Consider the following 121,896-nt stretch of genomic DNA (forward strand, 5'->3'; position numbering starts at 1 on the left):
TGGCCTCCAACTGCTCTTAAACGCTAGTAAAACTAAATGCATGCTCTTCAATCGAACACTGCTTGCACCCGCCTGCCCGACTAGAATCACTACTCTCGGCGGGTCTGACTTAGAATATGTGGACAACTACAAATACCTAGGTGTCTGGTTAGACCGTAAACTCTCCTTCCAGACTCACATTAAGCATCTCCATTCCAAAGTTAAATCTAGAATTGGCTTCCTATTTCGCAACAAAGCCTCCTTCACTCATGCTGCTAAACATGCCCTCGTAAAACTGACTATCCTACCGATCCTTGACTTCGGCGATGTCATTTACAAAATAGCTTCCAACACTCTACTCAGCAAATTGGATGTAGTCTATCACAGTGCCATCCGTTTTGTCACCAAAGCCCCATATACTACCCACCTTTGTGACCTGTACGCTCTCGTTGGCTGGTCCTCACTACATATTCGTCGCCAAACCCACTGGCTCCATGTCATCTATAAATCACTTCTAGGCAAATCACTGCCTTATCTTAGCTCATTGGTTACCATAGCAACACCCACCCGGAGACACTTATCTCCCTCACTATCTTTAAGCATCAGTTGTCAGAGCAGCTTACCGATCACTGCACCTGTACACAGCCCATCTGAAATTAACCCACCCAACTACCTCATCCCCATATTGTTATTTATATTGTTATTTATTTTGCTAATTTGCATCATCTTCTGCACATCTATCACTCCAGTGTTAATATTAAATTATAATTGTAATTATTTTGCACTATGGCCTATTTATTGCCTTACCTCCATAACTTACTACATTTGCACACACTGTATATAGATTTTCTATTGTGTTATTGACTGTAGGTTTTGTTTATTCCATATGTAACTCTGTGTTGTTGTTGTTTTTATCGCACTGCTTTGCTTTATCTTGGCCAGGTCGCCGTTGTAAATGGGAACTTGTTCTCAACTGGCTTACCTGGTTAAATAAAGGTTAAATAAAAAATAAATAAATACAAAAATCAGCTTTTGTTTTGTCAGAGGAGAAAAACATGCACAAGTTTAAAAACAATATGCTATGTTTTATCTATGAAATGTCTTGCACAACTAACTTAATTTGTTTTGAGCACTTTACAAATTTATTTTGGGATCCACCCCTGTAAACGTCATTTGCCTAATGACATGCAAGTGGAGAAGGACCGTCTCATTTCAAGCAAGTGCATTTCCATCCACGTTTACTCTCCTTGCCGACTCTCCTCGATGAACTTTGACCTTTTTCAAAAGAGGCGAGAGGACGGAGGAGAGAAGACGCAGCAGGTGAGCAAATCTACAGTGCCTTCAAAAAGTATTCACACCCCTTGACTTTTTCCACATTTTGTTGTGTCACAGTCTGAATTTAAAATTGATTAGATATATAATTTTTTTTGTCACTGGCTTACACACAATACCCCATAGTGTCAAAGTGGAATTAAGTTTTTAGAAATGTTTACAAATTAATTAAAAATGAAAAGCTGAAATGTCTTCAGTCAATAAGTATTCAACCGCTTTGTCATGACTTGCCCTCATGGGTTGAGGATCAAACATTCCTGCTAGGCAAAGGTTTGAACACCCCCATTCCTGGGGGCCAGTTTTATGACTTAACAGCCGGTCATAAATAGTTTGCAGAAAATGACTCCTTTTGGTCTCTAGTATGGAAGCCTTCCCGCCAAGACTCCAACATCCAAAAGTGGATAGTGAAACAATATTCCTACTTAAAAGAATGTGGGAAATGGTCAGTGGGGATCTAAAGAATAATCATGTAATATTTTTTATTATTTTGTGATGTCATTAAGGATGGTATCAATTAATAACTGTAACTCGGAAAGTGTACATATTCTATCTACAGTGAGGGAAAAAAGTATTTGATCCCCTGCTGATTTTGTACGTTTGCCCACTGACAAAGACATGATCAGTCTATAATTTTAATGGTAGGTTTATTTTAACAGTGAGAGACAGAATAACAACAAAAAAATCCAGAAAAACGCATGTCAAAAATGTTATTCATTGATTTGCATTTTAATGAGGGAAATAAGTATTTGACCCCTCTGCAAAACATGACTTAGTACTTGGTGGCAAAACCTTTGTTGGCAATCACAGAGGTCAGACATTTCTTGTAGTTGGCCACCAGGTTTGCACACATCTCAGGAGGGATTTTGTTCCACTCCTCTTTGCAGATCTTCTCCAAGTCAGTAAGGTTTCCAGGCTGACGTTTGGCAACTCGAACCTTCAGCTCCCTCCACAGATTTTCTATGGGATTAAGGTCTGGAGACTGGCTAGGCCACTCCAGGACCTTAATGTGCTACTTCTTGAGCCACTCCTTTGTTGCCTTGGCCGTGTGTTTTGGGTCATTGTCATGCTGGAATACCCATCCACGACCCATTTTCAATGCCCTGGCTGAGGGATCTCACCCAAAATTTGATGGTACATGGCCCCGTCCATCGTCCCTTTGATGCGGTGAAGTTGTCCTGTCCCCTTAGCAGAAAAACACCCCCAAAGAATAATGTTTCCACCTCCATGTTTGACGGTGGGGATGGTGTTCTTGGGGTCACAGGCAGCATTCCTCCTCCTCCAAACACGGTGAGTTGAGTTGATGCCAAAGAGCTCGATTTTGGTCTCATCTGACCACAACACTTTCACCCAGTTCTCCTCTGAATCATTCAGATGTTCATTGGCAAACTTCAGACGGCCAGGTATATGTGCTTTCTTGAGCAGGGGGACCTTGCGGGCGCTGCAGGATTTCAGTCCTTCACGGCGTAGTGTGTTACCAATTGTTTTCTTGGTGGCTATGGTCCCAGCTGCCTTGAGATCATTGACAAGATCCTCCCGTGTAGTTCTGGGCTGATTCCTCACCGTTCTCATGATCATTGCAACTCCACGAGGTGAGATCTTGCATGCAGCCCCAGGCCGAGGGAGATTGACAGTTATTTTGTGTTTCTTCCATTTGCGAATAATCACACCAACTGTTGTCACCTTCTCACCAAGCTGCTTGGCGATGGTCTTGTAGCCCATTCCAGCCTTGTGTAGGTCTACAATCTTGTCCCTTGACATCCTTGGAGAGCTCTTTGGTCTTGGCCATGGTGGAGAGTTTGGAATCTGATTGATTGATTGCTTGTGTGGACAGGTATCTCTTGTGTGGACGTTCCATCATGTTCACAGAGATCGTGTGAACATGATGGAACGCCCCTTTTACCCCGGGTGCATAAAAAGCCTTGAAAAGCAAATCAAACTTTAGACCAGCAGACGTGAAGCGTGAGCTAAACGTTGCAAAATGGTTTAAAACTACAACTCCATTACCAAAGGAAGACCAGCAGACGTGAAGCGTGAGCTAAACGTTACAAAATGGTTTAAAACTACAACTCCATTACCAAAGGAAGACCAGCAGACGTGAAGCGTGAGCTAAACGTTACAAAATGGTTTAAAACTACAACTCCATTACCAAAGGAAGACAAGCAGACGTGAAGCGTGAGCTAAACGTTGCAAATGGTTGAATTTCTACCAGACCAGCAAGACCAGAAAACGTGAGACGTTAGTCCACACGTTTGAAATGGAGAAACTCTGAAACTCTCAACCTCTACACGAGGTGAAGAAGAAGACAATGCACTAGACCTTATCATTTCAGTCTGCAGCTGGCATGTATAGTCGACTAGAGAACTTTCACTAAAGATATGAATTGGGAAGGACAATTTTCACAATTCCTGACATTTAATCCTAGTAAAAATTCCCTGTTTTAGGTCAGTTAGGATCACCACTTTATTTTAAGAATGTGAAATGTCAGAATAATAGTAGAGAGAATGATTTATTTAAGCTTTTATTTCTTTCATCACATTCCCAGTGTGTCAGAAGTTTACATACACTCAATTAGTATTTGGTAGCATTGCCTTTAAATTGTTTAACTTGGGTCAAACGTTTCGGGAAGCCTTCCACAAACTTCCCACAATAAGTTGGGTGAATTTTGGCCCATTCCTCCTGACAGAGCGGGTGTAACTGAGTCAGGTTTGTAGGCCTCCTTGCTCGGACACGCTTTTTCAGTTCTGCCCACACATTTTCTATAGGATTGAGGTCAGGGCTTTGTGATGGCCACTCCAATACCTTGACTTTGTTGTCCTAAGCCATTTTGCCACAACTTTGGAAGTATGCTTGGGGTCATTGTCCATTTGGAAGACCCATTTGCGACCAAGCTTTAACTTCCTGACTGATGTCTTGAGATGTTGCTTCAATATATCCACATAATTTTCCTTCCTCATGATGCCATCTATTTTGTGAAGTGCACCAGTCCCTCCTGCAGCAAAGCACCCCCATAGCATGATGCTGCCACCCCCGTGCTTCACGGTTGGGATGGTGTTCTTCGGCTTGCAAGGTACCCCCTTTTTCCTCCAAACATAATGATGGTCATTATGGCCAAACAGATCTATTTTTGTTTCATCAGACCAGAGGACATTTCTCCAAAAAGTACGATCTTTGTCCCCATTTGCAGTTGCAAACCGTAGTCTGGCTTTTTTATGGCGGTTTTGGAGCAGTGGCTTCTTTCTTGCTGAGCGGCCTTTCAGGTTATGTCGATATTGGACTGGTTTTACTGTGGATATAGATACTTTTGTACCTGTTTTCTCCAGCATCTTCACAAGGTCCTTTGCTTTTGTTCTGGGATTTATTTGCACTTTCGCATCAAAGTACGTTCATCTCTAGGAGACAGAACGCGTCTCCTTCCTGAGCGGTATGACGGCTGCGTGGTCCCATGGTGTTTATACTTGAGTACTATTGTTTGTACAGATGAATTTGGTACCTTCAGGCGTTTGGAAATTGCTCCCAAGGATGAACCAGACTTGTGGAGGTCTACTATTTTTTTCTGAGGTCTTGGCTGATTTATTTTGATTTTCCCATGATGTCAAGCAAAGAGGCACTGAGTTTGAAGGTAGGCCTTGAAATACATCCACAGGTACACCTCCAATTGACTCAAATGATGTCAATTAGCCTATCAGAAGCTTCTGAAGCCATGACATCATTTCCTGGAATTTTCCAAGCTGTTTAAAGGCACAGTGAACTTAGTGTATGTAAACTTCTGACCCACTGGAATTGTGATACAGTGAATTATAAGTGAAATAATCTGTCAGTAAACAATTGTTGGAAAAATTACTTGTGTCATGCACAAAGTAGATGTCCTTACCGACTTGCCAAAACTATAGTTTGTTAACAAGACATTTGTGGAGTGGTTGAAAAACAAGTTTTAATGACTCCAACCTAAGTGTATGTAAACTTCCGATTTCAACTGTATATCTTCTAATAGTTTAATTCGGGAGATGGTAACTCATTAAACAACTTCTTCCGTGGTGCCCCAAATTCCTAATGAGTTAATTGTTACATGATTAATTTAATTGAGTGACAATTAAACATAGTTAGGTGAATCGATAAATAACAGTCATACATTAAAGTAAGTCACGTCACGACACCTTTGTAATGGCAAGCCTAAATAAATTCAGGAGTAAAATTGTGCTTAACAAATCACATAAAAAGTTGCACGGACTCACTCTGTGTGCAATAATAGTGTTTAATATTATTTTTGAATGACTACCTCATCTCTGTACCCCACACATACAATTATCTGTAAGCTCCCTCAGTCGAGCAGTGAATTTCAAACACAGATTCAACCACAAAGACTAGGGAGGTTTTCCAATGCCTCGCAAAGAAGGGCACCTATTGGTAGATGGGTAAAAATAAAAAAAGCAGACATTGAATATTTCTTTGAGCATGGTGAAGTTATTCATTACACTTTGGATGGTGTATCAATACACCCAGTCACTACAAAGATACAGGCGTCCTTCCTAACAGTTGCTGGAGAGGAAGGAAACCACTCAGGGAATTCACCATGAGGCCAATGGTGACTTTAAAACAGTTACAGAGTTTAATGGCTGTGATTGAAGAAAACTGAGAATGGATCAACAACATTGCAGTTACTCCACAATACTAACCTAATTGACAGTGTGAAAAGAAGGAAGCTTGTACAGAATACAAATATTCAAAAACATGCACTAAAGTAATACTGCAAAAACTGTGGAAAAGCAATTAACATTTTGTCCTGTGTCAAGAGTAGTAGGCTAAAGCCCAGTTTTCTGTGACATTTTAGTGACAGAGGTCATGGGTAAGAAGGCCCCACTTGCATACACCCACACACACACTCATAATGAAGTTTCACTTTCACTCACATATGGAGCACAAAGAAGAAGGAACATTGAGAGAGAATTGACATTGATTAAAGAGAAGAAGAAAAATAATACGAAATTAATTCGGACTGGAATTTATTAAAATAATAATTAAAGGTTAAATATGTTAAATGTTAAAGGTAGAAATCATAGGGAAATATACAGTGGGAGATATTAAAGGATGATTAAAGTAATTTCAGTAAAATGGTTAAGAATGTTATAATGTTGTTTGCTTTAAGGTATGATGCATATAGACTATGTTTGTTAGGCTTCGAGGACAAGGCCTTAGGGCCTGTAGGAGGTTGATAATGAGATGTTATAGTGATGAAATGTTATAATGTTGAAGTGTTTAAAATGTTGGATGTTTAGGATGTAATGGGAGTAATAAATTAGGTTGGAGTGAGATTAGAATTGAGTGGAGTAAGAAAGGTTAATGTTTAAAAATAAATGTTTTAAAAGTTAATAATAACTTTTGGGGCGGCAGGTAGCTTAGTGGATAAGAGCGTTGTGCCAGTAACTGAAAGGTCGCTGGTTCTAATCCCCGAGCTGACTAGGTGAAAAATCTGTCGATGTGCCCTTAAGCAAGGCACTTAACCCTAATTGCTCCTGTAAGTCACTCTGGATAAGAGCGTCTGCTAAATGACTAAAATGTAAATGTAATAATGGAGTGTACTAAGGGTGCTAGCTTGCCCTAGAAATCCCCAGCTCAGAGCGGCTAGGAGGAGGCATCCTGTCGAGGCAAACGTGCTGCCTAGGCGAGAAAAGGTGGGTGCTAGTGAGTGCTGAAAAAGCACCTTTTGAGAAATGGTGTCAACCACTGAATACGTCATCGGGGCAGGTGTTAGCCACAATGAGTTAGCAGAAGATGAGGATTAGGGTATAAAAGAGGCAGGAATTTTGGGAGAGGTGGGACTCTCTTTGAGTTTGCTGGAAGAACCTGTCGTCTGCTGAAGGAAGATTGATTTGTGACTGATTGATCTGGGATTTTTTTATGCCTGTTTCTGGAATTGTTCTGAAAACCTGTGTCATCAAAGAGTCATGCAACCAATGTTCCCTCTAAGCTGCACGGGTGCGCGCGTGCAGTAGCCCCGAGACTGTGGTGCAGCTCCCCCTGGACTGCCACACAGAAATATCAGCCCACAGAGCACGAGTTTGAACTTCACTCAACTTTCTAGAGCGGTGGTCACCAACCAATTCAGCTGCACTGTGCCGGGTAGAACTGTTGCCATTTTGAACCAATTCATGTGTCTGAAGGTACAACCTCTGCCTTCCCAGTGGGCCCAGAGAGCAAATCAAGTGCACTATAGGCCTACCGCTGGCCAATCGGATGGCTCAGATGACCGTGTCTGCTGTAACATAGCAGGCATAAAAGAAAAGCTACAGCAAAGTTGATACTGTGAGATTTCAAAACATTTAAATCCATGACTAGAGAGAGACTGTCAACGAATACAGCAAAGAGATGCTTACTCAGCACTGTCGACACTTTGTATTCATAAAATGCGTGTTCTTCCTGTTTTCACTCAGCGCTACAACAAGCACTGCAGCAGTAATGAATGAGTAGGAAAGTGTATCTATAGGCTTGCGTTGTTGTTAATATTAGCGGCTTGGGTCTTTTTTAATATTGAGGAATATTTCACTTTCTCTGTTCATAGGAGTAACAACATGAATTTGTGCAGAATTAATGCGCCGTGACTCTAGTTTTGCCATCAGCTGGAAGACTGTCCCTTTTTGGTCAGTAGAGGAAAGGGAGAGCGGAGGGATGTTGAGAGGCGGACCCTCAGTCTGCTGCTCTCTCCCTCCGCTGAGATTGACCATCAGATGCAGGCACCATCAGCCCAGTAAAACAAAATAAAAAAGCATATTATTTAAATGTATGCTCACTCAGCTGTGCTTCATAAGTAATACAAAAACGGATCTATTACCGGTGTGATCATATAGCCTACCTCAGATTTTGAAATATAACTTTAAAAAATGGCCCGAACAACAATGCATTGGCAGGGCAAATCAAGCAAAGCCAATATGCAGTGATAATGTATTGGGCCTATAGCTTACTGCACAAACCTCATTGCTACAGTACTGTTTTTAATTGGTTAATGTTGCATAGGTTTACGTTTTTTTTTATAATGTTTCAATCTGAGGGGTTAGATCTCTGACCACTGCTCTAGAGTCTTCCCTGTTAACACTATCAACGTTTCCCTTTACTGTGGCAATTGTGATCGAATCAACGCAATATTAGCAACTTTCAATGCAACATACCGAAACAAAACGAACTATGCAAGAGATTTTGTTGTAGGCAGAACGCATCAGAGTAGGATTATAATGCATTGACACACTACTCAGCCCGTACTCTACACAGACCGGTGTGGCATAAACAATCAGAGCTGCAGTAGGCCTATATGCAAATAGACCATTGCCATATATGGATCTGTGCCATTTACTTTAAACTGGACTGTGTCAACAGCATGAGCGGTTGTGAGTAGATGCGCTTGTTTTGAGATCAAAGCGAGAGCTGCATGTAGCCACGTGTGCACATTTTGTTCATATCCTTTGCTAGTTAGTGCGTTATTAGCCCAGTTATAGATCATTTGTAGTCAGCAATAGGGGAGTGATTGCTTCCTACAAGAGCACAACATGTGTACATTTCTAGACATCTTTGAAAAGCGAGTCAGGTAAAGAGCTTTTTTTTTGTATTAAAGCGGCAGTGTTGTATTTTGAGACAGGCTTGAATAAGCTAAGTAGCCAATAGGCAGACGGTAGCATCATTTGTCTGATTCTCTGTAATAATGGTATGGGAACAATAATGCATTTTATTTTGTAAAGTGGTTTCTTGCATCAAGCAACACAACAACATTTTCAGTCACCTTGTCTGAAGGACAAGTGGATAAACAGGTTAATGTTAAGCCCTGCATGTATATTTTCAAAAGTCTCTTGGAATGTAGGCCTACATTGAACACCACACATTGGCTTCTACTGTAGGCTGACTGATAGAACAGCTATTTCCATGTTAAAATGTTATGGGATGTATTTCCTCCATTGTTTTTTATGGTAGGCCACTCTGGTAGGCCTACATTATGATCAAATAGCCACAGTAGCCTACTTGACCACTGTCTGAAACTGTAAGTTAAAGCGGGTACAGCCTCAGTGTTCACAGTAAACACGCACTGGAAGTTGCACATAATTTTCACAACTGTTGAAGTTTGGCCCCCAGCAGACCTGAAATTTGCTCAGTGCCTAATTTTTTTTACAGAGAACATTGCATACAATTGCATGTCGTTTTACTCTAGGTGTCTGAAATTGACTTGATTAATTGAGGATTTTTTAACATCTGGTTAATTAGTCTATCGGGAACCCGAGTTGCTGATATAATGGAACCTGAGACCCGACTATAGGTACTGAGTGCGTTGGTAGGAGTCGTAGTGAGAGGCGTCTCTGGGCTAAGCCAACCCAGAGGAGTGCAGCCCACTCATGGTGTTCTACGGTTGAAGCGCTGGTCTGCACGATCCTGAGAAGGCAGCGGGTTTATAGAGGTGAGGGAGCATAGGCACTAGACTCCGGGGATAGACCACTTTACTGTAAGGCCCTTACTGTTGAGTTTGACGAACAGTCCCTTGCTGTATACTAGCTCAGTGGTAAGGCAGAGCGGCATTCATCAGACCTGTAGGGATTAGGGACAAGGAATAACTGAACTGCCATTGGGTAGGCAGGGCCTAGTTGAGTTGTTAATCTTGCAGGGGTGGTATTTTAGCTTTGACACCTGAATACAAAGTGTTTTGTTTTGGGCAAATCCAATAAAACACATTACTGAGTACCACTCTCCATATTTTCAAGCATAGTGGTGGCTGCATCATGTCATGGGTATGCTTGTAATTGTTAAGGACTGGGGAGTTTTTCAGGATAAAAAAGAAACAGAATGGAGCTAAGCACAGACAAAATCTTAGAGGAAAACCTGGTCCAGTCTGCTTTCCATCAGACACTTGGAGATTAATTCACCTTTCAGCAGGGTAATAACCTAAAACACAAGGCCAAATCTACACTGGAGTTGCTTACCAAGAAGACAGTGAATGTTCCTGAGTGGCCGAGTTACAGTTTTGACTTAAATCTGTTTGAAAATCTGTGGCAAGACCCCCCCCATTTAATCAATTTTGAATTCAGGCTGTTACACAACAAAATCTGGAATAAGTCATAGGGTATGAATACTCTGAAGGCACTGTAATTGATAAAAGGCCTCTGCCTTCCTCTACAGAACACTGGTCAGTGTACTAACACAAGGTAATCTCTCCTTAAACCATCAATACGCGCTAATATCACCCGCACAGCTGATCTCAATTGCAACCATCACTGGCCACAGATTTACCCCTCCTTAAAGCGGATGTCGATGTTATCTTTAAGTCCTGATTGCTGCCAACATTTTTCAATAATATTTTACCCTCTGGTGGGTATTATCATTTCAACAAATTGATCCTGCTTTTTTAGTAGACTAAGGGTGATTTATATATTGGACAATCATTCCTTACAACTGAAATAAAGTATTTCCTCGCTTACCACGGCAAATCTACTGTGGCAATTTACCCGACATCTTGTATGAATGGAAACGACTGTTGGTTTAGGAGCCTATTCTTATAATTTTTTCATTTCCAATTTATGTAATCCATTAATTACAACTTGTCTTTAAACGCCCACACCAGTAGAAATGCCCTTTGTCTTTTCCTATGATGTGACATCATAATTATTTTCAGCCTATGTTTCGTTTCAGGGTTGGGTTTTATTTGAACGTTACCACTAACCAGCCTGGCATTGTTTTTCAATCAGAAACAACTGCAAAAATATTCCTCTTCGTGACTGAGATGAGCCAAACAGCCTTGTCTCAACTTGGCCACCTGAGCCATGGAACAAAAAAAAATAAGGGGTGCAAACTTATGTTTTTGCACATCCACTTTTTTTACCATAAAATTGTCATAATCCATTGGATAATTTGTACATTTCCACTTATTTTATATATATATATATATACAGTACCAGTCAAAAGTTTGGACACAACTCATTCCAGGACTTTTCTATATTTGTACTATTTTCTACATTGTAGAATAATAGTGAAGACATCAAAACTATGAAATAACACCTATGGAATCATGTAGTAACCAAAAAGGGTTTAAACGAATCAAAATATATTTGAGATTTGAGATTCTTCAAATAACCACCCTTTGCTTTGATGACAGCTTTGCACACTCTTGGCATTCTCTCAACCAGCTTCATGAGGTAGTCACCTGGAATGCATTTAAATTAACAGGCGTGCCTTGTTCAAAGTTAATTTGTGGAATTTCTTTCCTTCTTAATGCTTTTGAGCCAATCAGTTGTGTTGTGACAAGGTAGGGGGGTATACAGAAGATAGCCCTATTTGGTAAAATACCAAGTCCATATTATGGCAAGAATAGCTCAAATAAGCAAACAGAAACGACAGTCCATCATTACTTTAAGACATGAAGGTCAGTCAATCCGGAACATTTCAAGAACTTTGAAAGTTTCTTCAAGTGCAGTCGCAAAAACCATCAAGTGCTATGATGAAACTTTTGGTCATTTAGCAGACGCTCTTATCCAGAGCGACTTACAGGAGCAATTAGGGTTAAGTGCCTTGCTCAAGGGCACATCGACAGATTTTTCACCTAGTCGGCTCGGGGATTAGAACCAGCGACCTTTCGGTTACTGGCACAACGCTCTTACCCACTAAGCTACCTGCCGCCCTTTCCTGAGGACTGCCACAGGAAAGGAAGACCCAGAGTTACCTCTGCTGCTGTTTTTCAACAGTGTAAGGGCTGTGTAAGGGCTATTTTACCAAGAAGGAGAGTGATGGAGTGCTGCATCAGATGACCTGGCCTCCACAATCCCCCGACCTCAACCAAATTGAGATGGTTTGGAATGAGTCGGACCGCAGAGTGAAGGAAAAGCAGCCAACAAGTGCTAAGCATATGTGGGAACTCCTTCAAGACAGTTGGAAAGGCATTCCAGGTGAAGCTGGTTGAGAGAATGCCAAGAATGTGCAAAGCTGTCATCAAGGCAAAGGGTGGCTATATTTTGATTTGTTTAACACTTTTTTGGTTACTACATGATTCCATATGTGTTATTTCATAGTTTTGATGTCTTCACTATTATTCTATAATGTAGAAAATAGTAAAGATAAAGAAAAACCCTTGAATGAGTAGGTGTTCTAAAACTTTTGACCAGTAATGTATATATATATATACCTTGTTTTCCATGAAAATGTGTGTTCGCTCTCTCATGAGGCAGGCAACGTTGCAGGTAGGTAGGAGAGGAGGGTTTACACTAGATATCACAACCACAAAGTCAGATTCCACAGACCGGAGAGGAGCGTCAGCGAAGAAAGAAACCAAGCACAGAGTGCAGAGTCAAACAATGAGGTGCTGGTGCAAGTTGTTGAGAGGCGTGGTTGATAAGGCTCTGTAGGTTGTAGCTAGGAGACCACTGTGACTGACAGGTGAATCCACCTGTCGCAGTAAGCGTGAAATCCCAGGGACAGGGTTGTATTCCTTAAACAAAACAGAGGCAAACGGGCTGAAATTGGGGGAAGTACTATATGGAGCAGTGGAGGCTGCTGAGGGGAGGACGGCTCATAATAATAGCTGGAACGTCGTTATTGGAATGGCATCAAACACATAGAAACCATGGAAACCATGTGTTTGATACCATTCCACCTATTTCGCTCCAGCCATTACCACAAGCCCGTCCTCCCCAATTAAGGTGCCACCAACCTCCTGTGATATGGACATACTATCTCAACTTGTCCAATAAGAAACGCCTGCTTTTTCTTTTCCGTTGCAAAGGTTTTTCTATGATGTGAAATAATGAATATGTCTGGTAAACACGTTCGGTGCTGCTGCTTTGAAAGTGGTGTGGCACCTCCACACCAGATTGAAAAGTACTGGGGCAAATGCTGTCTCGCCACACGTTTTCCCGGCGGCTCTGGACTATGAATAGTGAGTTATACTGAAAAATGGTGAAGTTCACTTAACTATCTTCTATTAGTCAAAGTAAATTTGGTGTAAGTTAAGACATCTTGACATGTTAAGTTGATAGAGCTTGAAAAAGGCCATGCAACGGGAAATAATACGTTGAAACAACAAATAATCTTGACAGTGCAGTAATGAGGATCATGTGGATAACTGGCATGAAATAAAGTATTATACACTGACTACATGAATATTGTTGACTTTGCACGGGAGCCCATCTGAGACATGTTTGCCTTCCTTAGACATTGTGTGTGTACACAGCTGAGGTTTGAACACAGAGCAGTAGTTGGCACCTGGCCAACTTACCGACTGGAAGCCTGCAGATTTCTTGAACCCACACAGGGAATACCACAGTGGTGGTGACACTCTCCTATGGCCATGGATGTCCTGCGGAGGATGTTGTTTGGAAATCCTTCTGTGAAGACTAGACTACAATAGATAAGGTGTGTGTGTGTGTGTGTGTGTGTGTGTGTGTGTGTGTGTGTGTGTGTGTGTGTGTGTGTGTGTGTGTGTGTGTGTGTGTGTGTGTGTGTGTGTGTGTGTGTGTGTGTCAGAGAGAATGGTGTTTGTCAGTGTGCATGGAGACTTATAATACATATGTAGCCTATTGACTGCATACTAGTAAGTAGTACACTCTCAGAAAAAAAGGGTTTAGATTTGTTCCTAAAATAGTATAAACCCTGGGGTGGTACCCTGTAAGGTACGTCCTTTGTAACTTTAGTTATATTGGTACATAATTGTACCCCAGTTCATACCTCAGATAGTACCTTTCTTACATAGTATATATAATTTCCCAGTGTACCTTGCCTTTTCGAGTGAATTGTAGAGTTACCACCCATTTCTGTATTTATTAGTGACAGAGACATGGTTGTCCAATTCGTTCGTTTTCAGTCCTGTGACCTTCACCAAGGGAGTTCCTAGGCGATTGTTATCATTAAAATGTAACTCTTTAAGACAATACATTACATATCTCGAGCCCTAATTTTATCAGAATACAGTGGCCTGAACCTCATGGTTTACAGGCCACATCAGGCCTGCAAGTAGGGTTGCAAAATTCCAGTAACTTTCCCCAAATTCCCAGAAATCCTGGTTGAAAGATTCCAGATTTCCTGCTTATTCCCTCCTGTTTCCAGGAATCTTCCAACCGGGATTTCTGGAAACCCTGGGGATTTTGGGAAAGTTACATCGAGGCCTGATATAGCCTGTATACCTGGGAGAGTTACTAGAATTTTGCAACCCTAATTGCAAATCACATTTTGCTGGCTTGCCAAGTGACATGTAATTCCTATCAGAATCCAGCCAGAGTTAGGATATCCAACAGTTGGAATTTGTATTCACCCGCAACCTGCATTCAGAATGACAGCCAGGGTTAGGAACATTGTGAGGAAAATACCTAAGCTATTTAAAGTGAAACAACCATTTCAGTAACGGGTACAAAAAATCGAACTGGATTAGTTTAGAAAAATGAATGTTATTTATGACATGATACCCCTAACAGGGATTTTTCTACCTGTATGTGGGTGTCATGTGCACAGTGCTATTGCATTGCTATTGTAGTTCCCGTTTGGAATGGGTGTCAAGAGTGTCTGAGTGGGCTCAGGGGTCAGGTCAGAGCTCACTAAGCTATCCCCAATATTGCGACCACGCTTATAGACCACATGTTGGGGTTCCTTGAAGAGGTGTTCAATTTTTTTGTCTGATTGCAGAATATGCCAGTGCTTTTTCAGGATTGCTTTCATTTTCTCCGAACACTTTTCTCCGAACACGTTGTTTTTCTTCTTTGGTTTAGTTTTTAGCAATTCCTCTCTTGGCTTTTGGGATATTTTCATCATTGCAGCATCAATACTTTTATCCTTGTAGCCTCTCATTTTGAATTTATCTGTCATTTACTTAGCATTGCTGTCAAAATCTGACTGGCCACAGATGCGTTTAACCCTTCATAACTGGCTATATGGTAGACCATTCTTGAGGGGAAGGGGATGCATACTATCCGCACATAGCAGGGTATTGTGGTCTGTGGGCTTTGTGCATAAGTCTGTGTGTAATGCATCATTCTCTTTGTTGATCCATAAGTCCTGGTAGTTTATTTTTCTTTCATCAGTCTGCATGGTGAATCTGAGATATTCAGAGCTCTCGTTTAGCAGAGTTAGGAATTAATTTAGTTCCTGCTGACTTCCTTCCCAGAGCACAAATACATAATCTATGTATCTCTTCCATAGGAGGATTTTTGAAAGTAGGTGGTGTGTCTCTGTTTTGTAAATGAGTGCTTCCTCAAATTGTCCCACATACAGGTTCGCATAGTTGGGGGCAAAGGGGGAGCCCATGGCTACACACCGAATTTAAAGGAAAAAGTCTGACTCAAAGACACAGTAGTTATTGGATAAAACCAGTTTAGTGAGTTGTAAGATGCAATCATTAGATGCTGAAGGAAGTGTTGCAACTCCTACAGTATGCGACATTGGTCCCTAATTGACAGTCCTAGTCGTTACACTATCTGACATAAGACAATCTTTAAATCTCTTCGACTAGCTCAGCTGCTTAAATTCCATCACTGCAGCCTGTCCAGGGCTGCAGTCAGTAAGAAAACACAACACTACCTGATTATTGTACAGCACATCTGTTAATCCCCTCTTGATGCTGGGGAATTAAAGAATCTTGTCAGTCAGACAGACAGACAGTTGCCCCTAGCTCTCCGTTCAGAGACAGGGGCTTGGAATGTGCCACACCCCATACTCATCCCTTTTCTCTACATAATGCACTACAGGACTCTATAGGCCCTGGTCAAAAGTAGTGTACTATATGGGGAATAGGGTGCAATTTGGGATGCAGACTCAGACCCCATTCCAATTCACTGACGTGTCATCCACAGTCCCTGATCAGGGCCTGTGTCCTCAAAGGCTCTCAGAGTAGGAGTGCTGATCTAGAATCAGTTTAACCTTTTAGATCATAATGAAGAAGAGTATGACATCACGATACAGTATCTGAACTAACACTCTAGAACAAAAATGTCTGATTGATCACAAAGACAACCTTCATGCAAGGAGTTTATTTATGAATCAGACAGCAGTGTCATACAACAGTAGCACAATCATATGACTATGTATTATGCTTATATTCATCAATACAAAGGTAAAGGTATGCCTTCAACTAAAATAAAATAAACAAATGATTTTCCTTTTGATTTTACTCAAAAAATAGCATTTAAATACTAGTTTCGTAAATAAAATTATGAAAGGTAATGGTTGCCCATTGGTTCGTTTGACTACTGGAGAGTACCAAATGCAAATATACTGTATGCAAAAAAAAAATAATCCTCCTCTCTCTTGCATTTCATGTAAGAAAGAAAAAAACATGTCAGTGAGTACAAAAAGCACTTAATTAAATCTCATATGAAAATACAAAATATTACAAGTGTGCATAATTATTCATGTTGCACATAACCTGCAGTACAAAACGTCAAATGACACTAAGTTCCAGCTTCATCTGGCATGCCAATTCATTGGGCCTAGCTATGCTCTGTAATGGACATTTTAGTGGCGTGTTCGAGGGGCAGTTTACTTCTTAAGACTGAGGCCAGCAACAACTGTGGGTAATCTATCCACCTGGTTGCTTTTCATGTGATATTGATCAATTATATTTATCAATGGACTCAATAGATCAACAAACTACTGAATTCTCTTGCTCTGCCTATAGTTGTTTTGTTTGAGAGTTTGTGCATTTTAGGAAGTCTGTATTATGTTGGACTAACTGCACTGTTCTCCTGATTTTTGATTGACCCAGGCAGAGAAAAGAAAGTGAAGGCCAGTCACTATGTAAGTATGCAGTCAACATTGCTACATTTCAGGCATAAGAAGTGGCAGAACCAGAATAAGTTGTTTGTAAAACCTAAAATGATGAAACAGTGTGCAATTAGTAATTATTTGGCATTGCCTTAAGTATAACGTAATGCACACAATTGCCTTAGATGACATGATTATTCAAAAAATTTAAATATGTTGGTCAGAAACATTAAGCGTAGCTAAGACAAAGTTCTAAGTCAATTAAATACTACAACCGCAATAATGCTACATTACAGTATACGTTATAAAACTATGTGATTGAACAGTAGATGTATTCACCTTCGACAAATAGGAAAACAACATTAATGTGTGCCTTTATCAATGCATTATACACCCTTCCCTAACCTTGTATCATTGACAGCTGTCTAAAACTCAAAAGTCGCTCAATGTAGAAAGAAAGAAATGTTAAGTTGCATGAATAAAATAATGGATTTTTTATTTTTAAACGTGTTGCTATGAATCAGCAACAAAACAACAGTACGTGATTTGGCTTGGAAGACATACAAAGACCAAAATAAGACAGGTCAGCAGGGTTGGGGTCAATTCCGGAAGTGAACTGAAACTACGATTGTAATTCCACATTTTTCCTATACAGCAGCATTGAGCATTAGGTTCCTGGATTAAAATGGAATTGACCACAACACCGCATGTCACAGCTGCCATAAACATAAGAACACAGCTGAGATGGATCGATGTATTAAATATAATAAAGAGCGCCCAACATCAAATGTTCAACTTTTTTTCTGACAGCATGTGAAAATGCACTACAAATAGGAACTCATGGCACAATCAGAATTCCCCATCAAGTCAAGACTCAGAAAGAAGATAAATCCTCCTCTTGTCACTAAACAGAACAACCGTGTGATCAAGGCACACTGCAGACCGCTTTGTTTGTAAGGTCATCCTTTATGTCAATCTTTTTGTCTTATTTTTTTTGCACTAGAAAATTATATACTATCATTATGGTACTGTACAGACATTATGATACTTTCAACTTGTGATCAAAGTATGCAGAAATAAAATATATTGGTTAAATACAAAATATCTCTTAAAATATTTAAAATATACTTTATTTTGTACATTATGCAAACTGATTAACAATTCAATGATAACAAAAATAAATATTCAGTGAAATGTAGGCTGCGTCTAAAATGGCACCATATTCCGTATATTTTGCACTACTTTTGACCAGAGCCCTATAGGCCCTGGTCAAAAGTAGTGCACTATATAGTGAATAGAGTGCCATTTCAGATAGGGTCGTAGTCTCTTCATATGATACACAAGTATGGCCACTGATATTTTCTATGAAATAAGCACCCGCCCACACCCAGTATACTCTGACACATTTCCATTTAGAAGATTCAAATGATGACTTGTTAAAATGTGACATCCCAAATGGCACCCCATTGACTATTTTGTGCACTACTTTTGACCAGGGCCCATGGGGCTCTGGTCAAAAGTATTGCACTATATAGGGAATAGGGTGCCATTTTGGACGTATACAACGAGATTCCTGACAATGGTTCCCAGCTCCACTGACTAAACCACAGCTGTTTGTATGACAATATTGCTCTATCTTGTCCATATAATTCTTGTTAACAACTCAAACTGGCACACTCCATGCCATTATTGCTTCCTGAAATTACCTGGGAAATAGAGCTATACACCAGAATTTTTACATTTAAGTTAACTACCCAGAATGGTCTTATATATCCTGATCCAGCCTATACATCTAAATACAGACGGCAACTCCTAGCCTGGTCCTAGATTTGTTTGTGTTCTTGACAACTCCAATGCTCATTGTCAATCCAACAGGGTTGGGGTCAATTCCATTTCAATTCCAGTCAATTCAGGAAGTACACTGAAATTATTTTCAATTAGGAAAACTTGGAATTGGAATTTGGTTTACTTTCTGAATAGACTGGAATTTAAATGGAATTGACCCCAACCCTGCAACCCAATGAGTGACAAGGAGTTGACATGATAGCACAAACAGACTGACACTCAGGCTAGGCAACTCCCTTCCCCCCATAATGTAGAACCAATGCCTCAGAATACATATCACTGATTTACCATTATGCCACATAGGTAGGTATAGAGTGACTCTTCATAGAAGAGCTTTATGGGTTATGATTTCAGTGTGCGGGAAAGCGACGAGACGGACAGGCCACAGTGTATCAAAATAATAATAGACTGATTGATTGATCTATTAATCTGAAAATGAAAACAGTTCTCGAGCCAAAGACATTGATGTCCAATATAATATATTTATTCTCAACTCTCCATAATAACAATAAAATGTAACTATTTTGGTGTAATCGACTCTGATTGTAACAGAACAGCTTTGATGATGCAAATATTCTCCCTATGTTGTTGCTACTTGTTGTGTAAAACATAAGTACTTACATTTATATCTAAACAACTCGCCCATAAACAAACAGAATCATACAGCGTGTGAACAGAGTCTACTAACTGTATTCACTATCGACATTATTTTTGCATAATGTCTACCAATGAAAAGCATCTGGGAACGTAGAATAAGAAAGGAGAAAGGACAAGCCGCTACAAGAAAACTAGGAATTCAGTCCGAAATGGCACCCTATTCCCTATGTAGTGCACTACTTTCTGGGCTCTGGTCAAAAAGGGCCCTGGTCAAAAGTCGTGCACTACATAGGAAGTAGGGTGGCATTTGGGCCGCATCCAAGTAGAGGATGGGTTGAGGAGAGGTGAAGGGGAGGAGGGGGGTTAGTTGGAAGCTGCCCCTAGGTGGGGGAACACCTCCCTTTTGGCAGTGGAACACTTGGTACTCTTAGTACTCAGCGATGCCGAGGGTGAGGGGGTACACAATGCTCTTGTCGGAGAAGAAGGCCATTTCTGTGTTGGGATGAGATGAAGGCATTCTAGTGGGCAGCCAGGTCACAGTGTTGGAGGGAGCTAAACCTCTGATGGAGAAAGATGACGGGCGTCTCAGTCTCTCTACACTTTCTCCACTCGGCTTGGGTCGTAGGCCTCTGGTATAATACAAAGAAAGAAGGGATACATTTAATCATTTATAGTAATGTATAGTGCACTACATTTGACCAAAGCCCTCTGGGCCCTGGTCAAAGGTAGTACACAACATAGTGAATTGGGTGCCATTTGGGATGCACCCTATATTATGGGCAGTGGCATGGCCAGAACATTTAGAATGGGGTGGCCAACGTGGGGCACAGACCAAGTTTAGGGGGGCCATAAAATGTTGAACCTTAATCGATGCAAGGTGGATTTTTTCAATATAATTATGATTATCAATGCATTAAATGCTTCAGCTTAGGTTTCCCTGTTAAAATAAATCAATTACAAAAATAATGTTACAGTGTTTGCATTCAAGGTCCGAATTATACCGTGACATTCAGGGGTCTCTGTTTATTTGTTAAATATTTTTTTTGTTACCCCTTTTTCTCCCCAATTGGTAGTTACAGTCTTGTCCCATCGCGGCAACTCCCGTGCGGACTCGGGAGAGGCATGCATCCTCCGAAACACGACCCCGCCAAGCCGCACTGCTTCTTGAACACTGCTCGCTTAACCCAGAAGCCAGCTGCACCAATGTGTTGGAGGAAACACATGCATGCGCCCGGCCGCCACAAGGAGTCGCTAGAGCGTGATGTGACAAGGACATCCCAGCCGGCCAAACCCTCCCCTAACCCGGACGATGCTGGGCCAACTGTGCGCCGCCTCATGCGTCTCACGGTCACGGCCGGCTGCGACATAGCCCGGGATCAGTAATGACGCCTCTAGCACTGATCAGTGCCTTAGACCGCTGCGTCACTCTGGAGGCACCGGGTCTCCATTTTTTTTATGGGACCTCCTATGTGTGCACGCGAGTTTTAGTAAAGACATGTAATTTAACTATAAAAATGTATTACCATTTAATGTGTCATGAACACAACCAGTCATTATGTTTTAATCTGATTGCCAAACAAATCATTTCAAAAGTAGGTTAAGTAGGTTCCCTGCGCACGTTCAGGCTGAATCTATTTCACCGGAGAAAGCATCCGAGCGAGGCAAACAGCGCCCCTCTGTGTTAGTATCTGTAGCCCATGATATGACACTGTCTGGCCAAAAAGATATGACATGTCATACTGTTTTTGGCCAGACAGCATCAGATACATGGGCTACACATACTAAGACAGAGGGGTGCTGTTTCGCTCGTGTGGATGATTTTTCCGGTGAGATTGATCAGTCTTGGTCAAAATTAGCAATATATTCAGAGACGACCTATCAGATCTCAGAATTTCTGTGGGGGGCCACTGGGGTGGCCAATCAAACATTTTAATGCACTTTTCTCGGATTGGGGTGGTGGTCAGACACCCCCATATGGAAAACATCCGGTTGACACCAGGAGAACCAGGGACCGACTCCTGCCTCACGGAAGGCCGATTTTGATGCACTTTTCTCGGATTGGGGTGGTGGTCAGACACCCCCATATGGAAAACATCCGGTTGACACCAGGAGAACCAGGGACCGACTCCTGCCTCACGGAAGGCCGATTTTGATGCACTTTTCTCGGATTGGGGTGGTGGTCAGACACCCCCATATGGAAAACATCCGGTTGACACCAGGAGAACCAGGGACCGACTCCTGCCTCACGGAAGGCCGATTTTGATGCACTTTTCTCGGATTGGGGTGGTGGTCAGACACCCCCATATGGAAAACATCCTGTTGACATTTTAAAACATTTTAAATAAAGATCAGTGGGGAACCATCAGGGCCTTCTAGGCCATCAGAGAATGCCTAAGGATTTATAAAAATGTATAAATCCCTTTAAAAAAAAATCTAATTACGTTTTAATTGCTATTTCATCTTTACAATAATTGTAATAATTTTCTGATTTCATCTCTTCAGTTTGTGTTGGAAAGAGAAGGGTTAATACAGAATATAAAAAATTATCCAATCAGAAAAATCTAGCTAGCTCAGCCAGCCATTGGCTAGGCAGAAGGCCTCTGCCATTCAACTGTATTAGAGCAGAATTTTAGAGTGACAGTGGAATGAACCAATCACATTTTGACTTGAGTGGGACCGTATTTTTTTCTCCAAGGCCTAGACACCTCACTAGTCAGAGCGCAAGAGGTAATGAATTCATAATACAGAATAGCAGGCTGATAAACAGCCAATACAGTAGGTGGCGGCAATACACTAATAGGTTGTAGTCTACCATAAAACCTGAGTGCATACAATAATGTATGCACTCACTACTGCAAGTCACTCTGTATAAGAGCGTCTGCTAAATTACAAAATTGTAAAATGTAAGAATGTAAGAGCGTGCAAGAGAACATGATCAGTGTCACAAGCAGTAGTTTTCCCACGCTAACATGCTGACTACACCGGGCACGCATGCTGATTTTGTCCATCCACACCAGACGCGATCCGGGACACGCAGGTTGAAATATCAAAACGAATTCTGAACCAACTATATTAATTTGGTGACAGGTCGAAACACATATGAAACATTCATGGACATTCAGCTAGCTAGCTTGCTGTTGCTAGCTAATTTGTCCTGGGATATAAACATTTTGTTGTTATTTTACCTTGAAATCTACAAGGTACTATTTTCTGGGAGAATATCGACCCATTTTGAGTCACACAAAATAATGTGTTCTCTACTCCGACAATTAATCCACAGATTAATGGGGAAACGTATTTAGTTTCTGGTCTTCTTCTTCTTCTGTGGACTTTATATGGAGGTTGGCAACCAACTTTAAGCTACATTACCACCAACAACTGGACTGGAGTGTGGACCTCAGTTCATCTTTCAATCACCCACGTGGGTATATGCTCCTAAAAACCAAGATGGGAGAGGTGGGACTTGCAGCGCATCAATGGTAATAAATAGAACCAAGTTCTATTTTAGCTCCAGGCTACGCAGGCGCTCATTGATGCATGAGAGCAGTTTGGCTGTAATTATTGAATAACATTTATGTGTACATTTATTTTGCAGCGCAAGCAACGTGGCCAGTGTGGTCAGCATGTAACACTAGTAACGTTAACTAGCTTGTGTTGTAGTAGTGTGACAATGGCGATGGCGGCTGCAGCAGCTGTTATCAACTTCAAGGTGGATGTTGTTGCTAAGTTGTTAGCATCACCTATTTCAAGACTAACTTTCAAACTTTTTTTTACAAATTATCATAATCTGGTGAGTGGCACTGTTTTTTGTTGCAGATTACTTGCTGTTAGCTATCTCTTTGAAAATAATGACTGTGAAACATTGTTGCAATTCAACTTTAGATCATGGGCTAGTGTGATGAACGTGATAAAATATATTTGCAATGGGAAGTAATAGCTGGTTTGTTAATTAAATGCTTTTGTATTGGTATGATTTCATGGGGCCTACTGGAGTGAATGGGATGCTTAATCTTTAACATTATTTGATGCTGTTGTAACAGATGTTAATCATACTCTCTTTGCGTTGTGTTTAGTTTAAAGAAATCACCCCAGTCAGTGGTCCCAGTTGATCGTTATTTATTATCTGTGATTAAATAGGAAACGGCATGTTAGTTGTGCAGGGCTTAATGATGTTGATGGCTGTCGATGGTAGAATCCCTTGCATCACATTTTCATACTGGGGAGACCTAACGTTTGCGATCTCCCTATCTGCAAGCGCGGCCAATAACAACACGCCTTATTTTCATCGGAATTGAACCAACCAATAAAAGTGCTTGAACATTAAATACACATTTCTTTAGAGGCAAGTGGAAACATAACCAACCCTGTTACATTCTCCCCTGCTGAATTCCACTTGAATACTATAAAGAAATAATAAAAACAAAATGAGGTATGCAATACCTTGCAATATATATGTCACCAAATATTCCAGCGCAAAGACTATTCTCTAAAGAGAATTAGGGGAATTTAAAGACCCCGTAGGAAAACATGCCTGTTACATGTTCAGTACACTCTGTGACAATAAGAACCTCAGACAGAAAAACCTTGGCCTACTTGACCTCTGACCCATTACCTCCATAGGGCCTCTTGAAAGTAAAACAAAAAATGGGCTAAAGACCTTGAAATCTACAGGCCAACTTGGATTCTAATCCTACACCCGTGCAGGTATTCTAATGAACTCTGTATGAAAAACCCTCTGTGTCTGCATAGTCTCTATGAGTCTCACTGGGTGTTTCACGACCAGCCCCTGACCTGACAGGCCTATCTGAGTTATCATTACGGTTAACCTGTTCAACTACAACCACCATTGGTGGGTCACTGCCCACAGTCGGCGGATAGTCAAGGTCAAGGGTTCTGTAACTGTTGCTGGAGCTTGTGCTACCAGCGGCATCTTCAGAATGTGATGAGTTCTGAGGGTCCCTCGCCAGTGACCCATCTTCCAGCACATCTGGGGCATCTTCTTCAGAGGGCTCTGACTGTGTTCCACCAGAGGTCTGCTCTGATACCCTACACTAGTCATCTCACCCATGTCCATTTCTGGTATATCGTTCATGGATGAGGCCTCCATCTCCTCCCTCTGATCCTCACTGTCTCCCGTATTAGGTGTCTCCAAGGCAGTGTCCGGGAGAGGCAAGAAGTTTACAGGCATCATCAGATTACAGTGGACTGTTTTCTCCTGGCTGGTCGACATGTTCTGTATCTTGACGATGTGGATGTCACTATTCTTCTCCGTAACAATATAGAGGTTTGTTCTCCCAATGATCAGCCAGCTTCCTCTTTCCACGTTCACCCTTATTCGCCAGCAGCACCCGATCACTGACCTCCACAGGAGCTCCTCTTATCTTCCTGTTGTAGAGACCTGCATGCCTCTTCAGCTGTTTGGTTTCTGACACCTGTACCGTCTCCATGGCCTCCCTCAGGTCTCTCGTCAGGGACTTGATGTACCCGTCATAGTCTACAACCTCTGAGTCTTGCAGCACGGTACCAAACATCATGTCAACAGGCAGACGTGGGGTTCTCCCAAACATCAACTGGAAAGGGGCTTGGCCCGTGGTTTCATGGACTGTACAGTTATAGGCGAAGGTCAACAACTTCAGCTTCTGGGGCCACCTGTGCTTCGCTCTCGTAGGTAAGGCCCTGATCATGTTTCCCCGCGTTCTGTTGAACCTTTCGACTCCCCCGCTCCACATCGGATGGTAAGGAGTCATGTGCGACTTCTGGACTCCTGCAGCACAAAACAACTCAGCAATCTATTTACTTTCAAAGTTGGCCCCTTGGTCGGAATGGATACGACGAGGAAAACCATACACACAGAAGATGTTGTTCCACAGCTGAAGGGCCACTGCTTTAGCTGAATGGTTCGGACACAAGAAGGCATGGGCCATCTTAGTAAAATGGTCAGTGACGACCAGAACATCCAAGGACTTGTTGTTGGAGTCTTCAGCAGACCAGAAGTCCACACACACCAACTCGAGGGGCTCAGTCGTGTTGATGTTCTCTAATGGAGCTCTGGACTCTGGCTCGGGGCCTTACTGAACACACACCCCTTGCAGCTCTTGACGTACTCTCTCAAATCAGACTCCAGACCTTGCCAGAAGAACCTCCGTCTCGTCAGGTACAACGTCCGCTGTTACCCCTGATGACCGGCTTCATCGTGTACACCCTTCAAGACTGTCGCCCTCATGGAGGTGGGTACTACATACTGGTATGTCTTCTTCTTTGACAGTGAACTTTTGGTAACACGATATAGTACACCCATTTTCAGAGTGAGCTTCTCCCAGGTCTTCAGAATCCGCAGAGCCTCGATTGGTTCCTCCTAGAAGGTCACCGGCCCCTGTCGACGTAGTGCGTCATCCTGACGCTGCTTTGATATCAGGTCATCACGGGATGGCACTAGTGACTGAGTGAGCTGAGGCAGTAGCAGCGCACAGTTCTGTAGACCAGCCTCCCCTTGTGACTTCAGGACTGCTGACACCACTTCCTTTGACAGAGAACCAGGAGAGGGATAGGAGGTAGTTTGACAGTTCATGACAGTTTCACAGGCATCTGCCTTAATTGACGGTGAGCAGTGGTTCGACCAGCGGAACACATCTTGCACCTTCTCAGCATGTACTCCCGCAGCTTCTTCCAGCAACGCCTTGTATGGAAACCTTGTGATGCGGTGGAGAGCGCTCGGCTGCACACATGGCAGTCTACTGAGTGCATCAGCAATGACATTCTTGGGACCGGGGATGTACTTGATGTCAAACTCGAATGGAACGAGCTTAGCAACCCATCTCTGTTCACAGGCGTCCAATTTGGGCTTGGACAGGATGTACGTTAATAGGTTGTTGTCTGTCCATACAGTAAAAGGCTTGCCCCTTAGCCATTGACTAAACTTCTCACAGACAGCCCAGCGTAAAGCAAAAAACTATAACTTATGGGCAGGATACTTTGACTGTGCATAAGTAAGTGATTTGCTAGCGAATGCTACGGGTCTGGCCGCGGATCCATCCTCTGGCACCTGGGAGAGGACAGCACCTAAGCCATTACTAGATGCATCTACAGACAGCAAGAAAGGTCTACTAAAATCAGGGTGGGCTAGCATAACCTGATCGATGAGAGCTTGTTTCAACTGACTGAAGGCCTGTTTGCACTCACCAGTCCAGTTTGCTGCTGTGAGTTTCCTATGTATTCCTTGTCTCTTCTTGCCCTTTTACATGGCGTGGTGCCTTCGTCCCAGTTGTCAGCCCATGCAGCGGCTTAGCGATGGTGGAGCACCCCTCAATGAACTGCTGGTAATAGACTATCATTCCGAGAAAGGACCGAATCTTCCCCTGGGAGGGCACGTCCGTGTTATCCTCCATGAGATCCTCCTCTGTCATCACTGCAATAGCCTTCACTTTTTCTGGGTCTGTGGCGACACCTCCTTCACTGATGACATGCCCCAAGAACCGCACTGACCTCTTCATGAAATGGCATTTCTTTGGAGCCAATTTCAGATTATGGGCTTTGAGACGCTCAAAAATGGATCCAAGTTCTTCAGTCGGGGCAAAAACTAGCACATCGTCCAGGTAACAGAGAAGGCTAGAAAGATTTGGATCCCCAAAAACGCTCAACATCATCCTCATGAATGTGGCTGGACTATGTTGCAAAGCCCTTGTGGAAGATGGTTATATTCATATAAACCAAAAGGAGAAGTGAAGGCTGTAAACTTCTTGTCGTCTTCATGCACCTCCACATTGTAGTAGCCTGAGGTCAAATCCATTGTAGAGAAGAAGGCATTGCCACCCAGGGCCGCCAGAGCATCAGCTTGGTGAGGTAGAAGGTGAGCATCCTTTACGGTGCGAGCATCGAGCCATCGGAAGTCTGTACACAGTCTCAGATCGCCAGACTTCTTCCAGACCAGCACGAGCGGGGAGGCACACTCACTGCTGGATTCCCTGATTTATCTCTCGCTCTTCCATCTCATCCGAGGCCTGCCTGAGCTTGTCATAATGGTTAGGGGAGAGCCTACTGTAAGGTAGCCTAGAAAGCTTGGTGTCACTGAGTCTGATGCGATGGACAGTAGCCTTCCCGAAATCTAGTTTTGTGCTGGGAGAAGATACTCGTAGCGGGCTATAAGCTGAACTAGCTTGGCCTTACACTGTTGCGACATCTGAGTGGACTCAATGTCACCTAGCCCTAACTCGTGCAAACACTTCACTTGTCACTCTGTGCGGTTTGACGTCACTGTCAATGGTCAAGCTATCTGCACTACCAAGTCTGGATTGTCATCTATTTTGTGTACCTGCTGCACCAGGGAGACTGGCGGCACAGTGGGCCCATCTATATAGTCAGTGTCAAAGTCCTCTAATGCCATGCAAGGAAAAACGTCCGCTATCTTGGCATTGCGTCTCACTGTTACTGGCTTTGGTGAGGGATTGATAACTTTGACAGGGACCCAGCCATCGCTCCACAATGTCGCTACTGTTCTCCCCACTAGAATGTTTTTCGGTCTTGAGCGTGCCCTCGTAAGCTCAATAACAACAGCACTGCCTGCGGATACATTTTGAGGGTACACAGCCGGCCCCAGACCAAATGCTCCTGCATAGGCTCCAATGTGACTGCCCGCTTCAGCCTTACCGTGCCCACTCTTTCTGGCACTTCGGTTCCTTTCCATCTCTCTACATTAGCCAGCAGAGCAGACAGAACAGTTTGTCATCTCCATTGTGTTCAGACGATGACATCTTCTCCCAGAAGTCACCAGTTGTCTTCAGCTCCCTGATGAGGTGTTTAATCACGTTGCTGCCTAGGATGAGCTCATCACGTTGACCATCCACTACTAGAATAGGGACAGAGACACTGCTGCCATACACAGACAGATTCAATTCGCACACACCTACAGGGTTGGTCTTCAACCCCTGCAGCCAACCAACACCACTTCGGTCGGACTGAGGGAGCCACTCTTAAGCACACCTGCTTTCTCAAGGCGTGGCACCACCGTTGAGCTCAATGTGCACGCCATAGACCCGCTTTCAATCATAGCGCTCACCTCTATAACATCCCCCAGTAACACACTAGTATAGAAAAGTTCATTGTTGTGGACCACTCTCTGTGTATTCTGCATAATTACTTTTTAGTTTGACTTAATTTCATCACAAATCTACACCACTATCTGATTGGGGCACCTCACAAGGCCCAGCACTTCCCCTAACCCCGTGCGGGCCAGCTAGTTTTCCTGCCACTGAGCCGTGTTGCTGTTTGATGGAGCGAAGGGAGTTACCGATGAAGCGCATGGACATTCTTGACGTGTGTGCCCAGCTGCATAACAGAGGAAGCAGAGGTGGTGTGAATAACAATGATCTATTGTGCTGTGATTTGTGTCCCCACACACTTTGCATTGCAAAAATGAGTTCTCCCTTCTCCTGGGCCTCCTCTGGAAACGGTTATCATAGCCGCCTACAGGTTGCTGTGGCCTCTGCTCCAAGACCCGTTCAAGCATGGCAATCACACGATCCAATGCCTCGGATGAGCCATTTGTGGGCTGTGGCAAGGGGTCCAGGCAGTTTACAACAGCCGACACTGGCCTACTCACTTCCTGCGTCAGTGTGGTGACCAGTGGGGGCAGCCGCAAGGGACGTGGAGCCTAGTACTTCCTCTGGTACTCCTCCAGCCTGCCTTGGACCTCCGCAGCCGTCCACTCATGCAATGGTTTGCACATGAATATGAATGACAGCTCTGGGTTCGGACAGTGCTTGATGAACATGACAGTCAGAACACGTGACGGATTGTCTAGCTCCTTGTTCTGGCTCTTCAAACAGTCCTCTGCCACCTCTATGGCCCTGTTCAGTCTAATCCAGTAGTCAAATGGGGTCTCCCCTTCCATTGGCAACGTAGAATAAACATCAGCTAGGGGCATGTCAGAGTTGATTGTGTCGCTAAAGTGATGCTTCAAAATGTCAAAAACCGGTCTAGGGCCCTGGTTTAAGTCAACTGGGTTACTGCGTAGGCTTACTCTGACCACATCCTGTGCCCGACCAGTCAGCTTGCCCAAAACTTCATCTGACCTCTCCTGCCCACTATAGCCCTTCTTCTGCATGTAGGCTAACATGAACTCCTCCTACTCATACACTGTGCATTTCTCTGAACCATCCCCCCTAAAACACACTGGTTCCCTGACATCATTTTTTACCACTACATTTAGACTACAAGCTGTCCCCAACCTTGGTACCACCAACATTATCATCCTTCTGAAGTCCCACCCCATTTCCCATAACCTTTGATTCTAAACAAGAGGCAATAGGTCACTCCATAGGTGAAAATATCTGCTTAACAATGCCCGCCAGGAAATCCATAGGACTAGGTGAAACTGGCTCAAATGCACTGAGTTGAGGTAGCTCTAAATCATGTGGAAGGCGCACACTTGCCTGTGCAGTTGACCTGGCCAGAGGTGTGGAAGTGAGTGGAGAAATCGCTGCCCTCCTACCCACTGACAGTGAAGGGTTAAACATGAGAACTCCTCTCCCAAAACCAAAACTCTCCATGTATTATTTTTTTTGGGGGGAAAAAATTAAGTAAATAAAAATCTATATCAATATCAACACACTTATAAAATCAGCTTGAATATAATGCACTCAAAATAAAAGTTCAGTGGTAGCTGCACCAGTCTCTAACAAGACTAAGAATCGACACAGAATCGAGTGGCGCAGCGGTCTAAGGCACTGCATCTCAGTGCTTGAGGCGTCACTACAGACACCCTGGGTCGATTCCAGGCTGTATCACAACCGGCCGTGATTGGGAGTCCCATAGGGCGGCGCACAATTGGCCCAGCGTCGTCCGGGTTTGGCTGGTGTAGGCCGTCATTGTAAATAAGAATTTGTTCTTAACTGACTTGCCTAGTTAAATAAAAATGTTAACACAGAAAAGTAACAAAATGCTCTCATAAATAGCTCTGTCGCCACCGTGTGGCGAAAAGTGGCGTCGCCCTCACGTTAATTGGCGTCGTTAAGTATATTATATTTCCCCCATTCCGCTCGTGCGGAACGCGAAACAGTTCATATGCACATGCTAGGCCTCCGGTGTGCATTAGCACCCATGGTACTTCTTGAAGCCGGCTCGCGGATCCCTCCACGCGACATCCAGCGAAGACAAGACGACGAGTCTCTGCACCAGTGTAACATATGTTAATCGTATTCTCCTTGTGTTATGTTTAGTTTAATGAATTCACCCCAGTCAGTTGATCGTTATTTATTATCTGTGATTAAATAGGAAACAGCACGTTAGTTCTGCAGGGCTTAATGATATTGATGGTAAAATCCCTTGCGTCACATTTTCATACTGAGGAGACCTAACGTTCGCGATCTCCCCCTATCTGCAAGCGGGGCCAATAACAACACGCCTTATTGAACCAACCAATAAGAGTGCTTGAACATTAAATACACATTTCTTTAGAGGCAAGTGGAAACATAACCAACCCTGTTACACTGTGTGTGACTGCTGTCCCCTGTGTGTCAGCCATGTCTATGTGTTTGACCAAAATTGGCTATCCTTCAGCGCCATGGAGTGCACAAGTATTACGGTGGCTGACCTTTCAGCACCATGAGCCTGTCACCTTTGATGTGTTTGATTCATTCATAATGTTTTATTCATTCATTCACCAGAACTAGAATGGTCCGACTACAGAAGATATCATGTCTGGCGCATTAAGTGATACTATGTTTTCTGTTATTTACTAGATTATATATTTTTTTATACAACAGAAGATTTTTGGTCCCTCTGAAGACCTAGGTTTGCCACTGATCGAAATAATATTTATTTTTTTACAAACCCAGGAGCTTGTTGTGTTGAATTGTATTGTGAATTCCATTAGGCTATGTGATTACTAAGTGTCATTCCAGTTTAAAGATGCACTATGTAGAAATCGCTCTGCCATTTCCTGGTTGCTAAAATTCTAATAGTTTGCATAATTTCATTTTATGTACAAAATAAGCAAGTATAGTGTAGAGAATCATTGTACCATCTAAACTGCTGTGAAATATATTTTCCATAACCAAAAATATTGTATTTTCAGCTGTTTGAAGCTGGTGTACAAAACCAAAAGACGCAAAAAAATAAACCTAAGAATAGGAAACAAAGAAATTGTGCACATAGAACAGATCTACCGCTTCTTAGACTTGCTTTCAATGAGAATGACAGATCTATAACACACATTTCTATGTTATTTTGGTCGGGTCGCCCAAAAAGTAACATATTGCAGCTAAGTGTTCTGTTGTGTGAAAGTTTGATGCCGATTAAAAAAAAAAAAAACTTGTACAATGATGAAGTCTTTAAAAATACCTAAATAAATGCATGTGACATATGAGAATCATAAGTTTCTCTTGAAAAAATATATGTGTGATAGTAAAAACTGATACAATGTATCACATTAACCAAGTACCTTTAAGGCTTGAAAATTATGCAATTTATGCATTGAATTGTAATTAATAAATTATAAATAAATACATTCCTATTAAATAGAAAAAGTGCATTGGCCCAATGTTGGCAGCCTACATGGGGCCAATAATGTGGATATGTTTACTGGGAGCCTATTTGTGTGGTGCTGTCCACGTGCAGAGCTTATGTTCCCTTCCACCACGCGACAATAAGTAGCCAAGTTTATTTTACCTGACTCCTTGCTTATGCGAAAATGGCTAACGTAACAGGATAAATAAAAATAAAGATTATAAACAGGTCGTGGAAACAGGTGCTGTCCGAGTGAAATCCCCGGTTTGGAAGGATTTTGGAGTCATTGTGGACAAGGAGGAGATTCAAAGATGTCTGCAGAAAGAATGGTGTGTCAACTATGACATGACACCTTAAGTTTGAAAAATATTTTGATTATTGAACTACAGTAGGTGTGAAGTGGATTTACATCCGGTAACGGAATTACGGTAACGGAATTACATCATGGTTCTCTGATCTGTACTATACAGAAATGCATAATTATGGATATGAATATCATTCTATTCATATAGATGTATCCTGAATAGGCACACAAAGGTAGAAATATGCAATATCCTTTTTTAGCATATGTGGGCATTATTCTACACACTGTGTAGAGAATTCCCCCTGCTGAGGGCGCTGCAGAACACTTTAATTTACTGTTTTTTTTGTGCACAATTGTTTATGTTTGGCTCTGCTGAGTCTGGCTCTCATGTGAGGAGATATCTTCAGAGCACAGCCCACAATCAGCTGGTGCCCACTTGCCCCACACTCCGTACATGAGCTGATCATGCAACCTCTGGTTGGCAAAGGACATTAGCTGTTCCTGCACTGGCTAATCAGGCCCGACGCATGCTCTTTCATCCAAATAAATGGACCCAGTCGGATGGTCCTGCCTTCAGCACAGATAAGAGGTGGATTTACAGCAGTGTGTTCATGGAGTGCGTGGATAGAAGTGAGTAGTGTTTATTGTTGTTATGGTTGAGATTTGTGTGTGTTTACTATTACTGTTAGTAGCCATTGCTATTATATATTCCCTGTAATGTTATTACGGAGTTATTTATGTTGCATGTTCAGGTAACATGTTTATGTTTACATTTATACAGTCCTTTGTTCTATTTATCGTTATCACTACTTGAGCTATTGTGGTCATTACTCTATTCATTACTTTGCACTGTTGCACTGCTTATATCCATGTTATTACATGTATAGTATTCATTATTTATCTTTCTCTGTACTTTCAGACCATTTCCATACCCCTGTTCGGCAATAAAGTTCCCTGTGTGTGTGTGTGTGTGTGTGTTAACTCTCTGTGAGGTTGCCTTATTCCTCTGACCGGGAAAGGATTTACGTGGGCCACAGACCATTCAAATAGGAGGGGAGTCCCTCACACTATTATTCTAATGAGGTCCGCCACCAGAAAATACCACATTTGGTTGGTCCGGACCGGACCATATCTGAACCAATCATAGACGTCTATGTTTCACAAGTTTGGACATCACAGTACAGCACGGTTGAGTAGAGTTCAGTACAGTAAGTGTTCAGTACAGTACATTATACTGTACTCTACTCTAGTGTGCTCTACTGTACAGTAGTCTACTTTTCTTTACTGTTCTGTACTGTACTGTGCTCTACTGTACTGTGCTGTCCAAACTTGTGAAACATAGACATCTTTGATTTGTACAGATTTGATCCGGCCAGGGCAGACTGACCAAATTTCAACTACTTTATAACATCCATGGAAGTCCTGTCTCGGAGTATGCTTGTTACAGTAAATGGAAAGAGGGTAGGTGGTACAGTGAGGGAAAAAAGTATTTGATCCCCTGCTGATTTTGTACGTTTGCCCACTGACAAAGACATTATCAGTCTATAATTTTAATGGTAGGTTTATTTGAACAGTGAGAGACAGAATAACAACAAAAAAATCCAGAAAAACGCATGTCAAAAATGTTATAAATTGATTTTTCATTTTAATGAGGGAAATAAGTATTTGACCCCTCTGCAAAACATGACTTAGTACTTGGTGGCAAAACCCTTGTTAGCAATCACAGAGGTCAGACGTTTCTTGTAGTTGGACACCAGGTTTGCACACATCTCAGGAGGGATTTTGTCCCACACCTATTTGCAGATCTTCTCCAAGTCATTAAGGTTTCGAGCCTGACGTTTGGCAACTCGAACCTTCAGCTCCCTCCACAGATTTTCTATGGGATTAAGGTCTGGAGACTGGCTAGGCCACTCCAGGACCTTAATGTGCTTCTTCTTGAGCCACTCCTTTGTTGCCTTGGCCGTGTGTTTTGGGTCATTGTCATGCTGGAATATCCATCCACGACCCATTTTCAATGCCCTGGCTGAGGGAAATCACCCAAGATTTGACGGTACATGGCCCCGTCCATCGTCCCTTTGATGCGGTGAAGTTGTCCTGTCCCCTTAACAGAAAAACACCCCCAAAGCATAATGTTTCCACCTCCATGTTTGACGGTGGGGATGGTGTTCTTGGGGTCATAGGCAGCATTCCTCCTCCTCCAAACACGGCGAGTTGAGTTGATGCCAAAGAGCTCGATTTTGGTCTCATCTGACCACAACACTTTCACCCAGTTCTCCTCCATCATTCAGATGTTCATTGGCAAACTTCATACGGCCCTGTATATGTGCTTTCTTGAGCAGGGGGACCTTGCGGGCGCTGCAGGATTTCAGTCCTTCACGGCGTAGTGTTTTACCAATTGTTTTCTTGGTGACTATGGTCCCAGCTGCCTTGAGATCATTGACAAGATCCTCCCGTGTAGTTCTGGGCTGATTCCTCACCGTTCTCATGATCATTGCAACTCCACGAGGTGAGATCTTGCATGGAGCCCCAGGCCGAGGGAGATTGACAGTTATTTTGTGTTTCTTCCATTTACGAATAATCGCACCAGCTGTTGTCACCTTCTCACTAAGCTGCGTGGCGATGGTCTTGTAGCCCATTCCAGCCTTGTGTAGGTCTACAATCTTGTCCCTGACATCCTTGGAGAGCTCTTTGGTCTTGGCCATGGTGGAGAGTTTGGAATCTGATTGATTGATTGCTTCTGTGGACAGGTGTCTTTTATACAGGTAACAAACTGAGATTAGGAGCACTCCCTTTAAGAGTGTGCTCCTAATCTCAGCTCGTTACCTGTATAAAAGACACCTGGGAGCCAGAAATCTTTCTGATTGAGAGGGGGTCAAATACTTATTTCCCTCATTAAAATGCAAATCAATGTATAACATTTTTGACATGCGTTTTTCTGAATTTTTTGTTGTTATTCTGTCTCTCACTGTTCAAATAAACCTACCATTAAAATTATAGACTGATCATTTCTTTGTCAGTGGGCAAACGTACAAAATCAGCAGGGGATGAAATACTTTTTTCCCCTCACTGTATGTGTCAGGGTAGGTGTCAGTAAGAGCTGAGAGAGAGAGAGAGAGAGAGAGAGAGAGAGAGAGAGAGAGAGAGAGAGAGAGAGAGAGAGAGAGAGAGAGAGAGAGAGAGAGAGAGAGAGAGAGAGAGAGAGAGAGAGAGAGAGAGAGAGAGAGAGAGAGAGAGAGAGAGAGATCACAGTCTTGCTTTGACCACCAGATGACAGAAAGAGAAAGAAAACAGTTATGAGCTGAACATAACAGTATGCCAGTGGAAGGGAGAACCGTAGCAGGTGACCAAACTGTGGTTTGTGACTACATTTTAGTCATTTAGCAGATGCTCTTATCCAGAGCGACTTACAGTTAGTGAGTGCATACATTTTTCATACTGGCCCCCCGTGGGAAACGAACCCACAACCCTGGCGTTGCAAGCTCCATGCTCTACCAACTGAGCTACAGGGGACCATGACTACTATGATTTCCCATTGTATCTAAATCAATTGCAGTAATTCTGTTACAGATTTTTCTGTAACCGATTTGGTAACAGAATTACGAGTTTTAATCACTCAATAACTCATAAGCAAACTTGATATAACATTTTTAGGATGGACATTTATATATGCCTTAATTTAAAAAAAATATAGACTCTTAGCTTTTATTTGACATGCTCCTATGAACTTCATATGTTGGTGCTCATGGGTCCTTTTAGATGCAAATGCCCCCTATTAAATACATCTAGGCTATCTGCAGCCTATAGCCTATTAGCTATTTGATTATCTAAACACTATTGAATATAAAGGTATTGTTATGTTCTGTCAGTTATAGGCTTTCATTAGGTAAGAAGAGGGCTAATTAGAAGGCTTTTTTTCAAAGCGATTTGAGTTATTGCATTGTGAAAATAAGAAGATAGGCTTATGGTTCTTAATTCATGGCATGGTTTCCTTTTATCCAAATGTTGAATTGACATGCAGACAAATTAATTCATGAAGGGAATGGGAATAGCCTTAAATCCTACTACTCTGTTGTCATAAAATCAATAAAATAAATGTATGTTATTTGGCGGATCACGGATCGGCTCTCAGAACAATACTATTTGGGTGGATCGGATTGCAGAGAAAAATCTGTCCTGATGTCAGATGGGCCTCGGAATTGATGTGGCCGGCACAGGGTGGAGGCGGCTTTAAAAAACTGACCCCTGCAGGACTCTAGTTTGAAGTGTTTTATCTAGGTACAATAGTCCTCTCTTGTGGAAAGACTCCATAGTAACAGCCACAGTTTCACTGCTTGAAATGCTTGCCTCATAAAATAACACTAGATAATACTAAACACAAAAATAACAATAACAAAACATTAGGTCAGAGCCAAACCATGTTTGCGTTGCTATACACTATACAGTGGGGAGAACAAGTATTTGATACACTGCCGATTTTGCAGGTTTTCCTACTTACAAAGCAAGTTGAGGTCTGTAATTTTTATCATAGGTACACTTCAACTGTGAGAGACGGAATCTTAAACAAAAATCCAGAAAATCACATTGTATGATTTTAAAGTAATTAATTTGCATTTTATTGCATGACATAAGTATTTGATACATCAGAAAAGCAGAACTTAATATTTGGTACAGAAACCTTTGTTTGCAATTACAGAGATCATACGTTTCCTGTAGGTCTTGACCTGGTTTGCACACACTGCAGCAGGGATTTTGGCCCACTCCTCCATACAGACCTTCTCCAGATCCTTCAGGTTTCAGGGCTGTCGCTGGGCAATACGGACTTTCAGCTCCCTCCAAAGATTTTCTATTGGGTTTAGGTCTGGAGACTGGATAGGCCACTCCAGGACCTTGAGATGCTTCTTACGGAGCCACTCCTTAGTTGCCCTGGCTGTGTGTTTCGGGTCGTTGTCATGCTGGAAGACCCAGCCACGACCCATCTTCAATGCTCTTACTGAGGGAAGGAGGTTGTTGGCCAAGATCTCGCGATACATGGCCCCATCCATCCTCCCCTCATTACGGTGCAGTCGTCCTGTCCCCTTTGCAGAAAAGCATCCCCAAAGAATGATGTTTCCACCTCCATACTTCACGGTTGGGATGGTGTTCTTGGGGTTGTACTCATCCTTCTTCTTCCTCCAAACACGGCGAGTGGAGTTTAGACCAAAAAGCTATATTTTTGTCTCATCAGACCACATGACCTTCTCCCATTCCTCCTCTGGATCATCCAAATGGTCATTGGCAAACTTCAGACAGGCCTGGACATGCGCTGGCTTGAGCAGGGGGACCTTGCGTGCGCTGCAGGATTTTAATCCATGACGGCGTAGTGTGTTACTAATGGTTTTCTTTGAAACTGTGGTCCCAGCTCTCTTCAGGTCATTGACCAGGTCCTGCCGTGTAGTTCTGGGCTGACCTCACCTTCCTCATGATCATTGATGCCCCACGAGGTGAGATCTTGCATGGAGCCCCAGACCGAGGGTGATTGACCGTCATCTTGAACTTCTTCCATTTTCTAATAATTGTGCAAACAGTTGTTGCCTTCTCACCAAGCTGCTTGCCTATTGTCCTGTAGCCCATCCCAGCCTTGTGCAGGTCTACAATTTTATCCCTGATGTCCTTACACAGCTCTCTGGTCTTGGCCATTGTGGAGAGGTTGGAGTCTGTTTGATTGATTGTGTGGACAGGTGTCTTTTATACAGGTAACAAGTTCAAACAGGTGCAGTTAATACAGGTAATGAGTGGAGAACAGGAGGGCTTCTTAAAGAAAAACTAACAGGTCTGTGAGAGCCGGAATTCTTACTGGTTGGTAGGTGATCAAATACTTATGTCATGCAATAAAATGCAATTTAATTACTTAAAAATCATACAATGTGATTTTCTGGATTTTTGTTTTAGATTCCGTCTCTCACAGTTGAAGTGTACCTATGATAAAAATTACAGACCTCTACATGCTTTGTAAGTAGGAAAACCTGCAAAATCGGCAGTGTATCAAATACTTGTTCTCCCCACTGTATATGCAAATATATGTGGACACCCCTTCAAATTAGTGGATTCGGCTATTTCAGCCACACCCGTTGCTGACAGGTGTATAAAATCGAGCACACAATCATTCAATCACCATAGACAAACATTGGCAGTAGAATGGCCTTACTGAAGAGCTCAGTGACTTTCAACATGGCACCGTCATTTCCAACAAGTCAGTTTGTCAAATTTCTGCCCTGCTAGAGCTGCCCCGGTCAACTATAAGTGCTGTTATTGTGAAGTGGAAACATCTAGGAGCAACAACGGCTCAGCCGCGAAGTGGTAGGCCACACAAGCTCACAGAGTGGGACCGGCGAGTGCTGAAGCGCGTAGCACGTAAAAATAATCTGTCCTCAGTTGCAATACTCACTACAGAGTTCCAAACTGCCTCTGGAAGCAACATCAGCACAATAACTGTTTGTCAGGAGCTAAATGAAATGGGATTCCATGGACGAGCAGCCACACACAAGCCTAAGATTACCATGCGCAATGCCAAGCGTTGGCCAGAGTGGTGTCAAGCTCGCCGCCATGGGACTCTGGAGGAGTGGAAACGCGTTCTCTGGAGTGATGAATCACGCTTCACCATCTGGCAGTCCGAAGGACAAATCTGGGTTTGGCAGATGCCAGGAGAACACTACCTGCTCGAATGCATAGTGCCAACTGTAAAGATTGGTGGAGGAGGAATAATGGTCTGAGGCTGTTTTTCATGGTTCAGGCTCCTTAGTTCCAGTGAAGGGAAATCTTAACGCTACAGCAAACAATGACATTCTAGACGATTCTGTGCTTCCAACTTTGTGGCAACAGTTTGGGGAAGGCCCTTTCCTGTTTCAGCATGACAATGCCCCCGTGCACACAGCGAGGTCCATACAGAAATGGTTTGTCGAGATCGGTGTGGAAGAACTTGAATGACCTGCACAGAGCCCTGACCTCAACTCCATCGAACACCTTTGGGATGAATTGGAACGCCGACTGCGAGCCAGGCCTAATCACCCAACATCAGTGCCCAACCTCACTAATGCTCTTGTGACTAAATGGAAGCAAGTCCCCGCAGCAATGTTCCAACATCTAGTGGAAAGCCTTCCCAGTAGAGTGGAGGCTGTTATAGCAGCAAAGGGGGGACCAACTCCATATTAATGCCAATGATTTTGGAATTAGATGTTCGACAAGCAGGTGTCCACATACTTTTGGTCATGTACTGTATTTGGCAGTGAAAATGATGCACAAATGTGTAACAAAACATTACATTATTAACCCCTGGTGAAACACTCTTATATTCAGAATAACATGTAACACAGTTCAACATAAAAAATAATTGAATAAATTGAACAAAACACAAATGTATGAAGTAGCTACCTGAGAGAGATGACACCTCATCTTGCAACACTGTATCTTCAGAGGCCTCTCTATCTTTCACTGTATCACTCTGGTAGGAAGCAGGTAGGGTGAGCACGTCCACTTGCCCACCGCCACGCTTGGCCTCCGTCTCCGTCTCTGCCTCCCCCTCCCCAGAGTCTGTGCTCCTGATGCTGAGGCATCTCATGCGCGACACTGAGTCCACCTCCTTCATCCGTGCCAGGCACTCTACCGCCACCCGGTGGCTGGGTGAGGCAGCCAGCTTGTCCTGCAGGGCCTCTATGCGCTGTGAGGGTCCTCTGCACCTCCTTTCTCCCTCCAGACTGTGGGACAGCTTAAGGTCAGGGTTGATGGGGACCGAAAGCGGTAGTCTGTCTGGTGGAAACTCCTGCATACCTGGAGTTTCTCGACCCAGATGGGTCCATTTCACACTCCTGATGTGCTCTGGGTTATCCTGTGGTGGCTCCTTTTCTTTTGCCTCCTTTTCTTTTGCCTCCTGCCCATCAGGAGGAACTGTAGATACCGTTCCAGAGTCCAGTTCCTCAGAATCTGGATCACTCACATGCGTTTGTACTGTCTGTTCGTTTGCACTACTGCTTTCTGGATCTTCTCTAGCAGCGAGTTTACTCTCTGTAAATTCAATCTCCTCTGTTGCCGTCTCGCTAACCCTCTGCTCCCCTGTGACTAAAGACTCTGCAGGTATATCAATCCCTAATATCCTGGCTGCCCTCTCCTCTATGGACTCGTTCTCTGGAATGCCCTCAGCACATTTAAGTTTGAATAGATTGCCAAGGTCCTCTGCCGCTGCCAGAGCTTGGTTGGTCTTCTCAGCAGCGACACTCCCCTGCACGTTCTTATCTATGAGTGACAGCTGCTTCCTCCAATCGCAACATATAGTCTGAGCCTCTGAACGATTTGAGCCAGAGGAAACCTTTGTGTCTCCTTCGCCTTCAGCTGGTTCTTCAGATGTTTCAGCTTCTTGTGGACTGTCACTGTCGCCAACAATCGTCGCACTACTTTGATCGGATAAGTCTGGGCTTGACTCCTCATGGAGCGGAGACATTGGACTTGGTCTGGAAATCTGGCTCTCGCTCTCTTTTTTACAAATGGGGCATTCCTCTACAGAGTCTAAACAGGCACCCCCTGGAGGCTCTGTATCGCAGCTACCACCACCAGGTTTAGATATGGCAGTCAACGTTTTGTTAACCTCTGAGTCTCGGGTCTTTTGTAAAGACTGACATATGTCCTCATAGTCAGGGGGACTCGTAAGTGTAGAGGCGTCCTGCATCGGCTGCCTATCTGCCCAGGGGACTTCGGCTGCAGTGTGCGTTGTTGGCGTCATTGGGCTGAAGTCTCTGGTCTCGCTGGGATCACTAGGAGAGTCAGTAAAGTCACTAGGGCCAGTGAAGTCACATGGTGGTGGTGTCTCCGAAGGCGAAGGGAGGTCTAGCTTCACTGTCCTGCCACTGCAGCTACTTCTCCTCTGCGACAAGTTCGAAACAACCCTGTATTCTCTGAATCCTGTAGGCTTGCGTGGTGGGACAGGGAGCTCTTCTCTTAGCTGCTTGCTGAAAGTCACAGATTTTCTTTCAGCGGGTCTGGAGAAGGCGCTCTTAACCTCCCTGTACTCCGGGTCGACAGACACAGACCAGCTCTCGATACTGTGCCTAAGGCTGCTGGGCTTGCTGAGCCCCGCCTCCCGTGCCAGCCTTATCTTGATCCGCTCAGGGATCTGCACAGCGCCGCTATTGTTGGAAATGTTATTGCTGGCAGTGCCTAGCTCTAGGATGTCTTTGTAGGCCTCGTTGAGGTCCTTAATGCACTGGTCAACACTGGGTCTCTTGCTGTTCTGCTGCTGATCCTGGAACTCTTTGTTGATAGTCTCCAGCTCCTCGATGGCGTCCCATGGCCGCCTGCTGACAGGCTTCAGAAGGAACTGACCGAAGGCTTCCTGCCCACTGCAGGTCGCTGCTGGTTTGGCCTCCTCCGTCGTGTTTCCTGAGGGTGGTGGTGGTGCTGCTGCTGCTGGTGGCTGAGCTGTGCTCTTGTTCAGCTGGCTGGAAATTGAGAAAGTAGCCATCCTGGAAAAGGCGCTGTTGCTGGATGGTTTCAGGCTCTTCACCCCTTTTATAGGATAGCTGAATGCAGTACTGCCCACACCGCTGGGATCTGGGGTGATGACGTCAGAGGAGCCTGGGGCAGGGACTTGAGGGTCTTGTGCTTCCTTGTTTTCAGGGCCTGGAAGAAGGGGAGGCTGAGGTTTTCGGGCTTCTGGGCTAGTTTGGGTCTCCTGGTCCCGGTATTGGTTCCCAGGCCAGGCACCCGAGAGTTTCAGCTCCTTGTGATGGTTTATTTTGGGGGGCTTAATAGGGAGTTTTCTCACTATTTTGCTGCTTGATCTGCTGCTCGCTATGCTACCGGTTAGTGCTTGCAGCTCAGCCTCTGCTGAAGATGTGCTTTGGAGACTTTGGTTTGTTAAGTGGCCTGTTTTGTTCTCACTGAGACTGTCCACTGGGCTTGATGGCCGGACTGGGCTTGGTGGCTTCTCGTCGTTGTTGTTGTTTTGATCACGGGACGTACCGCCCGGCGTTGGAGGGATGGGAACAGACACCAAACAGAATATTGTCTCACTAAGTTTCTTTTTTACACTCTTTTTCTCTGTTTTTTCTGTTTTCTCTGAGTCAGTCTTTCTTGGTTTCTCTTTCTTTGTGGAGTCAGGCTCATTGACTGACTTTTTCACTTGAGTCACAGTTTCTGACACACCTTGACCTTGGTCCACATGCCTGATCAGCTGCTGAGGCGGTCTAATCTGAAAAGCTATTGGATAGTTACCACAGCTCTGATCAGGAGCTACATGGTCTACACTTCCTTTGTTTATTAAACCCCTGTTGCACCATCTAGTACTACTACTGTCGTTGTTATTGAGAGATGTCTTGCGGCAGTCTGTATTGAGAGATAGCCCCTGTGGGGGGGAAAAGGCACTATCATGTGTAGATTGTCCTAAAACCTTAGCGCAGGGAGTCTCTTTGTTCATGTTTCGGATCAACTTGTCAGTGTCAGTGAGAGAATTTCCGCCAGACCCTCCTGAGATATGTCTCACTCGCAGATCATCAAAGGGTAAATGGTGAACATGCCCCAGATGTTCCTTGGTGTGTCCAGGGTTAAGGTTCGGGTTAGCGTTAACCTGTTTTCTGTAGGGTATACCTCGATCCCCGTAGTGTTCCAGCCACGACCCTCCAGTCTGTCCGGAAAACCACTTTCCCGCCTCTGAGCTCATAGGCATGTGCATCTGTATCTGCATCTCCCCACTCCACTTATAGTTTGCCACTTCGTTGCGGTTGATTGGTCCTCCCCTGATTGGGGGCAGGGCTCTCTTATAAGACGGGGGCGGGATATAACCGGGGGGCTCCATACCAAAGATAGCAGAGTGTTGTGCGAAATAGTCTTGTCTTTGCAATTCTCCACCCCTTGGGTAATAGATAGGCCTGTTGTCTTTCTGTTGTTTGGACCCTCCCTGCTGGTCTAGTACAGCTACAGCGAGCATCTCTTGGCTACCCCTAGTCTGCTGGTGTATTTCGTATGATGGAGGCTTGACAGGCCTGCTGAACCTGGGCTTTGGTAAAAGTGCAACATGTCCGACGCTTTGCCAACTGTTCCTGGCCCACCGGTCCCTGCCGACTGCGGCACTGTGGTAATACCGACTATAAGGCCCGGAAAAGACGGTGCTGTTCACGCGCTGTCTATCAACCTGGCCTGGTCGAAGCTGGATACTGACCAAACTGGACTGTGTGTTTGTGTGTTCAGTAGTTCCATCAGGCGACAGCACTCTGGGGAGGGACTGGGACATCCCTCTGGTTCTGGGGAGGATAGAACCAGCGCTCTCTGGAGTCCTCAGGCGGTGCTGCTGCTCCTGAGCCCACCTCTCGCCCTCACCATCCGACAGCTGCCTCCCCAGCCCCACCGCAGGCTTCCACTCCTCTGTGCCCAGGCTCTGGCACTTCCGCTCCCCAGTCACCCCAGTCATTACCCTCAACTGTCCAGGAGCCGCATCGGCCTCTCTTAGCCAGGAGATGGAGGTGTCTTCCCATAGCTGCTTCTGCTGCTTCTGCGTCTTCTCCCTCTCTCCCCAATGGTCCTCTGCGATCAGGGCCTGTGGTCGCCATGCCCCCTCAGAGGCCTTCAGAAATCCAGTGGACGCTCTCAGCTCCCGGCCGTCTGTGTAATCCAGGAGGAAGCTGAAGTCCTGACCTCTCCTCCTCCAGTAGGACACATCCCTCTCCTCCAGCTGCTCTCTTCTCTCGATCTGCTCAGAATAGGTTAAGCTGGGCACGTCGTAGAACCTGGAAAGAGAAGAAAGCACAATTGAGTGGTAGGGTACTGAAGTTATTAATTCATTAATATAAAACATGTAATATTTACAATAAAATCTAAACATATTATAACCTGTAAACATGTAACACTAAAAACCTGGATGTACAGTGAGGGAAAAAAGTATTTGATCCCCTGCTGATTTTGTACGTTTGCCCACTGACAAAGACATGATCAGTCTATAATTTTAATGGTAGGTTTATTTGAACCGTGAGAGACAGAATAACAACAAAAAAATCCAGAGAAATGCATGTCAAAAATGTTATAAATTGATTTGCATTTTAATGAGGGAAATAAGTATTTGACCCCTCTGCAAAACATGATTTAGTACTTGGTGGCAAAACCCTTGTTGGCAATCACAGAGGTCAGACATTTCTTGTAGTTGGCCACCAGGTTTGCACATATCACAGGAGGGATTTTGTCCCACTCCTCTTTGCAGATCTTCTCCAAGTCATTAAGGTTTCGAGCCTGACGTTTGGCAACTCGAACCTTCAGCTCCCTCCACAGATTTTCTATGGGATTAAGGTCTGGAGACTGGCTAGGCCACTCCAGGACCTTAATGTGCTTCTTCTTGAGCCACTCCTTTGTTGCCTTGGCCGTGTGTTTTGGGTCATTGTCATGCTGGAATACCCATCCATAACCCATTTTCAATGCCCTGGCTGAGGGAAGGAGGTTCTCACCCAAGATTTGACGGTACATGGCGCCGTCCATCGTCCCTTTGATACGGTGAAGTTGTCCTGTCCCCTTAGCAGAAAAACACCCCCAAAGCATAATGTTTCCACCTCCATGTTTGACGGTGGGGATGGTTGTTCTTGGGGTCATAGGCAACATTCCTCCTCCTCCAAAGACGGCGAGTTGAGTTGATGCCAAAGAGCTCGATTTTGGTCTCATCTGACCAGAACACTTTCACCCAGTTCTCCTCTGAATCATTCAGATGTTCATTGGCAAACTTCAGACGGCCCTGTATATGTGCTTTCTTGAGCAGGGGGACCTTGCGGGCGCTGCAGGATTTCAATCCTTCACGGCGTAGTGTGTTACCAATTGTTTTCTTGGTGACTATGGTCCCAGCTGCCTTGAGATCATTGACAAGATCCTCCCGTGTAGTTCTGGGCTGTTTCCTCACCGTTCTCATGATCATTGCAACTCCACAAGGTGAGATCTTGCATGGAGCCCCAGGCCGAGGGAGATTGACAGTTATTTTGTGTTTCTTCCATTTGCGAATAATCGCACCAACTGTTGTCACCTTCTCACCAAGCTGCTTGGCGATGGTCTTGTAGCCCATTCCAGCCTTGTGTAGGTCTACAATGTTGTCCCTGACATCCTTGGAGAGCTCTTTGGTCTTGGCCATGGTGGTGAGTTTGGAATCTGATTGATTGATTGCTTCTGTGGACAGGTGTCTTTTATACAGGTAACAAGCTGAGATTAGGAGCACTCCCTTTAAGAGTGTGCTCCTAATCTCAGCTCGTTACCTGTATAAAAGACACCTGGGAGCCAGAAATCTTTCTGATTGAGAGGGGGTCAAATACTTATTTCCCTCATTAAAATGCAAATCAATTTATAACATTTTTGACATGCGTTTTTCTGGATTTTGTTGTTGTTATTCTGTCTCTCACTGTTCAAATAAACCTACCATTACAATTATAGACTGATCATTTCTTTGTCAGTGGGCAAACGTACAAAATCAGCAGGGGATCAAATACTTTTTTCCCTCACTGTAGATCTATAGTAGCCTATCTGAACAACCATACTGTAGGTACTAAAGACTGGGAAGAGGCCATTGATGACAACTAAATCCATTGGAGGATAACGCTGTATACAGTATCATCCATCATGGTGTCATTACAAATGGCACCCTACATCAGTGGTCACCAACCGGTCAAGGCATTCCTAGTCGATTACCAAACATTTCTGTAGAAAAGCCAATGATAAAGGCTTGCACTCCTTTTTTTGTGTGTGCGTGTGTGTGTGTGTGTGTGTGTGTTTTGCGCTGTTAGCGATAGGTGCACTTCATTCAGAAGGCCTGCGCTCCGGGTAGGCAAAGTGTTCCCATTTTGAACCATTTCAATTGTCTGAAAAGACAAACGGGAGATCTGTGGCTAAATCGAGTGCCCCTACTGCCTACTGCGCTCAAATCATTGTGCCTACAGCTTCCACGACACCGGCCACAGCAAAGTTTGATACTAGCCTATGTGAGATTTCATAACTTTTAAAACCAGAGAGAGACTGTCAAAGAATACTGCAAAGAGCTGCTGTTTTTAGGAATGACTTCATGTCTACGTTTTTATTCAGCACTGTCAACACTGTTTTTATTCAACACTATTACAAAACATAAAATGAGCTTCTCCCTACTTCCACTTGCGCTGCAGCTGCAATGAATGAGTAGCCAAGTGTATCGATAGCCCTGCGTTTTTATTTCTCTGGTCATAGGAACAACATGAATTTGAGTATGAGGTAGATGCGGTGCGACTCGAGTTTTGCCATCAGGTGGAAGACGATTTCCCCTCTCTCTGGTCAGTCTCACCGGAGGAAAGGAAGGAGAGAGCAGGTACCATGAGAGACGGACCCTCTGCTGCTCTCCCCCTCCCTCCGCTGAGACTAATGCTGTGTTCAAAACAAATGGAAATCTCCAACTTCAGTGCGTTCAAGACAACTGGGAACTCTGGGGAAAAAAACGAGATCCGACTGGGAAAAATAGTTTTGAACGGTCATCCAACTCGGAAATTGAAGTCGGAAAATCTGGCATCTTTCTAGAGCGCCGACAGTTCCAACCTGATGATTTGACCTCGTTTTTTTTCTCCAAGTTCCCAGTGTCTTGAAAGCACCATGACCATCAGATGCAGGTACCATCAGTCCAGTGAAATAAACAAGCAAATCATTTGCAAATTATTTCAATTTCTGCTCAGCTGTGCCTCGCAAGTGCTACACCAAATGATCTATTTTGTTATCAAAGCTCGATTTTTGAAATATAATATGGTATGAGAAGAACAATATTGGCTGGACAGGCATACAGCCTATATGCTGTGATAATGTATTAGGCCTACTGCACAAACCTCATTCCTAGTTTTTAGTAGGTTAATGTAAAACATTTTAAGTAATGTTTTTTTTTTTTTTTTTTATCTGAGTGGTAGATCTCGGCTTGCTTTTTGACTGTGAAAGTGATATTGACTCAAAAAAAATGTTGACCACTGTCCTATATAGTGCACTTCTTTTGACCAAATGGCACCCTATTCCCTATATAGTGCATTACTTTTGACCAGAGCCCATTTCAATGGAAAGTGCTCTCTTTAAGCATCGATTCACATCACATCGCAACGTAAACAACCCAACAGTGCAGAAGAAGAAACCTTTACATGATAAGAATTCCTCATCATATCACAGCATAAGGCACCCTATTCCCTATATAGTGCGCTACTTTTACCCAGGGCCCATTGGGCTTTGGTCGAAAATAGTGCACTATATAGGGAATAGTGTGCCATTTGGAGCACAAACCTCATCTTATCGCAGCATCTGGCAAGACAAGGCAGTGGTGCAGCAGCCTCAGTGTTCGTTCTGCAGCTCTAGAAGGAAGGAAACGGGGAGAAAAAGAAAAAAACCACCCTCCTGCGCAGTGCAGACAGGGTGGCTCGGCTTTGCATGCAATGCTGAAGGGCCCGGCAAAAAAAAAAGGGAGGGAAGGTATTGTGGGGATCTCAAAAGAGAGAAAAATATATTTTTTTAACTCACCCGCTATCCGTGGCGAGAGAATCGCCCAGGGGCTGTGCTAGGCTGTCACCTAGGTTACCGCTGCCAGCTTCTTTTCGCCTTTGGTTCCTTTCCCCGCAGCTCTCATTGTCGCAGCTGCCGGGGTAGCCCTTCGCCAGTAGTGCCTGCCTGCTGCTGCTGAAGATGCAAGCCCCCCTGTCTCCCGCCTGTTCATACCCGTTCAGTGATCCACCACGACCAGACCTCTGGTTCTCTGCTGCTGGGATTTCACGGTGGCAAGCGACGGCGGCGTGGCGCTGCTTCTCGTAAGGCGCGGTGACGGATGAAGTTGAAGAGGGGCAGGGGATGCTTGTCTTGGGCAGATTGTATCCGTGAGAAATGAGGAGGTCCTCCACACTGTACATTGTGGTGTGTGTCTCTCTCTCTTGGCAGCAGTGTTTATTTTGTTCCTTATGCGCAGTGCTGCTGGTAGAAACTGGAGCACAACTTCTCAGCAGAGGCCATCCCTATGGGGAGAAGAAAGGTAACATTTAGCTAGCTTCAAAAGCGTAACTACCAATTATTTATATATACACTAGATGACTAACAGGGGGCACTGTTTTGAAGCCACCCCGCTTCCATATTGGCACTCCCCCACCATTGTAAAAAATATTTTGGAAGCTATAGAAATGTATTAATGTCTACATTTGTTTTTGCCACGTTTTTGCCACGCTCAGCTGGTAGAGCACGGCGCTTGTAACGCCAAGGTAGTGGGTTCGATCCCCGGGACCACCCATACACAAAAAAAAAATTTATGCACGCATGACTGTAAGTCGCTTTGGATAAAAGCGTCTGCTAAATGGCATATTATTATATTATTATTATTATTATTATATTATTATTATTATTATTATTATTCTATTACAGACACCTTAATGCATACTTTTAAATTATATGTGAGCTAAACATAAAAATGAAAAAATATATAAACGTTTTACTTAATGTATACTTTTTTGAAAGTACTAATGTTACTGTCCCCACTACAACAAAAACATATTTAAATACCTGTTATTTTGTCCTTGAAACATTTAATAACCCTATAGAGCAGGGTTTCCCAAACTCGGTCCTGGGGTCCACCCTGGGTGCACGTTTTCAACCAACACATCATCAAGCTTTGATTATTTTCATCAGCTGTGTAGTGTTAGGGCAAAAACCAAAACGTGCACCCAGGGGAAGCCCCAGGACCAGGTTTGGGAAACCCTGCTGTGGAGGACTGCTCCTTCTGGGGAGTGCCAATATGGCCTTATGGTAGCTTCAGGGCCTCTCATTGGCCAATACATAGCATCAGCAATACATTTTAAATTTTAGTCATTTAGCAGACACTCTTATCCAGAGCGACTTACAGTTAGTGAGTGCATACATTTTCATACTGGCACCCCGTGGGAAACGAACCCACAACCCTGGCGTTGCAAGCGCTATGCTCTACCAACTGAGCTACAGGGGACTGTAATACAGGGTTTATATACACTACCTTTCAAAAGTTTGGGGTCACTTAGAAATGTCCTTAGAAATGTTCTTTTTTTGTCCATTAAAATAACATCAAATTGATCAGAAATACAGTGTAGACATTGTTAATGTTGTAAATGGCTATTGTAGCTGGAAACGGCTGATTTTTAATGGAATATCTACATAGGCGTACAGAGGCCCATTATCAGCAACCATCAGTCCTGTGTTTCAATGGCACGTTGTCTTTGCTAATCCAAGTTTATCGTTTCAAAAGGCTAATTGATCATTAGAAAACCCTTTTGCAATTATGTTAGCACAGCTGAAAACTGTTGTGCTGATTTAAAGAAGCAATAAAACTGGCCTTCTTGAGACTAGTTGAGTATCAGCAATTGTGGGTTCAATTACAGGCTCAAAATGGCCAGACACAAATAACTTTCTTCTGAAACTCGTTAGTCTATTCTTGTTCTGAGAAATGAAGGCTATTCCATGCGAGAAACTGCCAATAAACTGAAGATCTCGTACAACGGTGTGTACTACTCCCTTCACAGAACAGCGCAAACTGGCTCTAACCAGAATAGAAAGAGGAGTGGGAGGCCCCGGTGCACAACTGAGCAAGAGGACAAATACATTAGAGTGTCTAGTTTGAGAAACAGATGCCTCACAGGTCCCCAACTGGCAGCTTCATTAAATAGTACCCGCAAAACACCAGTCTCAACGTCAACAGTGAAGAGGCGACTCCGGGATGCTGACCTTCTAGGCAGAGTTGCAAAGAAAAAGCCATATCTCAGACTGGCCAATAAAAATAAAATATTAAGATGGGCAAAAGAACACAGAAACTGGACAGAGGAAGATTGGAAAAAAGTGTTATGGACAAACGATTGTAAGGTGTTCGGATCACAAAGAACATTTGTGAGACGCAGACCAAATTAAAAGATGCTGGAGGAGTGCTTGATGCCATCTGTCAAGCATGGTGGAGGCAATGTGATGGTCTGAGGGTGCTTTGGTGGTAGTAAAGTGGGAGATTTGTACAGGGTAAAAGGGATCTTGAAGAAGGAAGGCTATAACTCCATTTTGCAATGCCATGCCATACCCTGTGGACGGCGCTTGATTGGAGTCAATTTCCTCCTACAACAGGACAATGACCCAAAGCACAGCTCCAAACTATGCAAGAACTATTTAGGGAAGAAGCAGTCAGCTGGCATTCTGTCTATAATGGAGTGGCCAGCACAGTCACCGGATCGCAACCCTATTGAGCTGTTGTGGGAGCAGCTTGACCATATGGTACGTAAGAAGTGCCCATCAAGCCAATCCAACTTGTGGGAGGTGCTTCAGGAAGCATGGGGTTACCTCAACAAATTGACAACTAGAATGCCAAAGGTCTGCAAGGCTGTAATTGCTGCAAATTGAGGATTCTTTGACGAAAGCAGCGTTTGAAGGACACAATTATTATTTCAATTAAAAATCATTATTTCTAACCTTGTCAATTACTACATTTCCTATGCATTTTGCTATATTTCCTATTCAAACTCATTTCATGTATATTTTCATGGAAAACAAGGACATTTCTAAGTGACACCAAACTTTTGAACAGAAGTGTACATCATTGATAGTTACCTACTGATTGTGTGGAACACTAATGTATGTACACTACAGTGCATTCGGAAAGTATTCAGACCCCTTGACTTTTCCACATTTTGTTATGTTAGTCTTATTCTAAAATTGATTAAATTGTTTTTTTTCCCCCCTCATCAATCTATACACAATACCCCATAATGACAAAGCAAAAACAGTTTTTTTGACATTTTTGTACATTTATTAAAAAGAAAGTAATATCAGATTTACATAAGTATTCAGACCCTTTACTCAGTACTTTGTTGAAGCGCCTTTGGCAGCGATTACAGCCTTGAGTTTTCTAGGGTATGACACTACAAGCTTGGCACACCTGTATTTGAGGAGTTTCCTATTCTTCTCTGTCGGGTTGGATGGGGAGCATCGCTACACAGCTATTTTCAGGTCTCTCCAGAGATGTTTGATCGGGTTCAAGTCCGGGCTCTGGCTGGGCCACTCAAGGACATTCAGAGACTTGTCCCAAAGCAACTCCTGCATTATCTTGGCTGTGTGCTTAGGGTCGTTGTCCTGTTGGAAGGTGAACCTTCGCCCCAGTCTGAGGTCCTGAGCGCTCAGGAGCAGGTTTTCATCAATGATCTCTCTGTTATTTTCTCCGTTCATCTTTGCCTCAATCCTGACTAGTCTCCCAGTCCCTGCCGCTGAAAAACATCCCCACAGCATGATGCTGCCACCACCAGGCTTCACCGTAGGGATGGCATTGGCCAGGTGATGAGCGGTGCCTGGTTTCCTCCAGACATGATGCTTGGCGTTCAGGCCAAAGAGTTCAATCTTGTTTTCATTAGACCAGAGAATCTTGTTTCTCATGGTCTGAGAGTCCTTTAGGTGCCTTTTGGCAAACTCCAAGCGGGCTGTCATGTGCCTTTTACTGAGGAGTGGCTTCCATCTGGCCATTCTACCATAAAGGCCTGATTGGTGGAGTGCTGCAGAGATGGTTGTCCTTCTGGAAAGTTCTCCCATCTCCACAAAGGGACTGGAGTTCTGTCATAGTGACCATCGGGTTCTTGGTCACCTCCCTGACCAATGCCCTTCTCCCCCACTTGCTCAGTTTGGCCAGGCGGCCAGCTCTAGGAAGAGTCTTGGTGGTTCCAAACTTCCATTTAAGAATGATTGAGGCCACTGTGTTCTTGGGGACCTTCAATGCTGCAGAAATGTTTTAGTACCCTTCCCCAGATCTGTGCCTCGACACAATCCTGTCTCGGAACTCTACGGACAATTCCTACGACCTCACGGCTTGGTTTTTGCTCTGACATGCACTGTGAACTGTGGGACCTTATATAGACAGGTGTGTGCCTTTCCAAATCATGTCCAATCAATTGAATGTACCACAGGTGGACTCCAATCAAGTTGTAGAAACATCTCAAGGATGATAAATATAAACAGGATGCACCTGAGCTCAATTTCGAGTCTCTTCACAAAGGGTCTGACTACTTATGTAAATAAGGTATTTCTGTTTTATTTTTCATAAATTTGCAAAAATTTATAAAACCCTGTTTTCACTTTGTGATTATGGGGTATTGTGTGTAGATTAAGAAAAACATTAATTTAATCAATTTTAGAATAAGGCTGTAACCTAACAAAATATGGAAAACGTGAAGGGGTCTGAATACTTTCCGAATAGACTGTATATGTAGGGGAGAACCAACAGGGGGAGAGTGAAACAGGAAAAAGGTAACATTCTGTCAAGACTGTCCCAAATGGTACAACCTTTCAGTTACTGTCCCAACACTCTAACCGCTAGGCTACCTGCCGCCCACTTCTTAGGGAATAGGGTGCCATTTGGTTAGGCTATAGGGTGCCATTTGGGACACACACAGTTAGTTTCAGAGCTTGTTGTATCTGATTAGGTCACTGGAGGGTGGACATTAGACTATTTGTATTTTGTACATGTTCCTGTTACGGCCCAGTTACACCAGGCACTACCTCTAGTGATTAAACTACCGGAGGTCAATAATTTTATAGAACTTAGAGGTAATTCTTGGTTAGTCTCTTCAAAAAAAAAAAAAAATAGATTTAAGTATATTACGTGCAAATGTATTTCCTATAATAGATTGAACCCTGAATAGTTTAGTATGTTTTCAGTGGGTGCATGGGTTTTGTCCCAAATGGCACCCTATTCTCTACATACTGCACTACTTTTAACCAGAGACTATGGGCCCTCGTCAAAAGTAGTGCACTAAATATGGAATAGGGTGCCATTTGAGACGCAAACCTGTAACACATTCCTTTCAGTATTTACTGAATGGCTGTGTATTTTTCTCTGTCTTTGACTGACTCAGCCAAAATCAATCTGTTTCCAGATTAGCACAGCAGGGGGTTGCTATAAACAGATGCTGTTGAAGAACAAAGTTTAAAAAATATATTTTATGATTTGAATACTTGTTGCTCTTTTTTCTGACAATAATTGCAGTGCCAATCATTTTAGAAACAGAAAAAAATTTGCCAGCTAAAAAAATGCATCAATGCCTCATTACTAAACAAAAAGGTAACAAATGTTTGACATGAAAGAAACATATAAACTGAAAAGTGGTATTGTACAGTAAGAAAACTTTTGAATTACAACCCAAAACATTGTGTTTGTTCAGGTTGAGTGACTTGATACATTGTTCAGGAGCAGTGTTGGGGAAGCTACGCTGAAAATATAGTTTACAAAGCTACCAATTATAGTTAAGCTACACTAAAGCTCCCCTTAAGAAAAATATAGTTAACTAAAGTAACTTTAAAAAAGTAGATCACTACATCCAAACTACTTCATGAAATATTATCATATCTAAATATGAAATGTCATAGACTACAAATTGCAAGAAAATAGTCAGATTTTAACAGAATGTGTAATATAGCCTTGTATTTTACCCCCAATTTCAATCTTGTCTAATCGCTGCAACTCCCCAACGGGCTCAAGTCATGCGTCCTCCGAAACATGACCCACCAAACCACCCTTCTGCTTAACCCGGAAGCCAGCCGCACCAATGTGCTGTTCGTTCACCTGACGTCAGCCTGCAGGCGCCCGGCCCGCCACAAGGAGTCGCTAGAGCACGATGAGCCAAGTAAAGCCTCCCGGCCAAACCCTCACGACGCTGGGCCAATTGTGCGCCACCCCTATGGGACTCCTGATCATGGCCGGTTGTGATAGAGCCCGGGATCGAACCCGGGTCTGTAGTGACACCTCTAGTACTGCGATGCATGCAGTGTCTTAGAACGCTGCGCCACACGGGAGGCCCCAAAAACAATGCTTCAAGTGAGAATTCGGCAGGTCTGATGCTGAAAAAGAAAGGAAATTCTTGCCTACCCATATTTTATTTTTGCAAAAGAAGTTGTGTGTGGACAAACCCGTTTTGGTGATTTCTGGTATATCATCAAAATAAATAAATCATGGCATGTTTTTTGACTCATTTAGGTACAATACCGTTGGAAATTAATGTTGAAAGTTCAATTTATATTCCTAAAACTTAAGTTTAAAATGATACTGTCACTGCTTCCTGTTGACAAAACATATTGATAAATAGCCCAATGTCAAGACACAGTTTTAAAGTGTCCAAATCAATAACCAATATGCAGAAACAGTTTGTGATATATTGAAAAAATCTAATGTACCATCTACACATACATGTGCAACAATAGTAATCATATTGTTTGTATTTTTTTTAACGATCACCTTATAAACTGCACATGCACCCAAAAGCCTGTCGTTTTGTCAAGTGGCAATAAATCACTCATCGAAAATGATAGCTGCGTTCTAAGTCCTGTGACCCCCAGTGCGTATGACAAAATCAACAGTACAAAACCAAAGATATTGATCTGTTTTAAGCAATTGATCTTGTGTCATCGTGTTGACTGTAAAGCTAGCCCACCCAGACTAGCCCACCCAACTACCTCATCCCCATATTGTTATTTATTTTGCTCATTTGCACATTTGCTCATCATCCCAGTATCTCTATTTGCACATCATCTCTTGCACATCTATCATTCCAGTGTTAATACTAATTGTAATTATTTTGCACTATGGCCTATTTATTGCCTTACCTCCATAACTTGCTACATTTGTACACACTGTATATATACATATTTTCTGTTGTATTTTTGACTTTATGTTTTGTTTTACCCCATATGTAACTCTGTGTTGTTGTTTTTATCGCACTGCTTTGCTTTATCTTGGCCAGGTCGCAGTTGTAAATGAGAACTTGTTCTCAACTGGCTTACCTGGTTAAATAAAGGAGAAAAAAAAAAGTATACTAACATCACCAATCTGAGGTAAAAAGGATGTGTAATTCTCCCCAATTCGATATGGTCAAAACTTCAGCTTGTGTAATGTAGTAACACATACTGTCCACATCATGGAAAGTAGCGTAATATACACTGCTCAAAAAAATAAAGGGAACACTTAAACAACACAATGTAACTCCAAGTCAATCACACTTCTGTGAAATCAAACTGTCCACTTAGGAAGCAACACTGATTGACAATACATTTCACATGCTGTTGTGCAAATGGAATAGACAACAGGTGGAAATTATAGGCAATTAGCAAGACACCCCCCAATAAAGGACTGGTTTTGCAGGTGGTGACCACAGACCACTTCTCAGTTCCTATGCTTCCTGGCTGATGTTTTGGTCACTTTTCGGTGCTTTCACTCTAGTGGTAGCATGAGACGAAGTCTACAACCCACACAAGTGGCTCAGGTAGTGCAGCTCATCCAGGATGGCACATCAATGCGAGCTGTGGCAAGAAGGTTTGCTGTGTCTGTCAGCGTAGTGTCCAGAGCATGGAGGCGCTACCAGGAGACAGGCCAGTACATCAGGAGACGTGGAGGAGGCCGTAGGAGGGCAACAACCCAGCAGCAGGACTGCTACCTCCACCTTTGTGCAAGGAGGAGCAGGAGGAGCACTGCCAGAGCCCTGCAAAATGACCTTCAGCAGGCCACAAATGTGCATGTGTCTGCTCAAACGGTCAGAAACAGACTCCATGAGGGTGGTATGAGGGCCGACGTCCACAGGTGGGGGTTGTGCTTACAGCCCAACACCGTGCAGGACGTTTGGCATTTGCCAGAGAACACCAAGATTGGCAAATTCGCCACTGGCGCCCTGTGCTCTTCACAGATGAAAGCAGGTTCACACTGAGCACATGTGACAGACGTGACAGAGTCTGGAGACGCCGTGGAGAACGTTCTGCTGCCTGCAACATCCTCCAGCATGACCGGTTTGGCGGTGGGTCAGTCATGGTGTGGGGTGGCATTTCTTTGGGGGGCCGCACAGCCCTCCATGTGCTCGCCAGAGGTAGCCTGACTGCCATTAGGTACCGAGATGAGATCCTCAGACCCCTTGTGAGACCATATGCTGGTGCGGTTGGCCCTGGGTTCCTCCTAATGCAAGACAATGCTAGACCTCATGTGGCTGGAGTGTGTCAGCAGTTCCTGCAAGAGGAAGGCATTGATGCTATGGACTGGGCAGTCCGTTCCCCAGACCTGAATCCAATTGAGCACATCTGGGACATCATGTCTCGCTCCATCCACCAACGCCACGTTGCACCACAGACTGTCCAGGAGTTGGCGGATGCTTTAGTCCAGGTCTGGGAGGAGATCCCTCAGGAGACCATCCGCCACCTCATCAGGAGCATGCCCAGGCGTTGTAGGGAGGTCATACAGGCACATGGAGGCCACACACACTACTGAGCCTCATTTTGACTTGTTTTAAGGACATTACATCAAAGTTGGATCAGCCTGTAGTGTGGTTTTCCACTTTAATTTTGAGGGTGACTCCAAATCCAGACCTCCATGGGTTGATAAATTTGATTTCCATTGATCATTTTTGTGTGATTTTGTTGTCAGCACATTCAACTATGTAAAGAAAAAAGTATTTAATAAGATTATTTCATTCATTCAGATCTAGGATGTGTTATTTTAGTGTTCCCTTTATTTTTTTGAGCAGTGTACATTAATTAGATATGGCAAAATAATTAAATATACAAATTAAGCAAACTCACAGCTTTTTTTAATAATCACATATTTCGAACTAGTTAACTAACCATTTAGACATCAAAAAATGCTCCTGAGCACAATTTAACCAGGCGCTCTAGACTAGCCCATCCATAGGGTCTGTGCAGCAGGTTGAACGTTTGACGTCCCTATAAAGAGCCTAGCTTGTCTGATGAATTATTTAGTGCCTATTGCAGACTCAGCCAGCCTGGAGATGTCAGTGGCATGGCTTATGAAGCAAAAATGCTGTGATCAAAGGCTTTGCACACATTAGCATTCTGATAATCAGGGTTGGACGTAAATGGTGGCTTGCCATTCAGTTTTCATAAAAATGTTGGTATTCAAGGGACACATTTCGAGTCAAAAGCAATATGAGTGCTTGGACAGACCAATAATTACAATCCACTTTGAATCTAGCACATAGGGCTCTGGTTCGAAAGTAGTGCACTAAATAGAGAATAGGGTGCACTTTGGGATGCATCCTAGGTAAACTCTTTCCACTGACTCTCCAGGCTGATAGAATAGTTTCTAGGTACCCAGAAGTTGTACAAAAACAAGTTACTCTGTGCGCTGTGATTACTACTAACAACACTGATGCTAAATGTTGTTACTGGTGTAATTACATTGTTGCTACACAGGTATAAGTGCAACATAAAGGGGTAGTTCACCCAAATTACAAAATGACACGTTGGTTTAAGTTAGCCTTTGGAGACAGTCTCCAGGTAAACCAAACCAAAGCATGGATTGCTGTCTTACCTTGTCCGTAGACTGCTTACAGGAAAACATGTTATTTTTTAGTTTGGGTGACCAAAATGTGGATAATTAAGAACTATCCCTTTAACAGGACTACACACCCTTTTTCAATAACAAAAATATGAAATGATATTTTAACCAGTCCTACATGGCAACAGGTTACTGAACCTTATTCTGTGTTCCTCAATTCATTCCCTCCAAGTGTTAGCACATTTACTAACTAACACACCTGATTCAACTAATAAGGGTTTGGTGATTACCACAATCAGGTGTGTTAGTGCAGGGCTGGAACAAAAATGTGCACACCCTGTGGGTCCTACAGGAATGGATTGAGAAACACTGTTCTAACAAGATCAACACTGCAAAGCACTCAGGGATTCAAACAAAAACAAAGTGAACACCCTGCCACTTATTTGGTTAACAGATAAGGGATGGCACTGGAGAAATGTAGCAATGTAGCAATTCCAGATTGCTCGTTTAAGCTGCTTGTTCTAAACAGATGGCTTAGGCCAAAAACAAATGCACACAATTTCAAATCCAAAGCAGTACAGAAGTCAGCAACAGATGTCCATGGAGCACTTTTGGTAGGACATCAAAACAACTCAAAGTCTGCGTCCCAAATGGCACCCTATTCCCTATATACTACACTACTTTTGATCAGAGCCCTATGTGCCCTTCCCCTGGTCAAAAGTAGTGCACTATATAAGGAAAAGGGTGCCATTTGGGACACAAATAAAGTCTAGTTGCTCGTTATAAACAAGACTCCAAGTAGGTGGCATAGTTTGTGGGGCAAAAGGTAGCAAAGGTGTGTGTTTAGTATTTAATAATATAGTCATAGAATGGAGAAACATTTAACCTTCAAACTGTGTGGTTAGCGGGGAAGATTCATATCTGCATTTTCCTGATAGAAGTTATTACAGTTATTATTGTGCAGGAATAATTATGTGCATACATCCCAAATGGCACCCTTTTCCCCATATAGTACACTACTTTTGACAAGACCCCTATGGGCCCTGGTCAAAAGTAGTGCACTATAAAGGGAATAGGATGCCATTTGTGAAGAATGCGTTCACTTTAACTTCAACTTGAACCAGGGGGACCACTAAAGGACATGGGTAATATCACTGTACATTATGTACATCCACATAATGTCACACTTGCCATGTACTATTTACATTAAGTTGTTATTTATTTTTCTCAGTTTCAGTCTACTTATATTCCAGCAAATTCTCATGACCTCAAATTGACCTTGGCATGTTCATAATTTAAAAACCTTGTATATGTCCCAAATGGCACCTCATTCCCTACCCTTTAAGGAAAAAAACACATGCATTCACGCGATCACATGTGATCTTATGTGACGTTAATGTAATAATGTGACAACATGTAAAGCAACATGTGATAACCTGAAACTACATGTCAAAACGTTCCAAAAACACGTTTTGCACATTTTCCACATGTGAAATCATGTATTTTATTATGTAAGGCAATGGTCACCAACCGGTCGTTTGTGATCGACTGGTCGTTCTTCTAGGCATTCCTAGTCAGTCACCAAACATTTCTGCAGAAAAGACAACGATAAAGGCTTGCGCTTTTGGCGGAAGGTGCACATGATTCAGAAACCCTGCGCAACGGGTAGGCAAAGTGTTCCCATTGTGAACCATTTCACTTGTCTGAAGGGACAAACCCTGCCTACCCGGTGGACCATGAGAGCTGTGGCTAGATCAAGTGCGCCTACTGCGCTGGCCAATTTGATAGCTCAAATCACCGTGCCTAGTACAGCTTCCACGACCCCACAGCAAAGTTTGATCCCAGGCTACGTGAGATTTCATAACTTTTAAAACCGTGACCAAAGAGAAACTGTCAAAGAATACAGCAAAGAGCTGTATGTTTAAGTTTTCATTCAGCACTGTTTTTATAAAACGCGCTTCTCCAGACTCTCGCGCTATAGCTGCACTGAATTAGTAGCCAAGTGTATCGATTGGCCGGCGTTTTTATTATGAGCAGTTCGTCATGTCTATTTTAATGTCAAGGAATATTTAACTTTCTCTGGTCATAGGAACAACATGAATTTGTGCATGAGGCAGAAATAATGCGGTGGGACTCGAGTTTCGCCATCAGTGGGAGGACGGTGTCCCCTCTGGTCAGTCTCACCGGAGGAAAGGACAGAGCATGGACCGTGAGAGGCGGACCCTCTGCTGCTCTCTCCCTCCCTCCGCTGAGACTGACCAACAGATGGCAGCATTAGTCCAGTAAAATAAAAAAGCAAATTATTTCAATTTATGTTCAGCTATGCCTCACAAGTGATACAACAACTGATCTATTTTGTTATCAAAGCTTGAGTTTTGAAATATAATATGGTCTGAGAAGAACAATATTTGCAGGCCAAGCTTATAGCCAATATGCTGTGATAATGTATTAGCCCTACTGTACAAACTTCATTCCTAGACTGTTTTTATGAATGTTGCATAGGCTTACATTTTTCATGTTGTTCTTTTTTATCTGAGCGGTAGAGCTCGGCTTGCTTTTTGACTGCGAAAGTGATCTTGACTCAGAAAAGGTTGGTGGCCACTGCTGTAAAGGTATTTAGTGCGCATAGGGCTCTGGTCAAAAGTAGTGCACTATACAGGAAATATGGTGCCATTTGGGACCAGTCTATGAGTCTCTAGTAAACACCCAAAGGTGGCACTTGAGGTAGAACTTTGAGTAAATAACCTCTTCAAATCATCTCTAACATCTAGAATAGCCTACATGCCCTTTGATGACGCCAGGCTCCTTGTGTGTGTGTGGTGTCAAAACAGTTGAAGCACCTGCTGCCTGCCTGCTTCTCTACAATAACACTAAATATCTCAAGGGTTTCCATTGGAAACCAGCACACACACCAGGCACAATGTAGAAGAGTAAATATGGCAAGTCTAAATTGACACAGTGGAAAGTAGATGCTCAATTACTCTCTTTCTGCTGCCATGGACAAACAAACCAGCAGACCAAACAAAGTGTAGCCTACAGACAGAAACTCATTTTGAGGAGCTGAAGGAGAGATGTGGCTATTGAAACCATTCAGTACCTGCATCCCAAATGGCACCCTATTCCTTATATAGTGCACTACTTTTAACCAGGCCCTTGGGCTCTGGTCAAAAATAGTGCACTAAGAGGCCTCCCGAGTGGCGCAGTGGTCTTAGGCACTGCATCGCAGTGCTAGCTGTGCCACTAGAGATCCTGGTTCGAGCCGGCAGGGATGTTCTTGTTCCATCGCGCACTAGCGACTCCTGTGGCGGGCTGGGTGCAGTGTCGGTGTTTCCTCCGATACATTGGTGCGGCTGGCTTCCGGGTTAAGCAGGCATTGTGTCAAGAAGCAGTGCGGCTCGGTTGGGTGCTCGGTTGGGTTGTGTTTCGGAGGACGCACGGCTCTCGACCTTCGCCTCTCCCGAGTTGCAGCGATGGGACAACTCTGTGCGGGAGTTGCAGCGATGAGACAAGACTGTAACTACTAATTGGATACCACGAAATTGGGGCGAACAGTGCCTCATTGAGCAAGAACTCAATGTATACTCCAGCAGAAAACGCAATGACATACAGTAAAGGCTGATACCCTGACTGATTCAATGCATGCAGGGTAAAATGGCAATGTTGTTGGCTCACACTGAAGCTAGTTGAGAGAATGTGCAAAGCTGTCATCAAGGCAAAGGGTGGCTATTTGAAGAATCTCAAATATATTTTGATTTGTTATTTCATAGTTTGATGTCTTCACAATTATTCTACAATGTAGAATACACTTTTGACTGGTAATGTATGTTCTGTATACCGGACCTATGGCTTAGGCTAGTTTATGAACTTTGCTATCTAAGTTGAACCATAAGTTGAATACTAGTATTTATGTTTGGACCTTTTCCTAGATCTTTTTATTAAACATTTTTACATATGCATTATGCTTATTTCCATATATGATTCAACCTGCCTCTATGCAGGCATAATCATTTGAAACAGATAGGCCTACTATATGCCACCACTGCCTTTCAATAACAGATTATTCCTGCTACTATGTAGACTAGATAGATACAGTACGCTATGGTTATGGTATGACCTACTGTATCTATAGAGCCTTGCTATACTGCAGTGTTAGCTGATACAGCCTACACATAAAATTGACTGTTAAGAATGATTTCTCAAGTCAGCTTTGCACTCCATACAAAACACATTGCTTTACGCAGTAGGCTATAGGTTACTGCAGGTAGGCTATATAGGCTACTAGCGCCTATGAAAAAAATATATATACTTGCACACACTAAGTTGGAAATGTTGTGAGGTCGTACATTGACGAACAGTCGTTAGCCAAATCATAACCCCATTACAATTTTACATGCTCCCCCGAAATACACCCGTCATAAAATACACATTCACATCTCGCCATCAACCGTTGATAAACGTTAATCAATCAAAGGGTGAACATTTTCCGTGAGTGCAAGTTTAAAGCGCCGTTAATTTGTGTGTGTGTTTACCAAGACTCAAACAGCCACCCTGCGATACAGTGTACGTGAAGCCAAAATAGACAGCCCCTCCCCAGAAAAAATTATACCTGCATGGTAAAGAATATTCCTAGTATACAAAAACGCATACATATTTGCGAGGACGTTATAAACACGTAATGACATAGATACGCATCCTACCTGGAAGATGCTTGGCGCGGCGGTTGCAGTTTCCCTGCGCCCAGCTTCAGTCGCTGAGGGCACTGCACAGCCCTTCTGCTGAGCATGCCTATTACGATAGGGGAGGAAAGACGCGCTGCCTGGGTGGAGTGGGTTCTTCTCAGCGGCTAAACCAGCCTGATACAATGTGCGTTCGTTGTTCGTTAAAAAGGGATTTCAAAATGGTTTCTTCCAAACTGTGTAATAACTTCTTTTTTTCTTGCCAGAGGCAGCAATAAATGTTTTCCATATAATTGTTTGTGTATGTTGAAACATGTATCCATACATTCAGAGCCATATAAAGTAGTGGACTATATGAGGAAAAGGGTTCCATTTGAGATGCACCCTTTGTTTCTATCTCCCTTCAGAGCTTGGGCTTCACAGTAACACTTTGTTTGTCTGTAATAAAACAAATATCTCCGAGAGCGGTGAGGTGGTCACGGCACATACAGGTTTCCTCTGAGGAAGGAAGGCCTGAACAGAGTGCATTTAATTAACCAAGCTGTCTTGGCATTGGACGGGAGAGGGGACACTCACTGACGAGTCATCACCATCCGCCATGAACCACCAAGGGCATGTTTCAGCTCTCTGACTGCCATACAGTTAAAACTTAACACTGAGGGAACATGCTGCTGTGCTGTCTGTGGGAAACTGGGCTCTGATAGTACAGTGCCTTGCAAAAGTATTCATCCCCCCTTGGCGTTTTTCCTATTTTGTTGCTTTACAACCTGTAATTTAAATGGATTTTTTATTTGGATTTCATGTAATGGACATACACAAAATAGTCAAAATTGGTGAAGTGAAATGAAAAAAATAACTTGTTAAAAAAAAATCTAAAAAATAAATAACGGAAAAGTGGTGCTTGCATATGTATTCACCCCCTTTGCTATGAAGCAACTAAATAAGATCTGGTGCAACCAATTACCTTCAGAAGTCACATAATTAGTTAAATAAAGTCCACCAGTGTGCAATCTAAGTGTCACATGATCTGTCACATGATCTCAGTATATATACACACCTGTTCTGAAAGGCCCCAGAGTCTGCAACACCACTAAGCAAGGGTCACCACCATGCAAGAAGCACCATGAAGACCAAGGAGCTCTCCAAACAGGTCAGGGACAAAGTTGTGGAGAAGTACAGATCAGGGTTGGGTTATAAAAAAATATCCGAAACTTTGAACATCCCACGGAGCATCATTAAATCCATTATTAAAAAATGGAAAGAATATGGCACCACAACAAACCTGCCAAGAGAGGGCCGCCCACCAAAACTCACGGATCAGGCAAGGAGGGCATTAATCAGAGAGGCAACAAAGAGACCAAAGATAATCCTGAAGGAGCTGCAAAACTCCACAGCGGAGATTGGAGTATCTGTCCATAGGACCACTTTAAGCCGTACACTCCACAGAGCTGGGCTTTATGGAAGAGTGGCCATTGCTTTATGGAAGAGTGGCCATTGCTTGAAGGAAAAAATAAGCAAACATGTTTGGTGTTCCCCAAACATATGGAAGAAGGTACTCTGGTCAGATTAGACTAAATTTGAGCTTTTTGGCCATCAAGGAAAACGCTATGCCTGGCGCAAACCCAACACCTCTCATCACCCCGAGAACACCATTGTGGTGTGGAAGCATTGTGGTGGCAGCATCATGCTGTGGGGATGTTTTTCATCCGCAGGGACTGGGAAACTGGTCAGAATTGAAGGAATGATGGATGGCACTAAATACAGGGAAATTCTTGAGGGAAACCTGTTTCAGTCTTCCAGAGATTTGAAACTGGGACAGAGGTTCACCTTCCAACAGGACAATGACCCTAAGCATACTGCTAAAGCAACACTCGAGTGGTTTAGGGGAAACATTTAAATGTCTTGGAATGGCCTAATCAAAGCCCAGACCTCAACCCAATTGAGAATCTGTGGTATGACTTAAAGATTGCTGTACATCAGCGGAACCCATCCAACTTGAAGGAGCTGGAGCAGTTTTGCCTTGAAGAATGTGCAAAAATCCCAGTGGCTAGATGTGCCAAGCTTATAGAGACATACCCCAAGAGACATAGTTATGCACGCTCAAGTTCTTGTTTGTTGCACAAGAAAAAATATTTTGCATCTTCAAAGTCGTAGGCATGTTGTGTAAATGAAATGATACAACCCCCCCCAAAATCCATTTTAATTCCAGGTTGTAAGGCAACAAAATAGGAAAAATGCCAAGCGGGGTGGAGCACACATGGGGAAAAACACTAGAAACTAGACTACTGGCACTTGGGCTTTATTTTCTAAATGGAATTGGGCTGAGAGCTCTTTTTATTGTGGCATTATCTAAAGAGCAGGAAGACTAAATATCGTACATGATGGGTCCTCACACTTGTGTGATGCTTCACCCACCCTGAAAGAGGGCAAATTGCAAAGACCCAGAGTTAGGCCTACTGTAGGTAAGATTTACTTTAGACCTGTGATAAAGTTTACCAAAGTTAAGCTTTTTTGTGGGTTTCATGAGTATGTGCTCAAGGCTCACTGAGACAGTAACTGAAGGATCCCAAATTGCACCCTTTTCCCTTTATAGTGCACTACTTTTTACAAGGGCCCATAGGGTGCCTTTTAGGACACACAGTATGTATGCACACTGGTCGCTATGACCAAACTAATGAGTTTAAAGCGGTATGAAGACACATGGCCCTGGTGTTCTTGTGTTAGTCCAATTCCCTTTCAAAGCTCCACAAAAGGACAGTCTCCATGGAGAAATGCAGAAGTCCTTTAGTTGTTACTTACTGTCCATAACTATGCGATTCTACTACTGCTGACTACCCAGACACTCTATCCCCTTCAAGCTCCCACTAAGGATACATTCCAAATGGCACCCTATTTCCTACAGCCATAGGGCTCTGGTCAACAGTAATGCACTATATAGGGAATAGGCTTGCCTTTTTGGACGCTCTCAAACTTAGTGAACCCCACTTCCTCAGATCATAATATTGTACTCATTTTTTATTAGATAATGATTTGGCGGATGCCTTTCATGGTACTCAAGGACATAAGAGGCTCAAAGTAGTTTGTTACAGTATATAATTATATTAGTCTCTTTACAACACAGCTGCATTTATCCCACTAGGATGAGAATGTCAACGCTTGTTAAATGTACTCCTGTTGCCCCTCGATACTAACTCAATTCATGGTAATGATGGGGAAAGGACTGAACTGTTTGTGTACTTCAGCAAACTATTTTAGATTCAAAGAAATGAATGCATGCATGAACTAGGTTTCATTGATGTTGATCTCAGACATAGGGAGAAATCTTACTTAAAAAGGAGGGTCTTTTGACAAATATGGTGTACATAAAAACAGATAGAAGATACAAAAGTTAACTATTATATTAAAATATGTGCATCCCAAATAGTTATTGGGAATTCAGCAGACCCCTCTTTGACCCTCGTAATTCATTGATCTTCTCCTCTGCCATATTCTGTCCTCTCCCTGGCCATGACCCCTGTTGCCTAGGAAACAGCGTGGACCCCTCACCATGCAAGGCAACAGTACTGAGCTCTTTAATGCCACCCTGTGGACAAGATACATTTCATCCTAGGGACCGGTGAAGTGGCAACTAATCCGCATACAGTATGAGCAGGGACGGCTTGTTCAATAGGGCGATATGGGCGACGCACTGCCAAACGGGAAAAGGAAGGGATTTTTTTTCTAATCAATTATATCACGGCAACAGCAGTTATCAGTGTTCACGTCTGATCTGCCAGCCACTAAATGTCAAATCAGGCTAAAGTCGTGCTTCAAATGGCCCCCGCCGCTTTTGGGGGCGATTTCAGTCAAGTTGAAAATCGCCCAGAAGTCTCTCATAGCCTGTCATGTAAAATCTATTTTTTTCACATTTCAAAGCTTTCAATACATTCTCTATGGGTGTCTGTGGGCTTGCACTTACGCGCTTTCGTCATACGTGACGTAACGTTGAACGTAACTAAGACAATGGCGGCTAGAAGCGTCTCTGTTGCGACCTGCAGTGCGGCGTTATTTTATGTTTTTAATTTGTAGACTTAGTTTACAAACATTCTGCCAACCATGGATTTCCAGTGGTTGGTTTTGGACTGATCTTGTTGATCGTGTACATACCCGCTACGAACGGACTAAATAATGAAAACGCTGCTGGCAGCTGAATCCCAATACAGCTGGGAGACTTGGCTGGATGAGTCCCGGACAGAGAAGTGGAGCCGGCCACCTTCACCCTGGTCAGAGCGGACCGCGATCCTGGTAAGAGAGCGACTCTGTACCCCGACATTGAACTGCTTTCTGTGTCATTGCGACCTTACTATCAATTCAATTCAATTTAAGGGCTTTATTGGCATGGGAAACGTGTGTTAACATTGCCAAAGCAAGGGAAGTAGATAGTAAACAAAAGTGAAATAAACAATAAATATTAACAGTAAACATTACACTCAGAAGTTTCAAAAGAATAAAGACATTTCAAATGTCATATTATGTATATATACAGTGTTGTTACAATGTGCAAATAGTTAAAGTACAAATGGGAAAATAAATAAACATAAATATGGGTTGTATTTACAATGGTGTTTGTTCTTCACTGGTTGCCCTTTTCTTGTGGCAACAGGTCACAAATCTTGCAGCTGTGATGGCACACTGTGGTTTTTCACCCAGTAGATAAGGGAGTTTATCAAAATTGGGTTTGTTTTCGAATTCTTTGTGGATCGCTGTAATCTGAGGGAAATATGTGTCTCTAATATGGTCATACATTTGGCAGGAGGTTAGGAAGTGCAGCTCAGTTTCCACCTCATTTTGTGGGCAGTGTGCACATAGCCTGTCTTCTCTTGAGAGCCAGGTCTGCCTACGGCGGCCTTTCTCAATAGCAAGGCTATGGTCACTGAGTCTGTACATAGTCAAAGCTTTCATTAAGTTTGGGTCAGTCACAGTGGTCAGGTATTCTGCCACTGTGTACTCTCTGTTTAGGGCCAAATAGCATTCTAGTTTGCTCTGTTTTTTTGTTTGTTCTTTCCAATGTGTCAAGTAATTCTCTTTTTGTTTTCTCATGATTTGGTTGGGTCTAAGTGTGTTGTTGTCCTGGGGCTGTGTGGGGTCTGTTTGTGTTTGTGAACAGAGGCCCAGGACAAGCTTACTTAGGGGACTCTTCTCCAAGTTCATCTCTCTGTAGGTGATGGCTTTGTTATGGAAGGTTTGGGAATCGCTTCCTTTTAAGTGGTTACTATCTGCCCCGTGAGTTCCCCCAATTGTTTGTTACCGTTGTGTACTGTTGATAATCACAAGTTTACTGGAGAACTGAGACCAAGTAGAGACTTTGGACAGGGTGGATATGGTATAATAAAGGCAGTTTATTCAGAGGTAAAGATATCTGGAATCGCGTGCACGGACTCGTGCACGTGTGTAGGTCACCTAAATCATCAGAAAAATTGCCCCTCCTGAGAATTTTTTCAGGAGCCGCCACTGAGTATGAGCCATATTTGTATTTCTTGTGACAACACCCATAGGAGGAAATATAATTATCTCAAGCAAAGGTATCTGACCTTTTGCCTATATTTACTATTTTTACAGAAATTAAAAAATTATGCTACTACTAGTCATGTATTATCCTATTCAGGACATTGTGGAATCTGTAAATAGTTGGAAAATATTACTTCAGTTATAAAAGCAACCATAGCAATTAGGTACTGTTATAACACCTTTATTAATTTGAGCTTAAGAATATAGACCCAAAAATTAAATACCACTCCAAAAAAAAAATCAGAAATAAACAACCCCAATCCCTCAATGCTCAGAGTACCACAATTTTTTCATTCAGGGCGATCTGTGCTTGAGTCAGATTCGATAGATAGGTCACCATCAACAGGTCCTGCAAATAGGAAACAGTATACATTTACACAAATGTCATGAGGGCAAGGGACAAATACAGTATGTACTATAGCTGTTCAACTGAATCAATTCTACAGTTCAGGGGCTGTATCGAGTGTCTCAGAGTAGGAGTGCCGATTTAGGATCAGCTCCCCGCAGTGCATGTAATCGTATTCATTCATTGTGATCTAAAAGGCTAAACTGATGCTAAAATCAGCAATCCTACTCTGAGACACTTGATAAATACGGGCCCAAATTCAAAGGAGGCATACTCACATTGATGTTGGAGTTGAGCATGGTCTCAAAGTCCTCTGCTGAGATCTTAGGAACCTTGTTGACAAGATCCATCAGGTAACGTCCAACACTGTTATCCGCTGTCTGCTTACCAGACTGAGACATCCACAGAGAGAAAAGTATTTAAGAAAACTAAGCTATGTAATCTTCTCGCTGTAAACACTACCCAGAGCTGTTTATAACATATCATGCAGCTGGCATCTACACACAGATCACTCCAATAGCAACGCAAACAGAGACTACTGACTGAGAACCCGAGCCCTATGGGACCCTGGTCAAAAGTAGTGCACTACATAGGGAGCCATGTGGCACGCAGCCATTTATAGGCTCTGTGTATGTACTCACCAACACATCCTCGATGTAGGTCAGTACCGTGGCCAGCATGTCCTGAACCCGGCCAGCAGCCCCGCCCACCTGGCAGAGGTCAGAGGTCAGCCCGTTGGTGGTGTTAGGAGCATCTCTCGTCCTCTGGAGAAGGTCAACTGGAATATTAAAAAATTACATTATTTTACAATTTTTATCAAGGAGTCCCCCCCAAAGTAACATATGACGTACAGTGGGGGAAAAAAGTATCTAGTCAGCCACCAATTGTGCAAGTTCTCCCACTTAAAAAGATGAGAGAGGTCTGTAATTTTCATCATAGGTACACGTCAACTATGACAGACAAAATGAGAAAAAGAATCCAGAAAATCACATTGTAGGATTTTTTATGAATTTATTTGCAAATTATGGTGGAAAATAAGTATTTGGTCAATAACAAAAGTTTCTCAATACTTTGTTATATACCCTTTGTTGGCAATGACACAGGTCAAACGTTTTCTGTAAGTCTTCACAAGGTTTTCACACACTGTTGCTGGTATTTTGGCCCATTCCTCCATGCAGATCTCCTCTAGAGCAGTGATGTTTTGGGGCTGTCGCTGGGCAACACGGACTTTCAACTCCCTCCAAATATTTTCTATAGGGTTGAGATCGGGAGACTGGCTAGGCTACTCCAGGACCTTGAAATGCTTCTTACGAAGCCACTCCTTCGTTGCCCGGGCGGTGTGTTTGGGATCATTGTCATGCTGAAAGACACAGCCACGTTTCATCTTCAATGCCCTTGCTGATGGAAGGAGGTTTTCACTCAAAATCTCACGATAGATGGCCCCATTCATTCTTTCCTTTACACGGATCAGTCGTCCTGGTCCCTTTGCAGAAAAACAGCCCCAAAGCATGATGTTTCCACCCCCATGCTTCACAGTAGGTATGGTGTTCTTTGGATGCAACTCAGCATTCTTTGTCCTCCAAACACGACGAGTTGAGTTTTTACCAAAAAAGTTATATTTTGGTTTCATCTGACCATATGACATTCTCCCAATCCTCTTCTGGATCATCCAAATGCACTCTAGCAAACTTCAGACGGGCCTGGACATGTACTGGTTTAAGCAGGGGGACACATCTGGCACTGCAGTATTTGAGTCCCTGGCGGCGTAGTGTGTTACTGATGGTAGGCTTTGTTACTTTGGTCCCAGCTCTCTGCAGGTCATTCACTAGGTCCCCCCGTGTGGTTCTGGGATTTTTGCTCACCGTTCTTGTGATCATTTTGACCCCACAGGGTGAGATCTTGCGTGGAGCCCCAGATCGAGGGAGATTATCAGTGGTCTTGTATGTCTTCCATTTCCTAATAATTGCTCCCACAGTTGATTTCTGCAAACCAAGCTACTTACCTATTGCAGATTCAGTCTTCCCAGCCTGGTGCAGGTCTACAATTTTGTTTCTGGTGTCCTTTGACAGCTCTTTGGTCTTGGCCACAGTGGAGTTTGGAGTGTGACTGTTTGAGGTTGTGGACCGGTGTCTTTTATACTGATAACAAGTTCAAACAGGTGCCATTAATACAGGTAACGAGTGGAGGACAGAGGAGCCTCTTAAAGAAGAAGTTACAGGTCTGTGAGAGCCAGAAATCTTGCTTGTTTATAGGTGACCAAATACTTATTTTCCACCATAATTTGCAAATAAATTCATAAAAAATCCTACAATGTGATTGTCTGGAAAAAAAATTCTCAATTTGTCTGTCATAGTTGACGTGTACCTATGATGAAAATTACAGGCCTCTCTCATCTTTTTAAGTGGGAGAACTTGCACAATTGGTGGCTGACTAAATACTTTTTTTCCCCACTGTAACAAATAAACAACATCCAAGAAAGGCACAAATTGGGACATATATATTTTTTTAAATCGATAGAAAACGTGGCAAAGAAAGAGAAGAACGTTCTTACCGCCTATCCTCTCTGTGTCATAATACTTGTATTTCACACTCAGAGGGGTGAACATCACACCGACTGTCTTTCCCGGCACACCCATCTGGGCACTGTCAGAGGAAACAATAATTAATAATTAATAATAATTAATTTAACGTATAAAGCAGGTGTTCTCAAACTTTTTGGGGCCAGGGAGCCCTTTTGTGATAGCAAATTCATCAGGGACCCCCTCAATCAGAACACAACTCAAGAGATAAAAAAAATATTGCATACAAGGAGTTTTACTATGACTTATTTCCTGTACTGTGGATACCAATATCCTTGTGAGCCTCCCAGGCCCATGTTGCCCAGGGTTAAGAGCATAAAGTATTACATACACTACTGTTCAAAAGTTTGGGGTCACTTAGAATTGTCCTTGTTTTCGAAAAGAAAAGCAATTTTTTTGTCCATTAAAACAACATCAAATTGATCAGAAATACAGTGTAGACATCGTTAATGTTGTAAATGGCTATCGTAGCTGGAAACGGCTGATTTTTAATGGAATATCTACATAGGCGTACATAGGCCCATTATCAGCAACCATCAGTCCTGTGTTCCAATGGCACGTTGTGTTTGCTAATCCAAGTTTATCATTTTAAAAGGCTAATTGATCATTAGAAAACCCTTTTGCAATTATGTTAGCACAGCTGAAAACTGTTGTGCTGATTAAAGAAGCAATAAAACTGTCCTTCTTCAGACTAGTTGAGTATCTGGAGCATCAGCAATTGTGGGTTCGATTACAGGCTCAAACTGGCCAGAAACAAAGAACTTTCTTCTGAAACTCATCAGTCTATTCTTGTTCTGAGAAATTAAGGCTATTCCATGCAAGAAATTGCCAAGAAACTGAAGATCTCGTGCGCTGTGACCTACTCCCTTCACAGAACAGTGCAAACTGTCTCTAACCAGAATAGAAAGAGGAGTGGGAGGCCCCGGTGCAGAACTGAGCAAGAGGACAAATACATCAGTCTAGTTTGAGAAACAGACGCCTCACAGGTCCTCAACTGGCAGCTTCATTAAATAGTACCTGCAAAACACCAGTCAACATCAACAGTGAAGAGGCGACTCTGGGATGCTGACTTTCTAGGCAGAGTTGCAAAGAAAAAGCAATTTCTCAGAATGCCCATCTTAATGTTTTCTTTTTATTGGCCAGTCTGAGATATGGCTTTTTTTGCACTGTTCTGTGAAGGGAGTAGTACACAGCGTTGTACGAGATCTTCAGTTTCTTGGCAATTTCTCGCATGGAATAGCCTTCATTTCTCAGAACAAGAATAGACTGACGAGTTTCAGAAGTTAGTTATTTGTTTCTGGCCATTTTGAGCCTGTAATAAAACCCACAATTGCTGATGCTCCAGATACTCAACTAGTCTCAAGGACAGTTTTATTGCTTCTTTAAAATCAGCACAACAGTTTTCAGCTGTGCTAACATAATTGCAAAAGGGTTTTCTAATGATCAATTAGCCTTTTAAAATGATAAACTTGATTTAGCAAACACAACGTGCCATTGGAAGACAGGACTGATGGTTACTGATAATGGGCCTCTGTACACCTATGTAGATATTCCTTTTTTTTTTTTTTATCAGCCGTTTCCAGCTACAATAGCCATTTACAACATTAACAATGTCTACACTGTATTTCTGATCAATTTGATGTTATTTTAAAATGGACAAAAAAAATTGCTTTTCTTTAGAAAACAAGGACAATTCTAAGTGACCCCAAACTTTTGGACGGTAGTGTATGTTAAGAACGCATTGTATTTTATTACACCCTCTAAACCTATTCCAGAGATCCTTGGCCAAAATTCATTTTATATCTGTCGTGGACCTCCTGCAGACCCACAATGAGAACTCCTATTATAGAGCAGGAAGTCACAGAGAGTTGAAGCAATTCTTTCCGTCAACAATAGCTTTTCAGTGGACAAACAAGTAATGAGACAGAAGAGAGACTGGTTGAAGTGAAAGGTTGTGAGGGAAGTCACTGACCTCACGTAGGCGCGGATGTTCATCTTGCCACTCTGCAGGGCGGTGTCCATGGTCAGGTGAATGGGGTTTGTGGCCTCTCGGCTGTAATACTCATGGATTAGCACAGAGTGTTCCGTGATCTCAAAGCCTGTGGCATACCTGTTGAAGGAGAAGGGTTTAACTTCAGAGCAGTGTGCTAACTCCAACATAGGCTTTTGGACACAACATTTTATTTTAGGGAATGTACCTATTCTATTCAATTGAATACACTGGGTCATTAATTGTTAGTACTGCCGTGGGACAAAAGCTTAAATGGATGGGAGTAGGAAACTACTACTCACCATCCGATGATGACCTCGCTGGGTGACACCCTCTTATGGAGCTCATACATGTTCTTGGCAAACTCCATGTCCACAGCAACCTGTCACCATCACAAAGACTAGTGTCACTTCTAGGATCACATGTACAAACTTTGCTCATTTCTACATTACAGAGATCGATAGATACAGTTGAAGTCGTAAGTTTACATACACTTAGGTTGGAGTCATTAAAACTTGTTTTTCAACCACTCCACAAATGTCTTGTTAACAAACTATAGTTTTGGCAAGTCGGTTAGGACATCTACTTTGTGCATGACACAAGTAATTTTTCCAACAATTGTTTACTGACAGATTATTTCACTTATAATTCACTGTATCACAATTCCAGTGGGTCAGAAGTTTACATACACTAAGTTGACTGTGCCTTTAAACAGCTTGGAAAATTCCAGAAAAGGATGTCATGGCTTTAGAAGCTTCTGATAGGCTAATTGACATCATTTGAGTCAATTGGAGGTGTGGATGTATTTCAAGGCCTACCTTCAAACTCAGTGCCTCTTTGCTTGACATCATGGGAAAATCAAAAGAAGTCAGCCAAGACATCAGAAAACAAATAGTAGACTTCCACAAGTCTGGTTCATCCTTGGGAGCAATTTCCAAACGCCTGAAAGTACCATGTTCATCTGTACAAACAATAGTACGCAAGTATAAACACCATGGGACCACGCAGCCGTCATACCACTCCGGAAGGAGACGCGTTCTGTCTCCTAGAGATGAACGTACTTTGGTGCGAAAAGTGCAAATCAATCCCAGAACAACAGCAAAGGACCTTGTGAAGATGCTGGAGGAAACCGGTACAAAAGTATCTATATCCACAGTAAAACGAGTACTATATCGACATAACCTGAACGACAGCTCAGCAAGGAAGAAGCCACCGCTCCAAAACCGCCATAACAAAGCCAGACTACGGTTTGCAACTGCACATGGGGACAAAGATCGTACTTTTTGGAGAAATGTCCCCTGGTCTGATTAAACAAAAATATAACTGTTTGGCCATAATGACCATCGTTATGTTTGGAGGAAAAAGGGGACACCTTGCAAGCCAAAGAACACCATCTCAACTGTGAAGCACGGGGGTGGCAGCATCATGCTGTGGGGGTGCTTTGCTGCAGGAGGGACTGGTGCACTTCACAAAATAGATGGCATCATGAGGAAGGAAAATTGTGGATATATTGAAGCAACATCTCAAGACATCAGTCAGGAAGTTAAAGCTTGGTCGCAAATAGGCCTTCCAAATGGACAATGACCCCAAGCATACTTCCAAAGTTGTGGCAAAATGGCTTAAGGACAACAAAGTAAAGGTATTGGAGTGGCCATCATAAAGCCCTGACCTCAATCCTATAGAAAGTTTGTGGGCCGAACAGAAAAGCATGTGCGAGCAAGGAGGCCTACAAACCTGACTCCATTACACCAGCTCTGTCAGGAGGAATGGGCCAAAATTCACAGAACTTATTGTGGAAGGCTACCCAAACCGTTTGACCCAAGTTAAACAATTTAAAGGCAATGCTACCAAATACTAATTGAGTGTATGTAAACGTCTGACCCACTGGGAATGTGATTAAAGAAATAAAAGCTGAAATAAATAATTATCTACTATTATTGACATTTCACATTCTTAAAATAGTGGTGATCCTAACTGACCGAAGACAGGGAATTTTTACTAGTATTAAATGTCAGGAATTGTGAAAAACTGAGTTTAAATGTATTTGGCTAAGGTGTATGTAAACTTCCGACTTCAACTGTAGCATCCGTTTCTACTCACCTCATCTTCAGACTCATTATGGGGGACAGAGAAACAGTTGGTGACCTCAACAGAGTGCTTGTCAATGGTACCTGAATGGTACAAGAATGCAACAAGTTATCATAATATTGTGTTTATGGGGACAATAAGTTCAACTACTCTATATGGAACCTCTATTACTCACTAACTAGCTAACAACCTTTAAACTAAAAACCACTCGTAGCCTAGAGAAGCTAATACGTTAGAATACTTGGTAAAATCGTAAGTTAAATTAGAGCTTTCTTTGGTAGCTAGCTAAGCGGCTATGATTTTCAAGATGTGAGAGACTGACAGGCACCCAACGAAGTGATGCTAGCTAGCAACTAGCTAGCGAGACATGCCGAACTCCCTGCGCTTCGAATACATTTTCTTCACAGCTACGTTTCGGAGTAAATTTAAATTACCAAGCAAAGTTCCGATCACACGACTCGCTCCCTCATTTCTCCGTTCGTATGAGTCACCGATGGAGGCGAGAACGACAGGGTGAATTTTCACCACGGGTCCGTACACCGACATCTTGAGAAATAAAATAATGTATTACGCGTACAGTCGTTTTTTATGCAAGTGACAAGTACAGAAAGGTGCGTCACCTGCTGCATTGGAGTTGGTATTGCACACAGAGGCGACTTTATATTGAGCACTTATAATAAAAGTAGTAGACTATAATACTTGTGATTAAACATTAAATGCATCAGACGACCAATTCATTTAGAAAAATATTATCCATTAGTTTATTTTAAATGCTGTTAGGCAATTTGGCTGTACAGGAGAAAAACATTGGTTGTTTCACATTAAATGGATATGAATTCATTTATTTCCAAAACGTCATCCTCCACAGCACGAATACCATTATGACCTACTGCAAGCCTATTGAAGAATAGTGGTGGTGATGACGACAGCATTCCCTCGACGGTGACGTCATGATCTAACACCTGCACAGCTGAAGTAATTCATACAACTCTATCTGACGCGGATCGGTGGTGCTGCTTGCACTGTCTGTACCCAATGATCTGTACGGACGAACTTCCACCATCTTAAACTCTTTGAAAACAAACTAGGAAAATACAAGAATATGCTATTTGTCAACACTAAACGGCTTTTTATATAATTAGCCCGCTTTCCATTGAGGATAACATCTAAAAAACAGTCGTTTGGTTGGGGTTGCCTTTGTTTCCTGGTGAGAGAGGAGAGACTGAACTGATGCTTCGTCGAACACCCACCTGATCATCAGAGCCGATGGTAAACATAAAAAATGAGTAGGATTGAACCTGAGCCGACGATCGTCGAGGCTCACTATTGGACCATCGACTCATCTATCTGTAAGGTCCTTATAAATAAAGCCACGGGATAACATATTAGGATAACCATGAAGGTAGCGTTTTAGGCATCCCGACTCCATTTTAACATGAAACACGATTATTATTAATATTAGAATGAAATTAGCCTGATTGCTGTTTTGTGTTCTTATAGGCTATGTATTACAGAATACATTAAAAGTGGCATTGTACATTTTCTGAGTAAGAATAGCCTTCTTACTCGGTAAAAATATTCCTGTAATTCATTGGGCCCCACAACAGACAGACATCTATGACACACACATACACACTCCCCTCACCCCATTCTATTCTTACCTATGCCATAAATATAGATTATTAGACTAAAAGTAATTGGGTGGTTTGAGCAGAGAAGGTTCAGTCAAGGACAGACATCCCAGTAAGCAAAATGAAGTTGAAAATACGTATTTTCCAGACGTTGAAGTTAGGTTCATTTTAGGTTGAATGAAAGGTGAAAATACGTTTTTTTCGGAAGTTTAAAATACATATTTTCCGGACCTTGAACATACATGTTTTCTGGACGTTGAAAATACCTATTTTCCGGACATTGAAAATACCTATTTTCCGGATATTGAAGTTAGGTTAATTTTAGGTTCTGAATGAAAGGTTAAAATACACATTTTCCAGATGTTGAAAATACGTATTTTATGGACGTTGAAATCAGATACATTTTTGCTTCTGAATTAAACTTGAAAAGACGTTGAAAATACTTATTTTTCGGTCATTGAATCTATGGCCAAATTTCAACAGCACACACATTCTCAATGAAGTAAGCATTATAGCCCAATAATAATTTTTAAATCCATGACGAAAGTGGAGCCAATTGAAGATTGTAACATAGAATATTCATTATTGCTCCCATTTGTCACATGCACTCACATGCACTTATGTTAGCTTTTTCAAAAGCTTTAAAACTTGCCGAGATGATGTTCAAAGGAGTCTAACCTACAGAATAAACCAACAGACCACGGACTAACAACATTCTCAGTAACAGTTTAAAAAAGATATTGCTATGACTGTGATATGTTGTTAGTTGAATGCACTGACTGTAAGTCGCTCTGGATAAGAGTGTCTGCTGAATTACCAAATGTAAATGTGAAAACAGAAAAAATCTGAACGAATCATAAACATCTAAGCTATGTTTCACAAGTTTGAACAGTATAGTACGGCACAGTTCAGTACAGTAGAGCACAGTAGAGTAAAGTGCGGTTCAGGAAAGTAGAGTTTTATCCTGTAGAGTAGAGTATAGTACAGTTTAATTCAGTACAGTACAGCAAGCAGTACAGTAGAGTTTAATTCAGTACAGTACAGTAGTGTTTAATTCAGTAGAGTATAGTACAGTACAGTTTAGTTCAATAGAGTACATTCGACTAAAGTAGTGTACAATACAGCACATTATACCGTACTATACTCTACTATGCTCTACTGTACTGAACTATACTGTACTGTACTGAGCACAGTAAAGTAGATGTCTATGATTGGTTCATAATTAGTCCGGTCCGGATCAAATATCTATGTCCATGGACATTGAAATCAAGGCCAGTACGGATCACACCAAAAAAACATTTAAAAGAAGATGGCCGGTCTGGACAGGACCAAAAAAAGATGTCCAAAAGACATCGCCGTTGGTCCGTGCTTATGGGATTGGTATTGAGGACAATTTAGTGAGGGACAGATTCTGCTTCCCAAATGGCATCCTAGTTACTATAGTGTGCACTACTTTTGACCAGGGCTCATAGGGAATAGGCTGCCATTTGGGATACAGTTATTCAGTATAGTGAAGGGCATCAGTTCTGCTCAACACTAGCCCTACAGTCCCTGTAGAAAATATGTACTGAAAGCAGAGCACTTTAACTACGCCACTCTTCTATGATCTCACAATAATAATTTGGATCAATTTCCTTGTTTTGTATCCCAGGACCTTGATGGACAGAACTGGATTAAACGGTCAATAACCATTGGACAGAGTCTGCCATAGGAATAAATTGAGGACCCAGGTACACGAACACACACACACCATCATTCCTGATGGCGCTTGAGAACTCTGCTTTCACCTCGAGGCCAGAGTCCCTCTCTCTCCCCGTGGTGGAGAAAGGGGAGGTGCTGGTGAAAGAGGCTACCGAGGTGGCGGCGTCCACCGGAGTGTTTCATGTGTCCGAGGAACTGGGCCATGTGGTTACCACAGATACCGCCCAGCCCTCCGCTAACAGATCGTGGAAGTCCAAGCTGGCAGAGAGGCAGGCCAATGCAGCATCTGATGAGTACGTTAAGAAGCTGCCCCGGGTGGTGGAGAAGGAGAGGGGCAGATTTGGCTGGGGTGAGTAGTAGTGCTGTTAACTTTAACTGCGTCCCAAATGGCACCCTATTGGCATCCCATAGGGCTCTGGTCAAAAGTAGTGCTCTTTATAGGGAATAAGGTGCCATTTGGGGGACACACTTTCTCTCCCGGGACTATTCTTCTTTTCTGCCCTGAGAGATTGTTGGTGCCACGAGAGTGAATCTATCTAAAAGGAGAGGTTACTAAGCAACCGTCTGACAGTGTTCTGTGACCAATGTAAAAGAGAAATGGTTTTGTGTTTGGCTTTGAATGATTTACACTGACAGACTGTCTGCATCACAAATGGCACCTTATTCTCTATATAGTGCCCTGCCCCTGGTCAAAAGTAGTGCACTATATAGGGAATAGGGTGCCACAGTGCAGTCTGCAGATAGGGGGTTATTGACTATGCACTCTAAATATTATTTTCTCTCCCTCCACACTCATTGACCGAACATGTGTACTTCCTCCCTCCTTATTCTCCTCCTCCAGCATCTCCTCCTCCTCCTCCTCCTCCAGCATCTCCTCCTCCTACTCCTGTGCAAAATGTCTGTTCCTTTGGTTTCTCCCTCAATGATTTGGATATTCTCACAACAACCCCTCTGTCTTCCTATTACTAAGTGCCTTTAGTTCTACTGTCGATATGTCACCTAGTGACTCAACTCCCCTCGATGGCTGCTGGCCCTCACTCACTGTACCCCTCCTCTCTCTCTCTCTCTCTCTCTCTCTCTCTCCCTCTCTCTCCCCTCTCTCTCCCTCTCTCTCTCCCTCTCTCTCCCCTCTCTCTCCCCTCTCTCTCTCGCCTGGCTCCCTGCCTGCAGCTAAGAGACGTAAGAGGCAGCGCTATGTGGAGAAGAATGGCAGATGTAACGTGTCACATGGCAACATGAGGGAGACGTACCGTTATCTGACAGATATCTTCACTACCCTGGTGGACCTCAACTGGCGCTGCTCTCTTTTCGTCTTCGTTATGGCCTACGCCATCACCTGGCTCTTCTTCGGAGCCATCTGGTACCTGATAGCTTACCTCAGGTGAGAGAGACAGAAAGCAGGCCAGGACAGCACTCCCACAAAGCATGCCAGGGGACACTTGGGATGCGTCCCAAATGACACCCTATTCCCTATTATCCGCTCAGTCCCACAGCACTACTTTTATGAATATAGTCACACTTTTTAGAATGCGTCCCAAATGGCACCCTATTCTCTATACACCCTATTCCCCTATGGGCCCTGGTCAAAAGTAGTGCACTAGGGAAGAGGGTGCCATTTCAGACACATCCATGGTATCACTGTCTTGAGAGAATCACTCTAGATCAGGGGTCCCCAATTACATTCAGCTGTGGGCCGATTTTTCTTCTAATGGGCGGTCTGGAGCCCGGAACATAGTTATAAATAATTTGTACACTGCAAATTGACTGTAAGAATCCCAAACAGATATATTTGACAAAAACAGTATAATTTCAAACCTTGATTACATTGGGATACGATCACATATGCCTTTATGCGTAGGAATACTTGGGAACAGATTTCCTAAATTAAAATCACTTTACTACGATTTACTGGTGATTTTACAGTCTTTTATGTCCATCAACAAAAAATAATGAAAAATAAATAAATACATTTTGCTCAGAAAATTTGGGGGCCAAATATAATCACTGCCTATTGGGGAACCCAGCTCTAGATGATGCAATGTATTCTCTGTAGAGCAAGTGGAAGTATATTAGTCAATGGATAGTTTTTTTCACATCCTACATTTTTGTCACCTCTTTGCTTCTCTCCTTCTCTCCCCTTCACTTTCCCTCCCGCCTCCCACCCAGAGGGGATCTAGATCATCTGGAAGATGAGACATGGACACCGTGCGTCAACAACGTGAACGGATTCATCTCGGCCTTCCTCTTCTCTATCGAGACAGAGACCACCATTGGTTACGGCTACCGTGTCATCACTGACCAGTGTCCAGTGGGCACCATGCTGCTCCTGCTCCAGGCCATACTGGGATCTATGGTCAATGCCTTCATGGTGAGACACATGGTCTGCATCTCAAATGGCACCCTATTCCCTCTACTTTTGATCAGAGCCCTATATAGTACAATACTTTTGACCAGAGCCCTATGTAGTGTACTATTTTTGACCAGAGCCCTATGTAGTGTACTATTTTTGACCAGATCCTTCTATTGCAGTGGCATGTATTCTTGGATGTCAAGGGAAGCCAGGCTTCCCCCCCAAAAAAATCAGTGTTTCATGATTTTCCTTCAATTTGCAAGAGGCTGAATGTATCTCACCGGAGAAAGCATCAGAGCGAGCGAAACAGCGCCCCTCTGTCTCTGTATGTGTAGCCCATCTATCTGAAGCTGTCTGGTCAAAAAGAGTAGGACATTGTTGCTGCCCATAACATTGAATGCAAGGGAAGCCAGCAAGCATTTGGCCTCCCTTGGCGTTTCTGTACAAGTACAGTGAGTCAACATGTTTTTCTACTTGCACGAACACACACACAGAAATCAGAACCATTGACAGTCACATCATGCTTACGTTGATTAGACTCAATTGTTTTTGGTATCTTTTAGTTGTCACTGTATTAGACTAAGCATAGGTGATTTGATGATGTTGAAATGGTGCTGGAATAGTGGAGGCAGCTCCACTTTTCTTTGCGACTTGATGGAATTCTCCATGTTTCTAAATCAATAGTTGTTTAGTAGTCCGAAAATGTCGTAAACATTAACTTGCTTGACCATGCTGTAGGTCATGTAACTGTTAATTACATGCAACATGCTTTGTGGACTTCACCGGACAGAGGTTGCTCTCCGGTTTTGTGATGAAACAAAGGTGTTGTTGAATTCCTTCTGCCACTGTGTCTTCTTATTATCTCAGCCTTAGGCCTATATATCACAGTGGCAAGGCATATGAACTAACAGATTATAGAGCAAACAACACAATTATCACAACACATCGTTTATAATATGACTTTTTTTTCTGGCTTCCCCAGTGATTTTACCCACGCACCGCTACTGCTAAATAGTGCACTTATTTTGACTAGAATCCTATAGTCAAAAGTAGTAGTATATTGAACTTGGACTTTACTACTATAGCCCATAGATACGCATTGTATAACACATTCATAAATGGCAAAAAAAGACAGTCAAAAAATAAATAATAAGGAATAAGGTTTTGAAATGTCTGTCCTATATCTAGGAGATATAAGCAAGCTCAGGAAATATTGTAGTTTTTTTGGACACATATTTAAGCCCTTATTTTTGGTGGTACAAAACTACCTCCATACTTCCATTTGTTTGCATGGGTTTCCTTCAAAACGGAGAACACCATCGTGAGAGTCTCCCCTTTCCATAGTGGGGTCATATTAGTTTGTAGCTCAAACGGTTCAGACACTACAGACAGAGGTTGGCACATCAGCCTTACCTACTTCAGACGAGTCCCGTGACACTTGTGGGGGTTGTAGAGCAAAACGGAGAACACCATCATGTTCGTGAGAGTCTTCCCTTATTAGAGTGGTCATAATAAAGACATTTTTGTGAGAAGACCGATTTTCGGGATGTCCCATTGTCTGACAAACACAGCTGTAGCTCGGCCACCTTCCACTGCAGATGCGGAAGGCCGACATAAGCGGATGCTGTGGATTGAGACGCAGCCCATGCAAAAAACCTGTTACAGTATCTCTAGCTTCAACTGACGGATTTTGATGGTTATTTTTTTTTTTTTATGTTACATAGATTGACGCACGGGTGCGTTAATAGACTCTTAAGGTTACATTTCGAATAATTTCTGAGTAACAATTAAGTACCTTACTGTGATTGTTTTAAATAAAAATGGTCAAAAAGAAACCAAAATAGCTTCTTAGCAAAGAGCAATTTCTCAAGCAAAAATGTTGCTAGGACTGTCTGGGAGTGGTCTTATTGGGGAGGGAAAAAATGTAAACTAGCTGTTATTGGCAGAGAGGTTTGGAACTCTCTTTTTATTGGTCTATTAACTAATTTACCGCTTGGTGATGTCACCATTCAGACCAAAACTCCATCTCACCAAAACAGGCTGACATTTCAGTCGGTCTTTTCAAACAGCTCTTACACTAAAAGAGCGTCATCATAATGTTCACAATTTCATAGTATTATTCCAACCTCATAGTCAGTGGTGTAGTGGAGGGTATACCCACTTCTTCTGGTGGGCATTATGTATGCTCATTTCTTAATCCCCACAATGCGTATCTAAGTAGTGTAATGGAGGTATACGCAGCATCAATGAATAAGGCTGATGGAACAGATCAGAATGTTTTGCTTAAAATGTTGATAAACTATTATTTATTCACATGTTAAGCACAGCAATGTGCACATGGAGGTAGGCCTATGCACATGTGTTCAAAAATGCAATCTGCAGGAACATTTGCAGTTTCATGGACAGAGATGGAAATATCATTAGACATTTTGAAAGAGGTGAGATCTAAAGATGCAACAACTATCATGGGCTGCTAATATGACTAGGATAATTCCTTTGGATGCTAGACAAGGAAAGAAAGTTGATTTGAAAACCAATAGAACAAGAGAGCACATATGAGGAAGTATTTATAAAATAATTGCCTCCATGTTTCAATGGTTGAATTTTGTCTATAGGCTACTTTGAAACAAGAAGTAAGACATGCCTCATAATAGGAGGTAAAACGGCCAGGTTTCAAACAACTAAGGAACAGGAAAAATATATCGCTGCTAATGATAGGCCTAACCGTCTTCTGGTAAATGGAAAGGCTTTCCCAAAAACCTTCTCAATTAAATGTTAAAGAGAAACGTTTTTTTTTTTGTAAAAAAGATCAAGGACGATAAGTGTTTCCAATGAGATCATCAACCAATTAGTAGACAGTTAGGAGGCAATTAGTAGGCAATGCCTACTTATAATTGGTTAAAATCACACGACTCACACCGATGATGTCATTGGAAACACTTATCTTCCTCTATCTTTTTTACTACAAAACATAGAAACGTGCAATTTTCACATACATTATGTTGATGTTGGGGTGGTGCTGGCAGAATGATATTGTGATTATTTGCATCAATCCAGTGGCAATTTATTTTGCAAACTCCATCTCATGGAACACCGCAAACCAAACAACAGTGCTAGGTGCCTGCACAGTTGAATTAAAGGGTAGGCCTAACTACAATCAAAAATGTCAATTTCATAGATTTTTCCCAGACCTCAAAAGTGGTCTCCTAATGTGGTTTAAGCATTGCTGTGGACGTAGAACATCCAATTTAGTTGTTTTTCTATTTTAAAAAGTGTGACTTTGAGAGCGAAATCCTTGAAAAATTGAAAACCTGTGAATATCTGACTCAGTTGACAGCCTCATTTATCTATCAATAGTAGGCCGCTATTAGCCTACAAAATCGGTGATGGCTGCTGAGGGGAGGACGGCTCATAATAATGGCTGGAACGGCGCAAATGGAATGGTATCAAACACATGGAAACCACAGGACAATCACATATTTGACTGCACTGGGCCTTTAAGTAATCTTTTTCTTCATCTTTTGATCAGGTGGGCTGTATGTTTGTGAAGATCTCTCAGCCCAATAAGCGTGCGGAGACCCTGGTTTTTTCTAAGAATGCAGTGATCTCTCTGAGAGACGACAAACTGTGTCTGATGTTCCGGGTGGGGGACCTGCGCAGCTCCCACATTGTAGGGGCCAACATGAGGGCCAAACTCATCAAGTCTAAACAGACTCAGGAAGGTGAGGCTAATATACCATCCATCGCCATTCAAGGGGATGCATCCCAAATGGCACCCTATTCCCTATATAGTGCACGACTTTTGGTTAAAAAATAGTGCACTATATGGGGAATAGGGTACCATTTGGGATGCGGGAATAGGGTACCATTTGGGATGCAGAATACACATATACTCTATTTCTGTCTACTATGGAAGCATTCAGAAAATATTCAGACCCCTTCCCTTTTTCTACTTTTTGTTACGTTACAGCCTTATTCTAAAATTGATTAAATAATTGTTTTCCCTCATCAATCTATACACAATACACCATAATGACAAAGCGAAAACAGGTTTTTAGAAATGTTTGAACATTTATTAAAATGAAAAAAACGATGCCTTATTTACGTAAGTATTCAGACACTTTGCTATGAGACTCGAAATTGAGCTCAGGTGCATTCTGTTTCCATTGATCATCCTTGAGATGTTTCTACAACTTGATTAGAGTCCACCTGTGGTAAATTCAATTGATTGGACATGATTTGGAAAGGCACACACCTGTCTATATAAGGTCCCACAGTTAACAGTGCATGTCAGAGCAAAAACCAAACCATGAGGTCGAAGGAATTGTCCGTAGAGCTCCGAGACAGGATTGTGTCGAGGCACAGATCTGGGGAAGGGTACCAAAACATTTCTGCAGCATTGAAGGTCCCCAAGAACACAGTGGCCTCCATAATTTTTAAATGGAATAAGTCCATTTAGTCTATTCCTAGAGCTGGCCGCCCGGCCAAACTGAGCAATTGAGGGAGAAGGGCCTTGGTCAGGGAGGTGACCAAGCACCCGATGGTCACTCTGACAGAGCTCCAGAGTTCCTCTGTGGAGATGGGAGAACCTTCCAGAAGGACAACCATCTCTGCAGCACTCCACCAATCAGGCCGTATTGGTAGAGTGGCCATACGGAAGCCACTCCTCAGTAAAAGATACATGACTTCCCGCTTGGAATTTGCCAAAAGGCACCTAAAGGACTCTCAGACCATGAGAAACAAGATTCTCTGGTCTGATGAAACCAAGATTGAACTCTTTGGCTTGAATGCCAAGCGTCACATCTGGAGGAAACCTGGCACCATCCCTACGGTGAACCATGTTGGTGGCAGCATCATGCTGTGAAGATGTTTTTCAGCGGCAGGGACTAGGAGACTAGTCAGGATCGAGGGAAAGATGAAAGGAGCAGAACAGAGACATCCTTGATGAGAACCTGCTCCAGAGCACTCAGGACCTCAGACTGGGGCGAAGGTTAACCTTCCAACAGGACATCAACCCCAAGCACACAGCCAAGACAACGCAGGAGTGGCTTCGGGACAAGTCTCTGAATGTCCTTCAGTGGCCCAGCCAGAGCCAGGACTTGAACCTGATCTAACATCTCTGGAGAGACCTGAAAATAGCTGTGCAGCGATGCTCCACATCCAATCTGAAGAGAAGAATGGGAGAAACTCCCCAAATATAGGTGTGTCAAGCTTGTTGCATCATACTCAAGAAGACTCGAGGCTGTAATCGCTGCCAAAGGTGTTTCAACAAAGTATTGAGTAAAGGGTCTGAATACTTATGTAAATGTGATATTTCAGTTTTTCATTTTTAACAAATTAGCAAAATTTCTAAAAACCTATTTTTGCTTTGTCATTATGGGGTATTGTGTGTAGATTAATGAGGTGGGGGGGACAATTTAATCAATTTTAGAATAACGCTGTAATGTAACAAAATGTGGAAAAAGTAAAGGGGTCAGAATACTTTCCAAATGCACTGTGTGTGTGTGTGTGTGTGTGTGTGTGTGTGTGTGTGTGTGTGTGTGTGTGTGTGTGTGTGTGTGTGTGTGTGTGTGTGTGTGTGTGTGTGTGTGTGTGTGTGTGTGTGTGTGTGTGTGTGTGTGTGTGTATATACAGTACCAGTCAAAAGTTTGGACACACCTTCTCATTCCAGGGTTTTTCTTTATTTTTACTATTTTCTACAATGTAGAATAATAGTGAAGACATCAAAACTATGAAATAACACATTTGGAATCATGTAGTAACCAAAAAAGTGTTAACCAAATCAAAAATATATTTTAGATTCTTCAAAGTAGCCACCCTTTGCCTTGATGACAGCTTTGTACACTCTTGGCATTCTCTCAACCGGCTTCACATGGAATGCTTTTCCAACAGTCTTGAAGGAGTTCCCACATCCTGAGCACTTGTTGGCTACTTTTCCTAAACTCTGCGGTCCAACTCATCCCAAACCATCTCAATTGGGTTGAGGTCGGGTGATTGTGGAGGCCAGGTCATCTGATGCAGCACTCCATCACTCTCCTTCTTAGTCAAATAGCCCTTACACAGCATGGAGGTGTGTTGGGTCATTGTCCTGTTGAAAAACAAATGATAGTCCCACTAAGCGCAAACCAGATGGGATGGCGTATCGCAGCAGAATGCTGTGGTAGCCATGCTGGTTAAGTGTGCCTTGAATTCTAAATAAATCACAGACAGTGTCACCAGCAAAGCACCCCCACACCATAACACCTCCTCCTCCATGCTTTACGGTGGGAAATACACATGCGGAGATCATCCGTTCACACACACCGCGTCTCACAAAGACACAGCAGTTGGAACCAAAAATCTCAAATTTGGATTCCAGACCAAAGGACAAATTTCCATCGGTCTAATATCCATTGCTCGTGTTTCTTGGCCCAAGCAAGTCTCTTCTTCTTATTGGTGTCCTTTAGTAGTGGTTTATTTGCAGCAATCGACCATGAAGGCCTGATTCACACAGTCTCCTCTGAACAGTTGATGTTGAGATGTGTCTGTTACTTGAACTCTGTGAAGCATTTATTTGGGCTGCAATTTCTGAGGCTGGTAACTCTAATGAACTTATCCTCTGCAGCAGAAGTACCTCTGGGTCTTTCATTCCTGTGGCAGTCCTCATGGGAGCCAGTTTCATCATAGCGCTTGATGGTTTTTATGACTGCACTTAAAGAAACTTTCAAAGTTCTTGAAATTTTCCGGATTGACTGACCTTCATGTCTTAAAGTAATGATGGACTGTCGTTTCTCTTTGCTTATTTGAGCTGTTCTTGCCATAATATGGACTTGGTCTTTTACCAAATAGGGCTATCTTCTGTATACCCACCCCCTACCTTGTCACAACACAACTGATTGGCTCAAACGCATTAAGAAGGAAAGAAATTCCACAAATTAACTTTGAAGAAGGCACACCTGTTAATTGAAATGCATTCCAGGTGACTACCTCATGAAGCTGGTTGAGAGAATGCCAAGAGTGTGCAAAGCTGTCATCAAGGCAAAGGGTGGTTACTTTGAAGAATCTCAAATATAAAAATGTGTTTAACACTTTTTTGGTTACTACATGATTCCATATGTGTTATTTCATAGTTTTGATGTCTTAACTATTATTCTACAATGTAGAAAATAGCAAAAATAAAGAAAAACCCAGGAATGAGTAGGTGTGTCCAAACTTTATATATATATATATATATGCTCACTAAGGGCATATTTCCTGGACACAGATTAAGCCTAGTCCTGGACTGAACCTAGCCCTGAAGGTCTCATAACTCACTTCTCACCTGCTCTCTCATGCTCCCCCTCTCCTCATCTCGCCCTGCCTCTCCATCTCTCCTCCTATCCATCTCACCCCCTCTCGCCCTCTCCTCCTCTCTCCCTCTCCAGGTGAGTTTATCCCTCTGGACCAGACAGACATCAGTGTGGGTTTTGAGACAGGGGACGACCGCCTGTTCCTGGTGTCTCCGCTGGTCATCTCCCACGAGATCGACTCCCACTCGCCCTTCTGGGACATGTCTCAAGGCCAGCTGGAGAAAGACGATTTCGAAATGGTCGTCATCCTGGAGGGAATGGTGGAGGCCACAGGTTAGTCCATGGTTGCGTCTCAAATGGCGCCCTATTCAATATATAGTGCACAACTTTTGACAAGGGCCCAAAGGCAATAGGGTTGTCATCCTGGAAAGAATGGTGGAGGCCACTGGTTAGTCCATTTCCTGAATCCCAAATGGCAACCTATTAAAAAACAAGTGTAAAACCGCACACTAGAAAAGACAGGCAACCGACTTAATTTATTTTTCATTTGCAGTGAATCAACGGACAACGCATTTCGTTACAGATCTTCAGGTTCACATACGCACACCATATTTATTCACAGTTTGTATACTATTTGAACTATGCCTCTGCCTGTTCTCATGATCTGTTATGAGACTGTTGTACAGTGTGGTGCACCCACAGAGATCCTACACACACACACACAAAACAGTGAATTCTATGATATCTATGGGTGCACCATGCTTTGAAAGTGGAAGTGCCTTCACTGCCCACTGAGAAAAGATTTGCTTAGTCATCATAGTAGCTGAAGGGGAGCTGCCAGGGGAGGTTAATACAGTATGTGTTCTCACTATGGGTGGGTGTGTGTTTGTTGGCACCCCCAGGTATGACGTGCCAGGCGCGGAGCTCTTACCTGGCAGATGAGGTCCAGTGGGGTCACAGGTTCAGCCCTATGATGTCACTGGCCGAAGGGTTCTTTGACATCGACTATGGCGCCTTCCATCAAACCTTTGCGGTAAGAACACACACACAACACTCCAGAAAGCAGCAAGGGCCGCGGTGTGCTAGCAATCACCTGCTGGATGTCGACGAGTGGTGGCGATTCAACATGTGGAAATAAACAGCTGCTTTTAATTATGTACCTGGCTATGTGCATCACTGCCACTAGAACAGAACAGAACAAAACAACACAGTTAACCGTTTGTCCCTCTGGTATGTTTTCTCTTTTACTCTTGTCATGTCACCAAAATGATTTTACCCTGATTTTTAACGTCTTCTTTCAAGTTGTGTCTGATAACTGCAGCTCATAACTATTTTTCCCTTAGGTGGGCACTCCCTCCTGCTCAGCGCACGAACTCTCATTGGCTGCGGCCCGATTGGAGGCTCATCTGTATTGGTCGATCTCCAGTAAGTTGGATGAAGAGAAATGGGAGGGATCTTCTCTAACCAACCAATCAGGGAAGCAGCTAGACAATGGGAAAGGAGGGGTCGTTGGCCCCACATTTATTGTCGGAGAGATCACTGGAATACAAGAGCAGTCAGGACCAGGAGAGTTGAATGGTTGTGTCACCACTGACCAGTCAGAATCAGAGGCCTAAAGTAGATCTGGTGGAGTTCCAAAATGGCACCCTATTCCCTATATAGTGCATACCTTTGACCAAAGCCCTGGTCAAAAGTTGGGCACTAAATGGGGAATGGTGTGCCATTTTGGGACATACTCTCCATGACATGACAGGAGGACCCACAACTAAAGTACTGAAATTACTTTTAGCTAATGAATAGTATACAGCCATAGAACATTTGTTCCCAAGGGAGAGATGGGTGGTTTAAAAAGTCTCATTGCTACTTCATTGCTTTGTTTAATAACACTGACTAGAAATGACAAATTATATTAATTACATTTTGTCTTTAATTTCTTGGGTGATATTTAATTCTTACCATGAGTGTCTGTGCTATACTATAATTATATTTTCTCTTCTGTTGTTATTGCTCCGATCATCTCTGCCAACATACATTATATTAATTAATACACTGTTATTTCAAATAATTAAGTATTGACAATTCTTAGTCAGGAAAGAGGATGTTCAGCCAGGTAAGATACTGGATTGTTCAGAGACATAGAAAGAGAAGCATGTTTTGGAACATTCTGGAACATTCAGAGAAATAGAAGCATGTCATGTTTTGTCTGAATGGGGGAGTCAATGTATAAAAAGGAAAGATGTATTACAGATAATGTGATAGAGTGTGATAGAAGAGAACATGTATGTTTTTCACTTTAACATTTATAAAGGAATAGATAGAAATTGTATCTCTAAATCTCTGTATCTAAAAAAACAAAATAAGGATTGTTTTAAAATATATATAGAAGTCTACGTTAAGAATGGATGACATTAAAACAACTGCCGTTTTGTGATTCATTTAGCTGTAAAATCATTACTGTGTTCAATTAAATGTTCACATCACAAGTACTGTAGCTTATCACTGACCCCATCCCAATAGGGTGAGTAGTGGAAGTATTCATCCAACAAGCTTTGAGAAAAAACCAAGCATTTGCTCTCTTGGGAATGTTTCAATGCGCTTTCACATAGAATGTAAGTAGCACAATTAAATATTTTCTTTCGATAGCCTCATAGGATTTAAGCACAACAGTGTCCTGCTCAGCTCAGCTCAGCCCAGCCTCCTGCTTCTGCTGCGGTGTACATATGTGAGCGTTTTTAATATAGAAAAATTACATCTATAAGAATTAATAAACTATATTCCACACCAACTTTCTTCATCTTTGCCCCTCACTTTTATCAATGTGGTCATTATTGCACTTTGCACTGTTAATCCTTGGGGGTACACTGTTTCACTGAACAATTTCACTTCTATCTCTCAATCCATTTGTCCAACAATTTGTTTTGTGTGAGACAATCTGGGTTAGATAGAGTCTATTGGCAATACTTGACAAATCAGAAGTTGCCAGTTCACTCAATGTAGCACAGCATCTGTGAGAAGAGACTAGTGTACCAGTTCACCAATCCCTATGATGAAATCCCTATCTTGTCCTCACGATGGCACTGAAGAGCTCAGGCCTGTTGGCTGGAACAGTGAGGGGTCCCCGCTGTTTCCTAGGCAACAGGTCATGCTCAGGGAGATGGTAATCACTAGTTACCCTCAGCAACAAAGGCATTATGTTAAAACCCAACCTATTCTACAATTTATATTCTTAAAATATGATTTTAAACCTAACCCTAACCACACTGCTAACCTTATGCCTCATCCTCGTTCACGCAAGACGAGGATGATGAAGATGATTGTAAGGTAAGGCATTGCTAACATTCAACATTGAGATAAGCTGGACTTCTTTTGTGTAAACAAACTTGCTAATAAAACTTTTTTGGCAAACAAACATAACGTTACAACTTCTCCAGTTGAGTTAGCAAGATCCTATTCAATTACTAGAGTGGCTATGTCATAAACCCTCAGTTCCAGAATGCGGTGAAAATAGCAGCCATTTGGAGAAATCCAAAACCAGTCTAATTGGATGAATGGCAGGAGAGGCATAGGTGATGCATTTCCTGATTTCACTTATGCAGGAAAATGAAAGTAAGTGTCACGAATTCAGCCGAGGCTGCCCCTCCTCCTTGCTCGGGCATGCTTCGGCGTTCTTCGTCACCGGAGTACTAGCTGCTACCGATCCATGTTTCTATGTTCTACTTGTTTTGTCTGTATCGGTCTCACCTGTTTCCCATCATGTAATTATGTCTTCCCTATTTAACCCTCTGGCTCACACTGTGTGTTGTGCGTGTTTGTTCATGTTTTGGTTGTCGTATGTGAGCGGGTTTGTGCCTCGCTGCGTGGAGGTATGTTCATTAAGATACCTACGAGAAAACCTACGAGTAAAGTACGTTTTTCGATTAGCTCTGTGTCCTACCGCATTACACTGACGCCTTGAAAGTAAGGCATGTGATATCAGAAATTGTGTAATAGAAATATTGTCAATCTAATAAAAAGACAAACATAATATTGTCATATCCTTATACAGTTTATATAGGTTTTATGCCAATTTGCTGTATAAATAGCCTCTAGACTAGAATATATGTAAACAGACCATAAATGCCTCAATTCTTGTTGTGTGTTATTAGGCTGTGAGTGTTACATGAGACAATATCACTACCTGTTGCATTTACAACTTGTCTAAGTCCTATCACTGATTTCAGCCAGTGTATGGCTGTGGATTGACGGCATTGTTTGAATGGAATGTTGGTATATTGGCAGTTAATTTGAAAAATGTATGGAATGGCTGGCTAGCTAGCTAACAAACATACAGTGCATATACATTCTTCAAATTCATTGTTTTACACAGTATCTTATCACAGCACTCGCAAACAACGGTTGACCAACTCCCTTACCAAAATGGCTTAGCTGAGTCAGGACAAAAAGTCCCTTCATATCAGGGCAATAACAACCTTTTAAGTGACAAAAAGGCACCCTATTCCCTATAGGGCACTACTTTTGACCGGAACCCATAGGGCTCTGATCAAAGTAGTGCACTACATAGGGACCAGGGTGCCATTTGGGACGCAAACATTCATAACAAGCAGTGTATGCTGTAGGTATAACAGCCTATGCAAAGAAGGACAGTAAAGCCATCTGGAGTGAGGCTTAGGGGTTAAGGTTACAATTATGGTAAGAATTAGGGTGAGGGAAAATATCATTTTGAATGGAAATCAATTTTAGGTCCCCACAAGGATAGTAAAACACATATTGTGTGTGTGTGCATGCATGCCATGCGTGTTGATATGAGTGATAATGTGCTATAATGATTATTACTGAGTCAGATTGTTTGTGTTGTTGTTCAGGTATGACATAGTGTTGAAGCAGAGTGTTGGGACAGAGGACATGTTTCTTGGATGAGCAGAAAGGAGCAACAGAGGACATGTTTCTTGGGATGACCAGAAAGTAGCTACTATAGCGGCCAACTCTAATGCAATTTATCTTCTTGAATCTATTACTTGACTTACTTGACTTACTCATAAGGAACATAAGCAATTGACGAATGGAATGTCCTCCATCACGGTTCAGGGAAAAAATGTATTACACCCATCTGAAATTCTAGTGCAGAAATATATTAACTTTTTCCCTGCCAGACACCAAAGCAACAGATATAGTCCTGGATGGATGTGAAGGAGAAATTCCTTGATCTGCGAACACCAAACTTCTAAGTTGCTTGCCTGTCATCCTTCTGCAAAGAGTTCCAGGTTATCAATCCACTGCCAGAAAACGCTTTGCCACGATTTGCTGACCTCCTCTCGTGTTTTATCTCTATCTAAAAGTGTTTTATCTCTATCTAAAACATCTGTCATCTCAGCCATGACTGAAAATCCCCTCTTTATCTCTCCCTTTCTCTGTCTGTCTGTCGGTCTCTGTCTGACTGTCTGTTTGACACACACACAATTTCTCTGTCTCGCTCTTTTTTCCCCTCTCATTAAATCCTTACTTATCTCTTGACAGTAAACTGGGCCTACACCTTCCGCACCCAGTACACAGTCAGGAGGAAAAAGCCCAGTTCTACAATGAAAGACAGGAGCTGGAGGTCACGCTACCCATGAACAGCTTCATGGACCAAAGCAACCTGCAATGAATGACAGTTAGGATGAAATAGCCAATATTATACAAACTGCACTACAACACTTTTTCTGCAATTCCACCAAAGGACATTGCACCAGTGCTTGGCCTAAAGACGCAGGCTTTTGTTACCAATGCATGTAACAGGCTTGAGTTGAGAGGGGTAGGTAGGAATGTGCACAGGTGAGTGCAGAGCCTCCATCTTCTGTTATGAAGCAGAAAAGATGGGTATTGTCATTACTGACACTATGGATTAGAGTTCCATCGGTTTCATTATAAAGTCTGAACATTGACTCTGTTTATGGAATACACGCTCAAAAAAATAAAGGGAACACTAAAATAACACATCCTAGATCTGAATGAATGAAATAATCTTATTAAATACTTTTTTCTTTACATAGTTGAATGTGCTGACAACAAAATCACACAAAAATTATCAATGGAAATCAAATGTGTCAACCCATGGAGGTCTGGATTTGGAGTCACCCTCAAAATTAAAGTGGAAAACCACACTACAGGCTGATCCAACTTTGATGTAATGTCCTTAAAACAAGTCAAAATGAGGCTCAGTAGTGTGTGTGGCCTCCACGTGCCTGTATGACCTCCCTACAACGCCTGGGCATGCTCCTGATGAGGTGGCGGATGGTCTCCTGAGGGATCTCCTCCCAGACCTGGACTAAAGCATCCGCCAACTCCTGGACAGTCTGTGGTGCAACGTGGCGTTGGTAGATGGAGCGAGACATGATGTCCCAGATGTGCTCAATTGGATTCAGGTCTGGGGAACGGGCGGGCTAGTCCATAGCATCAATGCCTTCCTCTTGCAGGAACTGCTGACACACTCCAGCCACATGAGGTCTAGCATTGTCTTGCATTAGGAGGAACCCAGGGCCAACCGCACCAGCATATGATCTCACAAGGGGTCTGAGGATCTCATCTCGGTACCTAATGGCAGTCAGGCTACCTCTGGCGAGCACATGGAGGGCTGTGCGGCCCCCCAAAGAAATGCCACCCCACACCATGACTGACCCACCGCCAAACCGGTCATGCTGGAGGATGTTGCAGGCAGCAGAACGTTCTCCACGGCGTCTCCAGACTCTGTCACGTCTGTCACGTGCTCAGTGTGAACCTGCTTTCATCTGTGAAGAACACAGGGCGCCAGTGGCGAATTTGCCAATCTTGGTGTTCTCTGGCAAATGCCAAACGTCCTGCACGGTGTTGGGCTGTAAGTACAACCCCCACCTGTTGACGTCGGGCCCTCATGGAGTCTGTTTCTGACCGTTTGAGCAGACACATGCACATTTGTGGCCTGCTGGAGGTCATTTTGCAGGGCTCTGGCAGTGCTCCTCCTGCTCCTCCTTGCACAAAGGCGGAGGTAGCAGTCCTGCTGCTGGGTTGTTGCCCTCCTATGGCCTCCTCCACGTCTCCTGATGTACTGGCCTGTCTCCTGGTAGCGCCTCCATGCTCTGGACACTACGCTGACAGACACAGCAAACCTTCTTGCCACAGCTCGCATTGATGTGCCATCCTGGATGAGCTGCACTACCTGAGCCACTTGTGTGGGTTGTAGACTCCGTCTCATGCTACCACTAGAGTGAAAGCACCGCCAGCATTCAAAAGTGACCAAAACATCAGCCAGGAAGCATAGGAACTGAGAAGTGGTCTGTGGTCACCACCTGCAAAACCAGTCCTTTATTGGGGGTGTCTTGCTAATTGCCTATAATTTCCACCTGTTGTCTATTCCATTTGCACAACAGCATGTGACATTTATTGTCAATCAGTGTTGCTTCCTAAGTGGACAGTTTGATTTCACAGAAGTGTGATTGACTTGGAGTTACATTGTGTTGTTTAAGTGTTCCCTTTATTTTTTTGAGCAGTGTATTTGTTCTGTTACATGGACTATTGGTTGCATTTCAAGAAATACAATTATTCAACCTGTGTTACACTCATGTATTTGGGGTTTATTCTCCTCATTGTGCTACATTTACCAACACCCTCTTTGCTATAGCTTACCATTATTTTTGATATTATGCAATATTGTTTTATTATAGGTAGTTGTGGCCGTGGGCTGTGTTGACCAATTATTATGAGGGAGTGTATGGTCCGACAGAGTCGCAGTAGTGAACGCATGATCATGTGACGCATACGTTACTTTTCCGGCACAATCCCGGGCGCAACGGCTCCAGATCATTGCTTTACACGGTCCTACTCCCCCCACGCCTTGCTTTCGGTATGGCGGACGGCGAGAGGTCCCCGCTACTAGCAGATCTCGGAGATGGTGCTCTTGGGGGTGGTAACGGCGGAGTGTCACCTGGCTCCGCTCCCTATGGTTTACCAAATAAGCCACAAAGTGAGTATACATGGATGTTCTCCCACCTAGCCAAGGCAATCAGCTAGCTAGCTAGCTAGCTGACAAAACATCGGTTCCTATGATTTCCAGATAGCCAAGAGCACAAGTTGCCGTCTAGGTAGGAACATGGACAGCGCGTATTTCGTAAAACATAGTAACGACGATTGTGTCTGCACTGATTCTCTGGGGAATAAGTCGTGGTTGCTAGCTAGCTAGCTGTTGATGCATGCATGCCGGTTAGTTAACTTAGTTGCCTGGCAATATTTCTCTATAACCTTTAGGCATTTTCTGCATTTGTCGTTTAGGCATCATAGTTAAACGGATGTAACTAACAAAACAGAAACACTCATTTATTGTGTTGATTTTGTGCATGGAGCTAGCTAACTAGTCTGCAGCAAGATTGCTAACTAACTAGCCTAGCTATAATCAATTTCTCAGTACAGTGTATGCAAGCTACTATATCCTGATGATCCACGTGTTATGAAATTGCTAATTCTGTGATGTGATAGTGGCCTACAGAAATAAACATTTCAGTGTAGTATTTGTACCACCATTTGAAGATCTACAGCCTGTATGTTCACTCTAGCTAACCAACGTGCTAATCTCGTTTGTGGCGTGTACACGAAGCACCTGATATGATTGGCACCGCTCTGGGCCATTCAGGAAGCTTATAATTACTGCAAGATAAGACGTCGACCAATTACGGTCTCCTGGGGAGGGGCTACTACTGTACCTACGGAAATATCAGAACAGTGACATGAGTTGGGGGGGTAACACAGGTGATTGTTCACGTCATAATAACTTACATTCTTGTGTCTTTGAAATTATACAGTGGTAATTGCATATTTCCGTGATTAATACAGATAAGCCCCTGCAGTCCTTTTATAAAGCTCCTTTTCTGTTGGAACTCAAATCTCATTCTTGTTAATCCTCATTTAAAATGTAAAAAAACTGAACAGTACTTTCTGTGTTTAACCCTTTCTTGGTTCAGTGCACTACTTACTCTCTGTATATTAGTCTGTCAGTCAGTCAATCTGCAAATCTGTGGCTAAAACCCCCCAGATATATGCAATAACTCAATGTTATCAAAAGCAAAAGAGCTGATAAAAAAACAGCAATTAAAAATAACTAAATAAACACAGCAAAAAAAGAAACGTCCTCTCACTGTCAACTGCATTTATTTTCATTAAACTTAACATGTGTAAATATTTGTAGGAACAGTCAGTATCTGGTGTGGCCACCAGCTGCATGAAGTACTGCAGTGCATCTCCTCCTCATGGACTGCACCAGATTTGCCAGTTCTTGCTGTGAGATGTTACCCCACTCTTCCACCAAGGCACCTGCAAGTTCCCGGACATTTCTGGGGGGAATGGCCCTAGCCCTCACCCTCCGAACCAACAGGTCCCAGACGTGCTCAATGGCATTGAGATCCGGGCTCTTCGCTGGCCATGGCAGAACTGACATTCCTGTCTTGCAGGAAATCACGCACAGAACGAGCAGTATGGCTGGTGGCATTGTCATGCTGGAGGGTCATGTCAAGATGAGCCTGCAGGAAGGGTACCACATGAGGGAGGAGGATATCTTCCCAGTAATGCACAGCGTTGAGATTGCCTGCAATGACAACAAGCTCAGTCCGATGATGCTGTGACACACCGCCCCAGACCATGACGGACCCTCCACCTACAAATCGATCCCGCTCCAGAGTACATGCCTCGGTGTAACGCTCATTCTTTCGACGATAAACGTGAATCCAACCATCACCTCTGGTGAGACAAAACCGCAACTCGTCAGTGAAGAGCACTTTTTGCCAGCCCTGTCTGGTCCAGCGACGGTGGGTTTGTGCCCATAGGCGACGTTGTTGCCGGTGATGTCTGGTGAGGACCTGCCTTACAACAGGCCTACAAGCCCTCAGTCCAGCCTCTCTCAGCCTATTGCGGACAGTCTGAGCACTGATGGAGGGATTGTGCGTTCCTGGTGTAACTCAGGCAGTTGTTGTTGCCATCCTGTACCTGTCCTGCAGGTGTGAGGATCGGATGTACCGATCCTGTGCAGGTGTTGTTACACGTGGTCTGCCACTGCGAGGACGATCAGCTGTCCGTCCTGTCTCCCTGTAGCGCTGTCTTAGGCGTCTCACAGTACGGACATTGCAATTTATTGCCCTGGCCACATCTGCAGTCCTCATGCCTCCTTGCAGCATGCCTAAGGCACATTCACGCAGCTGAGCAGGGACCCTGGGCATCTTTCTTTTGGTGTTTTTCAGAGTCAGTAGAAAGGCCTCTTTAGTGTCCTGTTGCCTACTGTCTGTAAGCTGTTAGTGTCTTAACGACCGTTCCACAGGTGCATGTTCATTAATTGTTTATGGTTCATTGAACAAGCATGGGAAACGGTGTTTAAACCCTTTACAATGAAGATCTGTGAAGTTATTTGGATTTTTACAAATTATCTTTGAAAGACAGGGTCCTGAAAAAGGGACGTTTCTTTTTTTGCTGATTTTATGTACAAATGTATAGGAGCTCTGTACTTAGGCTGCTACTAGGGCGCCATGGCAAGTAATAGCACTGACTTCGCTGATAGTTGCTTAATTGAATAACTTTCTATGATATGTGGTCTCTTTCCTACCTTAGTTGAATACACTGATTGTAAATCACTCTGAATAAGAGTGTCTGCTAAATGACCAAAATGTTAATGTTCCCTCCTCCCCCCCCCAATCCACTCTCTGTATTTCAGGCTTTCCTCCCTTCCCCAGCCCCACCCAGCCCTCAGTGCTTATGGGGGAGGACCCTCCTCCGTACTCCCCCCTCACCTCCCCAGAGAGCGGCAGCGCGCCAGGCATCAGCTGTAGGGTGTGTCAGAGCCTCATCAGCGTGGAGGGGAAGATCCACCAGCATGTGGTCAAGTGTGGGATCTGCAACGAGGCTACGGTGGGTGACACACACACATCTATCTGTAGTGTCGTCACATCTATAGACATAGTCATATCATTTGTATACAGTGGGCACGCTGGGTGGGTGACCTACTATTCACATAAACCTGCATGTTGGGGTTAATTCCATTTCAATTCAGGAAGTAATCTGACATTCGAATATACCTCATTGCTTCTCTATGTTAATTTTTGGATTTGGAATTTCATTTTACTTCCTGAATTGACCCTAGGTTGAAGAAAAAAAGGTTAGGACAAGTTATAATTCCATGTGGAAGCTTTTTCGAAAATAAATACATTCATGGGACCAGCACCGTTGCTAACTAGCATTTTCACGGTTGATTTAATTGGAATGGAATTGACCCCGAACCTTCTTGTTCAACTTGTTCACCCTTCTGTGTCCCTCTCCTTCTCCTCTTGTCTCTGTCTCCCTCTGTAGCCCATCAAGAATGCGCCAGCAGGGAAGAAGTATGTCCGCTGCCCCTGTAACTGTCTGCTCATCTGCAAAGTCACCTCCCAGAGGATCGCCTGTCCCCGGCCCTACTGGTAAGAGAGAGAGGGGGCCGAGAGAAGGAGTGTGTGAAAGAGAGACTGGATGCATCCCAATTGGCACCATATTTACTATTTAGAGCACTACGTTTGACCAGATGGGCCTTGGTCGTAGTGCACTAGATGGGGAATTAAGTAATACACTATAGGGAAATAGGCTGCCATTTGGGATGTAGCCACATCATCAAAGCGGGAGGGAGGCAGACAACAAGGGTTATAGGATAAATTAATTCCCTCCCTTCATAAAACAATATTACATGGCAGAAGCAGTGTCTCAGGGCATACATATACAAGTGTGATTACTGTGAACTAGGACAATGTAGGACATTAATTACAACAGGCCCCCCAATGTGTTTTCCTGTGTAACTAAGTTTTCAAGATATATAACTTTCAAACTACAGAAAAACTGCCTGTATGATGCATTTTGTTATGCTGCGTTTTGCATCATATGATGCAAAATGCCTCATACCGGCTGTATTTCTGTATTTTGAAAGTTATGTATCTTGAAAACTTGATTGCTGACATGCAAAGCATTTTGGGACTATATCAACAATGGACTATTTTATTAAACAAATACCAAAAGATAGTTACTGGGTGGAGTTTTCCTTTAAGGGCTGCATTAGGCTAACCCAGTGCATAGATAAGTTAGTTGACTTGTATGGAACTTACGCTTGGTTGCATTTAAACCTAGCTAAGAATACTGACTTGTAGACTGAACAGTGAGTTGTGGTTGCTGTTTTGTCTTCCTGGCACTGATTCTGCTGATAGCAGCTATTTTGAATAAGGGTCTACTTGCGGTGACTGTTATGTGAGGTTGTTTTCCCTTCTAAACATGAATGCACTAACTGTAAGTAACTCTGGAAAAGAGCGTCTGCTAAAATAACTTAAACATTTTTTTAAATGTAGTTGACCGGAATGGTTACACTCTGTTACAATTAAATCTAGGATACTGACTTGTAGACTGATCAGTGAGCTATGTGGTTGTGTTCCCCCAGTATACTGACTTGTAGACTGACCAGTGAGTTCTGTGGTTGTGTTCCCCCAGTATACTGACTTGTAGACTGATCAGTGAGTTCTGTGGTTGTGTTCCCCCAGTATACTGACTTGTAGACTGACCAGTGAGTTCTGTGGTTGTGTTCCCCCAGTATACTGACTTGTAGACTGACCAGTGAGTTCTGTGGTTGTGTTCCCCCAGTATACTGACCTGTAGACTGACCAGTGAGTTCTGTGGTTGTGTTCCCCCAGTATACTGACTTGTAGACTGACCAGTGAGTTCTGTGGTTGTGTTCCCCCAGTATACTGACTTGTAGACTGACCAGTGAGTTCTGTGGTTGTGTTCCCCCAGTATACTGACTTGTAGACTGACCAGTGAGTTCTGTGGTTGTGTTCCCCCAGTATACTGACTTGTAGACTGACCAGTGAGTTCTGTGGTTGTGTTCCCCCAGTATACTGACTTGTAGACTGACCAGTGAGTTCTGTGGTTGTGTTCCCCCAGTAAGAGGATAATAAACCTGGGTCCAGTCCACCCTGGTCCAGCCAGCCCTGACCCCCAGCCGTCCGGAGCTCGGGTCTCCTGTGGACACTGCAGCAACACTTTCCTGGTACAACCCTTCCTGCACCTTTCTCAAAGCCATTATATACAGTAGGCTGCATCCCAAATGGCACCTTATTCCTGCCAAAGGGCACCAGGGCCCAAATGTTTGATTGTGTCTATAGGTAAATGAGGTGTGTGTGTGTGTGTGGTTAAGATTTGGAAACACAGTCCAGTGTCCAAAGGCTTATTGGGTTAATAGGTAATCAAATTAGTGTAACAATTTTCCAGATTCCCGTTAAAATAAGTAAGGGTTGCAAAAATAACCCTATTAATCAACAAAACAAAAATGCAAGTTCTCCAAGAATCAATCATTTAGTGTTATTTACACGAGTGCAACATACTATTTGCTTAGTATTAATTACTCTTACATGAACAACAACATACACCGGCCAGTTTATTTGCCTCCAGAACAGCCTGAATTCTTTGGGCATGGATTCTACAAGTCGGAAACATTCCACAGGGATGTTGGTCTATGCTGACGTGATGGCATCACGCAGTTGCTGCAGATTGGACAGCGGTACACCACCGCCACCAGCCTGTACCGTTGACACCAGGCAGGATGGTACCATGAACTCATGCTGCTTACACCAAATCCTGACTCTGCCATCAGCATGACGCAACAGGAACCGGGATTCGTCGGACCAGTCAATGTTTTTCCACTCCTCAACTGTCCAGTGTTGGTGATCGCGTGCCCACTGGAGCCGCTTCTTGTTGTTTTTAGCTGATAGGAGTGGAACCCGGTGTGGTCGTCTGCTGCAATAGCCCATCCGTGACAAGGATCGACGAGTTGTGCGTTCCGAGATGCCGTTCTGCACACCACTGTTGTACTGCACTGTTATTTGTTTGTTTGTGGCCCGCCTGTTAGCTTGAACGGTTCTTGCCATTCTACTTTGACCTCTCAACAAGCTATTTTCACCCACAGGACTGCCGCTGACTGGATGTTTTTTGTTTGTCGGACAATTCTCGGGAACCCATAGACACTGTCGTGAGTGAAAAGCCCAGGAGGGCGGCAGTTTCTGAGATACTGGATTCGGCGTGCCTGGCACCGACGATCATATCACGCTCAAAGGAGTTTGTCACTAGTTTTGCCCATTCTAACGTTCAATCGAACAGTAACTGAATGCCTCTGTCTGCCTGCTTAATATGGCAAGCCACAGCCATGTGACTCACTGTCTGTGGGAGCGATCCATTTTCGTGAACGGGGTGGTGTACCTAATAAACTGGCCGGTTAGTGTATGTACAATTAATTAAACAGAAACTATTACCACATTCAGAACCACAGACAAGTTAATGTTATATGTTTGAATATGCAGGTAGTGTGTATGTATTCTCTTCACTGACTGTTTCCTCTCACCCTGACAGCATCCAAATGGTACCCTACTCCCTATTTAGTGCACTACTTTTGAGTAGAGCCCATATACGGCTCTGGTCAAAAGTAGTGCACTATTTAAAAAGAATGCACTATTTAGGGAATAAGGTGCCATTTGGGACGCATACTCTATCATATTGACATAAGTGTCTTGTAATATGTTTCAGTGGACAGAGTTTACTGACAGGACACTCGCCAGGTGCCCACACTGCAGGAAAGTGTGAGTATCTATCTGTCCACACGATGCCCAGTCAATACAGAGGAGTCCATTAAAAGGGATTAAAACAATATGCTCAAAATATTGTCCTCCAGTGGTGGCTGGTGGCACTTTATATCGGAGGACATGCTCATAGTTGTGGCTGGATGACTGTATCAAAGACACATGGTTTCCATACCATTCATTCCACACCAGCCATTGCTATAAGCTGTCCTCCACTCGCCAGCCTCCACTGATGTCCTTCATAGTATTTTTTTCTGAAATATGTGTCCCCTTGTGAGCTGTAGGCAGTTGCTTGAACTATGTAGTGGGTCAGATTCCTATACCGTTAGCCTGTAGCATTAGTCTTCAGGATAAGCTCTTTACTGACTTGTTGTGTGCAATCTCTCAAGTCTGAGCTCAGTTACTCTTACACAACCTTTTGTTAGTATGACTTGCTTCAGCAACTAACAATTTAAACAGTTTAACAATTCAAGTTCTTTTGGACAGCCGAAGCAAGTCAGACAATTCTTCTCCAGGAAAATGACCCTTTCTATTTAATGTTTACATTCCATTTCTCCCCTCTCCTTTGCCACACTCTTCGACATGCAGCTCCTCTATTGGGCAGAGGTACCCTCGAAGGCGGAGCTTGTGGTGTTTTCTACTATGCTTGCTTTTCAGCCTCTCCGCTGCTGGGCTGGTAGTGAGTACACACTCCATACTGTCCACTCTACATGACATTACTTGACAAACTAATATCGCAGATGTATCACAAACACTGCAATCTGCCACCGCCTAAGCCCCTTTATGAGCCAGGAAAAACCCTGTCGTGTGTCATCTCGTTAAGTGTTCTCTCTCCCTCTTCTATGTCTGTAGGACCCATTTCTCACCACTAACACATTGCAACCAAAAAAAAAAAACGTGTTACATGCGCCATTTCTTTCTCTCTGTGTGTTTTGTAGGCTGGTACGTGGGTGAAGGCCCAGGACTACGGGGGTATCTATGCCTCCTGGGCCGTGCTGATCCTGTTGGTACTCCTGACCCTGGGCCGGGCTCTATACTGGGCCTGCATGCGTGTTAGTGAGCCCCTACAGAACTTCACATAGACACACACACACAGGTGTAGGTTGAAGTTGCCCCTAGATGGTGATCTTGGGTCAGTTTTGCATTTCCCCCTCTAATGGCTAAGGTTAGGATTGGGGGAAGGGAAGCTGATCCTAGATGCGTACCTAGGGGAAACTTTACCCCAAAGCCACACACACAGGGGAGAGGAGACCCATGGGGGGAGGCTTTAAAAAAATATTTATTTAACTGGAAATCAAAACAAGAAGTTCTCCTTCCCTTTAGTCTGTTCAATGTGTTTCCAAACTGGATGATGAAGAACATTTACTTGCTCCCGAAGGAGCAGTAGCTTGACTGCTACATTACTAATTAATGATGAATTTATGATATTATATATATTATAATCCTATGGCCAGTAAGGGGTTAAGTTAGTTTTAACATGTTCAACTACTGTCCCTTCCCTGTTTTAATCGTCACTCAGGCCATATCATGGCATCATGGCTCAGTTGAAGAAAGTCTTAAATTATGACGTAGCCCTCGGATAAGACGGCTACTTCGCAACACTGATTTTATGTTCTGTTTTTGGGCATTTGACATGATTGAGTTATTTGTTTTGGTAAACCCTTGAAGCATTATAGAAAGGCAAATTAAGCTCAAATGAGGCCAGTGCAAGGTGAACACCACCCAAGTTACCCTCCTTTGCCCGTCATGGTGCATAATCTGTGGGACTGTCAGTCTTTGATCCAAAGTAGCTTGGAAGCCTTAAAAGCAGTTGGAGAGAAAGATTGAACAGCCTCATCTCAATCTGACTGGACACACACAGCCCTGCTCTCGATCTCTTACACACACAGCTAATAGCTTAGATGTAAGGCTAACAGTAAGCTGTCAGTGTAACCCATAGATATGTACACTGTACTATAGTGCTTCAAAATGATGAAAGCCCTCAATGGTGCTGCCCGTGTTAAAACAGGCTTTGGGCCAAGTGTGCCCACTATCCAACTCGATGGTTGAACTACAGTACATATTTGCCTGGCTACCCATCTAACGTTTCTTCTCCACAATGAGTCTGGATTTGCTTTCCTCCCTGACCCTTTGAAAAATGCGAAAACATTTTGACCGTTCTGATTGGTCCTAGAAACCGATGGGTTGGGCCAGAGCCGGCTGATATGAATCACGTCATTTTGACATCCGCACAAATGTCTTCTAGGATGGCAGGTTCAGACTGATGTATGGAGCGATCAATAGAGCAGCGGAATTAAATTGGGGATGAGTTGTCAGGCAAAATCTACCCTCCATGATCAAAATGAGTCCTTGATGACAGAGGCAGGCTGTGGTTGTTGTAGACCCTGTGCTTCAGAGTGGCTGTCCTTCAGGTTGGGATGGCGTCCCAAATGGAACCCTATTCCCTATATAGCGGACTCCTTTTGTCCAGAGCCCGTATATGGCTCTGGTCAAAAGTAGTGCACTAAATAGGGAATAGGGTTCCATTTGGGACGCTGTCAGGGTGAGAGGAAATGGTCAGTGAAGAGACTATATACACACTACCTGCATATTCAAACGCACTCAAACTAACCATATCATATTAACTTGTCTGTGGTTCTGAATGTGGTAGTTTCTTTTATTTATTACAGATGCGTTGGTTTCTGTTTAATTAATTGTACATATTTGTTGTTCATGTGAGAGTAATTATTACTAAGCAGATTATGTTGCACTCGTGTGCATAACACTAAATGATTGATTCTTGGATAACTGTTATTTTTGTTTTGTTGATTAATAGGATTATTTTTGCAACTCTTACTTATTTGAATGGAATCTGGAAAGTTGTTACACTGATTTGATTACCAACTAACCCATTAAGCCTCTGGAACCAGGACTATGTGTCCAAATCTTAAATCACACACACTCCATTTACATAGACACAATAAACATTTTTAACCACAAACCACATTTTCCACGTTAATGGCATAATTTTACACACACACACACAGCTCTTGGAGATGGTTACCCTGCTTGACAGAACTGTTACAGTAGCAGTGAGTTATTTGAAAATATGTTATTATAATTATCATGTTTTAATCATGATATTATGTACAATATTGATCATGTTAATGATACCAATGATCAAGAACCTGGCTGATGATGCTCTTTTCAGAGTTTGTTTATACACAATAAAGACATGTATGAAAATATCAGAATGCTTTTTAGGCTGTTTTGTGTTTATTTGTTATTGCTTTTAAGACAGTTTACAACATCTCAATAACAATACAATAATCAAAACCAAACATAACAAGACAAAACAAGTAGTTCAGATACTCAGACACATTCACAGGTTGTTATACTTGGTGTCAGTTGGGTCATTTCATGAAAAGAGTGCCTTTTGAATCCCGTTTATATTTTAAGTAGAAATTGTGCACCAATATTTCATTTTAATAGCCTGTTATATTAATAATAATAATAATATGCCATTTAGCAGACACTTTTATCCAAAGCGACTTACAGTCATGCGTGCATACATTTTTTTTGTGTATGGGTGGTCCCGGGGATCGAACCCACTACCTTGGCGTTACAAGCGCCGTGCTCTACCAGCTGAGCTACATGCCCTGGAACATTGGTGTCTACTAAGTACTTTTTTTAACTTCTAGCTTTGGGCTGGATGTGTCAATGTGTAGTTCATTTAAGCAATAGGGCCTATGGGGTTGTGGTATATGGTGAACATACCACGGCTAAGGGCTGCTCTTAGGCACGACGCAACGCGATTATAAACTGGTTACCAATGTAATTAGAGCAGTAAAAATACATGTTTTGTCACACCCGTGGTATACCACGGCTGTCAGCCAATCAGCATTCAGGGCTCGAACCACCCAGTTTATAAACATACATAATCTATGAGCAGAATTACTGTTTTACCTCAATTAGCCACAAAATCCCTAGCTTGAAAGCAACTGTTTTTCTGGAAACTGTGCTGTACCAATTTCCCTACATTTTCCCCCATGTGGGCCAGCCCCCTAGCAATTCGAGTTCAACCAATGAGCTTCAGCCCCTTGCCATATGAGTGACAGCTAGCATGATGCACACACAGCAGAGCGAGAGAGGAATGACGTGGTGCACATATGTGATGTAGTACGCAATTTTCATGGACCACTTTTGGCTTGTGAGCGCTGCTTTCAGAACTACTGGCTAAAAAGTAAGAGAGAATCCCTTTAAATTAAGTGCCCTTTACTATAAACAACATGGAGAATTTAATCAATCAGATTTTTTATATGAAAAAGGCTTGCTTGCTAAAGTGCAAAAATTCAGCATTTTGTCCCTCTGTCAACACTGTCACTTCTAGGAAGATTTTAACCCACTTAATCCCAAAATGTATCCAAGTTTCACCATCATTGTAAAGCGCTCGCTATTCTGTTGCTTTGACAAAGTGATTTCTGAAGATTATTAATTTCATGTGATTAGTGATTCATTTACGTTTGTCCCTCATTTTAAGGTCAACCCTGTTACGTGAACGGAACTCTTTTTTTTAATATGGTGAAACTATTCCTTTTGAAATATTATTTTCAAACAAACATTGAAAATCTAATAGTCAAATCATAGAGTAAAAGCAGGTGAGCTGGTTCTACTCTTTTTGGGCATTTTGTGGTGGAAAACTGAGCAGGTCGAGCATAACACGTCGTCAACCCTGTTACCCATAGATAGGCTAGAAATGTTTAAACAATTAAAATGTTTTGTGAAGCATGCATAACATGTCTACTCTCTGTTGCACACAACCTTGCTTCCAATCACCCTGTCACAAGGGGATTTATGGCTGATTTAAGAAGAAATCGTCAACCCTGTTACAGTCAACACTGCTACTTTATTTGGCACTGACTATAGTTATTTATTTTTAGATGGGAAAACGTTGTTTATGAAGATGGAACGTGCCTTTTATGACAATGTTAAAATTAGGTGAAATCCTTTTTTTTTTTTTACCAAGTTACATTTCTCAAATGGCACCAAATTGGAGGAACAAACCAGTTACATTCTATCCAAATTAAAAGTTGTTGAGAGGTTCCATTATGCCTTGTGATGTACACCAGTGAACCAAAGGTGCACACATTTTTAATGACCTCACACACACACAGTCACACACACACCTAACCTAGCTCCCTTTGGGCTCTTCTTGAGTTTCATGCGGATATATTTTTTCCTCGACACAAAGAGATGGAAGGATTAGAAACATTGAGAAACCTTTCAAAAACCACAAGCTCCCTGGAGAGAGAGATGAAGAGGGAGGGGTGAGAGAAGAGTCAGCAGGAAAAAAGAAAGACAAGTGTTTTTTGGGGAGAAAAGTGTGCATCCCAAATGGCACCCTATACCCTATATAGTGCACTACTTTTGACCAGGGCCCTATGGGGCCTGCACTATACAGGGAATAAGGTGCCATTTGGGACACATTTAAAGAAAGAGGGAGGAAAAGACTATTGGTCCTGTAACCTTCTGGGTTTAAGTGGCTTTAGCTCAGAGGGCATTAGCAAAAAAGAGTGGGGCGGTAATCTGGGTCCTGTTAAACACACACACATATACACAGGCTTTGTCACAAATGGCACCCTATTCCCTATATAGTGCACTACTTTTGACCAGGGAGGGCTCTGCATAGGGAACAGAGTAACATTTGGGATAAAGCAACAAACACAAACTTACACTTTCCATCCTCACATACACACATGAGGAGAACTGATGTTCCCACTAAACTCATTGCCATGACTGAATACTGGGCCCTGAAAAAACACTAAAACCTTCATCCCTCTTACTCCTAATAGGATTTGACCCTAAGACGCGCAGCATGACCCTCATCCCACACAATACCATCATCCTGTCTCACATACAGGCTGCAGCATCCCAAAATACACCCTGTACCCTTTGTAGTGCACTACTTTTGACCAGGGCCCATAGAAAATAGGTTGCCATTTGGGACGCCACCACACTTTCCTCTCTCATACATACTATGGGACCATCAACCTGTATCATAAACAGTTCTCTCACCATATCCCTTCACCCTTACGCACAAAGCTATCTCTCAGTGAAAGGAAAAAAGAGAAGGAAAAAAGGACGACAAATGGGGTGAGGAAAGGATTGAAAGGGACGGCTTGATGGGAGAGAGAGGAGGAGAGGATGGAGGCATGAAGAGTCAGGGAAAGAGATTGAACAGAGGCTAAGCTAAGTAGCAGATTAAGGTTCTGGGTCATCAGCTGTAAAACAAACAGTAGTCCTTTTAGAAGAACTTAATCCTTATTTAGCCCCCCATCCCATCCCATTCATGCACATACATACAAACACTATGATAAGTTTAGTCACAGTGGACATATTCAGCATCTCAAATGGCCCCCTATTCCTTTTATAGTGCACTACTTTTGACCAGGGCCCATAAGGCTCTGGTCATAAGTAGTGCACTATGTAGGGAATAGGGTGCCATTTGGAATGTATACAGTACATACTATTGAAAGAGGAGAGGAAGCTCAGAGCAAGTTGTTGTCAAACCAAATTCCTGTGTGCCAGTTGTGTTTCGATGACCATTGCAATGTTGACGACTGACTGGTCCAATAGCATGCAAAGTCAGACTGGAAAAAACAAGGAATTTTACACCCCAACCTAAAACATATTTTGGACACCCCCACTGACAACTTCTATGCCTCTTGTATCTGTAACTCTGTGTGATCTACAGTGAGGGAAAAAAAGTATTTGATCCCCTGCTGATTTTGTACGTTTGCCCACTGACAAAGACATGATCAGTCTATAATTTTAATGGTAGGTTTATTTTAACAGTGAGAGACAGAATAACAAACAAAAAATCCAGAAAAACGCATGTCAAAAAGTTTATAAATTGATTTGCATTTTAATGAGGGAAATAAGTATATGACCCCTCTGCAGAACATGACTTGGTGGCAAAACCCTTGTTGGCCATCACAGAGGTCAGACATTTCTTGTAGTTGGCCACCAGGTTTGCATACATCTCAGGAGGGATTTTGTGCCACTCCTCTTTGCAGATCTTCTCCAAGTCATTAAGGTTTCGAGGCTGACGTTTGGCAACTCGAACCTTCAGCTCCCTCCACAGATTTTCTATGGGATTAAGGTCTGGAGACTGGCTAGGCCACTCCAGGACCTTAAGGTGCTTCTTCTTGAGCCACTCCTTTGTTGCCTTGGCCGTGTGTTTTGGGTCATTGTCAAGCTGGAATACCCATCCACGACCCATTTTCAATGCCCTGGCTGAGGGAAGGAGGTTCTCACCCAAGATTTGACGGTACATGGCCCCGTCCATCGTCCCTTTGATGCGGTGAAGTTGTCCTGTCCCCTTAGCAGAAAAACACCCCCAAAGCATAATGTTTCCACCTCCATGTTTGACGGTGGGGATGGTGTTCTTGGGGTCATAGGCAGCATTCCTCCTCCTCCAAACACGGCGAGTTGAGTTGATGCCAAAGAGCTTGATTTTGGACTCATCTGACCACAACACTTTCACCCAGTTCTCCTCTGAATCATTCAGATGTTCATTGGCAAACTTCAGACGGCCCTGTATATGTGCTATCTTGAGCAGGGGGACCTTGCGGGCACTGCAGGATTTCAGTCCTTCACGGCGTAGTGTGTTACCAATTGTTTTCTTGGTGACTATGGTCCCAGCTGCCTTGAGATCAATGACAAGATCCTCCCGTGTAGTTCTGGGCTGATTCCTCACTGTTCTCATGATCATTGCAACTCCACGAGGTGAGATCTTGCATGGAGCCCCAGGCCAAGGGAGATTGACAGTTCTTTTGTGTTTCTTCCATTTGCGAATAATCACACCAACTGTTGTCACCTTCTCACCTAGCTGCTTGGCGATGGTCTTGTAGCCCATTCCAGCCTTGTGTAGGTCTACAATCTTGTCCCTGACATCCTTGGAGAGCTCTTTGGTCTTGGCCATGGTGGAGAGTTTGGAATCTGATTGATTGATTGCTTCTGTGGACAGGTGTATTTTATACTCCCTTTAAGAGTGTGCTCTAATCTCAGCTCGTTACCTGTATAAAAGACACCTGGGAGCCAGAAATCTTTCTGATTGAGAGGGGGTCAAATACTTATTTCCCTCATTAAAATGCAAATCAATTTATAACATTTTTGACATGTGTTTTTCTGGATTTTTTTGTTGTTATTCTGTCTCTCACTGTTCAAATAAACCTACCATTAAAATTATAGACTGATCATTTCTTTGTCAGTGGGCAAATGTACAAAATCAGCAGGGGATCAAATACTTTTTTCCCTCACTGTATGTCCACCGTAGGCTGTGTCATCAGTGTATCCCTTTGGGCTGCCAAGGGCTCTGTATGTGTGTGTGTGTGTGTGTGTCTGGTTACAGGCGATCCACCCGCATGTGACCCGTGGTCCCAAGACTGCTAAAAGCACAACATTCAACTCAATTAGCAGCATGCATAATTGATGTCTGTCTGGAAGAGTATTTGTATTTACACTGGAATTAAAAGCCTCCGGTGTCAGCTATCGTATCTGAGGGGACAGAGGGCGGCAGGGTGAGAGAGAGAGAGGGAGAAAGAGAGGGAGAAGGATGCACTGATTGTACACCTTTTTCAAACCATTGCTACATTGAGAATGAAGTGCCTTTCAGCAACCATTGCTGTGTTAGAAGTGTTATTGTAATTGTATTTTATTTTTAACACTTGAAAAGAGCAGAGAGGCCCGGACACGGTATGCTCCTAATCACCTTTAACAACGTTTCGATCCATAGTCAAGCACAGTGAAACACTCATGTATCCTGTGAATTTGATAGGCTCCGATGATACTGGCTATAACTGGGTATCTCCCCCTTACTTTACTTGCATACTCATACTGGCTGCTTTGATTCCCTATATAGTGTACTACTTTTGACCAGAGCCCATAGGACCCATATGGATTACTTTGACTATTTGCTTTTATTACGTTCCGACATTTAAACTCTGATGTAATATTATCATTATATTGTCTATTGTTGTATATTAGGACTTTTTTTTATATATAGATATTTTAATAGTGTGTTATATTGTAGCATTGTATTGATGTTGATAGTGTTCTGCCCAGGGACTACAGATGAAAATGAGCTATCTAGCTAAATCTGGTGCAATGGCATGATGTACATGGTCCCTGACAAATGAATGAATAAATAAATACGTACATTTTGACATAAATTTGAATGTCACCACACTGGCAATCATAGCGATCGCTTTAGTTTAACTCTAGTTCATGGGATGATAGGAAAGAAGAAGAGTGGAAGGTGTGGAGAGAGAGAGAGGAAGGAGGAGGGTAGGAGAGAAAGGTAGATGGGATGGGGGTATAAGCTTGATTCTGACAGACTGCAGTCCCTCAATCTGTCTAGACTTCATTCAAGGGGACTAACAGACAAACTGCTCTTCTCTGCTCATCTGGAGAAGCATCAGCCTACATTTCTGCAACACTGACCACAGAGGTAACAATAGCACCTTCATTCTTATATCACATTTTCTTCTCTGTTTGTGTTTGTTTATTTTTTAACCACTCCAAAAAAGAAGTTCACTCAAAAAGAAAGTTATTCTATTCAATTCTATTCTGTTCCTGTAATTGGAGGAATCTTTTTTTTTTCTTCATTTTTTAAAACTAAAAACATCCTCAGTTCAGCTGTGTGCTGTGATGGGCGATTCTGTTTTTATGCTGTAATTGTTTGTTGGTTCTTATAACTGTACTGTATATCTATTTGCTAAGAAGTTGTAATGAAACTCCAAATTACATGAAATTGTCTGATTTCCTTTCCAAATGTGAACATTTTACAAACAAACAAAGTAATTTTAAGAGACAGTATGTTTTATTTGTCCCAAGATTTAATTCACGTTTTAGTCTAGTTTGGAGGTATGGCATTTTTGGAGGCCATCAACAATAATGATACAATCATATTGCTTCAGTGTGAAGATGTATCAGCTGCTTAGGATGACTTTGGATTTGTATAATAACATCTAAACATGCACTACCAGTCAAAAGTTTGGACACACCTACTCATTCAAGGGGTTTTCTTTATTTTTACTATACTTACATTGTAGAATAATAGTGAAGACATCAAAACTATGAAATAACACATATGGAATCATGTAGTAACCAAAAAAGTGTTAAACAAATCAAAATATATTTTATATTTGAGATTCTTCAAATAGCCACCCTTTGCCTTGATGACAGCTTTGCACACTCTTGGCATTCTCTCAACCAGCTTCTTGGGGTAGTCACCTGGAATGCATTTCAATTAACAGGTGTGCCTTCTTAAAAGTTAATTTGTGGAATTTATTTCCTTCTTAATGCGTTTCAGCCAATCAGTTGTGATGTGACAAGGTAGGGGGGTATACAGAAGATAGCCCTATTTGGTAAAAGTCCAAGTCCATATTATGGCAAGAACAGCTCAAATAGGCAAAGAGAAACGACAGTCCATCAGTCAATCCGGAAAATTTCAAGAACTTGGAAAGTTTCTTTAAGTGCAGTCGCAAAAACCATCAAGCGCTATGATGAAACTGGCTCCCAGACTGCCACAGGAATGGAATACCCAGAGTTACTTCTGCTGCAGAAGATAAGTTCATTAGAGTTACCAGCCTCAGAAATATATATATATATATATATATATATATATATATATATATACAGTGGGGGAAAAAAGTATTTAGTCAGCCACCAATTGTGCAAGTTCTCCCACTTAAAAAGATGAGAGAGGCCTGTCATTTTCATCATAGGTACACGTCAACTATGACAGACAAAATGAGAAAAAAATATCCAGAAAATCACATTGTAGGATTTTTTATGAATTTATTTGCACATTATGGTGGAAAATAAGTATTTGGTCAATAACAAAAGTTTCTCAATACTTTGTTATATACCCTTTGTTGGCAATGACACAGGTCAAACGTTTTCTGTAAGTCTTCACAAGGTTTTCACACACTGTTGCTGGTATTTTGAACCATTCCTCCATGCAGATCTCCTCTAGAGCAGTGATGTTTTGGGGCTGTCGCTGGGCAACACGGACTTTCAACTCCCTCCAAAGATTTTCTATGGGGTTGAGATCTGGAGACTGGCTAGGCCACTCCAGGACCTTGAAATGCTTCTTACGAAGCCACTCCTTCGTTGCCCGGGCGGTGTGTTTGGGATCATTGTCATGCTGAAAGACCCAGCCACGTTTCATCTTCAATGCCCTTGCTGATGGAAGGAGGTTTTCACTCAAAATCTCATGATACATGGCCCCATTCATTCTTTCCTTTACACGGATCAGTCGTCCTGGTCCCTTTGCAGAAAAACAGCCCCAAAGCATGATGTTTCCACCCCCATGCTTCACAGTAGGTATGGTGTTCTTTGGATGCAACTCAGCAATCTTTGTCCTCCAAACACGACGAGTTGAGTTTTTACCAAAAAGTTATATTTTGGTTTCATCTGACCATATGACATTCTCCCAATCCTCTTCTGGATCATCCAAATGCACTCTAGCAAACTTCAGATGGGCCTGGACATGGTCTGAAGTTGGCACTGCAGGATTTGAGTCCCTGGCGGCGTAGTGTGTTACTGATGGTAGGCTTTGTTACTTTGGTCCCAGCTCTCTGCAGGTCATTCACTAGGTCCCCCCGTGTGGTTCTGGGATTTTTGCTCACCGTTCTTGTGATCATTTTGACCCCACGGGGTGAGATCTTGCGTGGAGCCCCAGATCGAGGGAGATTATCAGTGGTCTTGTATGTCTTCCATTTCCTAATAATTGCTCCCACAGTTGATTTCTTCAAACCAAGCTGCTTACCTATTGCAGATTCAGTCTTCCCAGCCTGGTGCAGGTCTACAATTTTGTTTCTGGTGTCCTTTGACAGCTCTTTGGTCTTGGCCATAGTGGAGTTTGGAGTGTGACTGTTTGAGGTTGTGGACAGGTGTCTTTTATACTGATAACAAGTTCAAACAGGTGCCATTAATACAGGTAACGAGTGGAGGACAGAGGAGCCTCTTAAAGAAGAAGTTACAGGTCTGTGAGAGCCAAATATCTTGCTTGTTTGTAGGTGACCAAATACTTATTTTCCACCATAATTTGCAAATAAATTCATAAAAAATCCTACAATGTGATTTTCTGGAGAAAATAATTCTCAATTTGTCTGTCATAGTTGACGTGTACCTATGATGAAAATGACAGGCCTCTCTCATCTTTTTAAGTGGGAGAACTTGCACAATTGGTGGCTGACTAAATACTTTTTTTCCCCACTGTATGTTATATATATATATATATATATATATATATATATATATATATATATATATACACAACCGTTCAAAAGTTTGGGGTCACTTAGAAATGTCCTTGTTTTCAAAAGAAAATCAATTTTCTTGTCCATTAAAATAACATCAAATTGATCAGAAATACAGTGTAGACATTGTTAATGTTGTAAATGGCTATTGTAGCTGGAAACGGCTGATTTTTAATGGAATATCTACATAGGCGTACAGAGGCCCATTATCAGCAACCATCAGTCCTGTGTTCCAATGGCACGTTGTGTTTGCTAATCCAAGTTTATCATTTTAAAAGAATAATTGATCATTAGAAAACCCTTTTGCAATTATGTTAGCACAGCTGAAAACTGTTGTGCGGATTAAAGAAGCAATAAAACTGGCCTTCTTGAGACTAGTTGAGTATCTGGAGCATCAGCAATTGTGGGTTCGATTACAGGCTCAAAATGGCCAGAAACAAATAACTTTCTTCTGAAACTCGTCAGTCTATTCTTGTTCTGAGAAATGAAGGCTATTCCTTGCGAGAAACTGCCAAGAAACTGAAAATCTCGTACAACGCTGTGTACTACTCCCTTCACAGAACAGCGCAAACTGGCTCTAACCAGAATAGAAAGAGGAGTGGGAGGCCCCGGTGCACAACTGAGCAAGAGGACAAATACATCAGAGTGTCTAGTTTGAGAAACAGGCACCTCACAGGTCCTTAACTGGCAGCTTCATTAAATAGTACCCGCAAAACACCAGTCTCAACGTCAACAGTGAAGAGGTGACTCTGGAATGCTGACCTTCTAGGCAGAGTTGCAAAGAAAAAGCGAATATCAGACTGCCCATCTTAATATTTTCTTTTTATTGGCCAGTCTGAGATATGGCTTTTTCTTTGCAACTCTGCCTGGAAGGTCAGCATCCCAGAGTAGCCTCTTCACTGTTGACTTTGAGACTGGTGTTTTGCGGGTACTATTTAATGAAGCTGCCTAACATAATTGCAAAAGGGTTTTCTAATGATCAATTATTCTTTTAAAATGATAAACTTGGATTAGCAAACACAACGTGCCATTGGAACACAGGACTGATGGTTGCTGATAATGGGCCTCTGTGCGCCTATGTAGATATTCCATTAAAAATAAGCCGTTTCCAGCTACAATAGCCATTTACAACATTAACAATGTCTACACTGTATTTCTGATCAATTCTATGTTATTTTATTGGACAAAAAAATTGCTTTTCTTTTGAAAACAAGGAAATGTCTAAGTGACCCCAAACTTTTGAACAGTAGTGTATATATATATATATATATATATATATATTTGTGAGAAAAAAAATACATATGGGGGATTGGAAGTGATGCAGACAGTTACATTGATGGAAGTTACAATCTATCTGTAATATTAAAGCTAATCTACCCCCCAAAAAATACAAAATAATAATAAGAAACCACTACTAAAGGACACCAATAAGAAGAAGAGACCTGCTTGGGCCAAGAAACACGAGCAATGGACATTAGACCGGTAGAAATTTGTCCTTTGGTCTGGAGTCCAAATCGGAGATTTCTGATTCCAACCGCTGTGTCTTTCTGAGACGTGGTGTGAGTGAACAGATGATCTCCGCATGTGTAGTTCCCACCATAAAGCATGGAGGAGGAGGTGTTATGATGTGGGGGTGCTTTGCTGGTCACACTGTCTGTAATTTATTTAGAATTCAAGGCACACTTAACCAGCATGGCTACCACAGCATTCTGCAGCGATACGCCATCCCATCTGGTTTGGGCTTAGTGGGACTATCATTTGTTTTTCAACAGGACAATAACCCAACACATCTCCAGGCTGTGTAAGGCCTATTTTACCAAGGAGGAGAGTGATGGAGTGCTGCATCAGATGACCTGGTCTCCACAATCCCCCGACCTCAACCCAATTGAGATGGTTTGGGATGAGTCAGAAGGCAGAGTGAAGGAAAAGCAGCCAACAAGCGCTCAGCATATGTGGGAACTCCTTCAAGACTGTAGGAAAAGCATTCCAGGTGAAGCTGGTTGAGAGAATGGCAAGAGTGTGCAAAGCTGTCATCAAGGCAAAGGGTGGCTATTTGAAAAATCTCAAATATATAATATATTTTGATTTGTTTAACACTTTTTTGGTTACTACATGATTCCAGATGTGTTATTTCATAGTTTTGATGTCTTCACTATTATTCTACAATGTAGAAAATAGTAAAAATAAAGAAAACCCTTGAATGAGTAGGTGACTGGTACTGTAAATATTTTAAATGTACAGAAAAATATCTTTACACCTTTGAAGTCACTAATATTATTATTAACTGCATTTCTACTGTCACTGTCATTTGTTATCCACTTCATGAAGAAAGATGAAATAAAGAAAGTGATTTATATCAATTATCAATACCTTATTGTGGTAATGACGTTCTTGGTTGATAATAAACAACTTTACAGATGTTCTTGAATATATGACTTCATTGTGGTGGTGGTGATGATGATGATAATGATGATAATGGTATTTTACAGATGCAGTGTAACTGTAACTCTATAGGATCCCTTCCCTCACCATATTGGAGCAGAAGTAAGGGTCCCACTTTATATTGTGTTCCTAAAACATTTTAGTATTTGCATAGGAAGTAATTACATCGTTTAGGCACTGGGCAGGTACAGTGTGTGTACACATTTTACAATGTATTTGCTATCATTGCAAATTGAGGTTTGTGTGGTCTATGTAGGTGTCTGTGTCTATGTATTTCTCTCTGCAAGTGAATCTCAATTGTATGTTCTTGATTCCTCACATCCTCTCTCCTCCTGTCCTTCTCAAAACTCCTTGGAGACGAAGGTCTGAAGGAAAGGACCTCTGACCTTCTCCTACAATACGGTTGAGAAAGAGGTGAGGAGAGAGGATGCAAGGAATGGAAGAAAAACAAACTGATAAAGAGCCTCTGTGTTTACTCTGACGATTCCTCCTGTCTCTTCCTGTTAGCAGTGCTATTCCCTGATTGGGCATACAAGCCTGCGTGGTCGCCTGGCTCCAGACAGGTGCAGCTGTGGCATTTCCTGTTGGAACTCCTGGGGCGGGGTGAGGGCGGGGCGATCGGATGGGGGGGAGAGTGGGGGGAGTTTGTCATCAGAGACCCTGAGAGGTTGGCGAGAATGTGGGGAGAGAGGAAAGGCAAACCCCACATGAACTATGACAAGCTGAGCAGAGCACTGAGGTGAGATAACACACTCACTATACACACATGGTGATGATAAGGAGGATGTTTTACAGATGCAGTGTAACTATAATTCCACAAACACACTAGCACACACAAGTCATGCACACAGGCACACACACATACATATAGACTCTTACGCTAAGCTCACATACAGTAGCCTCGTTCGATCATCCTGATCACACGACCTTAGTGAAGTGAAGCTAAATGAGAGTGCAGCAGTCAGGATGGTGGATCAGGCTACACATCACAGGAGGTTGGTGGCACCTTAATTGGGGAGGACGGGCTCGTGGTAATGGCTGAAGCGGAATCAGTGGAATGGTAACGAATACATCAAACACATGGTTTGACGCCATTCCATTCACTCCGTTCCAGCCATTATTATGAGCCGTCCTCCCCTCAGCAGCCTCCACTGCTACACATACAGTGTCAATACTACTGTTGCTCCTTCCTTGTTACCAACAGGTACTACTACAATAAGAGGATTCTTTATAAGACCAAAGGGAAGAGATTCACCTACAAGTTTAACTTCAGTAAACTGATCCTGGTCAACTACCCAGGGTATCCACCTTGCCACCAGGTCAGTATATCCCCTGTTTATTTCAAGGGGTACGTCCCAAATAGCACCCTGTTCCCTATAAAGAGCTATGGGCCCTGGTCAAAAGTAGTGCACTACACAGGGAATAGGGTGCCATTTGGGACTCAGACAAATTACACATATCCTACCATCTTACAATCAGACCAACATCATCTCATATAAGGATGTAATGTTATGAAAACACCTTCTCTTTTTGACTATCTTCCTCATCTCCATACCATCCTCCTTGTCCCTCCCAGCTGGTACCTAGTGTCCCTCTTCCGTTCTCCCTCCCCCGCCCTGAGGGTGGGGTAACTGGGGCCCCACTGTGTGGAGGAGGGGGAGGTGCCATGATGGACAGAGGTAAGAACCCAACCCTCCCTCCCATAAAACCTTATGACAACACACTCCATCATATAATTATTGATCACATCATTCCACCTCAATTTATTTGACATTACTCAGTGCTCATTTCAGGCTCCAAGATTTCAGGGGCTGTACAGTCGTGGTCAAAAGTTTTGAGAATGACACAAGTATTGGTCTTCACAAAGTTTGCTGCTTCAGTGTTATGAGATATTTTTGTCAGATGTTACTATGGTATACTGAAGTATAATTACAAGCGTTCCATAAGTGTCAAAGGCTTTTATTGACAATTACATTAAGTTTATGCAAAGAGTCAATATTTGCAGTGTTGACCCTTCTTTTTCAAGACCTCTGCAGTCCGCCCTGGCATGCTGTCAATTAACTTCTGGGCCACATCCTGACTGATGGCAGCCCATTCTTGCATAATCAATGCTTGGAGTTTGTCAGAATTTGTGGGTTTTTGTTTGTCCACCCGCCTCTTGAGGATCGACCACAAGTTCTCAATGGGATTAAGGTCTGGGGAGTTTCCTGGCCATGGACCCAAAATGTTGATGTTTTGTTCCCCAAGCCACTTAGTTATCACTTTTGCCTTATGGCAAGGTGCTCCATCATGCTGGAAAAGGCATTGGTCATCACCAAACTGTTCTTGGATGGTTGGGAGAAGTTGCTCTCGGAGGATGTGTTGGTACCATTCTTTATTCATGGCTGTGTTCTTAGGCAAAATTGTGAGTGAGCCCACTCCCTTGGCTGAGAAGCAACCCCACACATGAATGGTCTCAGGATGCTTTACTGTTGGCATGACACAGGACTGATGGTAGCGCTCACCTTGTCTTCTCCGGACAAGCTTTTTTCCGGATGCCCCAAACAATCGGAAAGGGGATTCATCAGAGAAAATGACTTTACCCCAGTCCTCAGCAGTCCAATCCCTGTACCTTTTGCAGAATATCAGTCTGTCCCTGATGTTTTTCCTGGAGAGAAGTGGCTTCTTTGCTGCCCTTCTTGACACTAGGCCATCCTACAAAAGTCTTTGCCTCACTGTGCGTGCAGATGCACTCACACCTGCCTGCTGCCATTCCTGAGCAAGCTCTGCACTGGTGGTGCCCCGATCCCGCAGCTGAATCAACTTTAGGAGACGGTCCTGGCGCTTGTTGGACTTTCTTGGGCGCCCTGACGCCTTCTTCACAACAATTGAACCTCTCTCCTTGAAGTTCTTGATGATCCGATAAATTGATGATTTAGGTGCAATCTTACTAGCAGCAATATCCTTGCCTATGAAGCCCTTTTTGTGCAACACAATGATGACGGCACGTGTTTCCTTGCAGGTAACCATGGTTAACAGAGGAAGAACAATGATTACAAGCACCACACTTCTTTTAAAGCTTCCAGTCTGTTATTCTAACTCAATCAGCATGACAGAGTGATCTCCAGCCTTGTCCTCGTCAACACTCTCACCTGTGTTAACAAGAGAATCACTGACATGATAGCAGCTGGTCCTTTTGTGGCAGGGCTGAAATGCAGTGGAAATGTTTTTGGGGGATTAAGTTCATTTCATGGCAAAGAGGGACTTTGCAATTCATCTGATCACTCTTCATGACATTCTGGAGTATATGCAAATTGCCATCATCAAAACTGAGGCAGCAGACTTGTGAAAATTACTCTTGTCATTCTCAAAACTCTTGACCACGACTGTAGATCAGCACTCCTACTCTGAGATGCTTGATACATACGGCCACTACATACAGCCCCTTGTGCTCAAAATATTTGTGACATCTTTTGATGTAAATCAGTGTGTACGTGACTGACTGTCTGTGTGTGTGTCTGTCTGTGTTTCTCTTGATTGACAGCCCTCCAGTGTGTCACACACCCTCTCCTGCTGCCGTACTGCCTCCCGAAGCCCATCCCGTTTCCACAGTCCCACTCTCTTCAGGGACACTTACCCTTCCTCTCTGTGCCCCCTCCTCCTGGGAGCTCTAACCCTAACCCGAGTGAACTCTCAGCAGTCCTTCCACCTTCCACCACTGCTGCTTTACACCTCCACCCCAATAGCTGGCCAACCAAGAATGGCTCAGAGTGGGGTTTGAACAATATGAACAGGACCACCAGCCTTTGTGTGGGACTGGGAGCGAAAGAGAGTGGGAGCAAAGGAGGAGAGAGTATTGTGGGAAATGTTAATGGAGAGTAGAGTCAGAGGAAGAGGAGGAGAAATGCAGAGGAGAGAATTTCCTCTTTTGACATTATAATAGGTCTTTGTCTGTAGTTTTTTGTTGTTGAAAAGGCTGTTATTGGGTCCTCCCGAGTGGGGCAGCGGTCTAAGGCTTGACACATACAGTGGGGAGAACAAGTATTTGATACACTGCCGATTTTGCAGGTTTTCCTACTTACAAAGCATGTAGAGGTCTGTAATTTTTATCATAGGTACACTTCAACTGTGAGAGACGGAATCTAAAACAAAAATCCAGAAAATCACATTGTATGATTTTTAAGTAATTAATTTGCATTTTATTGCATGACATAAGTATTTGATCACCTACCAACCATTAAGAATTCCAGCTCTCACAGACCTGTTAGTTTTTCTTTAAGAAGCCCTCCTGTTCTCCACTCATTACCTGTATTTACTGCACCTGTTTGAACTCGTTACCTGTATAAAAGACACCTGTCCACACACTCAATCAAACAGACTCCAACCTCTCCACAATGGCCAAGACCAGAGAGCTGTGTAAGGACATAAGGGATAAAAGTGTAGACCTGCACAGGGCTGGGATGGGCTACAGGACAATAGGCAAGCAGCTTGGTGAGAAGGCAACAACTGTTGGCGCAATTATTAGAAAATGGAAGAAGTTCAAGATGACGGTCAATCACCCTCGGTCTGGGGCTCCATGCAAGATCTCACCTCGTGGGGCATCAATGATCATGAGGAAGGTGAGGGATCAGCCCAGAACTACACGGCAGGACCTGGTCAATGACCTGAAGAGAGCTGGGACGACAGTCTCAAAGAAAACCATTAGTAACACACTACGCCGTCATGGATTAAAATCCTGCAGCGCACGCAAGGTCCCCCTGCTCAAGCCAGTGCATGTCCAGGCTTGTCTGAAGTTTGCCAATGACCATCTGGATGATCC

The 121,896-nt window shown here is 42.9% G+C and overlaps 5 protein-coding genes across 7 annotated transcripts; 3 read left to right on the top strand and 2 right to left on the bottom strand.

Annotated features, from left to right (window-relative positions):
* Positions 1-19,003: 19,003 nt before the first annotated feature.
* Positions 19,004-62,286, bottom strand: LOC121581290 (junctional protein associated with coronary artery disease-like). The gene is made up of 4 exons (XM_041896811.2): positions 62,243-62,286; positions 47,762-48,246; positions 39,671-44,010; positions 19,004-20,087 (listed from the first exon to the last, which is right to left on the bottom strand). The coding sequence occupies exons 2-4, from the start codon at positions 48,142-48,144 to the stop codon at positions 20,053-20,055; spliced, it is 4,758 nt and encodes a 1,585-aa protein (XP_041752745.2). The 5' UTR covers positions 48,145-48,246; positions 62,243-62,286; the 3' UTR covers positions 19,004-20,052.
* Positions 62,287-67,933: 5,647 nt separating this feature from the next.
* LOC121581612 (eukaryotic translation initiation factor 3 subunit F) lies at positions 67,934-75,354 on the bottom strand. The gene is made up of 8 exons (XM_041897105.2): positions 75,206-75,354; positions 74,784-74,854; positions 72,986-73,065; positions 72,666-72,803; positions 70,666-70,757; positions 68,756-68,892; positions 68,393-68,506; positions 67,934-68,117 (listed from the first exon to the last, which is right to left on the bottom strand). The coding sequence occupies exons 1-8, from the start codon at positions 75,315-75,317 to the stop codon at positions 68,040-68,042; spliced, it is 822 nt and encodes a 273-aa protein (XP_041753039.1). The 5' UTR covers positions 75,318-75,354; the 3' UTR covers positions 67,934-68,039.
* Positions 75,355-75,762: 408 nt separating this feature from the next.
* Positions 75,763-89,859, top strand: LOC121581289 (G protein-activated inward rectifier potassium channel 3). 3 transcript variants are annotated; one of them, XM_041896809.1, is made up of 8 exons: positions 75,763-76,173; positions 78,054-78,452; positions 79,274-79,484; positions 80,270-80,471; positions 83,983-84,175; positions 87,857-88,054; positions 88,624-88,754; positions 89,065-89,859. In XM_041896809.1, exons 2-8 carry the CDS (start codon positions 78,164-78,166, stop codon positions 89,335-89,337), a joined length of 1,497 nt encoding a protein of 498 aa, XP_041752743.1. In that variant the 5' UTR covers positions 75,763-76,173; positions 78,054-78,163; the 3' UTR covers positions 89,338-89,859. The 3 variants fall into 3 exon arrangements, with proteins under 3 accessions (XP_041752743.1, XP_041752744.1, XP_041752742.1); XM_041896810.1 differs by having other exon boundaries at positions 75,763-76,120; XM_041896808.1 differs by having other exon boundaries at positions 75,763-76,040.
* A 5,601-nt stretch (positions 89,860-95,460) lies between these two features.
* Positions 95,461-103,497, top strand: LOC121581288 (type I phosphatidylinositol 4,5-bisphosphate 4-phosphatase-A). Its single transcript, XM_041896807.2, has 7 exons — positions 95,461-95,696; positions 98,424-98,617; positions 99,056-99,162; positions 100,661-100,766; positions 102,296-102,348; positions 102,937-103,027; positions 103,287-103,497. Exons 1-7 carry the CDS (start codon positions 95,579-95,581, stop codon positions 103,428-103,430), a joined length of 813 nt encoding a protein of 270 aa, XP_041752741.1. The 5' UTR covers positions 95,461-95,578; the 3' UTR covers positions 103,431-103,497.
* Positions 103,498-111,755: 8,258 nt separating this feature from the next.
* On the top strand, positions 111,756-120,959 carry LOC121581380 (ETS domain-containing transcription factor ERF-like). The gene is made up of 6 exons (XM_045224939.1): positions 111,756-111,838; positions 117,146-117,200; positions 117,606-117,837; positions 118,303-118,417; positions 118,675-118,777; positions 120,622-120,959. The coding sequence occupies exons 2-6, from the start codon at positions 117,146-117,148 to the stop codon at positions 120,957-120,959; spliced, it is 843 nt and encodes a 280-aa protein (XP_045080874.1). The 5' UTR covers positions 111,756-111,838.
* Positions 120,960-121,896: the final 937 nt, after the last annotated feature.

The sequence above is a fragment of the Coregonus clupeaformis genome, chromosome 14, assembly GCF_020615455.1.
Source record: "Coregonus clupeaformis isolate EN_2021a chromosome 14, ASM2061545v1, whole genome shotgun sequence".
Lineage (NCBI taxonomy): Eukaryota > Metazoa > Chordata > Actinopteri > Salmoniformes > Salmonidae > Coregonus > Coregonus clupeaformis.

Coding starts and splice junctions, on each gene's coding strand:
- LOC121581612 (XM_041897105.2), bottom strand. CDS start 75,317: ATGTCGGTGTACGGACCCGTGGTGAAAATTCACCCTGTCGTTCTCGCC. Junction 68,893..70,665: donor TGACACAGAGAGGATAGGCG/GTAAGAACGTTC, acceptor TTAATATTCCAG/TTGACCTTCTCCAGAGGACG. Junction 68,507..68,755: donor CCTACATCGAGGATGTGTTG/GTGAGTACATAC, acceptor TGGATGTCTCAG/TCTGGTAAGCAGACAGCGGA.
- LOC121581290 (XM_041896811.2), bottom strand. CDS start 48,144: ATGTACAGTGTGGAGGACCTCCTCATTTCTCACGGATACAATCTGCCC. Junction 44,011..47,761: donor TCTCTCGCCACGGATAGCGG/GTGAGTTAAAAA, acceptor TTCTCTTTCCAG/GTTCTACGACGTGCCCAGCT. Junction 20,088..39,670: donor TGAGGTGTCATCTCTCTCAG/GTAGCTACTTCA, acceptor GTATTATACCAG/AGGCCTACGACCCAAGCCGA.
- LOC121581289 (XM_041896809.1), top strand. CDS start 78,164: ATGGCGCTTGAGAACTCTGCTTTCACCTCGAGGCCAGAGTCCCTCTCT. Junction 78,453..79,273: donor GAGGGGCAGATTTGGCTGGG/GTGAGTAGTAGT, acceptor CCCTGCCTGCAG/CTAAGAGACGTAAGAGGCAG. Junction 79,485..80,269: donor TACCTGATAGCTTACCTCAG/GTGAGAGAGACA, acceptor CCTCCCACCCAG/AGGGGATCTAGATCATCTGG.
- LOC121581288 (XM_041896807.2), top strand. CDS start 95,579: ATGGCGGACGGCGAGAGGTCCCCGCTACTAGCAGATCTCGGAGATGGT. Junction 100,767..102,295: donor ACTGCAGCAACACTTTCCTG/GTACAACCCTTC, acceptor AATATGTTTCAG/TGGACAGAGTTTACTGACAG. Junction 102,349..102,936: donor TGCCCACACTGCAGGAAAGT/GTGAGTATCTAT, acceptor TTCGACATGCAG/CTCCTCTATTGGGCAGAGGT.
- LOC121581380 (XM_045224939.1), top strand. CDS start 117,146: ATGCAGTGTAACTGTAACTCTATAGGATCCCTTCCCTCACCATATTGG. Junction 117,201..117,605: donor CTCACCATATTGGAGCAGAA/GTAAGGGTCCCA, acceptor TCTTCCTGTTAG/CAGTGCTATTCCCTGATTGG. Junction 118,418..118,674: donor GGTATCCACCTTGCCACCAG/GTCAGTATATCC, acceptor TGTCCCTCCCAG/CTGGTACCTAGTGTCCCTCT.